The 141,637-nt window shown below is 49.7% G+C and overlaps 1 protein-coding gene across 1 annotated transcript; it reads left to right on the top strand.

The window, feature by feature from the left end:
• The first annotated feature begins 32,565 nt into the window (after positions 1-32,565).
• LOC134048159 (hydrocephalus-inducing protein homolog) lies at positions 32,566-108,723 on the top strand. The gene is made up of 68 exons (XM_062499759.1): positions 32,566-32,863; positions 33,729-33,751; positions 35,932-36,051; positions 36,818-36,919; positions 38,068-38,187; positions 39,935-40,069; positions 41,469-41,668; positions 44,827-44,957; positions 46,270-46,465; positions 49,945-50,137; positions 51,201-51,300; positions 52,488-52,606; positions 53,789-54,012; positions 56,443-56,510; positions 60,012-60,106; positions 60,947-61,047; positions 62,292-62,427; positions 62,875-63,039; positions 66,592-66,830; positions 67,937-68,195; positions 68,479-68,509; positions 68,867-68,967; positions 70,316-70,459; positions 70,950-71,266; positions 72,829-72,993; positions 74,226-74,523; positions 75,392-75,520; positions 78,395-78,572; positions 79,100-79,275; positions 79,987-80,120; positions 81,113-81,249; positions 81,886-82,007; positions 82,095-82,286; positions 82,687-82,839; positions 83,886-84,125; positions 84,378-84,570; positions 85,047-85,214; positions 85,443-85,685; positions 86,767-86,912; positions 87,987-88,085; positions 88,389-88,572; positions 89,035-89,173; positions 89,436-89,517; positions 91,657-91,902; positions 92,400-92,558; positions 92,994-93,181; positions 93,356-93,538; positions 93,778-93,897; positions 95,170-95,329; positions 95,435-95,607; positions 95,763-95,961; positions 96,619-96,718; positions 97,305-97,404; positions 97,898-98,066; positions 98,351-98,589; positions 98,914-98,974; positions 99,600-99,804; positions 100,180-100,412; positions 100,971-101,122; positions 102,055-102,247; positions 102,803-102,911; positions 103,498-103,752; positions 104,098-104,240; positions 104,590-104,811; positions 105,971-106,140; positions 106,650-106,750; positions 107,621-107,753; positions 108,561-108,723. The coding sequence occupies exons 1-68, from the start codon at positions 32,566-32,568 to the stop codon at positions 108,721-108,723; spliced, it is 10,971 nt and encodes a 3,656-aa protein (XP_062355743.1).
• Positions 108,724-141,637: the final 32,914 nt, after the last annotated feature.

Genomic DNA, 141,637 nt, shown 5'->3' with positions numbered 1-141,637 from the left:
CTCAATGTTGTACATCCCTTTGTTCTTTAGACTCAGGACTTTCTTCACATTATCCAGGACATTAATGGTTCCAAATTCCAAGCTTCCATCTGGACCTGCACAAAACCCGCAGAACAAGGTCAAACACGGTATTTGTGAGCTGCTGCAGAATACACCAGGTCACAAGCTACATGGAGGTCTTGGCACAAAACCCTTTTCAGCAAGTTTCTGTTCTTGAAAGTGTTTTCCAGCTACTTGTCTGCCCGTTCTCTTCTTACTCAAAATATCTGCAAGCTTAGTAGCTAAGCCTTAGGAGCTTGGCTTCCATTTCCTCACTTCCAAGCACAAATCCAATTACTTTATATGCTGTGCTGAGCCTGTGGCAGTTGCCAACTGCCTGTTCACATCTCTGTGGTTTCAAAGCCCCCAAATCCAATCTGCACGTGAAGCTGTACACTTCAAAGGTCAGAGGGGAGAGACTTAAGGCTGTAAGTGCCCTGATGAGGTTTTATTACACACAGCTTGCAGGGTATGTGCTTTATGTATCCATCCCATCCCTGCATCCCATCCCATTCCTGCATCCTATCCCATCCCTGCATCCCATCCCATCCCATCCCATCCCATCCCATCCCATCCCATCCCATCCCATCCCATCCCAAATGCTTTGGTCTCCCACCTCCCAAGGCAGTGCAGTGCACCTGGACTGCTTTCTTTGGGAGGCATCCACTGACCTTCAGGCATGTCGATACTCAGAGAAACATCACAGACCTCTGCAGAGATCTCAATGTCTTCAGCCTGAACAATCCCCAGGATGTTTCCTGTATCTGAAACCTGAAGCAGCAAGAAACAAACATTGTTCAGATGATTCTTTTAGTAGACAGCCTGTAAGTCCTTGTCTCTGCTGGCGGCTTCCTCTGTGGCCTCCTTGGCTTCACAAATGTTGGTGGACTCCCATGCTTTGTTCACCTGCTGCAGTGGGATTCTGCTGCAGAAAAAAGCCCTATCACTCTGTGCTCCTATAGCAGGGAACACTGCTGCCAAAGCATCCTTGAGAGGCACAGGGATGTAAGAACAACCACAAGAACTGTGAGGTGTCTCAGAGCAGATGGCATTGACATGCCTCTCCAATCACCCTGCACCCTCTCTGAAACGCAGCCCCTAAACCACGGGGAACAAAATCCCAGCGGGAGTGTTTGTTGCACTATGCAAGAGCTTCCGACAAAGTCCAAGAGGAATGTAGAGATAACACTGCAGTCTGTACAACCAAACAACAGCCTTCAACCACTCACAGGGACAAAGTGGTTGTGGTACAGGCTCAGGATGCAGTGTCTGGTTATTTGGGGGGATGTGGATGCACTGCACGTCCTGGCAAACGCAGTGTAGAGGCAGAGGTTGGGGTCACAGCACCCTTGAATCTGTCAGGTGCAGCTCTTCCTGAGTCCACCCCTAAGAGCACACAGCTGCAGGGCAGGGCCCAGTCCCTCTCACCTCTAGTCGCAGGGTCTTCTTAATGCTGCCAATCTGCTCGGCCTTGAAACTCAGGGTCACATCAAACTCTGAGTGGGGATCAATGATGCCGTTATCTTGTGACAAGGAGAAAGCCTCAACAAGGTCATCCAGCCCAGTGAGCTGCCAGGCCATGGGCAGTAGGGTGTTGTTTTTCAGGACCAAGGTCCTGCTGTCAGTCCTGCAGAGACAGGAAGGCACTTGGCATCAGCTGCTGGACGGTCACACCAGCCTCACCACTGAATGCAACTTGCAGCAGCTCCATCCATGCCCTGGAAACCAGGTCAAACATTTTCTCTTTGTCACAAGTCCTGGAGTGCTTGTGGGAGGACTGACCTGTGCAGAAGCAGCTTGTCAAAAGACAGCTCCAGGGGGCTGACCTCCAGCATCACGTGCACCCCATGGCAGCACAGGCTGAAAACCACTGGGTCTGGGTTCTTCTCAATGCAGCAGATGAGTTTGTCTTCCAGGAAGCCAGGGGAAGTGGGGTATGCCCAAATGGTCAGCTCCTAGACCCGGCCCCACAGAAAGAAATAGAAAGAGCACTGTGTGTGAGCAGGAGGAGCAGCTCCTGGGCACTTGTACAGTGCCAGCTCTACCTGCCCTCCTCCTACCTGCTTCTCCTTTGGTTTGAGTGTCATGCTGGGAGGGTCCAAAAGGAATGTCACTGCTTTCCCATCATTCTCAAAGGAGAACTGGACCTCTGCATCCACAGGGGAGTTGTTGAGGGTGGTTAAATTCTCTGAGTTGCCGGGACAGTTCCGGGCCTTGTACCTGTCCACAAAAGGGGAAAAGGCTGCAGAGGAGACTGTTGCCTTTGCCACACGTCGAGGAGAGCTCCATGTGCACCCAAAGAAGCGGTGCTGGAAGACCCAGTTCTAACAAACAAGTGAGGGAAATGGATCCCAGTCAGGGGCATGGACGTGTGCTCATCCTTGCCTTACTTTGATGCCTTCCCCTGGACTTGGTGCCTCCACCCCAGAAGCCTGATGATGCTCAGGCCACTTCAAGAGTTTATAATACAATGTAAATTCAAGGGTGCCTAGAAAAGCAACAGTACACCAGGCACATGGGTTCTTTCCCCTTCTTGGGGTGCCTTCCCTGCAGGGTATAAAGAAAGAAAACTCTTTCTTTAAACTCTTCTCTTTTGGAAAAAAGTTCAGCTAATCTCTTTCATAAAAGTCATAAAAATCCCTTGGATTTCATGCGTTAGCTCAACATCTGAGAAGGAAATTTAAAGCATCAATTCCCAAGAGGAATGCAAATAGATAACAAATGACCCTTCTCTCAGGTGTGGAAATGACTTTGGAGTGAAAGGGTTAAAGAGGCAAAGAGAAATCCCAGATTATCCATCAACCTGGCTAAAGATTGTCTGGTTGTTTAAACTATTTTGATTTCATTTCCTTACATTGGCAAAATAGACCTAGCCCTCCAGATCTCCCATGGAGACAAGAACTTAATGTTAAATAGTATTTAAAAAAAAAAAGTGACAGTAAAAGTAGAAATACACAACAGCTTCAGTGACAGCATGTTTAGGCAGACTTTACCTAGCAGTGAGGATGCAATGTCATCACAGGAAAATGTACATGATGCTGTACATTCCCCCTGACACCCATTGGCAGGTGAACCATAAATCTTATTATTAATTACAGATTAATGAAAGGTTCACAAAACCATCTACAGAAGAATTGCTCAATCAGGCTACCTGCAGAGCTCAAAGCACCTCTAAAACCACCATACAGTTCATTCCCTACAGGGTGAAGCTGAGATGTGGAGGGGGACAGAAGTTGCCCCCCAAGTCTCCTTTGGTCTGGAAGCAGCATGCGGCTCTGGCCACCAAGGTGGCCACCAAGACACCCACCGGGTAGGCAGAGCAGCTCCTCCAAGGCCCATTTGCCTCTTATCTGCTCAAGTTCACACATCTGTGGTCCTTCAATCCCATGTGTCTCCCAGGACTCTGCTGGGGACTGCCCTGGATTGTGCCAGCAGGACAGCATGTCTCTCCAAGCATGTCCAGGAAAGAACAAGGCCCAGCAGGGAGCACATACCACTCTCTTGATTTCCCACACAGCAGAGGTCCAAAGTGGAATTGCTTTGTGCTCTCAACATATTCCTTGAAGATGATTTCATCTGCCTCCATGGTCTCCCTCCACTGTGGAAACACCAGCCTGGGCAGAGAAAGTGGGGAAGAAGGAATTACGAGATGCTCCAAGTAGGAAATGTAGTCAGAAAGCCATAACCCTTCCTGGTGGCTGAGGCACCATCTGCCTTCCCAGCTCCCAGCACAGGAAGAGATGCTGGGCGACCTCAAGCAGCACCACCTGCCCAGGCCAGAAGCACCAAGGGGCAGCCCTGGCTGTGAGTTCAGGGGGCAGCAGTGTGGGAGGCTGCCAAGGGCCAGCCTTACCGCGGGTTCTGGCTGATGCTGGGGTACACGCCCGTGCCACTGCAGGGCAGCTCGTACTGGCGCTTTGTCTCCACGAGCTCAAACCTCAGCGTGTGCTCAAACTTCCCTGGCCTTTTGGTGGAGAAGTGGACCTTCAGTTCCACCTCACCGTGGCCAGGCACTATCCATCGGTACCGTTTCAGCCTGGCAATTAAAGAGGAGGCTTCAGACATTGCTAAGGAGCAAATGAAACAAGGAGGGTGCACTGGCCATCCCGTGGAGGCACTGGCACAGGGTCACTGTGGAGCTGGGGATGACGGACCTTGTTTGGCAAGAGGACCAAGAAGCAGAGGCATCACCTCTTCCCATGTGGCTCACCTGTGGAATTCTGTGGGGGTTGAGGCTCTTTTCAGCACACTTTTGGATCTGGTTGCAGAGGAATCCTGGGAACTTTCTGCTCTGAGTGTGGAGATCTGGTTCGCCTTTGGAGAGTTGTCTTTGCTGGCTGCTTTACGTGTCTTTGGTTGGCCCTCGGCAGAACTGCCCTTGGCATCTGGGGCCTTGGCCTAAGGGGAGAGAGAAAAGGGAGGGACAGGTGAGCCCTAAGACATCCCCATCCTGGAAAGCAAAGCGGGAGTTTCTCAACCAATGGAAGAGAGAATAAATAAACAAATAAGTCCACCTGCCCAGGGACTTGGTCTTCCTTAACTGGTGTTTGTTTTACCTAGGACACCCCTTCTCACTGAGGACCCTGGTCTCAAAGGTAGTTGACGGTTTTAAATGATTTTTTTCCCTCTTGTGTTACCGAACTGCTCTGTCTCCCGCAGAGCTGTCGCTTTTGTCCCATCCCTGACAGAAAGGAGACCTGCAGACATGGGGCCCCATCACATCTTCACTACCTCTCCACAGTGATCCTTCTCCATCCAACCTGTCCCCCATGCCCCCATCTAGCCTGGTCCCTGCCCTGGCACCTTCAGTGCCAGCACCACTGGAGCACCCACCCGATTGTCTTCCATAGCAGCACCTTCCGGTGCAACAATGGTGAAGGGCTTCACACACTCTGCAGAACCCAACCACTCCTCTGGGTAGTTGACTACGGAGAAGACAGCAGCAGGGGGCAGGGGAGGCCCTTCGGGATGCAGTCCCAGATGTCTCAGCATCTAAAACAGAAGAGAAAATCCTGCTTATACTTCTGTTGCCTTCATCCTCACAGCTCCTTCTTTCAAGGCACTGATCTTTTGGCAATGGGGTTTTTGATTTATCTGAAGTATACAAGTGCTTTGTTATGCCCAGTGGGGTGAGCAGGCTCCAGAGCAGAGGCAAGAGCTACAAGCAGGACTGGGACAGAAACCTCTCCCAAGTGACTCAGCTGAAGAAAACAATGACCATGAGCTGCCCTGTCCTGGGACCATTTCTAATGATTTCCAGGCTGGGAAACTCTGAACAGATGGGATACTTGTACACAGAGCACTCCCACTTTCTGCCCACTGAGGGATGGATGGTGATAACCTCCCCATCCACACAGATGCTACGGAGTCATTGTGGAACATCATCAGGGGCCTGGACAAGGCTCTGTGCCATTGTCACCTGGGGGGACACAATATTCCAGGATCCAAGACCACAGCATGCTCAAAATCTGAGCCTTGCAAGGTTTTATCTCATCTTTTGTTGGCAGCCTCCCATCCCTCAGGATCTCCCTAATCATGGCCTTCGGATTTGTGACCTGGATGTCCAAGCACCGCACCCTGACATGCTCATCTCTGACTGTCCCTTCTGCAACTTCACTTTGTGTCTCCAGCTGAGATGACTGAAGACTCCTTTGGCCTCCACATTTTTGTTCAGGCTTCTTCTCAACCTTCTCCTGAGACTTATAGGTCTTCTGACCTTTGTTTTCAGCTGAAGGCAGGGATGTATTTCTGTTTTGGATCACGGGTAACTGCACAGAAGAACCCTGAACCTTGTCACCGTAGGAGAAAAGCTGTGTGAGGTCCTGCTGCGATGACTCATAGATTTGAAACCTCTGGATCAAGTTCTTATCCATCTCAGCTGGGTACTCTGGGATTTCGGCTTCCCCCTTGTCATGGGCTTTGGTTTCCCCCATCCCAGGGGCTTTGGTATCCTGCTTGTCAGGGGCTTTGGGCTCCCCCTTCTCTACGTCCTTGAGTTCCCCCTTCTCTGGGGATTTGGGTTGTTCCTTCCCTTGGGCTTTGGGTTCTTCCTTCTCTGGGGCTTTGGGTTCACCCTTCTCAGAGGCTTTGGGTTCATCCTTCTCAGGGGATTTGGATTCTCTCTTCTCTGGGGCTTTGGGTTCATTCTTCTTTGCGGCTTTGGTATCCCCCTTCTTTGAGTATTTGGGTTCCCACTTCTTTGGAGGTTTGGGTTCCCACTTCTTTGGGGCTTTGGTTTCCCCCTTCTCAGGGGCCTTGGGTTCCCCCTTCTCAGGGGCTTTGGTATCCCCCTTCTTTGGGGATTTGGGTTCCCTCTTCTTTGGGGCTTTGGGTTCCCCCTTCCCAGGGGCTTTGGTATCCCCCTTCTTTGGGGCTTTGGGTTCCCCCTTCTTTGGGGCTTTGGGCTCCCCCTTCTCAGGGGCTTTGGTAGCCGCCTTCTTTGGGGATTTGGGTTCCCCCGTCTCTGAGGCTTTGGGTTCACCCTTCCCAGGGGCTTTGGTATCCCACTTCTTTGGGCCTTTGGGTTCCCCCTTCTTTGGGGCTTTGGTATCCCACTTCTTTGGGGCTCTGGGTTCCCCCTTTGGGGCTTTGGGTTCCCCCTTCTCTGGGGCTTTGGGTTCCTTCTTTTCTGGGGATTCTGTTTCCTCCTTTTCTGTGGATTCCGTTTCCTCCTTTTCTGGGGATTCGGTTTCCTCCTTTTCTGTGATTTCCCAGATCCTTTGGCCTTTGTATATACACTCCTCTAGGATTTCAGTTTCCTCCTCTAGGATTTTGGTTATCATATCCTCTAGGATTTTGGTTATCTTTTCCTCTAGGTTTTTGGTCTCCTTCTTCTCTGGGGCTTTGGGTTCCCCCTTCTCTGGGCTTTTGGTCTCCTTCCTCCCTGGAGATTTGATTTCCTTCTTCTCTGGGATTTTGGTTTCCTTCTTCTCCAGGGCTTTGGTTTCCTTCTTCTCTGGTTTCGCAGACTGCTTCCCCAAGGAGACACCCTTCTTTTCCTTCTTCCGCTTCTCTTCCTCCTTCTGCCTCTCTTCCTCCTTCCACTTCTCTTTTTCCTCTAAGGCTTTTGCCTCCTCCTCAAGCTTTTGAGCCAGCTGCTTCATCTCCCTTCAGCAAACAAAATAGAAAACATCTCTGAGAGTCACCACCACAAACCTGGGCTCACTAGTCCTGGCTGGCCCTGCAGTTTATTCCTTGACCCTGAGGCCAGGCATAACCATGAGACCATTTCCCTGAATTTTCCTCAACCCCCAGAGGTTGGGAACACCCCAAGTGAACTGTGGAAGGGGACCTCCAGGACCAGCCAAACCTAAGCATTGCCATTGTAAGGTCTCGACTGTGCAACCTCCCTCTTAAGGCACACCCAGACACCTCCAGCCCACTGCCAAAGGCTGATCCACCAGCTCTCTGCACTGATGACTGAAAACGCCCTTCGTCTCTTGATTTCCCAGTTTAAACCACTTCACAAATTGCTAACATCTGCTTGTCCCTCCCTACAATTCTTACTCGATTCATGCAGCCCCCTTCTCCCTGGACATAGCCTGCTCCTTAATGAGAATAATCCTATCAGTCAGAAAGCAAAGGCTGCAGGAACTCTTCTCCTGCAAGACAGGCTCTTGTCAGCCAGATTTCCTGCTGGAACCCAGCTGTAACCAAGGCAAACTTGTGCTATCTGCCATGGAAACAATTTGAAGCAGCCTCGTCTGTCTCCTCCCCATGAAACCAACTTCAGCCTGAGCTGAAAGAAGTCCTGATACACAGGCTTGCTTTAAGCAGCCTCACCTCCCAGCTCCACACTTTTCCTGTTTGTCCTGAGCTGGGCTGCCTTGCTGGAGCAGAGCTTGCCTACTTCTGCAGTTTCAGGGGAGCCTAAAGGACATGGGCTTTTATGGGTGGTGTCCCACCATAAGGAGAACCTTGGCAGGTCAGCATTGCAAGGATTTCATCTGTAGCAGGACCAGGACCCAAACCAAGGGTTTGTCTGTGCCCCACACCTGCCCATACCACAATCCCACTGTTTTGGTGAAAAAGGGAGATGATGAATAAAGTGCAAATCAACACCATAGACTTAAATACACTTCTACAGGCAAGCCCTGAGCCCAGCTCCCTGCAGGCAGCATCTAAACTGGGAGAGCTCACCACTAAAATAGAGAAGATATTCTATCTCAGTAGAAGAAGGTCTTTCCTCTCTTGGGAGCCAGGGAGCTAAGAGTGGCCATCCCTGTGCTGCTTCTTGCCTTTGCTATCAAACTGAGCTCAGAGGCCTTGGAGCAGGGAAACCTTCCAGGGACACTACTCTAAGCAGTAACCCATGGAGGGCTTACTCACCTCTCCCTCCGTAGATGCTTTCTTCCCTGTATTATTTTATCCACTAGAGCTTGCTTCTCCTCAGGGAGGGCATAATACTCATCCTCATCCATTTTCAAGATACGTTGCATGTTCCTCTGAAAAGCTTTTGTACGCTGCAATTCTTTAGCACAAACCAGAAGAGAAACCATGAGTGACCAGAAGCAGAGCTGGGTGCTCTGGGTCAGCCGCAAGGATTCACAGCTTTTCCCAACCCAGCCTATCATACCAGGAGATGTTGGGGAGCTCATAACCCTGCTCCAAAATTCAAACAATCACCCAAACTATGGCCGGGCAGTGAGTTCCTGTGCTTTGTCTGGCTTAAGCGCACCAAGGCTGAGGACAGTCATTTGTCACTGAGCTACAGCAGTTTGCACTTGTGCCCAAACTTTAATGTTAGAGATTAGGGTGAATCGTAAAACCTCAGATCTGCAACTCTGAGTTCTGGTTATGCTGAGGCAGAAGGTGGAAAGATTAATAAAAATGTTTCTTACAAGCTCTGCTGCAAACCCAGATACGCAGAGATAAGGTTGAGGGCTTGAGAAAGATTTGAGAGGGAGGGAGATATCTTACCTTCCTTCTCTCTTTTAGCGTCCCTCCTTTTTCTTTCATCTTCCTCCTTGGTTATCCAAGAAGCACAATCCTGATGCAGGTTCACTATGTAGATATGATGATGATTGTTAACAGCTTTGAGTACACAGAGCAGAGAAGATTCCAGGCTGCTTGTGAAGAGGCTCTCCAAGCCATCAAAGACCACTCCCTTGGAGCAGTCTTCATGCTGCAAATAAAGGGAAGAACAAGTCAGCCATTGCACGCAGGGGGCTCACAGCTGGACAGTTAAGAGATGTCACAGGGCACCAGCTATCCTTGTTCCAAGGGCATTAGCTAAGAACAGCTTGGATCTGTCCTTAGGCTCTGCCAACTAGGGGCATCTGCAGCTTCCCCCAAGGTTCCCTGCACACAGTCCAGGATCCTCCAGCAGCATGTACAGACCTCCTCCTCTCCAAGTCATACATCTCTGCCTGTCTCTCCAGAGCAGGAATGTCTCCTTTTCCCCCACCCCACACACCTTCAGCCTCTCACATAGGATGTCCACCAGCAGGTCCTCGGGCAGCACACAGCTCAAGCAGTTCAGCTTTTCCCCATGACTGCTGATGATGTTCAGCTGTTGTGGTGCAGGAGCAGTGGAAACTGTGAACTGTAATGTGGAGCATTGTTAGGAAAATAAACCATGGTGGAAAGCCCTGAACAATTCCCACTGCTGGGCTTGCAGCTGGGGTTCCTCACTAGTGGAGAGTAGAACAACCCTGCAGTGCAGTATGTGAGGCTCCAGGGGATGGTCCTGGAGGGTCCATGCCTTGGCCAGCAGAGACCCAAGCTTGCAAGCCCCCAGTGCAGCCTTCCAGCACTTTACTCACTGCCTGCAGCCATACTAGCCAGGACTGCACTTCACCAGCAAACCACTTAGAACCAGTATAGCTGTCTGCCAGAGCACATTCCCAGCTCAAGTCATACCCAGCCTGCCAGCTGGGCTTGGCACTATGGACCCACATAACAGGCCCTGGCTGGCACACAGCCTCCACGGTAAGCAGCCCCTGCCCATCTCAAAAACAATGCAAAGGTCCCAGACATCAACCAGAGCAGACTGTGTTTACCTTTTTGTTGGATTTGCTGGCTGGCTCCTTTTTCTTTTGTGCTGGAATGTTCTTGCCTTTGGCATTTTTCTTGATGATTTTTTCTCCAGAGGCTTGTTTATTCTTGGTCCGAGCAGTAAGCTTTTTACCTGCATAGGGGACAGATGGTTCAGGGGGGCTTTGAAAAACAATTAGGTACCTTTCCCCACAATGGGCGTAACCTTGGGCCCTTGAAGAAATGTGGCACTTTTTCCCCAGTCTGCCGGGCACTGGCAGCACTGTTTCCCAGAAGCAGCTCCTTCCCTCCTTCTCCTACCAGCATGGTAAAACATGCCATCCCGTATTTGATTTTAAAGCCAGCACTATGTCCCTCCTAACAACTGTGCATGCAGGTGACACTCTTGCACAGCAGCTCCCCTGCAGATCAAGCCAAAGATTTGTCCTTCAGGACCATTTTTCCATACACTGCACCCATCCTGCATTCTCATGTGGGGACCTGAAGCCCTACCCCACTTGCATCACCTGTCTCCACTGAAATGAAATCTTCCTTGTGGGAAAATCCCAGCTGGAACCCAGACTCTTCTTCCTTCCACCAGCTCCCAACCCAGCCAGGTTCAAAACTGAGCAATGCAAAACTTCCCCCTTGCACTGAGCCAGGTCTGCCTCACCCTGCAGAGCTCAGGGTACCAACTTCCCAGTAAGTTTCATTAAAGTCTTCAGTCTTACACGTAGAACAGCCCAGCATGCATGAGCTGTGTGCCCTGACAATGGGCATAGGTAAATCTCTGGAGAAAAGAGCTCATCTGTAGCATGTCTCTCATTGGAAATTCCTCTGGGAGGTTGTCCTTCCCTTCTTCTCCTTTGCAAGGTTAAACCCATAGTCAGTCCTCTTGTGCTTAATGAGCCACTTCAGAAGGCTTTTTCCTTGTTAAAGTGGGCAGCAGTTCTGCCTGCTGCCCATGAGGAGCAAGCTTGACTCAGCTTAGAGGAAATATAAAATATTTGGGAAAGGGACAGAAGTGCTTCACCACCCGCAGAAAAATAAACATGTACCAATTATGTGCCAAGAACGGCAGCAAAGGGGCTATAAAAGAACCCCTGACTGAGCTCTTAAAATTTATTTCTTTTTTTTTAGACAAGCCAGAGATGCACTTCACCCATGTTCCCTAGGAGACCCAAGGACTGAAAAGGTGCTGCTCTGAGTAAGCAGAAGTGGACAGTTATGGTAGGTTTCTCAAGCACTGGCTCTGGGTCCAGCATTTCTCCTTACCAGCATCATCTTGGTCTTCGCCTCTCAGCTCCATGGCAGCCTTGGTGCAAAGCTCCCGGGCGCGGCGCCCTGCTTGGCTCTGATCATTGGCGATGGCCTCTTTCACCATGGTGTCAATGGACAAGTGAGCAGTGTCATAATAGTGACACAGGGCCGCCACTATCTCTGTCTTTCCTGAGAGAGAGGAGGACTGCTTGGTGACACTTGCATACGAGGAATTACAGGGACAGGCCTTGGAAGAACCTCAAACAAGATGTCGAAGTAAAAAGGACAGTGGGAAAGCAAGTGTCCCTCTGGGGAGGCCATGAGGGAGGCAGCTGGAGTGTGGGTACAAGCTCTGAATTCTAGAGCCAAGAGGATCATCTCCACCTCCTGTTCAGCTGAGGACTTTGGCTTAAGCACCATGGTCCACCAGGATGTGTTCCTCCTGCCTGCCCCTCTCCCTGCAGCCCAGGGCTGCAGCTCACATACCTGCCCGGGGTGGCCCATGGACAATAACAACAATCCCTCTGTCCTGCTGTGCTTCACAACTCTCTGAAGATGGGTCGATGCCCAGGTGGCGCATGACAGCCTGAGAGATAGGGCTCCCAGTCACTTCCACCATGGGCTCAGGAGAGGGTGTGACAGCCCCATGATATGCTGCAGTGCAAAACCAGGGGGAAAAGTCAGCCTCCCGCCCTCCTTTGATCCTCATCATCCTCCCCATCTCCTCAGATCCCACGAAAGGAGACTTGGTGAAAGCAACATGAGCTTGTTCTTTTGTTGCTCGGAAGGTGCAAATATAAAAGAGCCAGGGATATTAGACCTGGTCCTACTGGCTGAAGAACTCATCCAATCCTAGTCTTTGTGGCTAAGGGACACAAGGGAATATCCTGATTTTATCCCCAGTCTATAGCAGCAGAGAGGAGCTTCCTTTGGTGACATTCAGGGTAGAGAGAGGATGCCCCAGCCCTTCACCCAAGAGTTCCTCCACCAAGCTGGGGAACAGGCAGCTGCTAAAAGCATGGGCTTTCCCTGGAGAACAAGGTGACAGACAGTTCAGGGTGTATGGGCTGGACTCCCTGCTGTGGCCACAATCAAGACAGACATGGCCAAACCCTCACTGTTTTCCTGACCTGGTGCTGCCTTGTCTATGGCCTCAGCCATGTCCTTGGCCTCTGCCATGGCCTTGAGCTCTGCCTGTTGAGCCTTCGGCCTCTTCTGTGCTTCACAGTCCTCCAGCACCTCTGGGGGCAGCATCCCACCCACGGTGCGTGGAGGCATTAGAAAGTTCTTTTGGTACTCAGACCCCGCTGCCATCCACAGAATCTGTGCAGGTAGGGAAGAGAAACCATACGCAACATTCATTTTCTTGCCTCTCTTCACACACACTCAACAAACCCATTTTCTGTCTCCTCCCATCCTCCCAACAACACAAACTAGTTAAGTCCTCCCACAGCACATCAGCAGACTTGGCTTTACTCTGGGGATTGCCTCCATCTCCCTGGCACAAGCCTGGGAATGCTGGAGTGCTGTGAAGCTTCGGCAGCATGTACATGGGGACCAGACCTGCCTTCTCACCTTCTCCTCCTCAAGGTACTGCTCATCAAAATCCAGTGAGTAAAACTCAACAGGGAAGTTGCATGGGTTCTTCACCACCACTGTGGCATCCACCCCATCACTGTCCACCAGCACCCATCCCATCTTGAGTGCTGGGGGGCTAAACTCCAACCGTGGCTCTAGACCTTGTCCTGAGAGGTGCAGCTTTAAGTGATTGCTGCTTCCACAAATGTTAAGCTTCAGCTCATTCTTGTAAGACCTCTGAAAAGAGAAAAGTGCAGAAAACTCATCCACAGAGTCCCGGGTGACAGGACCCCAAATACAACGCTTGCCCCAAGGTCAAGGTGTTACCAGTCCCTCCAAGGTGAATGGAAACCAGGTATTTACTTATGCTAGATACTACAGCCTCTGTGTCCTGGGTCTGAGTAACTGGGATGAATCCTGGTGTGCATTCTAACTGCGTGTTTGGGTATCAGATGGAAGTACAATGGACTGTCAGGCGTTTCCACCTAGTCATGCAGGAGTGCAGTGCTCATGAGAAGGGCCCTCGGGGTTACAGTGTCCAGACACAGTCCTGGCACTGCCAAGTCAGGCAAACACCAGCTCCAGGAGAGAAGCAAATGAGCTCTCACTGGCTAGAAATAAGGGTCATCTTCTCTGCTTAGTGTCTGGCTCTGGTCATAGCCAGACATAAGATGGTTACATCTCTCGAGCAATTAAAGACCCCTGCGACTGTTAGCGGGCACAGAAGCGCTTGTGTCCATACTGGTACACACTGTCAGTTTCCAAGAGCCAGCAGCCACAGGCAAACTGCTCTTGGGAATACTCCATCCTTTAAGTTGAATCCCCAGCTGCATAGGAATGAGCAGGCAGGCCAGAGCCCTGGCTACTGCTGGCAGCACACCAGTACAGGTGATTGTCCTGCCATGCCCAGGAAGGTGTCTGGTGACTGTTTTGTCTGTCAGTTCTGCAGCAGGACGAGCCTAGACTGGCCATTCCAGGACTGTCCTCTGCAAGTGTGCAGCGGCAAATACAGCCAGGCAAGAGGGAGGCACAAGGGGAGTTGGGCACACCCCCCTCCTTGTGCCAGGAGGCAGCCACAGAGCCCTGATGCTCTCTCTCTGTGCAAGCTCCCTGTGGGCATTTCGAAGCACATCTCGCAGGAGTACTCTTGGGGTGAACTGAGCCATGCTGAGAACGGAGCTTGCAGAAAGCTCCCTGTGAAGGCAGAGCTCATACCTCTGCACCAGGCCCTCATTTCCAGATAGCCCTGACAGGCCTCCTGGGCTGACACCTGCCAATCTCACCTCCTGCTTGGGTGTAAACTGGATTTGTAAGTTCTGCCACCTTCCTGGATTGAGGGTTCCTTTGGAGGGCGTCACTTCAAAGGGACAGGGCTCATCCTCCAGCACCTGCTGCTTCTGACACATGGCTGGTGTAATGCGTTTGCGTTGATTGTCCTGGGCACAGAAACCAATTGTGTGAGGTCTCCTCAGTGTGTGAGGACAGAGCCTCAGTTCTTGTAGTGCTCTGAGACACTGATGATACTGTGCTCAGAGTACCCACAGCCAAACCAAGTGTGGCCCCCATAGCCTGGAGCTGCAGCAAAAACCTGTGAACTGGGCAGGCAGATAGGGAACAACTGTCCTGAGAGAAGGAATGGGTGAAGATGGCAGAGAAGCAAAGCATCAGATAATGGAACAGGTCCAGGCAAAACAGTCTTGATTTAGACCCTCAGAAGCTTCCTCAGACACACTGTAGATCCAAGTGCTCAGGCAGCCACAGGAGCAGAAAGGGCAAGAGACACAAAGAAAACCCAACCAAGAAGTTACATGTTCGACGTCGCCTGTGCTTTACCTTCCTGACAGGCTTGATGGCAGTAATGAACCACTTGCAGGGTATTTGGAACCAGTTGTAGAGCTGGACTGTCTCAATCTGGCACTGCCCAACGAGGGTATCAGAGAACTGCAGCATGTTCTTGGAGAGGTTGAGCGACAGTCCCAACACAGTGGCATGGAGGTGGATGTTATACGTGGGGCCTTTTGCCACCTGGAGAAGGACAGAGAAGTCAGCGGAGGGTGCAGGTGACATCTGCTGCTGCACCCAGCCTGCTGCATGCCCCAAGAGCTCTGGTACCTCTATGGGCAGCAGCACATCCACATCACCCCATGGCCGGCGGGTGCTTTCAAAGCACACCTCAAACATTATGGTGTGTCTGTGAGGCAGACCCTGCATCTGGTCCAGATTCACTCTGAAACCTTGAACAGATGAAAACAAAGCAGCTGAGATACTCAAGAACCACAAAATGTGTCTTAAGCACGTTAAGGTCTTACAGGTGCCCTGGCTGAGAAGTCTGGGAAAAACCCCATGCCATGGTGTGACCTGGACAAAAAAGAGTGCACCTGAACACCCCTCAGACACAGTGAGCCCTTGTGTGATGGAAACACAGCCCTGCCTCAAGGCCTCTTTTGGAAGACTCTTTTGATCCACCAGAGGATGTCACAGGCTGTTTCCTCAATAAAGGCTGAATACAAGTGCTGTGACAGTGTGGACTCCAACCAAAGCACTTCCAAAACACAGCAGAGTCTGCTGGTTTGCAAAACAAGCCCACTGAGTGCCCAGAGAGACTTGATGCTTGTGAGAGCCAAGGGCAGAAGATGCTGAGAGGTGATCAGGGTGATGAGCCCTTCTGGCCTCTGCACTGAAGCATTAGGGCAGTCACAGACAGCCCAGGTCCCCTGGGCATGGCTGGCCAGGAGAATTCTGCCTCTAAAGCTCCCAGCAGGGGCACTGAGAAGAAAAAGCTCAAAAACCTCACCAAGTTCAGTGGCTTAAGCTAATCTGTCTGAGACACCTCCTTCAAGCCCACAGGAAGTGTCTCCAGCACTGCTTACCTGTGTCCTGCAGGGCAGATACATCGACCTGGAAGGACACTGGGATCTGCCCAGGGTTGGTGATCACCAGGGTGCGTCTCTTAGTGTAACCCTTACGTACAGTGCCCATGTCCAGCACATATTCAGGCAGCTCAACTCTGCAAGGAGGAATAAGGACAGTCCTTAAACCACAGCCTGGCTGCATGTCCAAGTGGATGGGGGATACAAATAAAGTGGCTAGTTCTTTATTCTCTGCTGTAAAAACTCAGCTCAAGCCCATGAAATCCATGGCCTGATCACCTGACAATGACTTTGGGAAGTCAGGAGTACAGGTCCTAGGTTTTATCAGCTACTAATGGTACGTGAAAATGAAATTAGTTTTAAATGGACACCTGCCACAGCTGCTCTGCCATGAAAAGCCAGTATAGGTGAGTACACTGGGCCTTCACTGATCTCAGTGAAACTGCTTAGCCTGTGTATAGCCTGAGCCTGAAATTGCTTTGGGGCCTAGCAATAAGTTTGGCCTGCACAGATCTTCATTGTTCTGCAACCAGATTACATGATCTGCTCTGCAGAGAATCTTCTTCCTGAATTGAAGCATCCTGTACTTGTGCTGCATCATGGTGGTGTAAAGGGACAGACCAAGTTACCTAGATAAGCCCTGCCTGCCCACCAGGATTCAAGCCATCTGATTTTGGGTTTTAAAGGGTTTGCTGACATGTGCAGTTCCCTTCCCTTCTCTTTTTTTTGTTTTGTTTTGTTATTGTTGTTGTTTTTGTTTTTGTTTAGTGTGCTCTGTTACTTGGAACCAAGACATCAGCTGGGAGTTGTCTCTTTCAGAGCTAGTCAGCAGGGACAGAATTTGTGCTGTCTGGAAGGCCTTGAAGGTCTGCACTGGGTCCCCTCAGCTCAAGGGACAGAACCCCACACCTGTGGGGAGCTGAGCAGTCCAAAGCTCAGCGCGGTGCTGGGGAAAAGAGGACACTCCGCTGCTCACATGGAGAGTGTCACAGCCACCAGGACCACATCCTGTCTCAAGTCCAGGCTATTCCCAGCTCTGCAGACACAAGGAGCTCTCAGGACAAGGGGACATTGCTGGGTGTTCCCCACGAGGCACCTGGTGATGGGGATGGGAGTCCCTACTCACTTGACAAGACTCTGGCGCATCTTTTTGTCAGGGAACCTGCTGTATGGGGGATGGGATGGGAGCTTTTCCTGCAGCTCCAGGGCAGCCTCCTCTATCAGCATCATCACCGTCTCTATCTGCAGCTCAGTGCTTGGCTGAGGAAAGGGAAGACAGTGCCTGGTTAGCAAAGGTCTTTCCCAACGTTGGCATCTGAGAAAGGATCCCACCCTGCTCTTATGGACAGGGGGTGTGGGGTCCTCCTGTCTGGCTGCTCAGTGTCGGTGACACCTCCTGCTCTCTTAGCCAGGACCTCATCTCCACAGCAGTTAACTCCAGCATCTTCACCTGCCCAGCCACTGTTAGCAAAGTTTGCCTCATCTGGCCAGGCAGACAAGCCAGGAACCTTCCAGAGCTCCAGAGACTTGCCTGCCCCCAGCCAGTACCAAGGCAGCTTGGACAAAACCTGTCTTGAAAGGGAACTGGGACCAAGCTCATCTTGGAGGTGAGCACCACCAGCACAGTCCCAGGGCACAGTCAAGCAGCTGCTGTTCAGGTCTGTAAATCTAGCAGGGCTTGGGTTGGGACCAACAGACTCCCCAGCAATGACCTGCATCTCCTTCAAAGCACCATCAACTCCATCCCTTGAGCATGGCCTTCAGGATCTCTCCCTGGGGTAGCCAGGAATCTGGTGCAACCCCAGAAGAGAGCATGAGCAGAGTGGAAGCCCTAGGGGCAATGCTGTGGTGACACATGCTTGTAAGTGGGCAGGGAGGTCCCAGGTGCCATCAGGGCTCTGGTGGGCTGTAAGGGGCTCGGGTGCCATGGAGAGGGTGGCATGTGCCAAACGGGGCTGCAGCTGCTCTTACTACAGTGCCAAAGCCAGGTGCGTGGGGCTTCAGGTTCTGAGTCTTCAGGGTCTGAGTCTTTGGAGTCTGAAACTTCAAGGCCTTAGTCTTCGGACTCTGAGTCTTCTGAACAACTGATTGATTCCTCTGACTGAATTGTTGCAGGGGTTTTATGAGCTTCTCATATTTTTCATTTCCTGAAGGAAGAAAACGTCCACAAAGTGAAGTGTGAGCAATGTGTCAATCCCATTTAAGCTGGGAAGTCCCCACCTCTCAACACTGGTTTCTTCCAGAAAGAAATCCCTCCAGCCATCTATGGAAGGTGGATGCTGCTGTTCCTCTCTGAATCCTCATTTTATTTGCTCCCACCCATCAAGTTTGTCCATCCCCACAGAGGAGCATCTCATTGCCTGCAATGTCACGCAAATCCAACCCTGTCAGAAGCCCTGCCATCCTCTCTTACAGTTTTCCCAAGCCTTTCAGTCTAGCCATCATCCTTCAGGACCCTGCCAGATGTGCAGGCAAGCTCTGCAGGATGGCTTCTGAGACAAAGCCCACGTGGGATCCTCTGCTCAAGACTCATGAAGCAGTCAGAGGGCTTGAGTTGGTCCGGGAGTCCTGTAACCCTCAGGCTTGGTGGAGCTGAGCATGAGATACCCTATGTGCATATGGTAGGGAACAAAACCAGAGGGACCCTTCCTAGGGGCAGACAGGCAGTGCCCACCTTCGATGTTCCAGGGCAGGTTCACACTGATCACAGGAAAGAATGCTTCTCCTTTCAAGCAGATATTTTCTGGGTCCAGGTCACCCACTTTAAGCTGGAAAGTCCTGCTGAAGGCTCCTGGTACTCCTGGCATGTAAGAGAATTTCAGCACTTGCTTCTCACCAGGTGCAACGGAGCCCTGCAGGGATGGGAGAGGAGGGAGGGAATGCATCAGAGTGTTTGATGGGGGGATGGCTCAGGGGACAGACAGGCTGAGAGGACAGGTCCTCATCTAGAAGAAACCATCAGACCACATCACCTTCATGATAGACGTATTACAGTCTTGGCTTTGGCGATTGTTAAAGTGAATATTACGTGTTTCATAATGTTTACTTTTGTAAAAGATGTTTTGCTAAAGTTTAGAGTTCTTTCAATGTGAATGTTATCTTGCATTGCAATACCAATGTTGGTGAAGAGTTGATGCAACATTAACATTTAACCAGTGGAGGAATGGAAACCTGTTGAATGTGCTGAAGAGTGACAAATGACCAGGACTAGGACAACTGCACGTGCTCCAAAAAGGTGGGACGGAGGAGGAACTATGTTAAAATATTTCAATACATATAACCATTTGTAAATATGTATGAGGCTGATGCAATACCCCGGGTATATAAGGGGTCTTGATGTGTGGTGTGGTGTGCCTCTGGCTGCAGCTAAGCACCCAAGTCAAGCACCCAGTGCTGTTACTTTTGCTTTATTGATTTTGTCCCCCTTTAGATTTTAACTGAGGAGTGGGCTTCGCTTCTCACACCTTCTACGTCTCTTGTGCCCATAAGGTCGAGCCTCCAGCCCCAGGGTGCAGTGTGTTTTCCCAAGGGCTCATAAGGCTGCAGCCTCAGCACAGCCTGATATAAACACAGCTCTGCTGCCAATGGGGTTTGCCCTCTGCCAGCAAGAGCCCGCCTCAACAAAAAAATTAAAAAAAAAAAAAACCAAAAAAAAAAGGCTCTTTTGCTGCTGCTGTGGAAGAGAAATCCCTGCGCTCAGCAGGGCCAGCAGCTCCTCTCATCCCTTGTAGGAGACAGGCATGAAGAAATGGGAACGCCATCGGCTTCCTCCTCCCGCTGCAAGGAGGGACAAAGGCAGGAGTGCTACTTCGGCTGGGAGACATCCAGGCAGGACTGAGAAGCTTGGACAGTGGTGGGATGCTGCCAATTTTTCTCCTTGCTCTTCCAGCCCTGCTGCTCCCTAGCTCCCTCACTGCCCCACAAAGCCGCTGCACAGCAGCAGAGCTGCAGGAGGCAGGGAGCAGCAAGCCTAGGAAGGGATATGGAAGTGCTGCTTAGCGCTGGCAGCAGGGAGGCAGGGCCAAGGGCTATGTCCTGTGTGATCTCACAGCCTGGCTAAGGTGACCCTCAGCAACGCTCCAGTGCCAGCACAGCCTGAGATCTCAGCTGTCAGAGTCCCAGAGTGACTGTGAGGAACCAGTTAAATTTTAATTTATGCCTCAATATATGTTAAGAAGACACTTTCTGATACGGGGTGAAAAATTACTATGGGGGCTGTACCCTAACCCTTAACACCCTCCACGAGGAAAGGAAGTTTCGAGGAGAAAATGCATGCAGGCTCCACCTCTGGGGGGCTGCGAGCAGACTCCAAAGCCCAGGAGAATTTTGCCTGTCTGAACAATAGTCTTCCTAAAAGGGCTGAATTACAGGAGGAATCTTTCCATATGAAAGCAGTCAACGCTGCCAGTTTTTCCCTGCCGTTTTTGGCTTTTTGTTGGGCTGGGAACAGCTGGAGGGTCCGGCTCCCGGCAGAGCCACTCCCCGCTCACCGCGGCACCCTGGTGCTCGGCTGTTTGCCCGCGGGCCAGCCGCGCCTGCTGCCGGCTGCGGGTGGTGGCCAGCACTGCGGCAGGCGTGCCCGCTCGGGGCGGCTGGCCGCACACAGCTCCATCTGCCGAGCGGCACACGGACAGAGCGCCCCAGGGTTACAGCAGCACCGCTCTGTGCCTGCCAACTGTTACTTTGCGTTTCTCACTTTCTCTCTCCGCTGTTTTATCCCCTTCTGGTTGGGACCGCACACTTTCTTCATGAAAAAACAGTTTTCAGATATAATACTTGTTTTGTTTACACTTTGTTTTCATCTGAGAAATCTAGCAAGTAGAATTGTTCTCTGTTCCCCTTACAGCAGCACAAGACAATAACTGTGAAGGGCAACCAGCCTGCTACTGGCACTGTACCACTTCAGCTCTGGAGAGGCAGAAGCAGGCAAGGAGAAACGCCCCTCCAGGCTGGGGTGAGAAGTGCCTCCCTCCCAGAGGCCTTTGCAGGCACATGTTAATATCTTGAGTTCTATTGGTTTGTACAGTTGTTCCACCCCTGTTCACCTTGGATGTACCCTTTCTGGAAAGTTCTTCCTTTCCTTGATGCCCCTTGGCTATAGTTTGCCCTATTGCTCCAGCCCTGTTACCCTATTGGTTCCCCTGGTTGGCTGCCCCTCCTCTGCACCGCTTTTCCCTGTCCCTATAGGACCTTGATCCTCAGGACTCGCCTCTTTCGTCCCATATTTAACCCTGTGCCCTAAACCCAGTTTTGTCTTTGTCCCTGGATTCCCTTCCAGACCCAATAAAGCTTCACTCAGATTTCCATACAAAGACCTGCCCTTCGCCTGTTTTGTCAGCCACTTCTTGTTTTTAGCAAGTGTGCTTGGGGCTCCAAAAGCACAGCTCGTTCTCAGAGGAACCCAGTGGCGCGCATCACTTGAGGTGACCAACAGACTTGTGCCTCCTCCCACTGGTGTGTGCCCTGTGACAGCAGAGCCACCCACCAGCCAAGGCCATGAGGGAGTCTGTCAGGAGAGCACTTGCTTCTCTGCACCCAGCAGAAACAGCAGAAATTACTTACAGCCCTCTCTCTCTAACAGCTGGGTTTGGGATTTTCCCCTCTGTTTTTTTTTTTCGCCCTTCCCCCCCTTCTTTTTTCCTTTTAACACTCTCCTGGGCCACTTGACACAGGACTGGGGTCGGTCACTTGTGGTACTTACAGTGGGGGGGATGACCAGAAACACGCCAGGCAGATGTTGCTCTGCAGTGCTAGGATTTAGCACCCAGTTGAATTCAGTGTTGCCAGTGTTCGCCAGGGTGACTGTGCTGTGACGAATTTCATTAAATATCTGGAGAGAAGGCATAGGAGTGGGAAGTTACAGACCCAGGCCTGCTGCTGGGAATCTCCTTCCTCTCTCCTGGGGCTGAAACCAGACACATAATGGGAGCAGGGACCACGGAGGAGATACAGGCACGGGGGGACCTAAGGAACTCCCAGGCACAGGGCACCTGCACAGGAGCAGGGAGCTCTGGCAGCACACAGAGGTGTGGTAAACAACCATGTGAGGGCCAGTAATAAAGGAACCAGGGGACCCAGGCCCTCTGCACTGTGAGGGTTCACCAACAGCCAGGAGAAACAGAAACAGCACTGAGGCATCCCAGAAGAAAAGGCACCTGCATGCAAGTATTGGCAAGCAACATACATGCAACAAGGGAGTGACACAGGGCAAAACAGACAGGGCCAGCAGCTGGAAATATCTCTGTGCTTTCAACTGAAAAAGAGTGAAGTGGGAGTTATTCTGGGACAGACTCTCCAACTAGAGCAACTGGAAGCCCAACTTGTTCCCTTGATTATTGTGTGGATTAAGCAAGACCTTTAGACAAGAGCATGTCCTTGGGAGATCAGGCTTTAGGAGTGGATCAGCAAAGGGATGTCTCAAGACATGCCCCTCCGAGCATCCCCCCTGGGGCCCTGCCTGCCCCAGGAAGCAGTGTTAGGTACCCTGAAAAAGAGGCATTCCCAGCCTTTTGGAGAGGGTTAGAGATGGCCATTTCAAACCAGCTTGGATGCCAGATGTGTCCCTCAAAGGTTGCAATTCCAAGCCCCAGAGCCAACAAAGGGGCTGGGAAGGGGGAGGAGCCCTGGACTGAGGTGGGCAGGAACCCATCGGCCGTGGTTCAAAGGCAAGGAGCTGTGCCAGGGCACACGTGTGGTACCTGAAAGCCGCAGTTGATCTCCTGGAGGCTCAGGGCGTAGCTGATGCATGAGGCCTCCCCAGTCAGCTCCACCTCGTAGGTGGGGCCTCCCTCTACATGGCACAGCGCCGTGACACTGGCGATGGTGTTGAGGTGGCCAAAGAAGCTGAAGGAAACCTTCTGTCTCTCTCCTGGCTGCAGCACACCTGACTGCGGCAGGACACTGAAAACCTGGAGGACAGGAACGATTGAGATGTTCAGTGTGGAAATGGATGCAGAAGAGCACCTTGGAGCAAACTGCAGCTGTAGCTGGAGGTGCCTATTCCTCAAGCACAGCCAGAATCATCCTGATCTCATCCTGTGTCCATGCCACTGACCAGTGGAGAGACCACAGGGAAGATCTTTTCCCATACTCACAGATCAATGCATTAATTGTACATTCAAGTGAACTGGGATATCTCCTGGCAGTAGAAATTCCCTCTGATGCACAACTTGCCTTTAAAAAGCGTTTCCTACTGCTTTTAGAAAAGGAGGAGACTCAGAGTGAGAGCTCTTGGAGCTCAGGGATCTCAGTGAAGGACTCCAGCCCAGCTGCTCTGACTCCTGAGGCTTTTCCCCTTGCTCTCTGATTTATATGCTGCATTCACAAGGTGCTACAGCAAAAGGCCCTGCAAAAATGCCCTATGGACCACCTGATGAGCTCCAGGGGGAACAATGCCCTCCATAGGTGCTGCACAGTGTCCTTGGGCAGCCCTATGACATGTCCTGCATGGCCTCTCCAACAACCAGTTGCTTCAGCAGCGCTTTGTGATGGGTCTAGAGGGATGTGAGGCCCCTCTGTGGGCAATGTTGAGGGCTGCCAACGGGACTGGGAGCTACAGCTCTGCTTGCCATACCGAAAATGTGGAAGTGAGACAGATTCCCTCTTACATTCTCCACTTTGAGGGGAGTGTGCAGTACGTCCGTGGATAACCTGAATCCCCCCCCAAGCCTAGTGGGATGTAATACTTTTCACAAATATATGGAAGCACCTGAAAAACAAGCCATTTTCTATGCTAGGAGGAAGAGACAGCCACTTTGCAAAGTCTCAGTTTATAAGACAGCTTCAGGGCCACCACTGCAATACCAGCTCTTGGGTAAAAGCAGAGACCTGAAAACAGTTGGTTTTGGCTGGGTTGGGAAGAGGGTACATGGAGATCAGCACTCATCACAGCTTGCTCTGGGAAGGAAGCTGGAGGTCTTATCATCATGATGCAGATAAAAGCCTCATCTTATCTTTGTGAAGAAAACATGGCCACAAAGTCCCACACTCCGCACAGGTCTGTAGGATCTCAGCAGGCTTCTCCAAAGAAAACTCTCTCCCTCCCACACACCCCATGTCCAGCCACTGGCCCTGCTGCCCAGCGCACTCTCGGGGCACAGGACAGTAGGGCAGCAAAAAGGGAGGACAGCAGGAGCATGACTTGGTGGTGGTAAGCTGGGGAGGCAACACAAGCAGTAGGTGTACAAGAAAATCTACCTCTGCTCCTAAAGACTGGACAGGCACCCACGATTCTCTGAGGGCTGTGTCTGGGTCCTCCCCATTTCTAATCTTGAAGCGTCTCCTTTGAGATGCCGAGTAATCCAAGCAGGTTCTCTTCTCCTTTGGTGGTTGGGGTTTGAACTTAGGTGGGTAACGCTCATGCCTGGAAAATAATGTAACTATGAACAGGGACCTGCCATGGGAGGAAGGGACACCTGCACGAATAGCTCCTGGTCAGGATGCAGCTGCTGGGTGGGTGCTGGTGCGTTGAACTGAGAAAGGCTTTGATCCAGCCCTTCTCAATCCAGGCTGGAGCAGCTCTGTTCTAAAGACAGCCCAGGGATGATACTGGTAGCAGTGGTGCAGGCAGCTGCAACTGCTTGCATTGAGGAACTCCAGAGGATGGGGATTAACACCTTGTGGGGATGCAAAAAGCACAGTGGGAGAGGAAAAGACAGAGAAGGCAAGCCAAGAAGGTGAGATCTGAGGCACCAAGGGGCACACCTGGCCAGTGATGAGCCAGCACAGCCCCCCCAGTGCCCAATGCCAGAAATTCTGCAGCTCTACCAGGTATTTATCAGGGATGTTTCCCTGACACTCTTGGGGGGTTGGATGATATTTTCCAACACTCCCAAGTGACTCAGGTCACATTCCCCATTTTAAATTGAAGCAGGTGCTCAGGGTAACTCTGCTTGTGCTTCTAATGCCACGTCAGAGACACAGTTGAGCCATGCCTGCCTGTCACCCTGCCGAGCTGCAAGTGCTCCCCACACAGTCAAACACAACCTGGATGTTCCATTCCCAGACCGGCATTCAGTGCCTATAATGACCTGCTCCCCAAAGAAGCCCTGTCTTTAGCTTTGTAGCTTGTTATCTAAAGCTGGGTTTTATTTCTGGATGAGGGGCTCTCTCATCATAACCCCCAAGAGCCCCCTAATCATCTGTTCTACTGTCTTTAGTTTTAATGAATGGTTTGAGGCAACTTCTCAGGACCATGGTGCCCAGACAATGACATTTTTCACTCTAAAGTAGAAAATCTCTCGGAGGCAGGGATAGGAGATGATGTGATGAACAAGTCCTGCTGTCAAGCAGTACAGTCCCCATAAGGGACATGTTGCAGTGGGGAAAAGTTAAAAATAGTAATAAGTGTCACCAAAAAAGAATCCAAGGTGTCCACTGAAAGCGGAGCCCTGTGAAAGAAATCATCCTGACACTAAAAGAGTTGCCTCAGAAAAGAAGGAAAGGGAAGGTAACAAGATGTTCAGCATCAGCCCAGGCTCTAAGTAGCTCTTTCTCTGGTGTTGGGACTTTCTGGGCATCCTCCAGCACAATGCAAGGGAGGAAGATAAGGAGCAGACAGGAGCTCCTGCAAAGAGAACCCATCCCAAAGCAGAGGGGTCAAAAGGGCCTACCAGAAGCACTGTGGGAGCTGGGACTACGGGCCCTTCATCAAGGTGGACATTGCCTCAGGCCACAGAGGTCTGAGAAAGCAGCTTTCAGCCCAGCTTTAGCTTTCTTTCCCAAGGAAACCACTACGGGTTTGCCCCAGGAAGTATAAAATTGGTGGAAAACCAATTCCCTGAGCATCCAGCTTGACCACGGCTGGTCACTGCTACTTACAAAAGGAAAAGTCAGAAGCAGTCTGTCAGATCCTAGGCAAACAGCTTTGTTCTTTGCAAAGCAGAAACAGGACACCAGGAAGAAGAGCTTCAAGGAGAGAGCAAAGGTGCACATACCTCAGCCTGTTCACCTGGCCGTCTGAATGGAATGACCAGTGATACTGGACAGGCAGTGGGCTGCAGTTGGTTATCTCCAGAGAATGCCCTTCTGCAGTGCCAGCCAGGATGCAGCCAAACTCCAGGGTGCTGCGCTGGATTTGGAGATTGGGGAAGTGGACTTCTCCTTGAAGGGTGATACACTCCACATAAGGATGGCCGTTGACCATGTTTATCTTCAGAACCTTCTCTTCCTTCCAGCTATGAAAATCCAGTTTATAAGATGGGTCAAATGCAATGTAGAGATGACAGGTCTGTCCTACATCCACTGTCACAGGCTGCAAGGAGATGAACAGTAAGTAATCACCCGTGTGATGACGTCCCAAGGTCTCACAGCTGAAACAGTAAATGCTTGAAGTGTGATTCCCAGCATGGGCTTCTTGGTTCATCGTGCATTTCTTTACAGCAAGGGTGTGACTGCAGCCACAGCAGTCTAGTCCAGGATTCCCTCAAGCCCATGTTTCTGTGCTCAGCAGCAAGACAAGGGGGTGGCTGCTGGAGAGCTGGGATGCTTTCCAGGAGACACCTTTACTGCATGGCTGGCCCAGACCTAGTTGCCTGCTCCTTCTCCTTGTGCCTTAAAGCCAGGATGGACCTTCTCAATTCAGATAAGATTTTGATTCCTTCAGCAGCTCTGCTGATGCAGCTCAGGCCAATCCACTGCTGACACTACAGAATAAACTTCTTGACTCAAGGCTCTCCCAACAGAAAGGCACCACCACATCCCTCCTCTTCAGACCCCACTGGAGGAGTCCAGGGCTGCTCACCTGGCCATCCGGGAGGGGCTGCTGGTCCGCATCGCAGAGCAGAAACGGCTGCTCCAAGTCCAGCATAAGGTCGAGTGGCAGCAAGCAGGTGTTCTTTAAAGCCAAAGGCTTGTACTGCAGAGTCAGGACATCATCACTGGGTTTCTATGGAAACGGGAGACAAGGAAAAAGAAGCCTCAGCTAGCCACAGACCTCCTTCTGCTTCTGCTGCATCTCACAATTTTCAGCCCCAGAAGTGCATACATCCCTATTTACCCTTTCTATTTGTTTCTACCCTTCCAGGACATTTGTCTTTAAAGCAGATGCTTTTCATGTTTAGAACCACAGCATTCCCTGGGGGACAGGGAAACACTCCCACACATGGATGAGGGAATAGCCCCCTGAGAGGAGGCAATTGCTTAAACAAGATCTAAATCACAAAAGTCAATCCAGACCATTTGTGTCCAGTTTTGTCTCTCTGTTGGGCAGAACAGCAGTAGATGGTCATCACTCACATACAGACATTTCTTACAACCTTAATGGCTCTAGCAGCCTCATCAAAGCAGTTCATCTGCAACATGTGTCCTGCAGCCCCTGCTACAGGGACACAGTGTCTGGTCTCAAAGCTATGAGCAGCCTAGGCTCCTCCTTCCTCTCTATCCATAGTGATGGGCTTCCTGCACGGTTTGCAGAAACCAGAGGGTTTGGGAAACTAGTTCTGCATGTACTGATATCAGGCAGGTGCTGTGCCATGGCATGCAATGAATCAGTTTGTGTGTGTGGCATCAAGCAGAAGCCAGGCAGAATCAGGGAGAGCTGAAAAGCTTCTAGTTACACCTGAACTGCCTGTTCCAGGGATTCTGTACTTCAGTGGAAGCCTAGGAATTGGAAGAGAGGCCTGAAACTACAGACACCAAATAAGGAAACATCCTCTCTTTTTCAGACAACTGGCAGGAGAGGAGAAGATGATGCTGGAGTTGGGATCCAGAGACTAAAGGACACCTGCTCTGCCTCAGTGTTATCATCGCTGCAGCTGCAGGATGTCTGGGGGTCCTTTGAAGCAGGTGAGGCTCAGGGAAATGCACAGAGCTATACCATATAGCTATATCATAAAGCATCCATGCCAACAGCAGAGAAGGCAAAGAGACACAGGAGATGGTGGGTTTTTCCTTGTCAGCCTGAGGAATTCACAGGAATCTCCATTTTTCCCAGCCTCCCTACAGCATCGGGGTACAGACATCCCTGTGCCTTAGAGGATCCAGAAAAACCTCCCTTTACACTGAGCAGAGAGACTGGCATTTCTCTGGAAGTGGCCACAATCCCCCTTGGCAGTGAAGCTGTAACTGCAATTTTACACTGGGGAAGTTAAATACCACTCTCATCCCTAAAAGCATCTTCACTCACTTCACAAAGTGCCTCAGGAAGGGTAAAGAGTGGCTTTAACACATGCACACAGCCCCCCTCAGCCATGCTGTTAAATGTCAGGATGCAATCCAGAAACTTACCTTCTCCACCCAGAAAGAGAATTGTCTGGCTGATATTTCGATGGAGGGATCAATAAACTTGCAGGTAATGGTTGTTTCCATTATCTTCTCTGTCCTGCTGGCTGTCCCAGTGACAGCTTCACACATCACATAATCCTGCACCTCCTGCATGCAAGGGTCTCTTGTCACTGCTGGGTGGTGGCAGAGCATCCAGACAATGCCCTGCCCTGGCTCAGCACCCACCACCCACCACAGGCCCTATTGTTGCCTTAGAGTTATGGCCACTGTGCCTTTTTCTTCCTGTGAGGCAGCTTCTTTATTCTCCACTCAATTGTCCCTAACAGTGCACCCAAAAACCACAAAAGGCACCTGGGAGAAACTCCATCCCTTCACACAGCTTATGTTTTATTCCGTTCTTACCCCAGATAAACCGCTTGGCACTTTTTTAATTCACTTCCTTTCTGGGCTTCTAGTCTAAATTATCTCTCTGCTCTTCTTTGCTGACTAAGCATGAAACACGGTTTGCCTCAAAAGAGCAACATTTCCATCCACCCCTACTTTGGGATCAGCACTGGGTTTTGGTAGCTGTGCCTGCAAAGGCCTATGGGAGGGAGGCACCTGTCACCATAACCTTAGAGGGGTGCTTCTCCTTGCCTGCTTCTGCTTCTGCAGGACTGCAGCATATGGCCCTAGTGGCAGGCCCCTGGGCCTCCACACCCCTTCCCTTCCCTTCCCTTCCCTTCCCTTCCCTTCCCTTCCCTTCCCTTCCCTTCCCTTCCCTTCCCTTCCCTTCCCTTCCCTTCCCTTCCCTTCCCTTCCCTTCCCTTCCCTTCCCTTCCCTTCCCTTCCCTTCCCTTCCCTTCCCTTCCCTTCCCTTCCCACACCTTCCCACACCTTCCCACACCTTCCCACACCTTCCCTTCCCTTCCCACACCTTCCCACACCTTCCCTTCACCTTCCCTTCCCACACCTTCCCACACCTTCCCTTCCCACACCTTCCCTTCCCTTCCCTATTCCAGCATGTGTTAGTAGTAGAGGAAAGTAATGACTGAAGGAGGGGTGAAATGCCACAGATATTTTTCTCCCTTCGTTTCAAATTAATACATCTTACATATAACAATAATTAATTGTGTTACTGGGCTGCCAGGTTAGTGTCCTCTAATTTAATCCACTGACAATCTGGTTTTCTTTTCAAATGTGAAGGATAACTTAATTTTTTTAACCTTTCAGGACATTATTGAGACTGGTAGAATGTGGACACCCTGAGAGGCGTTCCCTAGTTAGGGAGACCCAAGAGGCTTCTCTAGATGCTGCTCTGTTATGCCAATGTAGCCCTGTTTTGTTCCCTCAGTCAGCCCTGTGCCCCCTCCCTGTCCCTCCGTCTTTCAGTCACTCCCACACTGTTTCCCCATTGGCTCCCATACCCAAACTCCACCTTTGTGCCACCCCTATGTCCCCTGATAATTGATCTCTGATGCTCTCCCTGCCCCGACCACCCATATGCTTGAACCTAGACCCTCACCATGAGGCTTTTGCCTTGCCTTTGACCCTGGAGTATCCACGTGTGTGGCTGAAATAAACATCTCTGTGGAACCCATTCAAAGGCCCTTGCCACCTCTTTACCTTCCACCATATTAACAGCTAGCCAGGCTACAACAGTGGAACAATGAAAGCATTGCTTTCAAAAATAAAACACAAGGAACCAAGGATGGTAGAAGTTGTAAGGTGCAAGGATATAGCCACTCACTAACATATTCAAATCATCTGGGTGAATACTCAGTGTATGCTGACAGGTGCTTGTTTAACTTCAAGTTTGGGGGGGAGGAAGCAAATGCAGGATGTGATCCTTATGCAGCTGCTTAAAAATTAAGTTGCTTAAACTGGGAAATTCACCCATGCACCACCATCTCCACTGCTCAAATTAATAAAAAAAGGTTTTATGGCTCTTCTGTGTAGTCCATGATGTCTGATGGATTCCCTGTTTCTTACTTCATGTTTCAAGGAAATTCATCCCTTTCCATAGATTTTCTAATGACAAGACCCCGGATATTTTTTAATATCCTTAACTGTAGAAGTTTCCAGAATTTAAGTGTCTGTCAGCACTTGGAAGTTGACGTCAAGTAGCATTCTAGATCTACTTTTAGTAGATCACTAAAACTAAATTTTGTGGAATATCCCTGAGTCTGTCAAGTAACTACAATGCTTTAGAAAAAAACATTGCTTTATGCAGCAGTTATTCAGACAGTACTTCTAGTGACTGTCCAGGAGGTTCTCAGTTTCTTCTGAAGTGCACAGGCAAACCAAGAATAGAAATTATTTTGCAGAAGAAATTGTCTTTTTCTCCCTCCCTTCCTCCCTACCCACTGAAATCATTACCAGTCATTTGGACATGCTTCCCCCTCTGTGCTATTCTAGTGTCCTGGGGCATTGCTACATGGAAGGGAAGTGATCTGAGACACAGGACTGGAGGGAACTGGAGGGAACAACGTAGAGCCACTTGGATATAGAGAATGGACTTAGAGCCTTTGCTTCTCCCTCCACTCCAAGGCTGAACACTACTTCCTTCTCTGCAATAATCTCCCTGTTTTGACTTAAAAGCATGATTCTAGAAGCCTATGGGGAGGCGTGGCAGAAGGGAAGTCTACAGCTTAGAGCAAGAGGTATTTTAATAACCAACCTTCTCTGCTCTGCCTTACAGCCAGCTTGTTTAAAGGATATGTCAGGGTCCAGGTTACACACAAGACTGTAAGTATTGTGTTTTCCTAGTATCTTTTTTCTGTATTTTCCCAAACACAGTCTTACAATTTCATTTCAGGCAGCACATCTGACAACTGGCACATAAGTTTAATGAAGGCCAAGAGAAATGGGGAGAAAGGACATAAAAACCTGTGAACTAATGACCAGCTATTCCATCCTGAGACACCTCATGACCACCTTCTTTTTTTCCTCTGCTTGGCCTGAGCGCAGCTGTAGCTATTTGATATACAAATTTAACTATTTAGATAGCAGAAACAGAATCAAACCTTATCTCTTTTGCTTTGCTTTGACACTCGAGGGCATATGTTTTGATTCTGCATTATTAAACCTGCCTTATTCCCAAACTGAAAAGTCCTACTCAATCACAGTTCATCTACCGTCACTCAAGTAAAATCTCGCTCCTTGTCTCCTCTCCTAGTTCTAACTCATAACTAGGTTTTAAACAACTACTTTGTTAATAAAAATCATTCATTTAGCACCTTAATTATCTCACTGAGTAAAGGGAATAGTTCAAATTCTAACCTCTGCCATCAGTTCACAGCTCAGATTCTTAAGGAAGCATCCTGAAAGAGATGATGCCTATTACTCTTAGCTCGAGTATGTGTTGAATAGAAACTGTGCACTTAAAAGCTACTTACACCACTGAAGTATAAAAAGAACTGTATTTTCTTACAGATACAGGCTTTGAAATTCCAGATAAATTTGTGGTTGGGTATGCTCTTGACTATAATGAATACTTCAGAGATCTAGATGGAAGTACATGCACATTCCTCCACTGCCAGGTGCCAGGTACCTACCTACCACAGGTACCCAGGGAGAATATTTGCTTCTACTCAGAGCTTTTCAACAATTAAAAACCCTTCAATCCCAGCTAGAAACTTCCACTGAAAGAGCAAAACCACTTTTAAAGTGACGAGTTGGTAATGCAATGTAGGTGCATAAGAAATGTTTGTGCTTCACCTTTTTCTAATTCTACTGCACAAGTCTCATGGCTCAGCTATGCTGCAGGACATTCGGAGCGCCCAGGCTGTTGAGCAGCATACAGTCTGCAGCCCCATCTGAAAAGAAAATAACTTGTAATGTGACTTTAACTGGATGTTTGTCTGTCTTAGTTCAATCCCATGTTGCTCTTCTGTCACCAGTCTTTAAAGCAGCCACGCAGGAGCTCCGTGTGAAGGTTTTCTGTACACTGAGGGATAACACGGCTGTAAGATCCTTCTTCCCTTGTTCCATTACAGCTTCCTTAGGCTGCACAGAGTAGCAGACCCGGAAACATCCTAAATTAATAGGCTTGATGGGTTTTCTTCCCCCTCCTTTGTTTTCAAAAGTACTTCTAAAATTCTGGGGAACTTGGAAAGTGTTTCACTTCAAGGTCTTTTTACTAAGACAAACCACTTCTGAAGACACAAACGATCTGTGCTATTGCTCAACAGCATGAAGGAGTATGCAGTTATTTAACAAACCTAAGTTCTTTAAAATATATAAACCTATGTATTACAGATAAACTTGGAAAGAATATTAAAACCCCAAGTTTACTGCAAGTAGGAAACTTGGAACCATTATGGTTCCAGCGCGTTTTAACTGCAATGCTGGTAATACAAACTGAAAATCAGTCTTGCATTTCATTCGAAGATAGAGGTTGATAAATATTGTACTTTTTGGTTTTTCTTTTAGCACATCTTTATTCTGAAAGACAATGACAAAGAGAAATAAATACAGGATGTGGTAATGCCAGTCTTCTGGAGCACCAATTCCTGGCTGCTGATTAGGTGCTGAACCATGACACCAGGAAATTACTTCTGCTGCTTGTGTGTCCCTAAGAAGAACGGGAAGCTGCACGCTAGTGCCCAGGACCTGCAGCTCGCTGACTGGCACTTGCACGATGCGCCGAACACAAACTGTTGAGACCCTGGGTTTTCCCGTTCTGACGGGCGGCGCGGAGCTGGGTGCGAGGCTCTGGCGGTACCGAGCGCTGCCGCCGTGCCCGTCACGTTCCGGGCCCCGGAGCGGATCGCTCCCGCTCGGCCCGGGGACCGAGGGGCACCAAGGCTGGAACAGGCGGGGACCGAGCGGGGATCGAGGGGGGGAACGAGACGGGACCGAAGGAGGGAGCGAGGCCCGGCCGGCTCCGCCGCCCCCGGGCCGGCCCCGCCCCGCCTGTCGGGTGCCGCGGTTGCCCGGTAACCGCGAACGCGGCCCCTGCGTCTGCGGCGGCTTTGTGGCCTCAGCACCCGCTGAACGCGCTCCTGGCCCGCTGGTCGCAGCCTGAGCGTGTGCGGGCGGCCACACTGCGCCAGTGGCCAAGTGAATTGTTCTCAGAGCTTTGGTCTCTGAGGGCGAGAACTGAACTCGCAGAGCTTTGCTCGGGCCCTGCGAGCCGATGCTGAATTAGGTTTGAAGGTAAAGGTTGACTAAAGTTGCACTTTTTGGTTTTGTCACATCTGTGCTCTGAAAGAGAATGCCGAAGGGAAATACAGGATGTGGTAATGCCAGTCTTCGGGTGCAGCAGTTCAGTGGCATGTACTGAACAGGGGCTGAGTGGATGAACAACATATGGTCTACTGATTGGGCTTTTTTTCACTGAAGACATGCAACTTTTCCGAAGTATACTAGTCCATACATTGGTTTCCCTATAGTGACTACTTACACTGCCTAAAGGTGAACGAGTTCTGTTCAAGTTTCAGTGAGTTGTTACCATCTGGTTACTAAAATTATTAGGGAGACACTCCTGAATTAAGGAGTAAATGAGACCATATGCCAAAGTAAAGAATCTGCATTTCATGGAAATGGGAGGAAGAGAGAGAGAAAAACAAGTAGAAAAAGGGAGGGAGGGTGAAAGGCGTTTGGGAAGGGGGGGGACAAAGAGTGTCAGAGACGATTAAGTAGAAAATATCACCATACCTCCCTGGGGTGGGGCAAGTTTGACTCTTGTCTCTTGGTACTTTTGAATAATATAGAATCTTTAGCACCAGTACATCCTTCGAGTCTGCCATGAACTGGGCTCTGGATTTTCAGATCTGTTGTGTTACTTTGCATCTCATGCAGTCATCTGGTGCAAGGCCTCAGGCGTGGGTCTGGGGGCACTTTGGTGGGCTATGACACCCCCTCAGCTGCCCCCGTGGGAACGTCCTCTGGATGTGGTCTCGTGGGAGTGGGGAGTTTTAGAGCTAAGCCAGTTTGTGTGATGGAGGATGGGTGTCCACTGCCTATTGCCAGAGGTTACACCACACCCAAAATTTCCTCCTCCTCCTCCCTCTCTTGACGGGAGGTTTGTGTGCAAACCTGGCCTCAGCAGAGGAGCCTGTGGCTATGACTTCCCCACCCTGAACCCAGACAGAGCTGATTTTCTGGACAGCTGCTGCGTTTGGCTTTGTTGTGGATACATTTTTCTCCCTCAGCCTTGTTTACTTCTCCCCAGACATGAGATAATAGGACAATAGTGTTGCCTGTACCTTGTCTCAAGTTCCTTTAGGCAGCTTAGCTCACAGTCCAAAGTTCCAGCCAGGAGGCATTTTCAGCGAGGGGTGAGCTTCAGTGGTCACAGCTTCTTCATACAGTTTTGTCACAATGGGCAAAAAGTCCTTTAAAACAATATTTAAGCCATTCGGCATAGCATTCCAGTCTCTCACAAGTCCTGTGAGGAGCAGCTGAGAGAGCAGGGGTTGTTTAGCCTAAAGAAGAGGAGGTCCACTCTACCTATTTTAAAGTAGTATTTTAGCTACAGCTTTGTCTCTTTTAACTATTATTAATTTTCAGATTTTTAGCTCTGCTTTTCAGTATGATCCATCTTTGCATTGCAGAACATAGCCATATATTTAAAGTCCAACTAGAGGCCTAACAATACTAGCTACTTACTTCAGACAAGCACTTAGCTACTTTCAAATAATATAAAATTTTTAGCACCAGTATCCTTTGAGTCTGCCATGAATTGGGTTCTGGGTTTTCAGAGTTCCATTGTTGCTCCTTCCAGTTTTGTTGAGGCATTATCGTTCATCTGCGACATCCTGCCTCCACAATGGCTTCTGCATCCCCAAAAAAGACATCGACACCTCGTCTTTTGTCCAGGGAAAGACTGAAGTCTATTACTGTAAGTACCCACTGGGGCTGTGTTGAGGCTGGAAACCCCCCTCGTGTCCCTCCTCTCCCTGCCCTGCCTGTTGTGCAGCAGCACTGTGAAGCTGCAGAACCCCTCCCCACCTCTCTGTGCCGTGTTCCTGTGGCTGGGGGCTGTCCTGGTGCAGTAGGGAACATCGTGTGTTTCTTCAGGAACAGTCCAGTGTCTTGCCTGGCTGTGCCACCACAGCCAAGTTAAGCCAGGTTCAGCCAATGTAAAGCTGAAGCCCTGAGCATGTGCTTCTTTCCCTTTCCATTTCCCACGGTGATTCCTTCTGTCAGGCTGGACACTCACCTGTGCTGCTCTGACCAACCTGCTCCTGGGCATGTGAGGAGGGGGGGGGGGGGAAGCTCAAACTCTGCCCAAAGCCTTGAGAGACACGGCTGGTCCCAGCTGGGGGAGCTTCCACACCAGCTGCTCTGTCTCATCTCCTGTGTGGGGCACAGATCCAGCCCTGCAGACAGCAGAGGAGGAGTCAGGGCCACAGAAGTCCCATGGCTGGCTGGAGCTCACTTGACTGAAGATGCCCCAGTGCTGAGGTTCTGTCAAGGAGATCCCTTTGGTTTCTTCTGTGGAGGCATCTGTGAGCCCAGACAGAGAACACAAATGCTAATTAACAGAGAGGATTAAACTTGGACACACTCCTGTGCACCTCACTCTTGGTACAACTTGGCTTTCTTGTGTCTCTTGGACTCACCCAGCGGTGTTCTCTCCACGCTGTGAGTTTTGACTGTTGTGCAGGGATGGAGTTAGGGGAGTTCTGAGAGTTCCTCCCCACTCTCTGAAAAGGTCACTGCCTCAGTCCAATGACAGAAAAGAGGAAACAGATGCCCAAAGAGCAGAAATCCCCAAACATGTCACATCTAATCACAGAGAAGCTAATGGCACAGAGCCATGTGTTTGGAGCATGTGCATTATGAATTTACTGATGCTAAGTATTTCAGCAGGAAACTTCCAGGGCTTCCAGAACTATCCTAGATGATGGGGTCACAAATTATTCACCGGTGCCACTTGTTCAAGGAAAGCCTTTCTGAACAAGTGCATCTCTGAGGTTCTAGCTAACTTTTTTCTTTTTCTTTTCTTTTTTTCTTTTTTATTTTTTTTTTTTTTTTTTTTTTTTTTTTTGCCTTTCAGCTGCTTCCTTCTAAGTTCCTGAAGGAGAAGTTTCTCAATGTGAAGGAGGTGGCCAGCACTGGGGCGAGTTTTCTGCCCAAAATTGGCCCATTTCGACACATGAGTGAGACTTGTCAAAAGGTAGCCTTTTCCTGCTCTTTTCTATTCTGTTTGATGCAAAGTTGGAAGAGGGCATGTGCTTGTGACAGGCTTGTCTCCAGCAAAATACTTCAGTGTCCAGGTCCTGTTGTCATTGCCAACTGCTGGTAGTGGTGGACTTGGAGTCCTGATCTGCACCAAGCCAACACAAATAACCTCTGCTGAAGCTGCTGGTGTTTACTGGAATGTAGCTGCCATTGCTAAAACAAGGGGGGAAAGGCTGGGGACACAAAGACACAAAATTGCCATTTGCCATTCTCCTGCTGAAATAGCCACCTCTTGCTTAGGTGTGGTCACCATCAAATGCTTGGGGTCATAGGATTCCCTCCAGAGTGGCAGTGTTGGCCTTTGAAGGCCGAGGACCTGCAGTAATTCCTTCAGATTTAACAAAACTTAATGTGTTAATGTTTTGGGTTGGAACAATGTGTTGGGACCCGGATGGGGTGTTTGATTTTGCAGGCTGCCAGATGTACAGGGGACTCCCCCTGGGCAGAGACAATGGATGTGCTTTATCTGGATCAGTGCCTACATAGAGAGGTGTGTTTAAAGCTGCCTTTCTTGCAGGACTGGCTCAGTATAAAGCACTGTCCAAACAGGTAGGTGACCGAGGTGGGCTGTTGAGCAGGAAATTGGCAGCAAGAGACATGTAATACATGGGTTAAGGATTGCCCTGGAGAAGGGCCTTAGGAACACCTCAGAGAGGGGCACAACTAAGGGACAAGTGTGCTGCAGCCATTCCCTTCAGCAGATTGTGTCTCCTGTGAAGGCACACAGGAGACCTGCTTGTGTCTCTGCACTGACAGCAGTGCAGCTGGAGAAGGCAGACAAAGCAGGGGAGAGTTTTCTCAAAGTAATGTCTGCTCCAGAAGCATTTGCTGCTGTTGTGTCATTCCAGACATGCCTCTGCAATGATATCAAATAAGACAGCAATAATAGATTACAAGAAAGCACCCATTTAAAGCTCATGGAAAAAGGAGATACCAACTCTACTCTTACCCAAGTTGCTGAGGAAAGAACTGAACCTTATCATCATTCAGCATTCACTTCATTTGTCTTTTTCCCAACTTCTCTATTACTTTACTTTTGCCTTTACCTATGTTAGGAACGCACTGACGCTTAAATACAAGGGGACAAAATCATTGAAGCAAAAGAAAACTGTTTATTAGTAATGTTTCAGCTGAGGCAGGCGTGTCTCCCTCACCGCTGAGACAAACACACCGTCAAGTAAAATGGCAATCTTTCTATACCCTTTATACCTGTCCAGGGCACTCCCTGTCCTCTTTGCCAGTGGATGGGTACTGGGGAACTCACGTACTCTCCAGACCGCCAACTTTCCTGTGCCCTCCCCTCTCATCCTACTTCCTTTTGGTCAGGTCTTCAAGCCCATCCCTCTCCCAGCTCACAGCAATAACCAACCAACCAACCAGAACAATCCAAACCACAAACAACACATAGAACCAACAACTTTCATTCTTTCACTTAATAACCTTTTGGCTTCAGCAAAATATCACCTCATCTCTCACACCTCCTCTGGTACTGTTCTCTTCTTACTGATGTCTAAGTTCTAGATCAAAAAAGATATTTGCAACTGCGTTGGCCTCGGTTTCTCAGAGTAAAGGACATCCCAAAATTGTTTCCCAAGGGTCTGATGTAAATTTGCGGGTTTTACTGACTCCATGAGTGCTCAGTCAGTGCCCCAGACCTGTGTGATCACATGGGCACAGAGCTGTGCGTAAGGTAAGTGCTGCCTGGCATTCTGGAGAGGAAACCTGGAGAAATACATGCCAAAAGAGCAGCTTGGCTTGAACCTGCTCTGTGTGGCCCAGCAGCTCTTGATCAGCTCAGAGCGGAGGTGGGTGAGCTACTGTTTCCCCAATGTGTCCGGGGCACATGTGCTCACCCAGAGTGTGTACTTCAGTGGGGATCAGTGTAAAATTCTCCTTCATGAACCTTCCTCCCAGCAGCTGAACCTCTCCCTGCTCTCTCTTGCCTCTCCAGTTGTTGCCAGTTCCTCCGATAGAGAGCTTGCTCCAAGTTTCCCCACCAGAGATGGTATTTCAGAAATTCGTCGCTCATGAGGTCTCGGAAATGGTACTGTCTCTCACAAACAAGGACAAGGTAAGTGCTGGCACGTGGAGCTTCAAGACTGTGCTGAATGAGGAGAGTGGTGTAATTCCCACAGTGTACAGCAAAGCGAGTTATCTGCTGCAGCACATGCAGAAGAAAATGTCGCAGGTGGAAATCTTTGTGTGCTGGGAATTCTCCACTGACTTTGGCCATGCATTGATGGTATCCACTTCAAAGGAGTTTCCTTCTCTTGAAAGCTCTGGATTGATAGGAATGCTGGGGGCTGTACAGCTCTTACCTGCTCTCATGCTTTGTCTTGAGTGTATGCCACATCCTGTGTCTCCTTGGCTAATCTGGGTTCCTGGGAGGACTCTCTGCCTCTCTCAGCCTGTTTGGCTCCCTTTGTGCAGCTCACAGTCAAAGCCCAGAGGCTGAGTCTTCTCCAGTTTATGCTGGAATCACTTCTCTATGGCATTGGCACTGCAGGAAATGTGTTCTGAGACATCCCTGCAATCAGACTGATGTAGCAGAAGCAGGAGGAGGCCTTTAGGTGCCACTTCAGGCTCCTGCTAAGCTTCATCCAGCTCCACTCAGGTTTTCCAAAAGCAACATGGCGCTCTGCTTTCCTTTTGGAGAAACCACAGCACATCCAAAGCCACATGGTCCTAGAGGTTTTCATCTTCGCTTGAAGAAGTTGAGATTGTTTTGCAGTTTCCCAAGAGAGCTGAATGGGAAAAAGGTGAAAATGTCAGCAGTTGTGTTCCACTGTAAAGAGGAAAACTGAGACCATTTGAATTTCAGTCAGGGAAACATTTTCTCAAATGAAGCTTGTGCCAAGGGTGGGCTGGTGGGAAGAGACAGGAGGGTCTCAAAATCAGCTGGTTTTGACTTTTTGAGAGCATGTTACAGGTGCTCAGGGTTGATTATCTAAGTGCTGCAAAATGCACGTTTGCTGTGTCTGTGGTTCCCAGAGGGCAGGACCTGTCAGGAATGCCCAGGAGCCCAGCTTGCCTGCACAGGCAGCAGGAACCCCTGGAGAGCCAAGACTGGCTTTTAATACTGGAACCAGAGTGTGAGTCAGTGCGGGTCATGTTTCTCCAGGAAGAAAATGCCTTTGTAGCCCATAGTCGATGGGCACAGCCTGGCTGTGTTTCTGTCACCTTTAACAAGCTGATTGCTCTCATCATTTTGTGATTCTTCCTTGCTACTTTACTGCCAATTTAAATGCTCTTTGCCAGCTCCTTGTTTTAGGGATTGTCTTGCTGTGTTCCTTCTTTTGCTTTTCAGTTTGCTTCCATTCCCAATAAGGCCACAATATTTGGTCTCCTCTCTTGCTGGTCTGCCTGCATGGCCGTATCCCCAGAACTGCCTTACCCAAACCTGATCTGCTAGAAGGGAATTTCTTCCTTCCCTCAGGACAATGTGCTGTTTTGCTTTCCAGTAGCACATCCCCCCTCTGGAACACGACAGCATGGCTGTGTGCAGGCAGAAGCCAGCAGGTGTTTTGGCCTTGTTGAAGATGCAGATGACTTGGTTCAGGGGCTCTGTCCCCATCCTTCTGGTGCTGACCTGCTCAGCCCTTCCTTCCCACCAGACATTGCCCTACTGCCCCTGGCCAAAATGCTGCACCCAGACAGAAGGGGTTCAAGTTCACCCTTGTGAATTATGCGCCTGTACCTCCACAGCTGCAAGTGCTTTGGAAAAGGGGTCAGGGAAGTATGTCACCAGGACATGGACAGGTCTCCTCTTGATCTGTTTCCACAAGCGGCAAAATCATTGTTTCATGTCTTTCCTGCAGTTTACTCGGCTGGTGAAGGTCTACATGGAGAGATCACCTTATTTTGAGCTGTTGTGCCCCAATGATGCATACCACATCATCCCACCAGGCACATCTTCCCATGTGCGCATCCGCTTCACCCCCGACGAGACCAAGGTGAGACTGGAGGAGCCAAAACACAGAATTATCTCCAATGCCATTGTTTTCCCTGCACTCTGGGTACGGCCCACTCCATGCTGTGAGCTTGGCTCCAGGCTGGGGACAGGCAGCCTGCAGCCAGTCACACCTTGGCATGTGCTGTCAGGCACTGCAGCCAGGCCTGACGGGCTCTGCCTGCCCTCCTTGCACATTGCTGAGCATTCCCGAGGGAAGATGCACAGGGAGCAGTCTGAAAATAACAGAGGGGTGTTGATGGATATTCAGCCATCTCTAGGTACATTGGAAAGGGTTTAATTAGATGGAAAACAGTAGCGGAACAAAGAGCTTTCCTCCTTCCTGGCTGGCAACAGCTTCCCTGCCTCACCCTGGGCTGGAGCAAAGATGGTGCTTTTTCACACCCTCTGTTCTCCAGCCTTGCAGCTGTGCTGTCCCAGAGCACAAGTGACCATGACACAGCTGCAAGGCCAGGCCAGAGCATGTGCTATGCCTGTGAGCCCAGCCTGGCACAGGCACACTGAACTCTAGGGGCCCTTAGTCAGCAGCAGGTTGCTGAGCTGCAGGGGACTTGGACACCTGCCTGAAAGAGCTCGTGTAGCACAGGTACAACCTGCAGGCAGACCTGTGACCCCAGAGCCTGTGGCAGTGACACTGCTGCAGCTCTGTCTTCATGCCTGTCACTGTGGTTGCTCTGTTAACTGGAACCCATTCCATGCCAAGCATGCTTTTGTGTGGAGGTTTGAATACCAGTGCTGAGGCCCTGGCAAGTCTGATCTCAGCGCTGTGATCTGGAGGCTTGTTCATGCAGAAGGGTTTAGGACATGGCATGGAAGGGAGGAGGGAAACAAAGACAGGCTCTTTCCAGTAGCATCCTGCTGCCTCTTAACACTGTTATTCTCCTGACTTGGTTGGAGAGGCAAAGTTAGAGTGCAGTTCTGAGCCAAGTGATGTTTCTACACCAGGCCAGAGGTGCAGGAGCTCTTTGGGTACAACTGTTTTCTCATCTTCCTTTTGCTGCTTAGAGTCACTTTAACACTTTGTCCTATTCTCAAATAGCGGGGATAGAAACCTAAAGAGGAATGTCCTGTGTTCCCTAACCCCATGTTCCTTAGAAGGAACTTAGGAATTACTTAACATCATGAAAATTTAGAGTAAAAATTGTGGTGGCCTAGAGCAGTTCTCTGTATGATCCAAGTGACACAAGATTTTAGTGCCACTGAGACAGGTTTTGCAAAGTGCACTGCTGCCTTTAAAATGTGACAGTTTAGTACAACTTAAGCATTCATTTTGGGGTGGAAGAGGTAAATTGATGCCCTCGAAGGGTTATAGGAAATGGCTTTTCTTCTGCCATGGGGATGGCACTAAATGCCCTGTGCTGAGACAGTTTCTTTTCCTGCAGGATTATTCCCACGAACTCATCTGTCTCACTGCAAGGGACAGGATAGTTGTGCCTATTCAGGCCATTGCTGCCCAAGCTATCCTGGACTTCCCTGACCAGCTGGACTTCTCACGGTGCCCAGTCAAGTACAGCAGCCAGAAGACTCTGCTGGTTCGCAATGTTGGTAACGTGGAAGCTCATTACCAGCTGAGCACCCAGAGGTGAGGCAGCTCACGTGTCCTTGTGCAAAACACCTGTGGGTGATAACAGAGCTGGAAAAGAGCAACAAGAGAACCAGAGCATGGGAGCTGCTGCCCTGCAGCCCTGGCTGGAAATGGGCAGGATGTGTGGGGTTTGCTGGTGCTTCTCATGTTTTAAGCAGGATGCAGCCTTTGAGTTTTCTGTGTCCCAGATTTTCTGGAGGCTGCTGGAACCCTCCTGGGCACAAGCAGCTTCTGAAATGGTTACTCAGCACTGTCAGCCAAACAGACCCGTTCTCTGGGAGGCCAGAGGCATGTGGCTTTCCTGTGGTCCCTGCATCAAATGCCCAACATGAGCTGTGTTACAGGGAGCTGGTGCCGTTCCTGTCACTTAAAGCTGATCTGATTTCCCTTGTCAGCTGAGGGCATCAGTCACCTCTTCTGTTCTATGACAAGCCTTTGCAAGCCAGTTAAAATTTTCAAACAGATGATTTAAATCTCTGAATAAGATCTTGCCCCCATTCTTTGAGATTTCTTTTTAAATACTCTGAAGTTCCTGTATTTCTGCTGGGTTTTCATTTTAGTTTGTGTACAATGTTTGCCAAAAGATCATGAATTCTTCCTTGGGAACCTTCATAAAGGGTGAGCTCCTCTAATGCCTGTCAACATACCACATGCCCTTAGGAACATGCACAGGTGTGTAGGAAATACAAGATATTTAGTGAATATGTGAAAAGCAATTGGGCTGATTTAGAAGATAGAAGTATAGAAGTACAGAATAACTTCTGCTGGATGGGACCTCTGGAAATCATCTGAGCAGACCCACTGCTCAAAGCAACACCGGTGTCTGGGGATTGCAAGGTTCCATTGGGAGATCTGGACCCGCCTTCAGATGCCATACAAGAAAACAAACATACAAATGGACCTAGTTAAAAAGCAGAAGAAAACAACCCATTAAAAACTCCCTCCCTACCTTCTCTTTTCTGCCTTTTGGGTGCAGTAGTGATTCATTGAAAGGGTAGATCTAGATCTAGATCAGGATGAGAACTATCTTAAGGAACAGCTCACAATTAACAGACAAAAGGCCAAAATTTAGCCTGCCAGCCCCATCTCTTGGTAGTGGTTTCTTTTGGTTCTAGCAGTGTCAGCGATGTCTTCTTCACAGCTCTTCTATCTGTGGGCTCAGGGAACAGCTTCGTGATGTTGGCTGAAATTCAGAGGAATTAACTGCAGAGCTTGTGTCCTTGGGTCTTGGGGAGCCAGGTCTATGTGAGAGATGACTGCTACAGCCCTAACAGGGGAGTCTGCTGGGTACAGCCTGGGGTGGGATGTAGGAGATGCAGGGGCTGATTTGCGCTCAGTTTTTAGTCCTGACAATTGAGTCCTGAACTTGGCTGTATCCTCTTCTCTTGATCATTTGAAAATAAGAAGATCCCCTCTTTCTCAGGTGACTTCTGAAGTCACCCCCAGGACTGTTATTCCCATCCTGTCATCTGAGGGCAGGAGTATGTAACATGGGGCAAGAGTGGAAATGGGATAGATTGAGATGGGATGGCATGGCATGGCATGGCATGGCATGGCATGGCATGGCATGGCATGGCATGGCATAGAAAGTAGTGCTGAAGTGTGGCCAGAAATTCCCTTAACTGGTAGAATCTCTGTTCTGGTGAAATTTTTGGCGAAAGAATAAGGAAAAATTCCTGTGCCTTGCCCACATCAAGCCCCAGCAGAGACCTGCAGCAGTCCTGGCATCACTCCTGGGGCAGATGCAGGAGCACGTACAGTAATCCAGCTCTGGGGCTGGTGGGGTCTTGTCTTCCCTCCCCTCTTTCCAAAGTCTCTCGTCCAGCATATGAACAGTGCTGGCCCAAGGCTTCTCCCTCAGCCAGTAGTGATGTTCTCACTGGTGGTAATGGGAACAGCTCAGGCCCATAACTGCAGCAAGAGGTCCTTAATGAGCACAACCTCAAGCAAGTTCATCAGCTGTCACTGCTCACATGAATAAACTTCAGCTTGCCAGATGTTCTCCTTATTTTTGCATGCGATGCATGCATCACCTAACTCCACAGAACACACTCTTAAGTGACAGATTGACCACCAACAAATCACCGAGGCCAGGAACTTTTGTTTCCTCGGTGGTGCTGCAGAAGAGCACAAAGCCCAGTAGCTGCTGGGCAGAAGCACATTTCACCTGAGCTGTCCCTGAGCATCAAAGTACGGAGCCTTGTGTTTGTCAGGCAAGAGCTGTTGACCTGGTGACCAATCCTAATTGCTCCTGTTAAATCCAAAGTGCACCAACACATCTGCATAATTATTTCCAACACATTGCACAGAGTTTGTCTGGTGGGCCAAACAAACAGTTACCAGCCTGGATGACAACCTAGAGTCCCAGACTGCATTGCTGGTAAATACTCAGAAACCTCCTGTTCTGCTTCCTTGATGTGCTCCTGATAAGGATGCTACATTTAGCTGTGATTGGATCCTTCACACTGTACATGGCATCCTCCTTTTGGGTCTTGTTTCCAAAGTCACTGTATTCTCTGCATTTGCCCTCTGTTTCAGAGTGTGGACTGCTCCTTTTCTTAGAGCAGCTTCCATTGAAATGCTGATAAAATTTGCCCTTTCTAGGCTAAATCGGGATGTTATCAAGGTAAAATAAACCAAAGAACCACACTATAAATTCACAGTAATTATTCCTTGCTCTTCAAGGAAAAGTTAATTCTCCCTGTCTGATTCCTAGGCTGTAATCTCACAGGACAGGTAATGCCCTAACATTTGCATCTCTTGAAATGAGGTTTATAGGCAGCAGGAAAAGGGAAATTCCTGAGGCAGTCGGTGTCAAGTTGTGCATGCAAATAGCTCTTAAACTTCTCTGGGCTTTTCACAAACCATTCTCTGATGGGATTGCTGGCAGTCAGACCCTTGAGTCTCCTTGCAGGGGGCTGAATTCAGAGTACGGGGGACATAAGGTCATTTTATCCCACAGGATCTTTTGAGGGCTGGATCTCCTCAGAAGTGGGTCAGTAGCTGTTCCTGATCCTGTCTGTTCTGTCTGTCTTCTGTTGACTGTGATCTGTTTGCTCCCTGCTTGCCCAAGTGAGCTGAAGTGACCTGCACTGCAGAAGGAGTATCATCCCCAGATGTGGCCCTGAGTCCTGATCTCTGTCTTTGTGTTGCAGTCCTTTCTGCGTGATTCCAGACAGGGGAACTCTGGCCGCTGGTGACACCATGCAGGTGACAGTGGGATTTCACCCGCTGACGGTCGGTGACCATTCCGGGTCCCTGGTAGTGTGCTGCAACACAGGTGAGTGCTGGGCACTGCATGGGGCACAGGACAGTTCTCCACCATCACTCCCTGTTGTCCCATCCCCCTCGATTCCCTCTAGGTGTACCACCACCCCTGTTACAGCTTTACCCCAAAGAAAACTGAGAACTCATTGGTGTTTAGGGGGTTGATAAAGTGGATCCCCTCTAACAGGGCTGGGATTTTTGGAATCCTGTTTTGCTGGGAGTTGCTGAGTAGAGGAAGGAGGAATCCTGATTCTCCCCTATTGTGTGGCTATGCCTGGGTGCAGTTAAATTATTTTATTGTTGGGCAGTGCTGTATGTGAGGCGTGAGGTCTCCAGCACAGTCTCTCCAATGCAATGTATTCCTTGCACACCTCTGTCCCCATCTGCTGCTTCTCCATTGGCACGGACCCTTTTTCTGTTTTGGCCTCTACACACATATCTAGTTTCTGTCCAATAACATTTTCAGGCCCTCGAGTTCCTGTTTGGTGACAAATCAAGACAAATTTTTCCACGTCCCCATTTCCTAGGCCGCTCATGGATGTTGCAAATTTCTCACATCTATCTCCCATTTGATTTGTAGACTGAGAAATCCCATTCATTCTTCATATAGACGCTGCTCTGTACTTATTAATATTTCTTTTGTCCCTTTTAAATTTAATTTTAAATGGGTCTTGAGATCAGAACAATACAAAATATTTCAAGACTGATGTGGCTGTGGGTTTGGACAGGGAGATAATGATGATGATGATTTTCATGGTGTTCATTTTGTAGAGGTTTGTCATCTTGCAGAGCCGGGCTGGTTGTGTTTCCTCACCTGTGTCCCCTCCTGCTGTGGGCTGTCACTTCACTGGTTCCTCTGGGCCTCCTTTTTCTGCCCACATGCCCCCAGGCATATTTGCTTGTCAGCAACAAGGGGTCCAAGGGATCAGGAGAGACAGGAGTCTCGTGGGATGCCCAGGGGAGACCCTGGGCAAGGCCAGACTGAACAGGGCTCCTCAGCGTCACCTGGAGGGCTTTGATGCAGAAATCCTGGTGATCTGAGTGGGTCACCTGAGCACATCTGCCCAATCTCACTGTTCATACTGTCACCTTGGTGCCAAACCTCTACCAACACAGTGAGAAATAAGGTGTTTGAGGAGGTGCCCAGGACATCCTCACGCTGTACACACAGAGCTGTCAGGATGTGATAAATGTACTGATCCATAGAATGGTCATTCAGCTAAGAACTGTGACACTTCCTTGTGCAAACTGTGGTTTGCTCAGCTCCTTGTGCTTCCATCAGCAACTGAGCTGAGCAAAGACTCCTCTTTGCTTTGTTCCAGGTGAAAAAGGTATCTGCACAAACCTTCACGGAGAAGCTGTAGATGTCAACGTTGGGTTGAGCGCCAATTCCGTGAAGGTTGAGAACACTTTCATCACCACATCAAACTACACAACCGTGTTCATCGAAAACAGGAGTGACATCACAGCCCACTTCCAGTGGAAGACTTTTCCTACTGAGGAAGATGAGAATAAACTGAAGAGAAGGTTGGTTTGAAAGATGCATTTCAGAGAGATACATGGCCCAAGACTAAATCTAACGTATGGCCTCAGGGGGGTGTTGGTGCTTTTGAATGGTTTAGGCCAAGTAAACCATCCCTGGCATTAGGATGTGTGTCTTGGGCTTCAGGAGCTCAGCACTCAGCATTCCATTTCCATTTATACTCCAGCTAAGGATAGCATTTTGGGAAGGGAAGGTTGATTGCAGTGACTGGATTTCCTGAAGTTCTGATTGGGCTTTTGACTCTAATCTTCTTCCCACATGATTTGGCAACATCCTTAAACATTTCCTGAGTTGCCAGCCCCTCTTTCCAAAGGTGATACACCTACTTCCACCCCCCCCCCCCCCCCGCTTAGTTCCTTCAAAAGTTCCTTGCCCATCCAGGCTGGTTGTGTTCCCTGTCAGCTCATCTTTCAGCACACAGGGACAGTCTGTTCCTGTGCCTCCAAGACTTCTTTCTTGAAGTATGTCTATCCTTCCTGGACCCCTTTGCTTTTAAGGGCTGTTTCCCAAGGTACTCTCCAAACCCGTCTCTTGAACAGGCTGAAGTCTGCCCTCCAGAAGTCCAGAGTGGAAGTTTTGTTGATGCCTCTCCTTGTTTCACTGAATATTGAGAACTCTTTCACAGTCACTGTACACCAGACAGTGGTGAACAGATGAAGTTCATTAGTTCTTAGGGAATCTCCTGCTGATATCCAGTACCTGGGTCCCAGGGAGGCAGCAGACTTCCCTGTGGAATGGATCTGGTCAATACACAGGGCCCTCAGTTCCCCTTACAGGGGAGTCACCCACTACCACTACCCTTCTTTTCTTCTTCTTTTCTTCTTAGTACTTGAGGCTGTGATCTGGCTGACAGACAAAGTGCAACTGGGACATTCTCCAGACAGAATTTTTTCTTTAGTGTCATTTGCCTGACCCTCTGGATGCAGGGCCTCATACCTATTCTGTCAGGGCACTGGGTAGGTGATAGGGGTCAGGATATAATTTTATTGCCTCTCCAATAGAGAGCCATTTCCATTCCCCACTGTCTCCTAGGTCTCCTCCTTCTGCCTGATTGCAACAAGGGCAAGGCTCCTCTGACTCCTGCTGAGCTTCTCTCAGGGTTGGAAGGGTGTAACTCCACCAGTTAATTTCTGTTTTGCTCTCCCTAATGCTCCTCAGCCTTTGCACTTCCTCCTAAAGCTTTGCCTCCAGACAGAGCAGATCATTCACCTGCTGACACTGCACGCAGGTGTCTTTTGCACTATCCTCTGATATTAACACCAGGCTCAGACCCTCCTTGCAGCCAGGGGCTGGACAGCTGAGTCCTTCCTGGGGGGTTCTGTTTGAGTTAGTACACTCTTGCTGGCAGAAGCAGCAATGGCTTTTGATCATTTGTAAACCATTGCTGGGGGGGGAGGGGGGGGGAAGAAAAAGAAGAAAGAAAGAAAGAAAGAAAGAAAGAAAGAAAGAAAGAAAGAAAGAAAGAAAGAAAGAAAGAAAGAAAGAAAGAAAGAAAGAAAGAAAGAAAGAAAGAAAGAAAGAAAGAAAGAAAGAAAGAAAGAAAGAAAGAAAGAAAGAAAGAAAGAAAGAAAGAAAGAAAGAAAGAAAGAAAGAAAGAAAGAAAGAAAGAAAGAAAGAAAAGAAAGAAAGAAAGAAAGAAAGAAAGAAAGAAAGAAAGAAAGAAAGAAAGAAAGAAAGAAAGAAAGAAAGAAAGAAAGAAAGAAAGAAAGAAAAAGGCAATCACCTCTCAACCAGCCAAAAGACACAACCCACTACACAACGAGGGTGGATGGCTGCACCCTTTCTGCTCAGCTGCTTGCATGAACTGAAGTGCAAAATTGAAAAAACACCACACAAACTGCTGTGCCAAAACTGCCATGTAAAAACTGCTGTGCCAAAACTGCCATGCCAAAAAACTGCCATGCCCAAAACTGCCTTGGCAGAACTGTTGTGCCAGAACTGCCATGTCCAAATTGCCAAGCTCCAGTTTCCTTTGGGTCAGGTTGCTCACACTCCCCAGAGTAATTTAAAATTGCCTCCAAAGCACCAGGAGATGGACCCTCACCCACTTGAATGGCTGGCAAGCGGATCCTTTAGTGCCCTGGACTTCTTGGTTTTCCACTGTTCTCTATCTACTTAGACAGCATCTCACTTCCATACAAGCTCCCCGTGCTAAAAGAAAATCCTCTTACCTTCTCTGGCTACTTTCCTGGGCTGTTGATTTCCATTTTTTCTCATTTGGCTGCCTCAGCCTGAATGCCAGTTGATCCACTTTTCCCTCTGAAGCAACTAGGTTTCCCCAGGGTAAATTTCCAACTGGTTTTGGTTTTGTGGGTTTTTTTCCCAGTTACATCTGTCCACATGCTAGTTAAACTATCACCAGGACATTTTCTCCTTCCTTCCTTCCTTCCTTCCTTCCTTCCTTCCTTCCTTCCTTCCTTCCTTCCTTCCTTCCTTCCTTCCTTCCTTCCTTCCTTCCTTCCTTCCTTCCTTCCTTCCTTCCTTCCTTCCTTCCTTCCTTCCTTCCTTCCTTCCTTCCTTCCTTCCTTCCTTCCTTCCTTCCTTCCTTCCTTCCTTCCTTCCTTCCTTCCTTCCTTCCTTCCTTCCTCCCTCCCTCCCTCCCTCCCTTCTTTCCTTCTTTCCTTCCTTCCTTCCTTCCTTCCTTCCTTCCTTCCCTCCATCTTAGGGATGGTTTTATCTCCAAGACCACTGTCCTGCTGTCACAGAAGCTTCTGAGATCTCAGAGCAGAGAGGACTTGTTTATGAGAGGAGGTAGTGCAAGATCCTTTCCCTCTCAGGACATTCTACTACCATGTACTGGCATGGGACCCAAAAAGCTCTGGATCATGAAAAGGTCTCTCCAGGAGTTTGCTGTCTCCCTCCTGCACAACAAAGTCCCTCGCTCTCTCAGAGCCTCTCTTTTCATCCATATAAAACCTTGAATGTCACTGAAGGGGTTCGGTGTCTCAATTAATTGATTTCCTTTGGAAGTGCTCTGGGATGCTCTTGTGAAAGACAGAGTAGGGAACAGGCCAGGTCCAAAATGGAAGAAACAAAGAGTGATGCTGGTAACACGTAGCTGCAAACCAGCATTGTCTCCCCTTCCCAGGGAAGTCCTGCAGTGGGCACTCCGTGATCTTTATCTGCCTCCCCCGAGCAGCTCAGGGGTAGGAAAAGCCAGTTGAGGTGCCTGGTGGATTCTCCCTCAGTTTTGGCAGAGGCTTTGAGCCAGGGGGTTCTTCTGAGGGGTGCTGGCTTTCCAAAACTCTCCTGAGCTTGCAAGTGTACAGTAAAACTACCTGCTGTGCCAGTGAACAAGTTATCCTCTCATTGATTTGGGACCCCCGTGGTTTGGGGTCAGCACTTGCTGGGGAGCTGCTGCTGCTCCTCCCCAAGTGCTTTGCTCTCCTGCACTCAGACTTCTCTCTGCAAATGCGTGGTTTATTAAATGATCTGCTGGCTTTGTCTCTCCCTGTGGATGCAGGCAGTGCTATTTTCTGCAGCCACTGACAGAGGTATCGCTGGAAAACTTCATTGAGGAGAAGAATATAGAGCAGGAGAAGGGCTATTGTGAAGATAAAACTGCCCTTGTGAGCCACACAGTCCAGGAGGAGATGGCAAAGGTGCAAGAAGACCCCATGCTGTTCTCCGATGACATTTTTTCCATTGAACCAGTGGTAAGTGATAGCATTTTCCTCCTCTTCCTCCTCCCTCTCTTCCTCCTCCCACCCTCCCTCCCAATCCTCCTGGATGCTGATGCACTCACTCAGCAGATCCTCAGGTGGATCCATGTGCTGGGAGGAAAGACATCATGTCTCTGGTGGGGCTGCAGAGCTCGCTGCTAAAAGCAGTTCTGCCCTGCAGGCTCAAGGCAGGGAGCCTGACAAGGCTGAGCTCTGCTGCCAGGGCTCCAGCTCAAGGGCACTCGTTGCGTGTCCTTGCACTGTCCACAGGGTCCAGTTCTTGTAGGTACGTGGTGTGCAGGGTTTAGCAGAGGGTGTTGGAGCTCTGCCAGTTCCCATCTTGACCTGAAGCATGCAATGGTTTGCTGGGAAAAGGAGGCCAAATTCAGCCCAAGGTTAATCCTAGAAATGCCAATCCCTTCCTGCATCCATGACTTGCACTATTTCTGAGTCTCCCTTCCTGTGTCATCTGTGAGCCTGGACTCAAGGCTGGAAGGTCTAAATGGGCCTTTTGAGTTCTCTTGCACACAGGGACAGAAAGCCTTTCCTGTTTGTGCAAGCAAACCCCCATGTCCTCCCATCTGCCAGAGCCCTGATTCTGAGTATTGGTATTGTGAGAGATGATGAATGCCTGGTGCCTGCACAGTGCAAAATCCCTTCTCATCCTGGAGTAAACCCTAGAATAATGCCAACCTCCGCTTTCTTTCAGAACACGTGAAACTATTCTTTTTATTTCCAAGGAAGGGGATCATGTTCTCTTCTTGAGAAGAGCCACCAGTGCACAATGGCAGTTCCACACTGCTGTAGCTGACAGCAGCATGATGTGACCAAGAGCTTGTGTCAGAGCAGTAGGATTGTTGTGGAGAGTGGGAGCTGATCAGCTGAGCATTAACACACACTTCCAGCACTGTGTTGAGCTGGGTTTGGAGTGTTTCCTTGGGCTCCTTGTGTTGTTCATTCATCATTGATGCTCTAAATAAAGGCTTAGCGGACTGAGGTTGAAAACAAGAAATGTGAAGTTGGAAGATTAACGTTTTGCTGTCTCTTTGTGCCTTAGGAGGGAGAAATTGGGCCGAACTGTTGCACCAAAATCAAGGTGACCTTTAAACCTCTAGAAGCACTGGAGTATCGAAGTGTGGCTTACTGCAACATCTCAGGTACAGCTCCTTTCCCCTGCTTGTCTCACCCACAGTGAAGCCATGGTGCAAGCCTGAGCCCGCTGGGCTCCCCTGTAACTGCTGGGAAGAGTCCCTGCTCAGCAAGGCAGAGCTGGCACATTCCCACTGTCCCTGCAGCTTCCAGGGAGTCTCTCGTGCAAGGCCAGGGCTCAGAACACCTGTGTCTGGATTACTGATCCCAGAACAAGCCAGGCAGTGCAGGGAGACGTTTTCATGCCATGACTTTGCCAGCATTTCCACAAAGGCCAAAGAGCTACAGAGCAGAACAGCTTTAGTGAACCAGCACTAAGCCCCTCTAGACCACTGACCTCCAGGATGGGTCCATTTGACATGGATCCATCATCAGGCAGTAGGAGCTGAGTTAGAAATGTGCTCCCTGCCCCTGGATCACATCCCACTGCCCAGACACCAGCAGACCAGAGGTGGCTGAGCCCTGCTGAGCCCAGGGTGTTTGTAGAAGGACCACCCTCAGCCAGCAGCTTCTTCTCTCCCTGTGTGGGAATTGTCGCCTTGCAGCTCTGTCTGTGGAAATAGAACAGAGTGCCGAGTGTCAGAAGTTGAGGGCTTTGGCAACAAAGTTGTGTGCTACTGGGCTAGACAGTTTGGCAGTTGCCAAACCATGAGCTTTGTGCCTTCATTGAATGGATTTCAAAGCTCCTCTAAGTGCATGGGAAAGAAGCCATAGAATCATAGTATGTTAATGATATTAAGGATGGAATGGACCTTAGTGGCAAGACCAGGTAGCTCCAAGCCCCATCCAGCCTGGCTTTGAACACTTTGGGGCTGGAACCTCCACAACTCTCCTGGGAAACCTGCTCCAGTGTCTCCCCACCCTCACAGTACAAAATTTCTTCCTAATATCTAACCTAAACTTCCTTTCTTTCAATTTTCCCCATTACTTCTTGGCCTGTCACTACAAGACATCAGGGATGTTTTAAACTCGGCAGATGGGTGGCTAAAATTGGAAAGCAGCCCAAGGAATGGCTTAGAAATTGGAAGTCAGCCCCAAGGAATATCTCACAAGGGAAGAGAAGAGTCCAGATCTTCTCCTGTAGCAACAGGAGCTGGTTGCATCTAGCTCAGAGTCAGGGACTAGCATTGAGGCAGCCTGGAAAATGCAGTATAACAGAGAGAATTATTGTACTGAAATGGACATCTCTCCCCAGGCCGAGAGAGCAGGCTGCCCCTGCACCTCATAGGGGAAGGCCAAGGACCCTTCGTTGAACTCAGCTCTCATACACTGAACCTTGGGAACATTTTTGTCAACACCCCCTACGTCTATGAGGTGAGCAGCAGGCCTAGGGATGGATCCTGATGGCTCCTGAGGCAGCAGCAAGCCTGGTGGATCTGTGGAATTCCTGCCAACCTGGCTAGTTGTGAGCAGGGAATATTTGATGTACTGGTCAAATCTGGGAGGTCAGGAAGGTGTGTCTGTTGTTCATGAAACCCCAATCCCTGCTTTTGTGTGGCCTTCCTTGGGGATCAGCTGGGAGGCTTCCTGCAAAACAGCCCCCTGGCATATGAAACCAGCACTGGGTTCAAAAAGCTGCATGTTCAGAGGCTTTTGTGGCAGCTCCAGACACAAGGCACCTTTGTACTGAGCTGTTCAGAAGCAGCTGGAACAAACTGGCTACGTTTGAGCTTCGGTCCATTGCAAACGATTTTCAGTCAGGTGTCTCCTGCTTATTCCTGGAAGTCACAGGAAAGCCATCCAGCCCTCTGGCTCAGTGCTGGCCCTTTCAAAGGGCTTGGCAGTTCTTCCCTTGCTGACCAGTCCCGCACCACACTTCAGCCTTGGTGCATCTCTGACTCTAGAAAGAGAAGAGTGTTCCTAGGAATAAAGCAAAGGATTTTTCTACCTATTTGCCTTCCCCCTCCCCGCCACAGTAGTGTCAAGTTTGCAAAAGAAAACGGAGAACAACTAAAAGAGGTAAAAAATGAGGCACTACATCATGCTAGACACTTTCAAGAGCTTGGCTGTGGAAGAGAAAGACATGCTGAGTTTTCTTACCAAAAGATGGTGCTGTCTATACATTTTGATGCTGATGCCTCATTTTCAATGTATTGTTTTCATGATATGGGACAAGGTGAATGAGTAGATGGTACTGCTGGAGCTCTGTTAACTGGGGCAGCAGCAGCAGCTCTGTGGTGATTCACTGTGCAGCTGCAATCACCCCATGCTGCTCTCAGGGCCAGGTCTGAATGAGCTTGCTGATGCTGACCAGAGGTGGACTGCTCTGTGTCCATGGGATAGCCCCAGAGTGACTCTGGTTATGTGGAGTTAACACTGCTTTGCATGAAAACCCAAAGGCAGAACTTGTCCTGTTGTATTTTTTTGATTTCTGCCATTCAGCATCACAAAGCATCTTCTGCTGCTTTTTCTGGGTGTTAATTGTGTCATTAGACAACAATTCACACAAAGGGAAGACTGCACGTGCATTTCCGTTTTGCTTTCTTGCTGCTGCAGGTGAAACTGATTAACCAAGCACCTATTGATGCTCCCTTCACCTATATCTGTACAACTGCAAACGTGGGCTACTGCTTCAAGTTTGCACCTGAGGAGGGCATCATTGCACCAGGTGGGATCCAGACCATCCAGATCTCCTTCAATGCCACCGTACTGGGGAGGTTTGAGGAAGAATTCCAGTTCAGTGTGGCTGGATCTCCTACGCCTGCAATCCTGACAATCAAGTAAGGACTCTGGGAGCTTGCTGGGCACATCTGTAGCTGTCTCTGGGACATCCCCCACCGACCTCATTTTGGGGTCAGGAAGAGAAGAAAAGTGCTGCCTGAGGTCCTCATCTCTGCTCTGATTGTGGCATTGCCTTAGGGGGGAGGTGCCTGCTGCCCTGTGTGCTACCTGAGAGCTGGAATGACACCTCCCTGCAGGGATCTCCCTCTGCCTTGGGCCATAGCAGGCAGTGGGAGGGATCAGCTTTGGGCAGTAGCTGCTCTGGGATGTCCCACCTGAACACCCAGCAAGGCTCCCAGGGCTTTGGAGATGGGCCAGCCTGGGTGATTCTGCACCAGCAGCAGTGATTTTAAAAACTTCTGTGAATAATCCATCCCAAATGGGCAGCAGCAGCCTCACCTCACCTCTCATGGTCATGCTGTGGGGGACAATCTGTGCTCCCAACTCCTGTGCAGAGAGTGCTCTGGTACCTCCTTTCCACAGCCAGGAAAGGGCTGATCCCGTGGGCTGGTGCCATTGCAAGAGATAATCCTGGTCCAGTAGAAGGGAGAAGGGGTGATAACAGGGGAGGCCGAGCTCAGTCCTCAGGACCACAGCAGCATGAGGGCTTGTCCCTGCTAGCCCGAGCCATGTGCTGGAAGGATGATGTAGTGTAAGCAGGAAAGCTGATGCTGGCTGCACTGGAGCTTTGGAGCTGGGCTGTTGCTGTTGGGAGGCCCTGGATCAAGGCAGCAAAGAAACAAAAACAATCTGCAGTCCATTATACCAATGAGATAAGGGAGATGGATAAAAAAGGACAAGCAAGTGATCACTTAGCAAGAGAAAAGTGGTGAGTAGGTCTTCCCACAGTAGAGAAACAATTATGCTGGCTTTGTCTTTGGAGTACTGCTTTTTTATTTTGGAAATTAAGAGGGAACCATCCACCATCAAATGATTGATTCTCCTCTGTCCCTCCCCCAAAGTGGTCACAGGATGTTATTGCATAAGCAGCTTTCTCCTTGAGCAAGGGCAGGTGTGCCCTGTTGAGGTGTGTAGAGCAGAGCCAGTGGCAGTCCCGTGAACACAACAGAAGGCACAGTTCACTGGTCCTGGATTTTTAACCAAAGGCCGAGTGGGCATTGATTGGCATCAGCCATGAAATAAACTCGTGAGTGTTGTGCAGCTTCAAGTGCTGATTTCAGTGGATGTTGGGGCCTGTCTGCTGAGTTCAAGCACAGCTGAGGTGGTGTGGTAGATTCAGGACATCCACGTCCTGAACGGATGAAGTGCAGTAGCTGTTGGCTGTGCCAGCTGGTGCACTTGTGACAAGCTGATCCTTTCCTGAAGCGATGCACTTCACTGGGCTCCTCTGAGAACGAGCTGTGCTTTTTGGAGCCCCGAGCACACTTGCTAAAAACAAAAAGTTGCTGACAAAACAGGCGAAGGGCAGGTCTTTGTATGGAAATCCGAGGAAAGTTTTATTGGGTCTTGAAGGCAGTCCAGGGACAAAGACAAAACTGGGTTGAAGGCAAAGGGTTAACTATGGGACGAAAGAGGCGCGTCCTGAGGATCAAGGTCCTATAGGGACAGGGAAAAGCAGTGCAGAGGAGGGGCAGCCAACCAGGGGAACCAACAGGGTAACAGGGCTGGAGCAATATGGGCATATCAGGAGCAATAGCGATCAGGAGAAGGGAGAACATTCTAGGAGGAATAGCAATGAGGTGAACAGGGGCTGGACAGGGGTGGAACAACTCTACAAGCCAAGAGAACTTCAGACATCAGCATGTGCCTGCAAAGGCCAATGGGAGGGAGGTACTTCTCACCCCAGCCTGGAGGGGTGTTTCTCCCTGCCTGCTCCTGCCCCTCCAGAGCTGAAGCGGCACAGCCCCAGTGGCTGGCTCCTGAGCCTCCGTGCTTTCCTCTAGGATTCATCTGTTGACTGGGTAGAATTGTTGCTGCTGTTTCCAGAGAATTCTTGAGGCTCCCTTGACTCCATGTCTCAAAACTCTGTAATGATTGTGTAGGTTAAAATCTGCTGAGAAAGTTCCTCCATGGGAACACCAGTTACAGTTAAGAAGCAGCAAAGCAGGGAACCTGTGGCTGGAAAGGCTGGTTACAGAAGTTTGTGGGGACACCTTTATGTCTGTCATCTTACAGATGGGGAAACTGAGGCACAGAGCCATGTCTGGGTGTGTGTTCAGGGTCCTTCATGGGACCACCAGCAACTTGGGGGCTTTTCCTGCCTGCCCTGTGCCCGAACCCCATCCGTGGCTGTGGCTGCTAGCCACTTGGGCTTTAGCTGCCTCCTGTCCACATGACACTGTGCTGAGCACATGGTGGTGTGTTGATCTGAAACCCACAGTGCCCCCGACTAGGTTTTCTGCCCCCAAGCCACTACAGCCAGACACTTTGCAATTGCCTTTAACCAAGCCATTTCCTCCTCATCGCAGGGGACATGTCTGTGAACCGACTGTACACTTCAACGTCGATGAGCTCGACTTCGGTGACATTTCCTTTGGTGAGTGTTCCCTGGGCTTAGACACAGCATGAGGGATCTGTGCATTCCAAAGTGGACCACTTGAACGTGAAGGCATCCGTCACTCATGTTCTACCACTGCAGCAGCCTCTTCAGGGTGTGAACTCCAGGGCTGCTTGTGCCTCAGGTAGCATTTTGCCATTGTGAGATCAAATAGTACCAGGGAATAGAAAGGCATTATTTTCTGGTGTCTCCATCCTGGTGTAAAAGACAAGATGTCTGCCAAGAAAGGAGGGAATCTTGCTGAATGGGAAGATGACTCCCTCCCTCCAAATTATTGTACCTGTGGAATTCCAGGGCTTCCAGGCAAAACTATGGGAAAAGGAATGACAGTTCTTTACTAGAATATAGCAGAACAGCACAAACAACAAGGCAGTAACAGAAGTTTCTAACCTGCCAAGTACTGTTTTTCCACTTTGGTATAGTTATGATCACAGGCAGGAGGAGCTGTGGGATCTGGCAGGGCAGTGATCCCCTCCCAGCTGGCAGGGAAGGTGTGGGAAGGGAAGGTGTGGGAAGGTGTGGGAAGGTGTGGGAAGGCGTGGGAAGGCGTGGGAAGGCGTGGGAAGGCGTGGGAAGGGAAGGGAAGGGAAGGGAAGGGAAGGGAAGGGAAGGGAAGGGAAGGGAAGGGAAGGGAAGGGAAGGGAAGGGAAGGGAAGGGAAGGGAAGGGAAGGGAAGGGAAGGGAAGGGAAGGGAAGGGAAGGGAAGGGAAGGGAAGGGAAGGGAAGGGAAGGGAAGGTGTGGGAAGGGAAGGGAAGGGAAGGTGTGGGAAGGGAAGGGAAGGTGTGGGAAGGGAAGGGAAGGTGTGGGAAGGTGTGGGAAGGTGTGGGAAGGGAAGGGAAGGGAAGGGAAGGGAAGGGAAGGGAAGGGAAGGGAAGGGAAGGGAAGGGAAGGGAAGAAGGAAGGGAAGGGAAGAAGGAAGGGAAGGTGTGGGAAGGTGTGGGAAGGTGTGGGAAGGTGTGGGAAGGTGTGGGAAGGTGTGGGAAGGGAAGGGAAGGGAAGGGAAGGGAAGGGAAGGGAAGGGAAGGGAAGGGAAGGGAAGGGAAGGGAAGGGAAGGGAAGGGAAGGGAAGGGAAGGGAAGGGAAGGGAAGGGAAGGGAAGGGAAGGGAAGGGAAGGGAAGGGAAGGGAAGGGAAGGGAAGGGAAGGGAAGGGAAGGGAAGGGAAGGGAAGGGAAGGGAAGGGAAGGGAAGGTGTGGGAAGGGAAGGGAAGGGAAGGGAAGGGAAGGGAAGGGAAGGGAAGGGAAGAAGGAAGGGAAGAAGGAAGGAACTGTGCAAACTCACGGGCAGCAGGGGATCTCCGCAGTGCCAAACAGCAGCAGGCAGAAGCAGGGAAGGCAGGCGAGTTTGATGATGGTGCTGAGCTGCAGCCTAGTGAAGTGCTGGGGACAAGCACTCAACCTCCCACAGCACCACACGGCTGAGCTTCCCCATCCCCGAGTGGAAGGAAGGAAAGGTCCGCTCCCTGCAAAACCTCAGGTCCCACTTCAAAACTGCCCATGGCATCATGCCATAACTCCCAAAAAACCATGAACAGAAAAACCCACCCCCCCACAGCCAAAACCCCCCAAACCCCTATCCCCTTCCCAGACCGAGAGGGAAATTCACTACAAAGGCTAAACCCATAACAATGAAGTTCATGAACTTTTCAAGAAAACTAATTGCCTTTCTTGAGCTGCTTATTCCCGACTCTACATCACCCCTGAGGCACTTGTTAAGTTGCTTTTTGAATCAATGAAGCAAGAAAGGCAACAGGTTCTGTAATAGCAGATTCTTGCTGCTTAATCCGATTTCATTCCTGAGGTCTCTTCAGCTGAAGGCAGCTGTTGTAGTTTTGCTTCTTTTTAACTGTTGATTGCTGTCTGCATGTGGTGACCTCAGTCTCATTGGAGGTTTTGAAATCTGTGTTTGTCCTTCTTGTGGCCTCTCTTGCCTCCCTGCTGGAGTCACTGCTGGAGCTGGCACTGATCACTGTTGATGTGCACAAAGAAGCCCTGGGCTGTGCCCGCAGTTGTTTTTTCCCCCCATCTGTGTTCAAATGACTCTTGGTGAGCAGGCCTGGAGAGAAGTCTCCTCCCCACCGAGCTGGCCAGCCAAGCCAGACGTCCACTGCAGAGCAGGTTGTGGCTGGTGTCCGGGCTCTGCAGGACATCCTCACCGTAGCAGCGTGCACTAGAGGGTGAAGTGCCGCTACCTTCCTGAAAAGTGCCTTTAGTAGAAGGCGGTCAGGCAGGCACACAAACACACACTAAGTCCACACGGCCGCAAGGAGCAGAAAGGAGCCCACGAAGAAAAGACGAGAGGGATCCTCTGTATGGAGTTCTGATGGAGGTTTATTGTAGCCACACACCAAAGGGGTCCAGGAGCAGAAGAGCCAGAAAAAAGGAGGGTCGAGGCTTAAGTACAAGGCAAGAGGGGGCAGAGTAGAACACGAGGGTCCAAGGGGCTGAGAGCACAGGGGCGATACAAAGGTGGGGCAAAGGGCAACAACCAACAAAGAAATGGGGGTGGAACACTGTGGAAAATTTGGGCCAATGGGTAAAGAGGGAAAGGAGAACTTTGCAGAACTGGGGAGGACATTAGGGATGACATAACTGGGGTACATTAACATAGAGGAGCAAAGAATTGTGGGGAGAATCCCTTTTTGTCACCCTGGGTTAAATGCCCTTTAGACGTCTCCTTGTCTTTCCTTCCAGGGCATGGAGATTGGTATCTCCCTGGCAGGCCCCTGGGTCTCCACGCCACACCATGTGTGGCTGTATCTCTGGCTTTCCAGCAGGGAAAGCAAATCTCAGAGCTAAAGCGGGGTAAACACTTGCAGGCAGCAATCACAGGGAGCAGCACGGGTGTGATGTCCGGGTTTTTTGGGATGAGGTGGGACATGTTACTAATTGCTAATCTCAAAGCAAGGCTCGGGTTTGCCTCCAGCTGAGTGGGCTCTGAGATGTCACGTGCTCAGTGTGTTTGGCCCAAACCAAGAGATGCCTTAAGGATCCTGCAGAGAGAAACTGCATTAGGGTGCTTTGCATCATATTCTAGTTCCTGATTCCATCCTCACTTTCTTTGATGTAGCTTCTCTCAATGACGACTCACTGTTTATGTATCTTAAAAATTGTGAGAGTGTTGGCAGACTTAACAGGGAATTTTACAGCTTGGATTTTCAGAGTAAATGCTTGGTGTGGGTGCACACTCATCAGTGGGAAATAACTGGTGCCGGTTTGGGGCAGGTGAGGGAGCTCCTCCCCATCAGAGAGAAGCTTGCAATACTCAGCAGGGCTAAGAGTGGGCATTTTCAAGGCTGCAGTCTGGAATCAGCGTCAAAGAGAACTAAATGACAATTAATTTCTCATGCAGCTTCTCGGTGAGCTGTAGTTCAGACAATAAAGAGCTGAACTCCAATGACACTTTAATCCTACCAGGATATGCACACCAGGAGTCATGACATAACTGGTGCCTAAATGGAATTTTATGTCCTTTTCCTAGGCTTTCCCTACACCATGACCTGTCGCCTCACTAACCCCTCCCCAGCATCCCTGAGGTTCAAGCTCCGCATGTCTGACGATGGCACTCAGCCTGCTGTTAGTAGCTTTGATCAAATACAAAAGCAGAGTGACCCATCCTGGAGGCAGGGAATTCATTTTTATGTGGAGCCAAGGGAGTTTACAATGAATCCCAGCCAAGGGACCATCGCTCCCCAGGGACACCAGGATATCAAGGTATGGGAAGAATCCAGCTGAAGCTTCACTGCAGTGTGGGAGGGCTTTAGATCTGCTGCCAGCTTTGAGCATCGTGTGAGTGAGATCTGCACTGGCGTGAGGCCTCTGTTAGCTGGGTTAATCGGGACGCTCCTGAAGAAGCACTGTTTTGTTTCCAAAATCGTACGCCGAGATCACATACAAACAAAAAACTCTGTAGCTATGAACTGCCCAGCACCTGCTGGGCCACACTTTGCCCTCAACTTCCTGCTGTAAATCTGATTCTGTGCAAGTCAGCAGATTTCCTCTGCATTTATGTCATTGTAGTGAGATGAAAAATTTGCCCCTTAATTTGAATACAGTGGTGTGTAGAGCTTTCGTCTAATGTTTTAATTTAGTTGACCTATACCCTGATAGCAAGGTGTGTTTAACAAATCTGGTATCGCCAGGAGTCTTTTGTTACTCTCAGAGACTGTGCTCTACACATGGAGCAGCAGAAGAATTAAGGCAAAATCCTCCTTCTCCTTTAGCATGAAAAAAGAACTGGAGGATACCACACGTGGGTAACGAGCTTTTGTAAGGAGGAATTTACTCCTCTCCTCTCCTCTCCTCTCCTCTCCTCTCCTCTCCTCTCCTCTCCTCTCCTCTCCTCTCCTCTCCTCTCCTCTCCTCTCCTCTCTCCTCTCCTCTCCTCTCCTCTCCTCTCCTCTCCTAACCCACCAGGTGACCCTGTGTTCCAACACCATGATGGATTTCTGCCGGAGAATGCTGGTGGACCTGGAGGGTATTGGCAATGGAGTGGCATCAGTGACCATCATGGCCAGGTACCAGCACTTCCCTGGCCTCCCCCAGCACGCTGCCTTGACCTGGATTTTCTGGCTGGAGCTGCCAAGGAGACGTGTTGTTTAATGACCTCATGTTCTGCCCAGCCGGATGAGAGAACAGCAGTGCTTGGAAAGCAGCCTGTGCTGAAAAGCACCCCTGCTCACAGCCCAGCATGGTCCTGGGCCTTTTTCTAAAGGGACCAGGAATGATGTGATTTATTGGCCTGGTTTTTGGTGCTTGAAGTGGAAGAAATTTCCCGGGGGACTCCTCTCGTCCTTCCTGCAAGAGGTGGAGTTGTGCTGGGTTGTAACCAACCTGCACTGGTTTGGGACACACCAAGCAGCTTGCTGAGAGTCAGGGCCTGCTTCTGTTAATGAGGGCACGTGACCGTGGGGAAGTGGCTCACAGCAAGAGTGGTGAGGGCAGGATCTTACAAGGGGGAAACAGCCCTTGAAGTGACAGGCCAGCTCTTGTTTTTCTCCTTGCCTCTGCTTCCCATTTTGAGCGTTAATGTTCTCAGACTAAAACCAAAAGTTGTTCTTGCTGCAGCTGCATTCCATTCTGCTATGCTGCCACAGGCGTCAGTTTAATGACAAGAGAGATGCAGTTCCCTGGTGCTGTTCCCTCTCCCAGGCAGAGCCATCCAGTCAATGCCTGGGCTGCATTTTTTTTAAGCACGTGCAACTGGAAACAGGCATAGACCTGTGGACTGAAGGACTGAGGGAGATGTAGGAACTGGGAAGGGGTGATCACCCACTCTGCAGGACAGGTGGTGTCTCATGCCCTCCAAGGTTAGGGCAAATTGTTGAGTTCTCAGGCAGGGCAACAGTGCCAAGGGAGAGAAGGGAGTCATTTTTATTGAGACACTAGAGTCGTGTGTTCCTTGAGCCTTGGTGAGCACTGCTCCTTGTTGGGAAGGTTCCCCCAGAGCTCATGGATCACTGGAACTGTTACAGGAGTCCTTGTAAGCCTTCTTGAGTAAAGGAGGGGCTGAGGCAGCTGTGGGACAGCTGTGCTCTGCTTGGGGCACTTGGCAGTCTCTGGGTGCTGCCTCTCAGGATTTGCCCCTCCTTGACAGGACTGCTTGAGTGGGAAGACTTTGAAGGCAATTTATCAGTGTCGGGCTGTTAAACGTCTATTTGACAGTGACAAACGTGTTATGCTCCATTTCACAATCTTCGAGGGTAAACGTTCCCCATCCTCTCAGTATCTCTGATTCCCCTGGGGTCATCTCATTGCCCAGATGTCTCGTTCCTGAGCTGCGAGTGTACCCTCACGTCCTGCTGCACGATGAGTGCCGCCTCAAGGTGCCCTACGAGAGGAAGTTCCTCGTTGTGAATAACACCGACCTTCCTGGCTGCTACGGGCTTATTCCCCAGGTTTGGCATCACATGCGCCTCCTTCTTGCAAATATTACTGAGGAGATTATTGCAGGGGAAAAGGGTTTGGATAAGTCCTTGCTGGTTTCTATTCAGTCTTAAAGATCTGCTGAGAACAGGATCCTACCTGAATGTAAACTTTAGGATGCAGTGTAATCTCCTGAGGAAACAGTTTATGTTTTAGTCTTCAGGGTCTTTTCTTGTGGGACACCTTAGAGGGCTGTGAAAAGCTGCTGCACACACAGACACCCATGCCTGTGTTGGCAGCCTCCTTGCAGGTCCCCCTGAGGATGCTATGCCTACAATTCTTGCATCTTGTTTCTGCCTTTTATCTTTGCCCTGGGGATTTTTAAAAATGTGTGTAAGTTGCCGTTGTGGTGGATGTTAAGGAGTTTGAAATTTCTTGAGAGGTCCCTCCTAAATTGCATTTGATTCTGTCCCTTCTAGAAACGCAAGGAGGACACTCCTGTGTTCTACTCCAGCCCCAAACCCTGTGGGATTGTCCAGCCTCACAGCATCGCAGAGATTCCAGTTACAATCGAAGTCCAAACATTGGGCGAGCATCGCACCAGTGTTCTTATCAGCGTGTTTGGGGATGAGAGAAACCCACGGGTGAGTGCAAGGGGAGATGTGTGCCTTTGTGCAACTCGTCCTGGCAGGCTGCAAAGGGTATGGGGATTGTTCTGGGGAAACCAGGCACAGGCTGCTTTGGAGGACAGGAGGGATTGGTGGCATAAACAGCTCATGCCTTATAGGTGGTAATCTCAGTGTCTGACACAGAAAGTAGCTCATCTAAGCTGGAATCGAGGATAATTCTAGTTAATTAACCTTTCAAATGCTAGTAACTTTGGAAACATCTGTTATAAAATGTCTTGTCATCTCTCTGAGCACAAAAGAAGATGTCAGAAGACTTCTGGGAACCTTGAGCTTTCTCTGAAAGAAAGGAAATGTGACATTTGAAGAGTTGTTGCAAGGATTTCAACTTCCATTAAAACCTATGCAAATGAGGATGCCAAATTCCCTGGATGGCACCAATCATCTGAACCTGGGCCACTGTGGCACTGCACAGAAATCAGTCACCAGGAAGGACTGGCAGTGCAGGCTGTGCCAGTGAACCTGAAGTTGGACAAAACAGTTGTTTCAACTCTCAGGCTGCTTACCTTTTAAGCTGAGTCTCTCCCCACCACAATAACTAGTTGTTCAACTGTCTGCCTGGTCTTAACCTGACATTTCTTCCAAAGCTTTTCCCTTGGGGCCAATAATTTGTACTTCGAAGGTTTGTCTTTACCTTGACCCTTTTGAATTAGGAGGTGAATGTGTAACTTTGTTTTCTTTTCCAAAAGCCCAGCATTTCAGCAGGAGAGTGGTAGCTGTCCCTAAAGAAGTAACTTAGGCAGTGTTGAGCTGCTTAAGCTTTTCTAGGTTTCCCTGTTGAGGTTTGTTTTGGTTTTTCAAAAAATCTTTCTTGCTTGCTTCCTGGAACAGAGACAAGAATTACAGAGCACTGGACAGCTGGCAGACATCTACCCGAGTCCAAGGCTGATAGAGTTTGGCATGATCCCAGCACTACAGCCTAATTCACAAACTTTTACCCTCTTCAACAAACGTCTTGTCCCTACAGACTTCAGGGCAGAGATAGTAAGTATCTGTGGGGCTGTTTTCCAGGGAAATTGACTGGTCAGTAGCAACCATTACTTGGTTTTTAGATGCAAGCTAGATCGCCCTGTGTGAGAGGAGGCAAGATACTCCAATATTCCATCTGAGCGAGGCAAGAGAAACCTGGTTCTGGAGGTTTTAGCTGGGGCACCCCTCAGTGAAATCAGGGGCAGAGATGCTGGAGCACAAATTAGTCTGGGTTGTGTTGACAAGTTCTCCCTTAATTTTACGGAAGGCCTTTAGCTGGGTGTGTCACAGTTTTGGAGCTCTGAGATCAAGAGAAACCTGTGGTCCTTTGCTCCCCGGAGCGCATGGATCGCCGTAATGGTTTCCCTACATTTCCCTAGGGGTTCCATCTATCCATTTGCTTTGTGCCAAACTGCTGTTACTAGAGGAGGGCAGGCTACAAGGTCTGTCCTCAGACTGCTTGCGGGGAGGCAATTTTCACAGCTCCTGTGGGTCGAGCCAGTTGGGCTGTCCACACAAAGACATGTCTGGGGGTTGTGCACCCCCACATCCTATGGTCTCTGTGCCTGACACGGTGCCAGAGCTGCTCAGCCAGCTCCCGAGCCCATGCCCAGAGTGGCTGCTCCCCAACCAACGCTGGGCTGGGTAGCAGGAGGGCAGGGCTTGCTCTCTACAGCACACAGATACGTGGAAGCGTGGAGGACAGAGGCAAAGAGAAGACAGGGATCTTCCCTGTGGAACCCAAGGCAGCCTATTCCAAGGAAGGCCCAGGCACAATAGACACAGACACTGAGTGTGCAGGAACTTTTATACAGGGGAGGTTCTAGGGGAGGGTACAAATCCTCAAGCAATAGGGGGAAGATTGGGGAGGAGCACAAGGCAGGGTTTACAATGCTTTAACCAATGAGGAAACACAGGGGGAGGGAGCAATTCAAACAAACCCATGGAGCTTCAAAGCTTAGGGGATTGCCCAAGGGGATTTCCAAAGCAGGGGCTTGGCACAAGGAGGGATTGACAGCTTGGCAGGGGGAAGGGCAAAGAACATTCCACAGCAAGGGGCAGGTACAATGTGGGATTGACAATTCAGGAGGAGGAGGGACAGAGAACATTCTGTAACAAAGGGGAGGTCTTAGGGAAGATTGACAACTGGGTAGGAGGGTACAACTTGGACTAGACCAGCAATAGAGGGGGGAACAGGGGCAAACCATTAAAGAAAAAACACACCGCAACATGTGCCGCTGAAGAGCATCTTTGGGGACCAGCTGCAGAGAAAGGCAGCTCCTCAATATGTGGAGGTTGCATTGGGCAGAAGGAGCTGGGGCTACTCCCCAGGCAGGGGGAGCAGGGCTGGTGCAGCCAGTGGAGGGCTTGTAGGCTGGGGCTGGGACTGGGGGGATGACTGATGGAGGGGGTGATCTGTGAGCAGCTTGAGATTTGTTCTTCTTCACGTTGGGTGTGTTGAACTTGTGGAGCTGGTTAAAACCTGATACTACGGACTTGTTTGAGTCTGTGGATAAAGCATCAGGCCGTGTGGGAGAGTCCAGGCTCAGCCTCCTGGGCCAAGGAGGAGGGCCGTGAACTTTCCTCTTGCTGCTTTTCCAGCTGTTTGGGGATAAATGTAACCTTAAAGTGAGGGATTTTTCCAGGACAGCTTTCTCTAGCTCCACAATGAAATTCTGCTCTCAGCCTGTGCAGGGAGCAATGCACCTTGGCTGGGTGGGCCTGGCGTGTCAAGGATGGGTTTCACAAGCTCGTACCAGGGCCGGACCTGCAGAGCTGTGTCCGTGCAGCTGTGCTGCTGCAAGGCCTTTCCTCCCTGCCTGGGGCAGCTTCCCACTCTCTTGCCCAATCCATGAAGTCCATGAGAAAGCAGATGAAGAGAAGAGTGGTGGGAAGAGTGGGCCATGTCCACACGGCGCATGTTATCCAGTTTCCTTTTTGCTTCCTGCTTTTCTGCCCTGCTGTAACCATTCAGAGGTGACTTTTCCAAAGCAGAGGGCACTGGGGCGCCTCTCTACAGCTGATGATAAGTGGGAAGTGAGGGCTTCAGTCCTTCAGGGGATGTTGAGAAGCACTGATGGCCCTTTGGGAAAGAACAGTTTGGTGCTGGGGTTTTGCTGAACTGGTTTTGCGGAGTTAATTCTTCAGGCTCTCCGCAGTATCCTCCAGCTCTGTGGTTTCTGGAGTGGGATTTGAGCAGTCCTGGCTTCCTCTGGCCTCGAGCCTTCGTAAGAAGCCACGAGAGACAAAGCAGCTTTCCTTGGCACATAGTGCAGAGAAAGACTGGGGAAGGAACAGTCTCCTGTGGAGGAGTGTCCCGTCGGTCGGGCAAAACTGGGATAATTAGGAGAGTCTGTTAAAGGAGGGGGAAATACAGGTTGTATAAGCTCTGCTGTTTCCCGATACTATAGCTTAAATTTAGGGAAATTAAGCCCTTACGATTTTTTATCCTCCCCCCTTTAGTCTTTCCTTTTCTTATATCCCCCAGAACACCAGGGTGTGTCATTTCCATCCTAAATGCGTAATATGCTTTTCTTACAGGCCTGCAAACCCCACTGCTATGTCATTGAACCCAGAGAAGGAGTGATCCCCGCTACGGGTGATATTCCTGTGACCATCACAGCAACCTTGGATGACACTGGGATTTTTGCTGACACTATTCAGCTTTTCATTGGGAACAGCCTTTGGACCACCTTCATGTTGCTGGCTGTGGGCACCGGCACCACAATTGTCATGGACAAACCATTCGTCCCAGAGCTCAGCTTGGGACACCAGTTCAGGTAGGAGATCTCTCCACTGCCACCTCTCCTCCTGTCTCAACAAGGAGCAGTTTTGCTGTAGTTCTTCAGAAAAGATCTTCTTCAGTTTACAAGCCCTGACACCTTCCCCAAAGGCAGAGACTCCTTTAGAAACATGGGATGGCCAGTTGAATGTTGTTAGATACCCTCAAAAGCCACAGAAAGGGAAACCAGTTGCTAAATGACCAGTGAATTGTCTTTAGTTCTCATACATTGTCCTGACTTGACCAAGTAATGCTCTCACAGAACAAAAGGTTCTGAAATGGTGCCCGGATGAGGCAGTCCCTCCATGTGGCTGAGGGACCAAGGGAAGATGGCATCACAGCCTTCCCTTCCAAAATGGTGCCTCTCAGGCAAGCAGGGGCCCTGGGAACAAAGAGACAAGAAAGAGGGTGAGAACCCCCAGCAGGAGGGCAGGAGCTCTCAGAGCAGTTCCAGAGGCAGATGGAAACTTGCTGGTTTGTGTGGGGTCCACAGCACCGCTGCTGCCGCTTCCTTGTGTTGTTCGTGGGCTCTGCTGCTGCCCTGCTCTGCCCAGGACCTCGCTTGGTTTTTTGCTGCCAGCAGAGTTTGCAAAGTTCACTTTAAAACAGCTTCTAATTGCGAAATGGATACCAGTGCAAAAGTTTCTACAAATGGCTACCAGTGCAATCCAAAGGTGCTATGAACCTGGAGGAGAGTCCCTGCTGCCCTGGTTTCCGGTCCTGGAGCAGGCAGATCATTTTTACCAGCTTGCTGGGATCATCCAGAAAGTGCCTCTGAGCTGGCTTTTAAAAATGCCTGCAATCACACCCCCACACACAAAAGGTCCCCAAGTGCAGGATCTCAAAGATTCAGTAACGGTTTTGGACCTACAATACAATTATACAATATACAGTCACAGTATGAAGCACCCCAGAACAAGCATTTTGGAGGAAAAACCAGGGCCTGAAGGGCACCTTATCAGACACTGTTTCTGATCCATATTAAGAGTTGGAAATGCAGACAGTCTCCAAGCTATTAACACCTCAGACTGCTCACTGGGAGCACTCTGTTGACCAAGGAAATAGCTACTCCCATACTGTTTTCCATCCTGGCCTCTATTCTAGGCTCGTTCCCTGTATTTGTCGGTTCAAAGTAACAAACAGGGGCCACCATTTCCATCGGCTCTTCTGGAGTGTGGAATGTCACAGCCCCCCTAAGAAGAAGGGCCAGAGCATCCCAGCCCTCAGTAGCCCCCTGGCCGAAGATGATTGCCAGAGCCCCAAAGGCACCAGCCCCGTGTTTGGGCTGGAGCCACTGTCGATGGAGCTGCAGCCGGGCGAGTCTGTGGACATGGTGCTGCGAGGCTTCTCCCCCATCGAGCAGGTGAGGTCCCCACCAAGGGCTGAGCCTGGGGAGCCATCAGATGCCCTCCCCGGGGCTTGTTCCACATTCCTTGACACTTGCCTGGGGAAATGAGCAGGGGCCTTCAAGAAACTGGTTTAAGGCCACACGTTCCTGTGGCAGCACCAGTTGCTTTCCTTGCTGGCCACCATCAGACCAGCTAAGGCTTTCTTGTGATTCCACAGCTACAAAACCCAGGGCTGATCCCAAAGCAGGGGCGGAAGGAAATGTTGCCCTTTTGAGGCAAACAGTGTTTCATGCTTAGTCAGCAAAGAAGGGCAGAGAAATAACTTACAGTTAGACTAGGAGCCCAAAAAGAAAGTGAATTAAAAAAGTGCCAAGCGGTTTATCTGGGGTAAAAGCAGAATAAAAATTAAGCCGTGTAAAGGGAGGGAGTTTCTCACAGGTGCCTTTTGTGGTTTTTGAGTGCACTGTTAGGGACAACTGAGTGGAGAATAAAGAAGCTACTTCACAGCAAGAAAAAGGCACAGTGGCCATAACTCTAAGGCAACAATAGGGCCTGTGGTGGGTGGTGGGTGCTGAGCCAGGGCAGGGCATTGTCTGGATGCTCTGCCACCACCCAGCAATGACAAGAGACCCTTGCATGCAGGAGGTGCAGGTTTATGTGATGTGTGAAGCTGTCACTGGGACAGCCAGCAGGACAGAGAAGATAATAGAAACAACCATTACCTGCAAGTTTATTGATCCCTCCATAGAAATATCAGCCAGACAATTCTCTTTCTGGGTGGAGAAGGTAAGTTTCTGGATTGCATCCTGACATTTAACAGCATGGCTGAGGGAGGGGGGGGGTGTGTGTGCTTGTGTTAAAGCCCCTCTTTACCCTTCCTGAGGCACTTTGTGAAGTGAGTGAAGATACTTTTAGGGATGAGAGTGATATTTAACTTCCCCAACGTAAAATTGCAGTTACAGCTTCACTGCCATTGGGGATTGTGGCCACTTCCAGAGAAATGCCAGTCTCTCTGCTCAGTGTAAAGGGAGGTTTTTCAGGAACCTCCAAGGCACAGGGATGTCTGTACCCCGATGCTGTAGGGAGGCTGGGAAAAATGGAGATTCCTGTGAATTCCTCAGGCTGACAAGGAAAAACCCATCATCTCCTGTGTCTCTTTGCCTTCTCTGCTGTTGGCATGGATGCTTTATGACATAGCTATTTGGTATAGCTCTGTGCATTTCCCTGAGCCTCACCTGCTTCAAAGGACCCCCAGACATCCTGCAGCTGCAGCGATGATAACACTGAGGCAGAGCAGGTGTCCTTTAGTCTCTGGATCCCAACTCCAGCATCACCTTTTCCTCTCCTGCCAGTTGTCTGAAAAAGAGAGGATGTTTCATTATTTGGTGTCTGTGGTTTCAGGCCTCTCTTCCAATTCCTAGGCTTCCACTGAAGTACAGAATCCCTGGAACAGGCAGTTCAGGTGTAACTAGAAGCTTTTCAGCTCTCCCTGATTCTGCCTGGCTTCTGCTTGATGCCACACACACAAACTGATTCATTGCATGCCATGGCACAGCACCTGCCTGATATCAGTACATGCAGAACTAGTTTCCCAAACTCTCTGGTTTCTGTAAACCGTGCAGGAAGCCCATCACAATGGATAGAGAGGAAGGAGGAGCCTAGGCTGCTCATAGCTTTGAGACCAGACACTGTGTCCCTGTAGCAGGGGCTGCAGGACACATGTTGCAGATGAACTGCTTTGATGAGGCTGCTAGAGCCATTAAGGTTGCAAGAAATGTCTGTATGTGAGTGATGACCATCTACTGCTGTTCTGCCCAACAGAGAGACAAAACTGGAGACAAATGGTCTGGATTGACTTTTTTGATTTAGATCTTGTTTAAGCAGTTGCCTCCTCTCAGGGGGCTATTCCCTCATCCATGTGTGGGAGTGTTTCCCTGTCCCCCAGGGAATGCTGTGGTTCTAAACATGAAAAGCATCTGCTTTAAAGACAAATGTCCTGGAAGGGTAGAAACAAATAGAAAGGGTAAATAGGGATGTATGCACTTCTGGGGCTGAAAACTGTGAGATGCAGCAGAAGCAGAAGGAGGTCTGTGGCTAGCTGAGGCTTCTTTTTCCTTGTCTCCCGTTTCCATAGAAACCCAGTGATGATGTCCTGACTCTGCAGTACAAGCCTTTGGCTTTAAAGAACACCTGCTTGCTGCCACTCGACCTTATGCTGGACTTGGAGCAGCCGTTTCTGCTCTGCGATGCGGACCAGCAGCCCCTCCCGGATGGCCAGGTGAGCAGCCCTGGACTCCTCCAGTGGGGTCTGAAGAGGAGGGATGTGGTGGTGCCTTTCTGTTGGGAGAGCCTTGAGTCAAGAAGTTTATTCTGTAGTGTCAGCAGTGGATTGGCCTGAGCTGCATCAGCAGAGCTGCTGAAGGAATCAAAATCTTATCTGAATTGAGAAGGTCCATCCTGGCTTTAAGGCACAAGGAGAAGGAGCAGGCAACTAGGTCTGGGCCAGCCATGCAGTAAAGGTGTCTCCTGGAAAGCATCCCAGCTCTCCAGCAGCCACCCCCTTGTCTTGCTGCTGAGCACAGAAACATGGGCTTGAGGGAATCCTGGACTAGACTGCTGTGGCTGCAGTCACAGTGTTGCTGTAAAAGAAATGCACGATGAACCAAGAAGCCCATGCTGCGAATCACACTTCAAGCATTTACTGTTTCAGCTGTGAGACCTTGGGACGTCATCACACGGGTGATTAATTACTGTTCATCTCCTTGCAGCCTGTGACAGTGGATGTAGGACAGACCTGTCATCTCTACATTGCATTTGACCCATCTTATAAACTGGATTTTCATAGCTGGAAGGAAGAGAAGGTTCTGAAGATAAACATGGTCAACGGCCATCCTTATGTGGAGTGTATCACCCTTCAAGGAGAAGTCCACTTCCCCAATCTCCAAATCCAGCCCTGCACCCTGGAGTTTGGCTGCATCCTGGCTGGCACTGCAGAAGGGCGTTCTCTGGAGATAACCAACTGCAGCCCACTGCCTGTCCAGTACCACTGGTCATTCCATTCAGACGGCCAGGTGAACAGGCTGAGGTATGTGCACCTTTGCTCTCCCCTTGAAGCTCTTCTTCCTGGTGTCCTGTTTCTGCTTTGCAAAGAACAAAGCTGTTTGCCTAGGATCTGACGGACTGCTTCTGACTTTTCCTTTTGTAAGTAGCAGTGACCAGCCGTGGTCAAGCTGGATGCTCAGGGAATTGGTTTTCCACCAATTTTATACTTCCTGGGGCAAACCCGTAGTGGTTTCCCTTGGGAAGGAAAGCTAAAGCTGGGCTGAAAGCTGCTTTCTGAGACCTCTGTGGCCTGAGGCAATGTCCACCTTGATGAAGGGCCCCTAGTCCCAGCTCCCACAGTGCTTCTGGGGGGCCCTTTTGACCCCTCTGCTTTGGGATGGGTTCTCTTTGCAGGAGCTCCTGTCTGCTCCTTATCTTCCTCCCTTGCATTGTGCTGGAGGATGCCCAGAAAGTCCCAACACCAGAGAAAGAGCTACTTAGAGCCTGGGCTGATGCTGAACATCTTGTTACCTTCCCTTTCCTTCTTTTCTGAAGCAACTCCTTTAGTGTCAGGATGATTTCTTTCACAGGGCTCTGCTTTCAGTGGACACCTTGGATTCTCCACTCCCTTTTTTTGGTGACACTTATTACTATTTTTAACTTTTCCCCACTGCAACATGTCCCTTATGGGGACTGTACTGCTTGACAGCAGGACTTGTTCATCACATCATCTCCTATCCCTGCCTCCGAGAGAGTTTCTACTTTAGAGTGAAAAATGTCATTGTCTGGGCACCATGGTCCTGAGAAGTTGCCTCAAACCATTCATTAAAACTAAAGACAGTAGAACAGATGATTAGGGGGCTCTTGGGGGTTATGATGAGAGAGCCCCTCATCCAGAAATAAAACCCAGCTTTAGATAACAAGCTACAAAGCTAAAGACAGGGCTTCTTTGGGGAGCAGGTCATTATAGGCACTGAATGCCGGTCTGGGAATGGAACATCCAGGTTGTGTTTGACTGTGTGGGGAGCACTTGCAGCTCGGCAGGGTGACAGGCAGGCATGGCTCAACTGTGTCTCTGACGTGGCATTAGAAACACAAGCAGAGTTACCCTGAGCACCTGCTTCAATTTAAAATGGGGAATGTGACCTGAGTCACCTGGGAGTGTTGGAAAATATCATCCACCCCCCCCCCCCAAGAGTGTCAGGGAAACATCCCTGATAAATACCTGGTAGAGCTGCAGAGTTTCTGACGTTGGGCACTGGGGAGGGGGCTGTGCTGGCTCATCACTGGCCAGGTGTGCCCCTTGGTGCCTCAGATCTCACCTTCTTGGCTTGCCTTCTCTGTCTTTTCCTCTCCCACTGTGCTTTTTGCATCCCCACAAGGTGTTAATCCCCATCCTCTGGAGTTCCTCAATGCAAGCAGTTGCAGCTGCCTGCACCACTGCTACCAGTATCATCCCTGGGCTGTCTTTAGAACAGAGCTGCTCCAGCCTGGATTGAGAAGGGCTGGATCAAAGCCTTTCTCAGTTCAACGCACCAGCACCCACCCAGCAGCTGCATCCTGACCAGGAGCTATTCGTGCAGGTGTCCCTTCCTCCCATGGCAGGTCCCTGTTCATAGTTACATTATTTTCCAGGCATGAGCGTTGCCCACCTAAGTTCAAACCCCAACCACCAAAGGAGAAGAGAACCTGCTTGGATTACTCGGCACCTCAAAGGAGACGCTTCAAGATTAGAAATGGGGAGGACCCAGCCACAGCCCTCAGAGAATCGTGGGTGCCTGCCCAGTCTTTAGGAGCAGAGGTAGATTTTCTTGTACACCTACTGCTTGTGTTGCCTCCCCAGCTTACCACCACCAAGTCATGCTCCTGCTGTCCTCCCTTTTTGCTGCCCTACTGTCCTGTGCCCCGAGAGTGCGCTGGGCAGCAGGGCCAGTGGCTGGACATGGGGTGTGTGGGAGGGAGAGAGTTTTCTTTGGAGAAGCCTGCTGAGATCCTACAGACCTGTGCGGAGTGTGGGACTTTGTGGCCATGTTTTCTTCACAAAGATAAGATGAGGCTTTTATCTGCATCATGATGATAAGACCTCCAGCTTCCTTCCCAGAGCAAGCTGTGATGAGTGCTGATCTCCATGTACCCTCTTCCCAACCCAGCCAAAACCAAGTGTTTTCAGGTCTCTGCTTTTACCCAAGAGCTGGTATTGCAGTGGTGGCCCTGAAGCTGTCTTATAAACTGAGACTTTGCAAAGTGGCTGTCTCTTCCTCCTAGCATAGAAAATGGCTTGTTTTTCAGGTGCTGCCATATATTTGTGAAAAGTATTACATCCCACTAGGCTTGGGGGGGGGATTCAGGTTATCCACGGACGTACTGCACACTCCCCTCAAAGTGGAGAATGTAAGAGGGAATCTGTCTCACTTCCACATTTTCGGTATGGCAAGCAGAGCTGTAGCTCCCAGTCCCGTTGGCAGCCCTCAGCATTGCCCACAGAGGGGCCTCACATCCCTCTAGACCCATCACAAAGCGCTGCTGAAGCAACTGGTTGTTGGAGAGGCCGTGCAGGGCATGTCATAGGGCTGCCCAAGGACACTGTGCAGCACCTATGGAGGGCATTGTTCCCCCTGGAGCTCATCAGGTGGTCCATAGGGCATTTTTGCAGGGCCTTTTGCTGTAGCACCTTGAGAATGCAGCATATAAATCAGAGAGCAAGGGGAAAAGCCTCAGGAGTCAGAGCAGCTGGGCTGGAGTCCTTCACTGAGATCCCTGAGCTCCAAGAGCTCTCACTCTGAGTCTCCTCCTTTTCTAAAAGCAGTAGGAAACGCTTTTTAAAGGCAAGTTGTGCATCAGAGGGAATTTCTACTGCCAGGAGATATCCCAGTTCACTTGAATGTACAATTAATGCATTGATCTGTGAGTATGGGAAAAGATCTTCCCTGTGGTCTCTCCACTGGTCAGTGGCATGGACACAGGATGAGATCAGGATGATTCTGGCTGTGCTTGAGGAATAGGCACCTCCAGCTACAGCTGCAGTTTGCTCCAAGGTGCTCTTCTGCATCCATTTCCACACTGAACATCTCAATCGTTCCTGTCCTCCAGGTTTTCAGTATCCTGCCGCAGTCGGGTGTGCTGCAGCCAGGAGAGAGACAGAAGGTCTCCTTCAGCTTCTTTGGCCACCTCAACACCATCGCCAGTGTCACGGCGCTGTGCCATGTAGAGGGAGGCCCCACCTACGAGGTGGAGCTGACCGGGGAGGCCTCATGCATCAGCTACTCCCTGAGCCTCCAGGAGATCAACTGCGGCTTTCAGGTACCACACGTGTGCCCTGGCACAGCTCCTTGCCTTTGAACCACGGCCGATGGGTTCCTGCCCACCTCAGTCCAGGGCTCCTCCCCCTTCCCAGCCCCTTTGTTGGCTCTGGAGCTTGGAATTGCAACCTTTGAGGGACACATCTGGCATCCAAACTGGTTTTAAATGGCCATCTCTAACCCTCTCCAAAAGGCTGGGAATGCCTCTTTTTCAGGGTACCTAACACTGCTTCCTGGGGCAGGCAGGGCCCCAGGGGGGATGCTCGGAGGGACATGTCTTGAGACATCCCTTTGCTGATCCACTCCTAAAGCCTGATCTCCCAAGGACATGCTCTTGTCTAAAGGTCTTGCTTAATCCACACAATAATCAAGGGAACAAGTTGGGCTTCCAGTTGCTCTAGTTGGTGAGACTGTCCCAGAATAACTCCCACTTCACTCTTTTTCAGTTGAAAGCACACAGATATTTCCAGCTGCTGGCCCTGTCTGTTTTGCCCTGTGTGACTCCCTTGTTGCATGTATGTTGCTTGCCAATACTTGCATGCAGGTGCCTTTTCTTCTGGGATGCCTCAGTGCTGTTTCTGTTTCTCCTGGCTGTTGGTGAACCCTCACAGTGCAGAGGGCCTGGGTCCCCTGGTTCCTTTATTACTGGCCCTCACATGGTTGTTTACCACACCTCTGTGTGCTGCCAGAGCTCCCTGCTCCTGTGCAGGTGCCCTGTGCCTGGGAGTTCCTTAGGTCCCCCCGTGCCTGTATCTCCTCCGTGGTCCCTGCTCCCATTATGTGTCTGCTTTCAGCCCCAGGAGAGAGGAAGGAGATTCCCAGCAGCAGGCCTGGGTCTGTAACTTCCCACTCCTATGCCTTCTCTCCAGATATTTAATGAAATTCATCACAGCACAGTCACCCTGGCGAACACTGGCAACACTGAATTCAACTGGGTGCTAAATCCTAGCACTGCAGAGCAACATCTGCCTGGCGTGTTTCTGGTCATCCCCCCCACTGTAAGTACCACAAGTGACCGACCCCAGTCCTGTGTCAAGTGGCCCAGGAGAGTGTTAAAGGGAAAAAAGAAGAGGGGGAAGGGGGAAAAAAATCAGAGGGGAAAATCCCAAACCCAGCTGTTAGAGAGAGAGGGCTGTAAGTAATTTCTGCTGTTTCTGCTGGGTGCAGAGAAGCAAGTGCTCTCCTGACAGACTCCCTCATGGCCTTGGCTGGTGGGTGGCTCTGCTGTCACAGGGCACACACCAGTGGGAGGAGGCACAAGTCTGTTGGTCACCTCAAGTGATGCGCTTCACTGGGTTCCTCTGAGAACGAGCTGTGCTTTTGGAGCCCCGAGCACACTTGCTAAAAACAAGAAGTGGCTGACAAAACAGGTGAAGGGCAGGTCTTTGTATGGAAATCTGAGTGAAGCTTTATTGGGTCTGGAAGGGAATCCAGGGACAAAGACAAAACTGGGTTGAGGGCACAGGGTTAAATATGGGACGAAAGAGGCGAGTCCTGAGGATCAAGGTCCAACAGGGACAGGGAAAAGCAGTGCAGAGGAGGGGCAGCCAACCAGGGGAACCAATAGGGTAACAGGGCTGGAGCAATAGGGCAAACTATAGCCAAGGGGCATCAAGGAAAGGAAGAACGTTCCAGAAAGGGTACATCCAAGGTGAACAGGGGTGGAACAACTGTACAAACCAATAGAACTCAAGATATTAACATGTGCCTGCAAAGGCCTCTGGGAGGGAGGCACTTCTCACCCCAGCCTGGAGGGGCGTTTCTCCTTGCCTGCTTCTGCCTCTCCAGAGCTGAAGTGGTACAGTGCCAGTAGCAGGCTGGTTGCCCTTCACAGTTATTGTCTTGTGCTGCTGTAAGGGGAACAGAGAACAATTCTACTTGCTAGATTTCTCAGATGAAAACAAAGTGTAAACAAAACAAGTATTATATCTGAAAACTGTTTTTTGATGAAGAAAGTGTGCGGTCCCAACCAGAAGGGGATAAAACAGCGGAGAGAGAAAGTGAGAAACGCAAAGTAACAGTTGGCAGGCACAGAGCGGTGCTGCTGTAACCCTGGGGCGCTCTGTCCGTGTGCCGCTCGGCAGATGGAGCTGTGTGCGGCCAGCCGCCCCGAGCGGGCACGCCTGCCGCAGTGCTGGCCACCACCCGCAGCCGGCAGCAGGCGCGGCTGGCCCGCGGGCAAACAGCCGAGCACCAGGGTGCCGCGGTGAGCGGGGAGTGGCTCTGCCGGGAGCCGGACCCTCCAGCTGTTCCCAGCCCAACAAAAAGCCAAAAACGGCAGGGAAAAACTGGCAGCGTTGACTGCTTTCATATGGAAAGATTCCTCCTGTAATTCAGCCCTTTTAGGAAGACTATTGTTCAGACAGGCAAAATTCTCCTGGGCTTTGGAGTCTGCTCGCAGCCCCCCAGAGGTGGAGCCTGCATGCATTTTCTCCTCGAAACTTCCTTTCCTCGTGGAGGGTGTTAAGGGTTAGGGTACAGCCCCCATAGTAATTTTTCACCCCGTATCAGAAAGTGTCTTCTTAACATATATTGAGGCATAAATTAAAATTTAACTGGTTCCTCACAGTCACTCTGGGACTCTGACAGCTGAGATCTCAGGCTGTGCTGGCACTGGAGCGTTGCTGAGGGTCACCTTAGCCAGGCTGTGAGATCACACAGGACATAGCCCTTGGCCCTGCCTCCCTGCTGCCAGCGCTAAGCAGCACTTCCATATCCCTTCCTAGGCTTGCTGCTCCCTGCCTCCTGCAGCTCTGCTGCTGTGCAGCGGCTTTGTGGGGCAGTGAGGGAGCTAGGGAGCAGCAGGGCTGGAAGAGCAAGGAGAAAAATTAGCAGCATCCCACCACTGTCCAAGCTTCTCAGTCCTGCCTGGATGTCTCCCAGCCGAAGCAGCACTCCTGCCTTTGTCCCTCCTTGCAGCGGGAGGAGGAAGCCGATGGCGTTCCCATTTCTTCATGCCTGTCTCCTACAAGGGATGAGAGGAGCTGCTGGCCCTGCTGAGTGCAGGGATTTCTCTTCCACAGCAGCAGCAAAAGAGCCTTTTTTTTTTGGTTTGTTTTTTTTGGTTTTTTTTTTTTTTTTTTGTTGAGGTGGGCTCTTGCTGGCAGAGGGCAAACCCCATTGGCAGCAGAGCTGTGTTTATATCAGGCTGTGCTGAGGCTGCAGCCTTATGAGCCCTTGGGAAAACACACTGCACCCTGCGGCTGGAGGCTCGACCTTATGGGCACAAGGGATGTAGAAGGTGTGAGAAGCGAAGCCCATGCCTCAGTTAAAATTTAAAGAAAATTAAGTAAGAGACAACAGGGGACAAAGTCAATAAATCAAGTCACAGCACTGGGTGCTTGACTTGGGTGCTTAGCTGCAGCCAGAGGCACACCACACCACACATCAAGACCCCTTATATACCCTGGGTATTGCAACAGCCTCATACATATTTACAAATGGTTATATGTATTGAAATATTTTAACATAGTTCCTCCTCCGTCCCACCTTTTTGGAGCACGTGCAGTTGTCCTAGTCCTGGTCATTTGTCACTCTTCAGCACATTCAACAGGTTTCCATTCCTCCACTGGTTAAATGTTAATGTTGCATCAACTCTTCACCAACATTGGTATTGCAATGCAAGATAACATTCACATTGAAAGAACTCTAAACTTTAGCAAAACATCTTTTACAAAAGAAAACATTATGAAACACGTAATATTCACTTTAACAATCGCCAAAGCCAAGACTGTAATACGTCTATCATGAAGGTGATGTGGTCTGATGGTTTCTTCTAGATGAGGACCTGTCCTCTCAGCCTGTCTGTCCCCTGAGCCATCCCCCCATCAAACACTCTGATGCATTCCCTCCCTCCTCTCCCATCCCTGCAGGGCTCCGTTGCACCTGGTGAGAAGCAAGTGCTGAAATTCTCTTACATGCCAGGAGTACCAGGAGCCTTCAGCAGGACTTTCCAGCTTAAAGTGGGTGACCTGGACCCAGAAAATATCTGCCTGAAAGGAGAAGCATTCTTTCCTGTGATCAGTGTGAACCTGCCCTGGAACATCGAAGGTGGGCACTGCTTGTCTGCCCCTAGGAAGGGTCCCTCTGGTTTTGTTCCCTACCATATGCACATAGGGTATCTCATGCTCAGCTCCACCAAGCCTGAGGGTTACAGGACTCCTGGACCAACTCAAGCCCTCTGACTGCTTCATGAGTCTTGAGCAGAGGATCCCACGTGGGCTTTGTCTCAGAAGCCATCCTGCAGAGCTTGCCTGCACATCTGGCAGGGTCCTGAAGGATGATGGCTAGACTGAAAGGCTTGGGAAAACTGTAAGAGAGGATGGCAGGGCTTCTGACAGGGTTGGATTTGCGTGACATTGCAGGCAATGAGATGCTCCTCTGTGGGGATGGACAAACTTGATGGGTGGGAGCAAATAAAATGAGGATTCAGAGAGGAACAGCAGCATCCACCTTCCATAGATGGCTGGAGGGATTTCTTTCTGGAAGAAACCAGTGTTGAGAGGTGGGGACTTCCCAGCTTAAATGGGATTGGCACATTGCTCACACTTCACTTTGTGGACGTTTTCTTCCTTCAGGAAATGAAAAATATGAGAAGCTCATAAAACCCCTGCAACAATTCAGTCAGAGGAATCAATCAGTTGTTCAGAAGACTCAGAGTCCGAAGACTAAGGCCTTGAAGTTTCAGACTCCAAAGACTCAGACCCTGAAGACTCAGAACCTGAAGCCCCACGCACCTGGCTTTGGCACTGTAGTAAGAGCAGCTGCAGCCCCGTTTGGCACATGCCACCCTCTCCATGGCACCCGAGCCCCTTACAGCCCACCGGTGCCCTGATGGCACCTGGGACCTCCCTGCCCACTTACAAGCATGTGTCACCACAGCATTGCCCCTAGGGCTTCCACTCTGCTCATGCTCTCTTCTGGGGTTGCACCAGATTCCTGGCTACCCCAGGGAGAGATCCTGAAGGCCATGCTCAAGGGATGGAATTGATGGTGCTTTAAAGGAGATGCAGGTCATTGCTGGGGAGTCTGTTGGTCCCAACCCAAGCCCTGCTAGATTTACAGACCTGAACAGCAGCTGCTTGACTGTGCCCTGGGACTGTGCTGGTAGTGCTCACCTCCAAGATGAGCTTGGTCCCAGTTCCCTTTCAAGACAGGTTTTGTCCAAGCTGCCTTGGTACTGGCTGGGGGCAGGCAAGTCTCTGGAGCTCTGGAAGGTTCCTGGCTTGTCTGCCTGGCCAGATGAGGCAAACTTTGCTAACAGGGGCTGGGCAGGTGAAGATGCTGGAGTTAACTGCTGTGGAGATGAGGTCCTGGCTAAGAGAGCAGGAGGTGTCACTGACACTGAGCAGCCAGACAGGAGGACCCCACACCCCCTGTCCATAAGAGCAGGGTGGGATCCTTTCTCAGATGCCAACGTTGGGAAAGACCTTTGCTAACCAGGCACTGTCTTCCCTTTCCTCAGCCAAACACTGAGCTGCAGATAGAGACGGTGATGATGCTGATAGAGGAGGCTGCCCTGGAGCTGCAGGAAAAGCTCCCATCCCATCCCCCATACAGCAGGTTCCCTGACAAAAAGATGCGCCAGAGTCTTGTCAAGTGAGTAGGGACTCCCATCCCCATCTCCAGGTGCCTCGTGGGGAACACCCAGCAATGTCCCCTTGTCCTGAGAGCTCCTTGTGTCTGCAGAGCTGGGAATAGCCTGGACTTGAGACAGGATGTGGTCCTGGTGGCTGTGACACTCTCCATGTGAGCAGCGGAGTGTCCTCTTTTCCCCAGCACCGCGCTGAGCTTTGGACTGCTCAGCTCCCCACAGGTGTGGGGTTCTGTCCCTTGAGCTGAGGGGACCCAGTGCAGACCTTCAAGGCCTTCCAGACAGCACAAATTCTGTCCCTGCTGACTAGCTCTGAAAGAGACAACTCCCAGCTGATGTCTTGGTTCCAAGTAACAGAGCACACTAAACAAAAACAAAAACAACAACAATAACAAAACAAAACAAAAAAAAGAGAAGGGAAGGGAACTGCACATGTCAGCAAACCCTTTAAAACCCAAAATCAGATGGCTTGAATCCTGGTGGGCAGGCAGGGCTTATCTAGGTAACTTGGTCTGTCCCTTTACACCACCATGATGCAGCACAAGTACAGGATGCTTCAATTCAGGAAGAAGATTCTCTGCAGAGCAGATCATGTAATCTGGTTGCAGAACAATGAAGATCTCCTGTGCAGGCCAAACTTATTGCTAGGCCCCAAAGCAATTTCAGGCTCAGGCTATACACAGGCTAAGCAGTTTCACTGAGATCAGTGAAGGCCCAGTGTACTCACCTATACTGGCTTTTCATGGCAGAGCAGCTGTGGCAGGTGTCCATTTAAAACTAATTTCATTTTCATGTACCATTAGTAGCTGATAAAACCTAGGACCTGTACTCCTGACTTCCCAAAGTCATTGTCAGGTGATCAGGCCATGGATTTCATGGGCTTGAGCTGAGTTTTTACAGCAGAGAATAAAGAACTAGCCACTTTATTTGTATCCCCCATCCACTTGGACATGCAGCCAGGCTGTGGTTTAAGGACTGTCCTTATTCCTCCTTGCAGAGTTGAGCTGCCTGAATATGTGCTGGACATGGGCACTGTACGTAAGGGTTACACTGAGAGACGCACCCTGGTGATCACCAACCCTGGGCAGATCCCAGTGTCCTTCCAGGTCGATGTATCTGCCCTGCAGGACACAGGTAAGCAGTGCTGGAGACACTTCCTGTGGGCTTGAAGGAGGTGTCTCAGACAGATTAGCTTAAGCCACTGAACTTGGTGAGGTTTTTGAGCTTTTTCTTCTCAGTGCCCCTGCTGGGAGCTTTAGAGGCAGAATTCTCCTGGCCAGCCATGCCCAGGGGACCTGGGCTGTCTGTGACTGCCCTAATGCTTCAGTGCAGAGGCCAGAAGGGCTCATCACCCTGATCACCTCTCAGCATCTTCTGCCCTTGGCTCTCACAAGCATCAAGTCTCTCTGGGCACTCAGTGGGCTTGTTTTGCAAACCAGCAGACTCTGCTGTGTTTTGGAAGTGCTTTGGTTGGAGTCCACACTGTCACAGCACTTGTATTCAGCCTTTATTGAGGAAACAGCCTGTGACATCCTCTGGTGGATCAAAAGAGTCTTCCAAAAGAGGCCTTGAGGCAGGGCTGTGTTTCCATCACACAAGGGCTCACTGTGTCTGAGGGGTGTTCAGGTGCACTCTTTTTTGTCCAGGTCACACCATGGCATGGGGTTTTTCCCAGACTTCTCAGCCAGGGCACCTGTAAGACCTTAACGTGCTTAAGACACATTTTGTGGTTCTTGAGTATCTCAGCTGCTTTGTTTTCATCTGTTCAAGGTTTCAGAGTGAATCTGGACCAGATGCAGGGTCTGCCTCACAGACACACCATAATGTTTGAGGTGTGCTTTGAAAGCACCCGCCGGCCATGGGGTGATGTGGATGTGCTGCTGCCCATAGAGGTACCAGAGCTCTTGGGGCATGCAGCAGGCTGGGTGCAGCAGCAGATGTCACCTGCACCCTCCGCTGACTTCTCTGTCCTTCTCCAGGTGGCAAAAGGCCCCACGTATAACATCCACCTCCATGCCACTGTGTTGGGACTGTCGCTCAACCTCTCCAAGAACATGCTGCAGTTCTCTGATACCCTCGTTGGGCAGTGCCAGATTGAGACAGTCCAGCTCTACAACTGGTTCCAAATACCCTGCAAGTGGTTCATTACTGCCATCAAGCCTGTCAGGAAGGTAAAGCACAGGCGACGTCGAACATGTAACTTCTTGGTTGGGTTTTCTTTGTGTCTCTTGCCCTTTCTGCTCCTGTGGCTGCCTGAGCACTTGGATCTACAGTGTGTCTGAGGAAGCTTCTGAGGGTCTAAATCAAGACTGTTTTGCCTGGACCTGTTCCATTATCTGATGCTTTGCTTCTCTGCCATCTTCACCCCTTCCTCCTCCTCTCAGGACAGTAGTTCCCTATCTGCCTGCCCAGTTCACAGGTTTTTGCTGCAGCTCCAGGCTATGGGGGCCACACTTGGTTTGGCTGTGGGTACTCTGAGCACAGTATCATCAGTGTCTCAGAGCACTACAAGAACTGAGGCTCTGTCCTCACACACTGAGGAGACCTCACACAATTGGTTTCTGTGCCCAGGACAATCAACGCAAACGCATTACACCAGCCATGCGTCAGAAGCAGCAGGTGCTGGAGGATGAGCCCTGTCCCTTTGAAGTGACGCCCTCCAAAGGAACCCTCAATCCAGGAAGGTGGCAGAACTTACAAATCCAGTTTACACCCAAGCAGGAGGTGAGATTGGCAGGTGTCAGCCCAGGAGGCCTGTCAGGGCTATCTGGAAATGAGGGCCTGGTGCAGAGGTATGAGCTCTGCCTTCACAGGGAGCTTTCTGCAAGCCCCGTTCTCAGCATGGCTCAGTTCACCCCAAGAGTACTCCTGCGAGATGTGCTTCGAAATGCCCACAGGGAGCTTGCACAGAGAGAGAGCATCAGGGCTCTGTGGCTGCCTCCTGGCACAAGGAGGGGGATGTGCCCAACTCCCCTTGTGCCTCCCTCTTGCCTGGCTGTATTTGCAGCTGCACGCTTGCAGAGGACAGTCCTGGAATGGCCAGTCTAGGCTCGTCCTGCTGCAGAACTGACAGACAAAACAGTCACCAGACACCTTCCTGGGCATGGCAGGACAATCACCTGTACTGGTGTGCTGCCAGCAGTAGCCAGGGCTCTGGCCTGCCTGCTCATTCCTATGCAGCTGGGGATTCAACTTAAAGGATGGAGTATTCCCAAGAGCAGTTTGCCTGTGGCTGCTGGCTCTTGGAAACTGACAGTGTGTACCAGTATGGACACAAGTGCTTCTGTGCCCGCTAACAGTCGCAGGGGTCTTTATTTGCTCGAGAGATGTAACCATCTTGTGTCTGGCTATGACCAGAGCCAAACACTAAGCACAGAATATGACCCTTATTTCTAGCCAGTGAGAGCTCATTTGCTTCTCTCCTGGAGCTGGTGTTTGCCTGACTTGGCAGTGCCAGGACTGTGTCTGGACACTGTAACCCCGAGGGCCCTTCTCATGAGCACTGCACTCCTGCATGACTAGGTGAAAACGCCTGACAGTCCATTGTACTTCCATCTGATACCCAAACACGCAGTTAGAATGCACACCAGGATTCATCCCAGTTACTCAGACCCAGGACACAGAGGCTGTAGTATCTAGCATAAGTAAATACCTGGTTTCCATTCACCTTGGAGGGACTGGTAACACCCTGACCTTGGGGCAAGCGTTGTATTTGGGGTCCTGTCACCCGGGACTCTGTGGATGAGTTTTCTGCACTTTTCTCTTTTCAGAGGTCTTACAAGAATGAGCTGAAGCTTAACATTTGTGGAAGCAGCAATCACTTAAAGCTGCACCTCTCAGGACAAGGTCTAGAGCCACGGTTGGAGTTTAGCCCCCCAGCACTCAAGATGGGATGGGTGCTGGTGGACAGTGATGGGGTGGATGCCACAGTAGTGGTGAAGAACCCATGCAACTTCCCTGTTGAGTTTTACTCACTGGATTTTGATGAGCAGTACTTTGAGGAAGAGAAGGTGAGAAGGCAGGTGTGGTCCCCATGTATATGCTGCCCAAGCTTCACAGCACTCCAGCATTCCCAGGCTTGTGCCAGGGAGATGGAGGCAATCCCCAGAGTAAAGCCAAGTCTGCTGATGTGCTGTGGGAGGACTTAACTAGTTTGTGTTGTTGGGAGGATGGGAGGAGACAGAAAATGGGTTTGTTGAGTGTGTGTGAAGAGAGGCGAGAAAAGGAACGTTGTGTATGGTTTCTCTTCCCTACCTGCACAGATCCTGTGGATGGCAGCGGGGTCTGAGTACCAAAAGAACTTTCTAATGCCTCCACGCACCGTGGGTGGGATGCTGCCCCCAGAGGTGCTGGAGGACTGTGAAGCACAGAAGAGGCCGAAGGCTCAACAGGCAGAGCTCAAGGCCATGGCAGAGGCCAAGGACATGGCTGAGGCCATAGACAAGGCAGCACCAGGTCAGGAAAACAGTGAGGGTTTGGCCATGTCTGTCTTGATTGTGGCCACAGCAGGGAGTCCAGCCCATACACCCTGAACTGTCTGTCACCTTGTTCTCCAGGGAAAGCCCATGCTTTTAGCAGCTGCCTGTTCCCCAGCTTGGTGGAGGAACTCTTGGGTGAAGGGCTGGGGCATCCTCTCTCTACCCTGAATGTCACCAAAGGAAGCTCCTCTCTGCTGCTATAGACTGGGGATAAAATCAGGATATTCCCTTGTGTCCCTTAGCCACAAAGACTAGGATTGGATGAGTTCTTCAGCCAGTAGGACCAGGTCTAATATCCCTGGCTCTTTTATATTTGCACCTTCCGAGCAACAAAAGAACAAGCTCATGTTGCTTTCACCAAGTCTCCTTTCGTGGGATCTGAGGAGATGGGGAGGATGATGAGGATCAAAGGAGGGCGGGAGGCTGACTTTTCCCCCTGGTTTTGCACTGCAGCATATCATGGGGCTGTCACACCCTCTCCTGAGCCCATGGTGGAAGTGACTGGGAGCCCTATCTCTCAGGCTGTCATGCGCCACCTGGGCATCGACCCATCTTCAGAGAGTTGTGAAGCACAGCAGGACAGAGGGATTGTTGTTATTGTCCATGGGCCACCCCGGGCAGGTATGTGAGCTGCAGCCCTGGGCTGCAGGGAGAGGGGCAGGCAGGAGGAACACATCCTGGTGGACCATGGTGCTTAAGGCAAAGTCCTCAGCTGAACAGGAGGTGGAGATGATCCTCTTGGCTCTAGAATTCAGAGCTTGTACCCACACTCCAGCTGCCTCCCTCATGGCCTCCCTAGAGGGACACTTGCTTTCCCACTGTCCTTTTTACTTCGACATCTTGTTTGAGGTTCTTCCAAGGCCTGTCCCTGTAATGCCTCGTATGCAAGTGTCACCAAGCAGTCCTCCTCTCTCTCAGGAAAGACAGAGATAGTGGTGGCCCTGTGTCACTATTATGACACTGCTCACTTGTCCATTGACACCATGGTGAAAGAGGCCATCGCCAATGATCAGAGCCAAGCAGGGCGCCGCGCCCGGGAGCTTTGCACCAAGGCTGCCATGGAGCTGAAAGGCGAAGACCAAGATGATGCTGGTAAGGAGAAATGCTGGACCCAGAGCCAGTGCTTGAAAAACCCTCCATGACTGTCTGGGAATGTGAGTGAAATGCATCTGTAGCTTGTCTTTAAAAAAAAAAAAAAAAAAAAAGAAAGAAACCAATTACAAGGGCTCAGTCAGGGGTTCTTTCATAGCCTGCTTTGCTGCCGTTCTTGGCACATGTTCATTTTTCTGCGGGTGGTGAAGCACGTCTGTTTCTTTCCCAAATATTTTATATTCCCTCAAAGCTGAATCAAGCTTGCTCCTCATGGGCAGCAGGCAGAACTGCTGCCCACTTTAACAAGGAAAAAGCCTTCTGAGGTGGCTCATTAAGCACAAGAGGACTGACTATGGGTTTAACCTTGCAAAGGAGAGGAAGGGAAGGACAACCTCCCAGAGGAATTTCCAATGAGACATGCTACAGATGAGCTCTTTTTTCCAGAGATTTACCTATACCCACTGTCAGGGCACACAGCTCATGCATGCTGGGCTCTTCTCCATGTGAGACTGAAGACTTTAATGAAATTTACTGGGAAGTGTGTACCCTGAGCTCTGCAGGGTGAGGCAGACGTGGCTTGGTGCAGGGGGAAGTTTTGCATTGCTCAGTTTTGAACCTGGCTGGGTTGGAAGCTGGTGGAAGGAAGAAAAGTCTGGGTTCCAGCTGGGTTTTTCCCACAAGGAGGATTTAATTTCAGTGGAGACAGGTGATACAAGTAGGGTAGGGCTGCAGGTCTCCACATGAGAATGCAGGATGGGTGCCGTGTATGGAAAAACAGTCATGGAGGACCAGTCTTTGGCTTTCATCTGCAGGGCAACTGCTATGCAAGCAGTGTCACTTGCACGCACAGTTGTTAGGAGGGACATAGTGCTGGCTTTAAAATCAAATATGGGATGGCATATTTTATCATGCTGTTAGGAGAAGGAGGGAAGGAGCTGCTTCTGGGAAACAGTGCTGCCAGTGCCCAACAGACTGGGGAAAAAGTGCCACATTCCTTCAAGGGCCCAAGGTTATGCCCATTGTGGGGAAAGGTACCTAATTGTTTTTCAAAGTCCTCCTCAACCATCTGTCCCTTGTGCAGGTAAAAAGCCTCTGCTTACTGCTCAGACCAAGAACAAACAAGCCTCTGGAGAAAAAAACAACATGAAGAAGAAGAATCCCAAAGGCAAGAACCCTGCAGCACAAAAGAAGGAGCCAGCCAGCAAACCCAACAAAAAGGACACCAAGGTAAACATGACCTGCCCTGGGACCTTTGCATTGTCTTTGAGATGGGCGGGGGCTCTTATGTGGGTCCATAGTGCCAAGCCCAGCTGGCAGGCTGGGCATGACTTGGGCTGAGAATGTGCTCTGGCAGACAACTCTGACACGGCTACTGGAGTCCGGGCTAGCTCAAGAGAAACACTGGCACCACAAAAGGTGCGGGGAACTGCCTCAGTGTGGGTTTACTGCAGGCAGAACCTTATGTGCCACTTGCTCAAACGGTATAATAGCATCAGAGGTCAGGCAAAGGAGAAAAGGGAAGGCTCTCAGCTGCTGAGGTTCCAACAAAAGGCTTATTAGGCCTGAAGGGAGCAGGAGCAATAGAGCCCCAAGCACTGCTGTGCCCGGGATTTGTACCCACTGGGGGGGTGGGTACAAATGATCAACCAATAAGGAATTCTTAGGGGACGAGTGAATGGCAGGGTCTAACAAAGTACAAACCAATGAGGGAAGCCAGGGGGGAGGGAGAAAGGGTGACATGGGCCAATGGGGCCAATGGGGCCAATGGGGCATCGAGTATTAGGGGATTTCCAGGGGGGCAGAGCAACAAGGGATTGGCCCAGGGTATTCTCAGAATGACAGGGAAGGTTTGGGAACAAGGGGTGGGGAATGTCAAACAAGGTAGTTTCAGGGGCGGGTAGAACTTAGGGATAAACCAACTTGGGGAAAACACAGAAAACGACACGGAAAAGTAAGAACAAGCCATTATGACAACTTTAACAATGAACTGAATGAAACAAATACGCACCGCAACAAACTCCACTGGTTCTCAATGGTTTACTGGCAAGTATGGCTGCAGGCAGTAAGCAAAGTGCTGGGAGGCTGCACTGGGGGCTTGCAGACTCAGGTCCCTGCTGGCCAAGAGATGGGCCCTTCACCTGGAGCTCCAGCCTGCACTGCAGGGTTGTTCTACTCTCCACTAGTGTGAACCCCCAGCTCCAAGCCCAGCAGTGGGAATTGTTCAGGGCTTTCCACCGTGGTTTATTTTCCTAACAATGCTCCACATTACAGTTCACAGTTTCCACTGCTCCTGCACCACAGCAGCTGAACATCATCAGCAGTCATGGGGAAGAGCTGAACTGCTTGAGCTGTGTGCTGCCCGAGGACCTGCTGGTGGACATCCTCTGTGAGAGGCTGAAGGTGTGTGGGGTGGGGGAAAAGGAGACGATCCTGCTCTGGAGAGACAGGCAGAGGGGTATGACTTGGAGAGGAGGAGGAGGAGGAGGAGGTCCATACGTGCTGCTGGAGGATCCTGGACTGTGTGCAGGGAACCTTGGGGGAAGCTGCAGATGCCCCTAGTTGGCAGAGCCTAAGGACAGATCCAAGCTGTTCTTAGCTAATGCCCTTGGAACAAGGATAGCTGGTACCCTGTGACATCTCTTACCTGTCCAGCTGTGAGCCCCCTGTGTGCAATGGCTGACTTGTTCTTCCCCTTATTTGCAGCATGAAGACTGCTCCAAGGGAGTGGTCTTTGATGGCTTGGAGAGCCTCTTCACAAGCAGCCTGGAATCTTCTCTGCTCTGTGTATTCAAAGCTGTCAACAATCGTCATCATATCTACATGGTGAACCTGCATCACGATTATGCTTCTTGGAAAGCCAAGGAGGAAGCTGAAAGAGAGAAGGAAGGTGAGATATATCTGTCCCTCTCAAATCTTCTCTCTCAAGCCCTCAACCTTATCTCTGTGCATCTGGGTTTGCAGCCAGAGCTTGTAAGAAATGTTTTTATTCATCTTTCTGCCTTCTACCTCAGTGTAACCAGCACTCATCTCAGAGTTGCAGGAGATCTGAGGTTTTAAGACTCACCCAAATCTCTTAACATTAAAGCGTGGGCACGAGTGCAAGCTGCTGTAGCTCAGTGACAAAAGACTGTCCTCAGCCTTGGTGCGCTTAAGCCAGGCAAAGCACAGGAACTCACTGCCCGGCCATAGTTTGGGTGATTGTTTGAATTTTGGAGCAGGGTTATGAGCTCCCCAGCATCTCCTGGTATGATAGGCTGGGTTGGGAAAAGCTGTGAATCCTTGTGGCTGACCCAGAGCACTCAGCTCTGCTTCTGGTCACTCATGGTTACTCTTCTGGTTTGTGCTAAAGAATGGCAGAGGAAAAAACCTATTCAGAGGAGCACAGAATATGTCTTGCAAATGGATGAGGATGAGGATGATGCCCTTCCTGAGAAGAAAGCTCTAGTGGACAAAATAATACCAGAAAGGAAGTGTATACAGAGAGAGAGGTGAGTAAGCCTTCCATGGGTTACTGCTCAGGGTAGTGTCCCTGCAGGGTTTCCCTGCTCCAAAGACTCTGAGCTCAGAGGTGTTTGATAGCAAAGCCAGCAGCAACACAGGATGGCCACTCTTAGCTCCCTGGCTCCCAAGAGAGGAAGGATCTTCTTCTGCTGAGATAGAACATCTTCTCTATTTTAGTGGTGAGCTCTCCCAGTTTAGATGCTGCCTGCAGGGAGCTGGGCTCTGGGTTTGCCTTGGCACTACCTGTAGAAGTGTCTTTAAGTCTATGATGTTGATTTACACCTTCTTCATCATCCCTCTTCTTCACCCATACAGTGGGATTGTGGTATGGGTAGGTGTGGGGCCCAGACAAACCCTTGGTGCTGGTCTTGCCACAGATGAGGTCCTTGCAATGCTGATCTGCCAGGGTTCTCCTTATGGTGGGACACCATCCATAAAAGCTCATGTCCTTTAGACTCCCCTGCAGCTGCAGCAGTAGGCAAACCCAGGAGAAGCTCTGCTCCAGCAAGGTAGCCCAGGTCAGGTCACGTCACACAGGAAAAGTGTGGAGCTGGGAGGGGAGGCTGCTTAAAGCAAGCCTGTGTATCAGGTCTTCTTTCAGCTCAGGCTGAAGTTGGTTTCATGGGGAAGAGACGGACGAGGCCGCTTCAAATAGTTTCCATGGCAGATAGCACCAGTTTGCTGGGTTCTAGCAGGAAATCTGTCTGACAAGAGCATGTCTTGCAGGAGAGGAATTCCTGCAGCCTTTGCTTTCTGACTGATAGGATTATTCTCATTAAGGAGCAGGCTATGCCCAGAGAGAAGTGGGGTGAATGAATTGAGTTAGAATTGTAGGAGGGACAAGCAGATGTTAGCAATTTGTGAAGTGGTTTAAACTGGGAAATCAAGGGACGAAGGGCGCTTTCAGTCATCAGTGCAGAGAGCTGGTGGATCAGCCTTTGGCAGTGGGCTGGGGGTGTCTGGGTGTGCCTTAAGAGGGAGGTTGCACAGTCGAGACCTTACGATGGCAAGGCTTAGGTTTGGCTGGTGCTGGAGGGCCTCTTCCACCATTCCCCTCACTTGGGATGTTCCCAATCTGTGTGGGTGGAGGAAGATTGTGCTTCTGCCTGGCCTCAGGGTCAAGCAGTAAAGTGCAGGGCCAGCCAGGACTAGTGAGCCCAGGTTTGTGGTGGTGACTCTCAGAGATGAGCGCAGGTTTGTGGTGGTGACTCTCAGAGATGTTTTCTATTTTGTTTGCTGAAGGGAGCTGAAGCGGCTGGCTCAAATGCTTGAGGAGGAAGCAAAAGCCTTAGAGGAGGAAAAGAAGCGGAAGGAGGAAGAGAAGTGGAAGAAGGAAAAGAAGGATTTCTCCTTGGGGAAGCAGCCTGCAAAAACAGGGAAGAAATTAAGGAAATCCCCAGAGAAGAAGAAAAGCAAACCCCCAGATAGGAAGGAAAGCAAACTGCTAGAGAAGGATAGCAATCCCCCAGAGAGGAAGGATAGCAATCCCCCAGAGAGTAAGGAAAGCAATCCCCCAGAGAGTAAGGAAAGCAAACCCCGAGAGAAGAAGGAGACCAAAATACCAGAGAAGAAGGAAAGTAAACCCCCAGAGAGGAAGGAAGGTAAACCCCCAGAGAGGAAGGAAAGCAGATCCCCAGAGATCAAGGAAAGCAAGCCCCCAGAGAGCAAGGAAAGCAAACCCCCAGAGAGGAAGGAAAGCAAACCCCCAGAGAGGAAGGAAAGCAAACCCCGAGAGAAGAAGGAGACCAAAATACCAGAGAGGAAGGAAGGTAAACCCCCAGAGAGGAAGGAAGGTAAACCCCCAGAGAGGAAGGAAGGTAAACCCCCAGAGAGCAAGGAAAGCAAACCCCGAGAGAGGAAGGAAAGAAAATCACCAGAGAGGAAGGAAACCAAAATACCAGTGAAGAAGGAAAGTAAACCCCCAGAGAGGAAGGAAAGCAAACCCCAAGAATGGAAGGAAAGCAATCCCCCCGTGAGGGAGGAAAGCAAACCCCCAGAGAAGAAGGAAACCAAAATACGATTGAAGAAGGAAAGCAAATCACCGGAGAGGAAGGAAAGCAAATCACCGGAGAGGAAGGAAAGCAAACACCGAGAGATGAAAGAAAGCAAAACCCCAGAGAGGAAGGAAAGCAAATCCCCAGAGAAAAAGGAAACCAAATTACCAGACAGGAAGAAAATCAAAATCCTAGAGAGGGAGGGAACCATAATCCCAGAACAGTGGAAATACAAAGCCCCAAAGATGTGGAAAAGCATAATCACAGAGAAGGGGGAACCCAAAGCCCTTGGAAAGGGGGAACCCAAAGCCCCAGAGGAGGGGGAAACCAAAATCCTAGAGTACTCAGCTGAGATGGAGAAGAGGTTTCAGATCTATGAGTCATCGCAGCAGGACAACGCACAGGTTTTCTCCTCCTGTGACAAGGTTCAGGGATCTGTACAGTTACCTGTGATCCAAAATGGAAACACATCCCAGCCTTCAGCTGAAAACAAGCTTCACAAGACCATAAAGCCTCAGGAGAAGGTGGAGAAGAAGCCTGAACAAAAAGGTGGAGGCCAAAGGAGTCTTCAGTCATCTCAGCTGGAGACACAAAGTGAAGTTGCAGAAGGGGCAGTCAGAGATGAGCATGTCGGGGTGTGGTGCTTGGACATCCAGGTCACAGATCCAAAGGCCATGATTAGGGAGATCCTGAGGGATGGGAGGCTGCCAACAAAAGATAAGGTAAAACCTTGGAAGGCTCAGATTTTGAGCTTGCTGTGGTCTTGGGTCCTGGAGTATTGTGTCCCCCCAGGTGATAATGGCACAGAGCCTTGTCCAGGCCCCTGATGATGTTCCACAATGACTCCGTAGCATCTGTGTGGATGGGGAGGTTATCACCATCCATCCAACAGTGGGGAGAAAGTGGGAGTGCTCTGTGCACAAGTATCCCATCTGTTCAGAGTTTCCCAGCCTGGAAATCATTAGAAATGGTCCCAGGACAGGGCAGCTCATGGTCATTGTTTTCTTCAGCTGAGTCACTTGGGAGAGGTTTCTGTCCCAGTCCTGCTTGTAGCTCTTGCCTCTGCTCTGGAGCCTGCTCACCCCACTGGGCATAACAAAGCACTTGTATACTTCAGATAAATCAAAAACCCCATTGCCAAAAGATCAGTGCCTTGAAAGAAGGAGCTGTGAGGATGAAGGCAACAGAAGTATAAGCAGGATTTTCTCTTCTGTTTTAGATGCTGAGACATCTGGGACTGCATCCCGAAGGGCCTCCCCTGCCCCCTGCTGCTGTCTTCTCCGTAGTCAACTACCCAGAGGAGTGGTTGGGTTCTGCAGAGTGTGTGAAGCCCTTCACCATTGTTGCACCGGAAGGTGCTGCTATGGAAGACAATCGGGTGGGTGCTCCAGTGGTGCTGGCACTGAAGGTGCCAGGGCAGGGACCAGGCTAGATGGGGGCATGGGGGACAGGTTGGATGGAGAAGGATCACTGTGGCGAGGTAGTGAAGATGTGATGGGGCCCCATGTCTGCAGGTCTCCTTTCTGTCAGGGATGGGACAAAAGCGACAGCTCTGCGGGAGACAGAGCAGTTCTGTAAGACAAGAGGGAAAAAAATCACCTAAAACTGTCAACTTCCTTTGAGAACAGGGTCCTGAAGTGAGAAGGGGTGTCCTAGGTAAAACAAACACCAGTAAGGAAGACCAAGACCCTGGGCAGGTGGACTTATTTGTTTATTTATTCTCTCTTCCATTGGTTGAGAAATACCTGCTTTGCTTTCCAGGATGGGGATGTCTTAGGGCTCACCTGTCCCTCCCTTTTCTCTCTCCCCTTAGGCCAAGGCCCCAGATGCCAAGGGCAGTTCTGCTGAGGGCCAACCAAAGACACATAAAGCAGCCAGCAGAGACAACTGTCCAAAGGAGAACCATATCTCCACACACAGAACAGAAAGTCCCCAGGATTCCTCTGCAACCAGATCCAACAGTGTGCTGAAAAGAGCCTCAACCCCCACAGAATTCCACAGGTGAGCCACATGGGAAGAGGTGATGCCTCTGCTTCTTGGTCCTCTTGCCAAACAAGGTCCGTCATCCCCAGCTCCACAGTGACCCTGTGCCAGTGCCTCCACGGGATGGCCAGTGCACCCTCCTTGTTTCATTTGCTCCTTAGCAATGTCTGAAGCCTCCTCTTTAATTGCCAGGCTGAAACGGTACCGATGGATAGTGCCTGGCCACGGTGAGGTGGAACTGAAGGTCCACTTCTCCACCAAAAGGCCAGGGAAGTTTGAGCACACGCTGAGGTTTGAGCTCGTGGAGACAAAGCGCCAGTACGAGCTGCCCTGCAGTGGCACGGGCGTGTACCCCAGCATCAGCCAGAACCCGCGGTAAGGCTGGCCCTTGGCAGCCTCCCACACTGCTGCCCCCTGAACTCACAGCCAGGGCTGCCCCTTGGTGCTTCTGGCCTGGGCAGGTGGTGCTGCTTGAGGTCACCCAGCATCTCTTCCTGTGCTGGGAGCTGGGAAGGCAGATGGTGCCTCAGCCACCAGGAAGGGTTATGGCTTTCTGACTACATTTCCTACTTGGAGCATCTCATAGTTCCTTCTTCCCCACTTTCTCTGCCCAGGCTGGTGTTTCCACAGTGGAGGGAGACCATGGAGGCAGATGAAATCATCTTCAAGGAATATGTTGAGAGCACAAAGCAATTCCACTTTGGACCTCTGCTGTGTGGGAAATCAAGAGAGTGGTATGTGCTCCCTGCTGGGCCTTGTTCTTTCCTGGACATGCTTGGAGAGACATGCTGTCCTGCTGGCACAATCCAGGGCAGTCCCCAGCAGAGTCCTGGGAGACACATGGGATTGAAGGACCACAGATGTGTGAACTTGAGCAGATAAGAGGCAAATGGGCCTTGGAGGAGCTGCTCTGCCTACCCGGTGGGTGTCTTGGTGGCCACCTTGGTGGCCAGAGCCGCATGCTGCTTCCAGACCAAAGGAGACTTGGGGGGCAACTTCTGTCCCCCTCCACATCTCAGCTTCACCCTGTAGGGAATGAACTGTATGGTGGTTTTAGAGGTGCTTTGAGCTCTGCAGGTAGCCTGATTGAGCAATTCTTCTGTAGATGGTTTTGTGAACCTTTCATTAATCTGTAATTAATAATAAGATTTATGGTTCACCTGCCAATGGGTGTCAGGGGGAATGTACAGCATCATGTACATTTTCCTGTGATGACATTGCATCCTCACTGCTAGGTAAAGTCTGCCTAAACACGCTGTCATTGAAGCTATTGTGTATTTCTACTTTTACTGTCACTTTTTTTTTTAAATACTATTTAACATTAAATTCTTGTCTCCATGGGAGATCTGGAGGGCTAGGTCTATTTTGCCAATGTAAGGAAATGAAATCAAAATAGTTTAAACAACCAGACAATCTTTAGCCAGGCTGATGGATAATCTGGGATTTCTCTTTGCCTCTTTAACCCTTTCACTCCAAAGTCATTTCCACACCTGAGAGAAGGGTCCTTGTTATCTATTTGCATTCCTCTTGGGAATTGATGCTTTAAATTTCCTTCTCAGATGTTGAGCTAACGCATGAAATCCAAAGGATTTTTATGACTTTTATGAAAGAGATTAACTAAACTTTTTTCCAAAAGAGAAGAGTTTAAAGAAAGAGTTTTCTTTCTTTGTACTCAGCAGGGAAGGCACCCCAAGAAGGGGAAAGAACCCATGTGCCTGGTGTACTGTTGCTTTTCTAGGCACCCTTGAATTTACATTGTATTAAAAACTCTTGAAGTGGCCTGAGCATCATCAGGCTTCTGGGGTGGAGGCACCAAGTCCAGGGGAAGGCATCAAAGTAAGGCAAGGATGAGCACACGTCCATGCCCCTGACTGGGATCCATTTCCCTCACTTGTTTGTTAGAACTGGGTCTTCCAGCACCGCTTCTTTGGGTGCACATGGAGCTCTCCTCGACGTGTGGCAAAGGCAACAGTCTCCTCTGCAGCCTTTTCCCCTTTTGTGGACAGGTACAAGGCCCGGAACTGTCCCGGCAACTCAGAGAATATAACCATCCTCAACAACTCCCCTGTGGATGCAGAGGTCCAGTTCTCCTTTGAGAATGATGGGAAAGCAGTGACATTCCTTTTGGACCCTCCCAGCATGACACTCAAACCAAAGGAGAAGCAGGTAGGAGGAGGGCAGGTAGAGCTGGCACTGTACAAGTGCCCAGGAGCTGCTCCTCCTGCTCACACACAGTGCTCTTTCTATTTCTTTCTGTGGGGCCGGGTCTAGGAGCTGACCATTTGGGCATACCCCACTTCCCCTGGCTTCCTGGAAGACAAACTCATCTGCTGCATTGAGAAGAACCCAGACCCAGTGGTTTTCAGCCTGTGCTGCCATGGGGTGCACGTGATGCTGGAGGTCAGCCCCCTGGAGCTGTCTTTTGACAAGCTGCTTCTGCACAGGTCAGTCCTCCCACAAGCACTCCAGGACTTGTGACAAAGAGAAAATGTTTGACCTGGTTTCCAGGGCATGGATGGAGCTGCTGCAAGTTGCATTCAGTGGTGAGGCTGGTGTGACCGTCCAGCAGCTGATGCCAAGTGCCTTCCTGTCTCTGCAGGACTGACAGCAGGACCTTGGTCCTGAAAAACAACACCCTACTGCCCATGGCCTGGCAGCTCACTGGGCTGGATGACCTTGTTGAGGCCTTCTCCTTGTCACAAGATAACGGCATCATTGATCCCCACTCAGAGTTTGATGTGACCCTGAATTTCAAGGCCGAGCAGATTGGCAGCATTGAGAAGACCCTGCGACTAGAGGTGAGAGGGACTGGGCCCTGCCCTGCAGCTGTGTGCTCTTAGGGGTGGACTCAGGAAGAGCTGCACCTGACAGATTCAAGGGTGCTGTGACCCCAACCTCTGCCTCTACACTGCGTTTGCCAGGACGTGCAGTGCATCCACATCCCCCCAGATAACCAGACACTGCATCCTGAGCCTGTACCACAACCACTTTGTCCCTGTGAGTGGTTGAAGGCTGTTGTTTGGTTGTACAGACTGCAGTGTTATCTCTACATTCCTCTTGGACTTTGTCGGAAGCTCTTGCATAGTGCAACAAACACTCCCGCTGGGATTTTGTTCCCTGTGGTTTAGGGGCTGCGTTTCAGAGAGGGTGCTAGGTGATTGGAGAGGCATGTCAATGCCATCTGCTCTGAGACACCTCACAGTTCTTGTGGTTGTTCTTACATCCCTGTGCCTCTCAAGGATGCTTTGGCAGCAGCATTCCCTGCTGTAGGAGCACAGAGTGATAGGGCTTTTTTCTGCAGCAGAATCCCACTGCAGCAGGTGAACAAAGCATGGGAGTCCACCAACATTTGTGAAGCCAAGGAGGCCACAGAGGAAGCTGCCAGCAGAGACAAGGACTTACAGGCTGTCTACTAAAAGAATCATCTGAACAATGTTTGTTTCTTGCTGCTTCAGGTTTCAGATACAGGAAACATCCTGGGGATTGTTCAGGCTGAAGACATTGAGATCTCTGCAGAGGTCTGTGATGTTTCTCTGAGTATCGACATGCCTGAAGGTCAGTGGATGCCTCCCAAAGAAAGCAGTCCAGGTGCACTGCACTGCCTTGGGAGGTGGGAGACCAAAGCACTTGGGATGGGATGGGATGGGATGGGATGGGATGGGATGGGATGGGATGGGATGGGATGGGATGGGATGGGATGGGATGGGATGGATACATAAAGCACATACCCTGCAAGCTGTGTGTAATAAAACCTCATCAGGGCACTGACAGCCTTAAGTCTCTCCCCTCTGACCTTTGAAGTGTACAGCTTCACGTGCAGATTGGATTTGGGGGCTTTGAAACCACAGAGATGTGAACAGGCAGTTGGCAACTGCCACAGGCTCAGCACAGCATATAAAGTAATTGGATTTGTGCTTGGAAGTGAGGAAATGGAAGCCAAGCTCCTAAGGCTTAGCTACTAAGCTTGCAGATATTTTGAGTAAGAAGAGAACGGGCAGACAAGTAGCTGGAAAACACTTTCAAGAACAGAAACTTGCTGAAAAGGGTTTTGTGCCAAGACCTCCATGTAGCTTGTGACCTGGTGTATTCTGCAGCAGCTCACAAATACCGTGTTTGACCTTGTTCTGCGGGTTTTCTGCAGGTCCAGATGGAAGCTTGGAATTTGGAACCATTCATGTCCTGGAAAATGTGAAGAAAGTCCTGAGTCTAAAGAACAAAGGGATACACAACATTGAGTACCGGTGAGTCCAGCTACCTGGTAGTGAACATTTCCTGGGGTTGCCAGGCCTGCCTTCTGCCTCTGTCAATGGCTAGAACGTGTTTCAATGCTGGCTACCTCTTGATAAATACAAAACCTGGGCTCTCTAATCTCAACTATTTTACCAAAGAACCCAGCCATAAACCAGCAGTTTTCCACAGCCCAAGAGGAACCCAAAAGAGAGTTCCCGAAATGTCAGCCACTGAAATGCTGAGATTCATTGCCTTTCTTTGATGGTCACCTCCTTTCTCTTTCTGAAACTCTGTAAAGAAGTGAATGAAAAATTTTGGTGTCAAGGGTTCTTGCAGTAACCTCGTGATTGCCTGCACTCTCTGACAAGATCCAGGATTCCCTGAGCAGAGTTGGACTCTCCCTTTTCTTTTTTTTCCCTAATCCTATACAAAGTCCTGGCTGTGCTGGTGGGATGTATACTTTTAACTGCAGAGATCTCCATTCCTTCCCTTTCTCCCCTTCAGTTTTGTGCTGAAGAATGCAGGTCCCAGGATGCAAGATTTGGCATCCCACTTCACTATTGAGCCTCAGTCGGGCATGCTGATTGCCTCCCAGCCTGGTGTGAATGTTGAGATGCTCTTCCACCCCACAAGGGAAATGGTCGTCAAGAACAAACCCATCCTGTACTGCCAGGTGAGCCCCCTGGGCCAGGCTCTGTTATCACACGGTGTTTTGGGAGCATCAACAGGATAGGTATCTAAAGGAAGGAAGGCTTTAACTGGAGAATCCTCTTTCCTACATACACAAAGTCTTTCAAAACCATTGGGAGGCTTCCTAAGTGGAGGTGAGAATCTGACTCTGGAGGAGGTGCTTAAACAGGGAGGGTAAATTGATGGAGGCCTGGGGTGGAGGCTGGCGACTGGGGTAGAGCAAGCTGGCCTCTTGGCTTTGTTTACCACCCCTTCCTGTGCACACAGGTGATAGATGCCAGCTCAGGGGAAGGAAGCCAGACTGTTGCCACCATCCCAGTGAGGGTGTCGGCAAAAGCTGTGTACAGCAAGTACAGTATTGAGCCTGCCTCACCCATCAACTTTGGGGCCATGCTCAAGGGCACCAAGAAGACCCAGACTGTCGTGCTGGAGAACAGAGGCATGCTCAACTTCAAATTCCACATCCTCCAAGCACCCGAGGATGCATCTGCATTGGAAAGCAAAAGGTATGAGAAGCCCTGCACCACCCTTCCTGTCTGAGGAGGCACCACCCCATGGCTGGTATGTGGCAGGCAGCCAGGAGACCTGGGCTATCATCCATCTGCATCCCTAGCTTGGGGAGAGGGAGCAAAACATCACCTTGGTATCCCCATGTGTACTATGAAGCTGGTGGTAGAGCTGCTCTCTGCAGCACTGGGTGCTGCAGGCTGCTCTCTGGGAGCCATCAGCAGCAGGAAGGCTTTCCTCTGTGGGGAGGAAAGCCAGCTTTGACCTCAGAGAAAGGCAGGGGAGCTCAGCATGACAGACACCTCTCCTTTCTCCTTCCTCAGCTCAAAGCAAGAGGAATCCGCTCCACCAGCGACAAAGCTGAAATCAAGCTCCTTGACACAGGTGGGTGACTCCTGCTCCCCAGCAGTGCTGCTGCAGGGGATGTGAGAACATGCTGCTGTGCCCAGGCTGGGGGCTGATCACCACAGGGTGGGATGTAGTCTTCAGGATGGAGTCCAGGATGTGCTCAGTCCCACTGACAGTCCTGTACTCTGGCTCAGACCTGGAGCTGTGGGGTCAGCAGAGGGGAGCAGGTCCTGTGTTTGACAGCTGCTAGCCAGCATAGGTGTGTGAACACCACAGAAGCAAAAACATCCCCCACTAAAATCCCAGTCCACAGAGCTCAGAACACATTGCTTTTTCTTCTTCCCAGTCCCTTACCTCTCTCCCATCATTTCTCACAGCCATTTCTACTGTCCTGTGTTACCTCTGGAGGTTGAAGGATCACAGCTACCACCTTCATTCTTTACACACAAACTCCTTTCTCTCTGTCACTTGTGACAGGCTTGCAGCTCCTCTTGGCTGGTTGGTCTCAGCCTGGAGCTGCCTTTGGGCCATGGATTCATCCTTCCCTGCCCTGGGACTGGGTACTTGGCCCCAGCTGGAGGCCAAGGCAGGACATACTCTTTGTTGGGGTGCTCAGGGCACAGCTATTAGCCATCAGCCTCTCTTGGAACTTTTTCTGCAGGGTTACCTCAGTCTTGGCATGTTCACGGTGTCCCCCTGCTCCGGCTCTGTCGCTCCGTGGGGCCAGCAGAAGATCACAGTGGAATGCCTCGCAGGGCAGGAGGGGACATGTGAGGAGCAGCTCTACATTGACATCATGGGCAGAGACCCCAAGGACAATCCCGTGGGCATTCCCTTTACCCTGATTGCCGAATCCTGCCTCCCAGGTACATCCTGTCCATAGGTTCCCTTGGTCACACCTGCTGCTGATCAGCACCTCAACTTGCTGCTAGGATAGAGAGGCACACTAGCCCTGGTGTCCCACCTTAAAATCCTTGAAGAGGTTCCAGCCCTCTTCAAGTCCACCAGTGGACTCATCCCTCCCAGGCTGAGAGGGATGCACGGAAGGATAAAAGGAAAGCAATGCTCTCTAAGACTGAGGATGACTGAGCTCCATCCTCACAGCCAGCTCCCCCACCCAAGCTTGGGTTTAGCAGTCACATCGGCAGAAGGGGCTCATCAAGCCTTCTGAGAGGCCAGCAGGGTGCAGATAAATTCATCAGGGAGGCTTTTCCACGCTCATTCCTCTTGTCTGTCCACAGCACTTGTTGAGGATGTCACGTTAACCTTCGAGGAGTACCCGATCTGCAGCAGCACCAACCTCAGCTGCAAGCTGCGGTCAGTCAAAGGCACGGGTCTGTTTGTCAGAGAAGAGAACAAATTTGTCTTCACCAAGGTTCTGGTTGGGCAAGAGGCTGAAGCTCATTTCAGTGTCTACAATACAAGTGGTCTGCCATGTGACGTGGTCCTCTCCAACAAACCCCTGCCTGGAAAGGTAAGATCAAGAGGCCAAGGTGATGGCTGCCCTCTAAAGCCCTTGTGAGAGTTTGTTTTGTTCTCCAGATGGATTGCTTCCTGTGGCCCAGACTAGTCTAGCTTAGTGCAGGTTAAACTGCAAGGGAGAGCAGCAGAGCCAGGGAACAGCTGTGTTGAATTTTGCATGTCCCAAGCAAGGTTTTGGCTCACACCTCTGGGTCTTCAGTGGGAAGCACACTCAGAGAGGGGCTGTTATGAACTGACATGCCAGGGCTCAAAGCAGAGCATTTCCTCGGGCTCCCTGGCCTTTCCTTCTATTTGAAGGCCAGTTCTAGGTTATTTGCAGGGTTTTTCCATGCAGCGCCCACCTTCCGTATATGCTGGGGCAGCTGCCAGCACTCAAAACACACAATGCTTTAGCACGAGGTCAGCATTCCCTGGGAGAGAGGGAGCCTGCCTCGGGAAGCAGGAAGGATGACACACTGTCTGGGGCTGTTCTCAGTAATGCATTTATGAATAAAACTGTGTCATGTTGAAAGGTGCTTTCTCCTAACTTTTCTCTCTGGGTTTCCCCAAGGAAAAAAGCCCTATCAATAACATTTTCAAGTTGTATCCTGACATGATGTCCATTCCTGGCTCATCCAATGCCGTTGCTACGGTGACCTTCACCCCACCAGAGAAGCAGAACTACAGCTGTACTTTCAAGGCTTCCCTTGTCATCCCAAAAAGGTAAATTGCCAGTGGAATACTGGGGGTGGCCTCACTGAAAACTGCCTCTCCACTGGGAAGGCACAGATCTCTTGTTAGCTCTAATGCTTTCAGTAGCCTTAGGCAGAGTACTTGGCATGAGTTGATCTGGGAGGCAGTAGCTGTTAGAAAGAGCAGAAAAATGAGGCTGATGGTTTAGCCTGGAGGAGGAACTATGAAGACACAGAAATATTAGGTAGCCAACTGGAAGTTACTGAGATGTGCTGCAGCTGAGCTGTGGGTTTCCAAGGACAAAGGCTGAGATGAACAGTTTGGTGCCAGCAAGTCAGCAGTCAAAATTTCCTCTTAGATTCTGTAAAATTAAGTGATCCTCTGTGGTTCCCTGGCATTCATTAAGCGGTTTTATGTTAGTGATTGGAGCTGGTTTGAAAGAGGAGCCCAGTTCCTCTGCCCTGGGACCTCTCTAGTGGGGCTTTGACCTGTTCTTCCTCAAGCCTTTAGTGGCTGAATTGGAACAAGAGAAGTCTCATTCCTAATACAAAATTGCTATTTTACTGTTCTTGGAAATTATCTTTATTGATGGTGATGATTTACTTTTGCCTCCTTGCTTTTATATTGCTTTCCTGCTGTGCTTTTGCTTGTTGCAGATGTCTCATCTCCCTGCAGCCAGGGGATTTGCCATATCTCATCTAGTGCCTCATTATTTACCTGCTGTACTGCATGATTCAATTAAGTGAAATTATTAACTGTTATTGTGGAAGGCTCTGGTTCTTTGGAGCAGATTCCTCTTGTGAATGGCCCTGCGTGGATTGGGAAGAGGCTGGTGGGGGGCTGTGTTGTGGGGTACAGGGGCACCAGGCAGGGAAAACATTGTGGGTGGCGCTTGCTGCTTCACTTGCCCAGAGAGAAATGGGTTAGTGCCAGCTGAAATTGTTTCTGTGCCTCTCCTGCAGCTCTGTGCAAATTAAGCCCCAAACCCTGACCTTCACCATCAGTGGGAAGGGGCATGAGCCACAGGTGACAGTCGTGTGCCCAAGTGCTCGCAGCAAGAGGGGAAATGCTGTGCTGCGCTTCAAGAGACTCCGGGTGGGGGATTCAGAGATGCTTCCCCTGGTCATCCATAACAATGGCATCGTACCTGTCAAGGTGAGAACCTGCACAAGGAATGGCTTGGTTTGGGAACACATGCCTGTGGCACAGGGGGAGGGTCCCAGAAAACATGGCACACCTAAGAAGAGGTGTGAGAAATTAATTTTAAGCAAGTGACTGACATCCAAGAAGGGAGTTCTTGGGAATTTTCCATCCAGTCTTTCTTCTTTAAGTTAAACACAGGTGGAGTGGTGATGGAGTATTTTCCCCCCTGTCTCTCGTCACCTTTTGTTCTCACGGTGATGTGTGATTTCCCAGTTCCATTAGATTGCATTTGATTCTAGTTTACTACATTTCAAGCAAACTTAGTTGTGGTTTAAATACAATCTGCTCATTACTTTCTGTCCCGTTTGGTTCTGTGTTAGTGGTATCCAGATGTCTCTGAAGACCCTTTTTTTCCTGGCTGGTTTGACTTAACCTATTGTGCTAAGGGCTGTTTGCAGTGGGAGAGGTGCTGGGTTCCCCTGCGGGACCAGCAGCACTGCGGTGTCAGTCCCTGTGCCATCCTGTACTCACACCAGTATCACTGTGCTCTCTGTTCCCTTTTCTCAGTTTATGTTACACCTGGAGGATGAGCACGGAGCGTTCTTCTTGAAAGGCAGGGGCTCCACACTCGAGAGATTCTACACTGAAGATGTGGAAGAGGACTGCGTTGGAAATGGTAAATTTATTAACCATGAAGCGTGATCATGCACAGAGGGAAAACGTGTGCCCTGCTCTTGGCTTCTCTGAGCAGCAGCCAGATGTTAGACACAGTTTCTTTCCTTGGGCTCTCTGTCCCCCCAGCTTTTCTTGGGGACCTTTTGCAGGGTTTCCTCCTAGAAAGTTGTGAGAAGTTGTTCAGTTCTTCTAGACACGGTGGGTTGAGCTGTGGGGGACTGTCACTACCTCAGTGGACCCTCTGAGGTATTTGCTGCATTGGGAAGGTACCAGCTGGAACAGATGCAGCCCCTGAGCACACAAACAGCCAGCAGAAGCCAAAAGCACTCTCTGGCTCAGCTTTCCATATGGCTGGAACTGGCTGGAAGCAGATGGAATGACAGCTGGGCATCAACGTGAGGTTCAGCTGCTCTAAGTGCTGATGTGTCTGGAGGTGGCAGTCTCGTGAACATAGGAAGAGGGTTTGGAACCACTGGGGTAGAAGCTGTGCTTAGAGGGCAGCTGGTTTCAACCTCTTCTTCTTCATATATCCTATGGAAGTATTTCCTCTGTAGAGCTGTATCACTTTGATTTCCATTGCTGTGCAGAGAGCAAGCCCCCAGAGAAGCCTTTCTTCTTTCTGCATCATGGGCAATCGACAAATATTGATGTCATTTTCAAACCCACCTTGACTCAACATCTGGAAGGGAAGATTTGTGTGTTACTGGAAGACATCTACTCTAAGAAGACCCTAATAGAGCTGGTGGGTGAAGGCCACAAGGATGAATTCACCCTTGATGGACTAGAGGAAGACACAGATGAGAGGAGAGCTAAGCGCAGTCTGAAGAAAGACATTATTGATGGTAAGAGAGGAGAGGCTGCCTAGGTGGAGCAAGGAAGAAGAAAATATCTGATCAAGTGTGTCCTTTCTCTAGCCAGGCCTGGGCTGTCAGCCACGGGACTTGGTGGCCTGTGGCTGTGGTAGCCATGCATGCAGAGCAGCGTGTGCCATGCTGCATGTCGCTGGCTTAGGGATGTGTCAGAGTGTTTCTCTGAAAGTGGTGGGATGGGGAGAGGCCTGGGGAACTCCCTCCCACGGGGAGGAAGGCTTGGAGCAAGGAAGCATTGAACATACAGCTGTCTGTGCACGTGAAAGGGGCGGGTGGAGCTCCCTGCATACTGAGATCTCTTGCTCTCCTCCTTAACAGCTGTCAGATTGAATCACATCCAGTTTGGGGACTGTCCTGTCGGGAGGCCCTACCGCAGGACCTTCACCATCACCAACCATACCAGTACGAAGGTCATGCGCTTTGAGTGGGAGGCAGACGCCGCATTCCAGTTCTCCCCCAAGGTGAGCGTGGACTGCTCTCCCTTTCCCCATTGCTCAAGCCCTGCCCTGCTGTTCCTGGGCGCTGGCAGGGAGTCCTGACATAGCAGTGATAGCCACTTCCAGTGCCATCCATGTAGGAGATGCAGTCCCTGGCTTGGCTGGGCCAAGGCTGCCAGCCTTGCAGAAAAGGCTTCACGTTATGGGAGGTGGCACCTTCTGTTCACACTTTTGTCTATCAGAGTTCACATAAATCCACACCGAGGTGCAGATTCCTGGCACAGCACCTCCCCACATCAGTCCCTTTTGCTGTCAGTCCTGCCCTTGGCAGTGCTTCCTTCCAGTTTGGTCTTGACTGCCTGATTCTCCCTAGATGGGACACCTCCATCCTGGCTATGCCAAGGACATCACAGTCACCTTGAAATCAGATGTTCCAGCCACCTTCAGGAGGCACCCTGTGAAATGTAAGGTGATCAAGACCAACTCTGAGCTACCACAAAGGATGGTTCAGGATTGGGAGGACCGAATGTGCATTGTCACAATGGAGGATACCACCAGGAAGGACATGTCAGCCAGCTGGCCTGAGAAAGAGAAGGTAAGGAGCAAAACAGCAAAAAGCCAACCTAGCTTTTACAAAAAGACCACCCTAACACTATCACTGCTGGCTGAGCAGCTCCTGCTTCCTCTGGACATTGGGCAGCCGTGGGGTTCAGCAGCAGTGCATTCTAGGGGAGATGCACAGTGACCAGATACAATCACACAAGAGCCTTTTGACAAGAGACCTTTAGCCACACACAAACTATCAGTCTGTGCCACAAGCACAAGTGTTGCAGCCCATGTTGAATGGGAGACAACGTTATATGATTTTATCCCATTTAATGGTGTTAGAAATCTCTTCATCTCATTAGGTGCCTTTTCACCAACGAGCAGTTAAGTCTCTTGCACCATGTCTCTTCTTTTGAAGTGGAGAGAAATACACTTCTGCTGCACATACTGGTGAACTCCGAGTTTTGTCTGCATGGATACCAGAGTATGGTTGTGGTCTCTGTATTGTGTGGGATATCTCATCATGGAGTAGCCCAGGCACTGTATGACAGAATGGAGGAGTCTGGAGAAGGATCATCTCCAGAGACTCCTGCTTTTATTGTCATTATTACCAAACATACTCATCTTGGGTGAAAGTCCTGTCTGAGTTTCTGGACCATTTTAAGGCCTCTAAACCATCCTCTTTTCTATCAGCACATCTGCAGTTGGAGACTTTGCTACTGAGATCTTTCACTTCCCAAAGTGCCCACTCCCAGCTCCCAGCAGTGTGGCTGTTGCTCCACACATGACATCTGGAGAGCACTTGCTCTTAAGACAAGAAGAAAAAGGCGCTTTCTAGAGGTCTTCAGTCCTGGGGTTCTCCATCCACAGAGCTCCAGCAGGCAAACTTAATCCTAATTGTGAGACCTGCTGGATTTGTAGGGGACCAGGAAAAAAGCCAGTCCCTCTTACAAGGTTGAAGTACAGGGACTGGAATGCAGCTATAGTCTCCATGGATATATTAACAGCTGTGGTAGTGACTGCTTTGATCAACAGGTAGGAACAACTACTGTAGCGGATCAGTCCCAGTCTTGTCATCTTTCCAGGAAAGTAGAAGTGAATGGTCCTTTCTAGTCCCTCTGTGAGGCTGATCTTGGGGGCCAACAGATTCCCTTGTCAGCCTGACTTTCTGGGCTCTGCTCAGTGATTCTTCCCTCCTCTGTTTGCAGATGGTCCAGACAGCCCCAGAACCAGAACCGGCACCGGCTTACACTGTGGATGAGAGCATCCAGGAGGCCAAGGTGTACCTCAGTGCTGTTGTTGGCTACACCGAGTTCAAACGGAACCTGATAGTGGTTCAGCTCAAGGATACCTTGCCCAACCAGACAAGGAAAGACATGTGAGTGCTGGAGGCCAGCAGGGCCCTGTGAGCAGGAGCTGCCTTTGCCAGGGCTGAGCCAGTGCCCGCTTCCCCGAACTCTACCCCAGCCAAAACCAGCACAAGCCCATTTATGTGCATACAAAGCCAAGCAGGAGACGGTGGTCAGCAGAGGTTCAGTGCTGCCATATCTTTCTGCTGAGACCAGCCATGGGTTTGTTTTTACTGCATGTCACTTGTCCTCATCTGCTCAAGAATAAGTTTGCAGTCAAGCCAAGACCTAAAGTGCAGAGTAAGCCTCTTAGCTTCAATGTCCTGGGCACCGCGTTGGCCCTTTCCTCTTAAACTTCCAGACTTCGAAATACTTTTTGGGCCACCCAGGACAGCAGTCTGAGCATAGTAGAGGTGCCTGGAGAAGAAGATGGTCCTCAGCAGAAAGTGGTACCAGGTGTCCATCAGACAATGTTATTGCACTATTTGCTTTACATTTATTGGACTTGGTTTTTTTATTCCTCCTTCTTGCTTTTCAGTTTCAGGATACACAACACAGGAAATATAGCCCTGGAATACAGCTGGATGGAAGCTGCAGATAGTAAAGCAGTGAAGAAACCATACTCAACCACTCTGATGCGTAAGGGCATTTCACTTGGTGGCTGAGGGCCTGGGGAGCAGACCCTGCCACTTGACCCTGAATTGCTTTTGCATCCTTGTCCACACATTCACTTTCATCAGCATCTTCCCAAGTGCAGCTGGAGATTTTTCTCCTTGTCCCCCTCTGCCTTTCAGCCCCTTCTGTTCTTGCTCTGCCCCTTCTGCTCTGCAAAGGAGCTGAGCCAGGCTCTGGGAAGAGCCACACGCTGGGTCAGGACTGGGAAAGGGGACATCAGGTCATCTCTTTGAGAAGTCTGAGACTGGGAAAAACAATGGTGTAATGAGTGAGCTGCCCTGCAGCCACTGTCTGTGTGCAGTTCCCCACTCCAGGGCAAATGTAAAGTCACTGTCTAAAACCAACTCTTCTCATTTGGCACAGGAATGTGTGCTGCAGGCAGAGACCTTGCTCCCAGATGCTCTATTTCCTGCTGAAAGTACTCGGCTAGAGATGTTCCAAGTGCATTCCAGATCTCTTCCACTTACCTGCAGCAGAAGGCAGATTTGCTGGGAACATAGGATTGGTCTTTGAAAGGTGTTCTCTTCTTCTCTGCAGGTCAGTTCCTCTCCTCCAATCCTCTGAGCCATCACAGAAAGCTGCTGCATCCTTTCTGGTGGCAGCAGGACCATCCTTTTGAGATGCATCCTTCTGGACTGCGGCAGCTTGCCAAGCAACAGCAGGATTCTGAGCAGCAGCAGCATCAGCAGCAGCAGGATTCTGAGCAGCAGCAGCATCAGCAGCATTATTCTCAGCAGCAGCCCAAGCAGAAGGACCACTCCAAGAAGCTACAGCGCTTCAAACAAAAACACCTCTATTTGCAGTGTGTTAGTTCCTCCCTGGAAATCTGCCCAGATGACATCAAAGACCTGCCACTGTTCTACATCAACCCCTGCCACGGCATCATCCCTCCTGGCCAAAAGCAGATCTTTCACATGCTGTTCTCCCCAAAGCACGCGGGGAAGTTTAGGACCACCATACTCTTCAGGTGGGCAACGTCTACACACTTGCCCAGAACTCCCGCTTCGGATGGGTATCACTGAGTCACAGGGTGGCATGGGATGGAAAGGACCACAGTAGGTCATCTGGTCCCACTTCCCTGCTCAAGCAGGGCCATCCCAGAGCACATGACACGGGGTTGGGTCCAGAGGGCTCTGGAATAATTCCAGTGAGGGACACTCCCTCACTGTTGCCTCTCTGGGCAACCTGTCACCTGCACAGGAGAGGAGTTCTTCCTCAGGTTCAAGTGGAATTTCCTGTTCAGATTCTGCCCATTGCCTCCTGTCCTATTGCTGGCCATCACCAAGCACAGCCTGGTTCATCCCTTAAGACCCTCCCTTCAGTCCCTCTGACTGGGATGGGGAGGTGGGCTTGGAGACAGGCAGCCCCAGAGAGGCAGCAAAACACCCAGAGGAGCACAGAAAGATCATCATCTGGCCTTGCTAGGGAGACACTGCAAAAAGACACTCTATGAAACATTAAGCTCCTGGAGGGTTGCAAAATCTGTAACGAGAGATACGGGGACCAGCCAGTCCCTAGCTCTGCTTCCTTTTGGAACAAGCAAGGCCTGCTTCTCCACATGGAACCCCATGTGCTGTGGCTGGTCCCCAGGCACTTAGCTGGTCATGTTGCTGCCCTTGCACCTCTGCAGCCTCCCTGCAGCGAGTGCAGTTGTTTAATTTGCTGCTCACTGCTTGCACAGACAGAGGATGCAACACGGTGTGCAGTGCAAGGAGACAGAAAAGTGGCTGGCTGGAAATGTTCATCTGACTAATACCAGTCCCTTTCTTCCTAGGACTCATAAGCTGAAGCCGGCTCTGAAGAAGGTAGAGGTGATTGTGAAAGGCAGAGCCCAGGAGCAGGAGAGTCTTGATAAACCAAAACGCTCTGCGTTACGGCAGACAGACAAAGGCCAAGGACCCAAGAAGCAGGTGCACTGGAAACTAACACCTGAGTGACAGCGTTTGTGTTAGCTGCAGCATCCAGCAGGAGCCAGCAACATCGTGTCTTCTGCTGGCTTCTTCCACCCTTCACCAGAGACCTCTGCAGCTACCCTTGCAAGCTCCAGTGAACACCTTTATCCTATCTTTAATTACCTAAGTTAATTAACTAATTTTTAATTAAACAATTGGCAATAAATTGTTAATTGTCAGCTTGTCTTGCTTGGAAAGACAGGTGTCTGCGGGACCTCTCTGGAATGGAGAATGTGACCCCCTTCCCTCCACATTATTCTAACTTTGAAATTAAAAGGCTTTCCAGCAAAGATACGGGAAAAGGAGTAACAATTCTTTTCTAGGATGTCTAACCAGACAAACAAGCAGCAGCACTGGCAGCAACAACAAACAGAACCAGATACCCACCCACAGCCTTCGCTTGGCTGCAGGCACTTTCCCTGTGGTGTAGTTCCAGTCCCAGCCAGGCAGGGAAGGGAGGCAAATAATGAATAAAGCAATTTCTAGAGAAGTTTTAATTAAGCTACACCAAGGAATACGCTGAAGAAGTCGAGCGCTGTGTCATCAATTCTTAAACACTTATTGCTGTGAGGGAGTCTATAGAGTAGCTAAATAGTGACTGAACAGTGCTTGATTTGTTCAAAGAGAAAGAAGAAAGTGATGAGAATACACCCTAGTGAGGGAAGAGCCCTTAGACCCTTTCAAAATAGGCAAATAGATTACACTGAGTTTCCCAAACTCCAGAGATGGAAGTATCTTCTTGTAATAGCTGATCACCTCGCCCACTGGGTAGAAGGGTTTCCTACTTCAGCTGCAACTACCTCCAAAGTGGCTAAGATGCTATTAGAAGAAATAATTCCCAGACATGGGATCATTGAAAGAATGGACTAAGATAAGGGAACACATTTTACTTGTGCTGCATTAGATGTAAATTGGAAATTTCATACCCCATGGCACCCTCAATGCTCTGGATGTGTGGAGAGAATGAATGCTCTCCTTAAGAACCATATTATCAAATTAATGACTGAAACCAGATTAGCATTATTACAGCTCAGAACTGCTCCAAGAAAGGACAAAGGAGATTCTCCCTAAGAAATGTTACTTGGGTTACCTTATCTGGGAAGGGAGGAGGGGCTGAAACTAATGACTTGTATCTCAGAAACTATTTGCAGGCAATCACACTTTCTCTCACGGAATTCCAAAGGAAAGGGTTGTTACCCCAGGCATCACCTCCAGACTTTCACGTACACCAGGTAGAACCTGGAGATTTGGTTCTAATAAAATCTTGGAAAGATGATACCTCAACACCTGCATGGGAAGATCCCTTTAAGGCACTTTTAACATCTCAAAGCAATTATCAGGACTGCAGAAAAGGAGTGGTCTCACACCTCTCAAGTCAAAGGACCAGTGGAACCTCCTCCCCAAACCTGGACAGTGGTACAAGGAAGTGACCCTTGAAAGTTAATCTTCAAAAGATAATTTAATAGTAAACAGTCAAGGGTAAGATTGGACTGACCTCTGTATTTGCCACCAGCGAGACTTTTGCTCCACTGTGGGCTGAATCGCTCGGGTGTTGAGCAGTGGGAATAGAAATCATACCAGACCTTGACAAAAGAGGAATAGGAAATGATGTTCCAAGACTCTGGAAATTGCTGGGTGGAGTGTCACGGCTTCTGTGCTTCACCTCTATATCCCTACAGCGTGCTGTTCTAGTGCACAGAACTTGGGAAGCAGGTATGGATGAGGAAGGTCATTTCTGTTGCCACAGTTACAATCTGAGCTTTGCTTCATCCGAGCAGGCGCGGATGGAACTGCTGATGGGAGGCACTGCATACAAGTATATCTACAGCTCACTTTACTTGAGTTGGAGGAGAACTACGGACAGCAACGTGAACTGACAAATCAGGAACTTTTAAATAGACTGAATGTAACACCTACCTAATAAAAGACCGATCGATCTTATTTGTAATTGCATCGCAAAAGCAGTCCGTTTATGCTGGTGTCCTGGTTTGAAAGACAGGTGTTTGCCAAGGAAAGCAGAAGCCTCCCTTTGAACTGAAAAATATGATCCTTCCTTCCTTCCTGCAGATTATGATGATTTTGAAATTAAGGGAGCTCTCAGACAAAGATATGGGGGTAGGAATAACAGTTCTTTACTAGTATATCTAACAAGACAAACAAGAACAACAACAGCTATGAAATTGCCCACAAACAGGACAGTAACTCAGTCCCAGTCCCTTTCTGGCTGCAGGCACCTTTTCCCTGAGCTGCAGTTCCCGGCTCTGGGGACGGGCAGGTCCCGCAGAGCTGCAGGAGGGCTGGGGGTGATGGCAGCGCTGTCCCAGGTGGGAGAGAGAGGTGGAGAGAGAGCCCTCCGCTCACGGCGTCGGTCCCGATGCTCAGCAGAGTGCTGGATGGTGGCAGGTTACAGCGAGAAGGCAGCAGTGCAGGGTCCGACAGCAGTGAGGATGGCTCCCGCCGCTGGGAAGGCAGGAATGGGTCAGAGGCGGCGATCGTCCTTCTCGTCCAAACTCTGCTGGGGAAATGGGGCGAGCCAGAGCCTTCCGCTTCCTCTTCTGGCTGTTTGAATCTCGCAGGGTTTCCCTCTTCTCTCCCCTCCCCCTTGCCATCAGGGCCCAGCCAACAGGTATCTTAGCATGACAATGGGGAAAATTCCACAGAGGGAAAAGGGAAAGAACCAATCCCCAACAGCTGGCCAGACGGGATAATTAAATCAAGGGCTTCAGCAGAAAAGGAGAATAAAAGGAAAGGGTGGATTGTGAGGGATGAGGCGCTATTTTGCTGAAGCCAAAAGGTTATTAGGTTAAAGAATGAAAGTAGTTGATTCTATGTGTTGTTGTTTGGATTGTTTGGACTTGTTCTGTTTGGTTTGATCAGTGTTGCTGTGAACTGGGAGAGGAGTGGGGTTGAAGAAGGGACTAAAAAAGAAGTGGGATGAGAGGGGAGTGGACTGTAATTTGGCAGATGACACCAATCTGGGAGCATCTGTTGGAGGGTAGGAGGGCTCTGTGGAGGACCTGGACAGGCTGGATAGAGGGGCTGAATCCAAGAACATGAAGTTTAACAAGTCCAAGTGCTGAGTCCTGCATCACAGTAGCCTATGCCATTTACTCAAAAAATGACTTAGCTCCAGGTAGAAACTTCCTATCAGTGGCAAATCCAGCTTAATAATGGATTTGTTTACCTTCTCAAAGTGGAGCAAAGGCTCAAAGCAGTATCATGGTCATCTTAATGAAAATAGCCAGCCCTGCTTTCTGTTTAGAGTTACTGATAGCCCCTGTTCCTTTCCTGCTTCCATTAGAGAGGGAGAATTCAGAGAGTTCATCTCCCTTTAGCCTTTCAGAAGTGATAACAGACTTGCATTTCATTTTCCTGCAAATCCAACCCTGCCACAACAGGTAAAAGCTTGCGAGCCTTCCTCACCTCTTTGTCCTACTGCTACCACCCCTCCAGCCTAAAATACAACAAAAATCACCCAAACAAAAGGAAGGCTGTAAAAAAGACTTCACTCTGGAGCTAATTGCATTTCAGAAGAGTTTAATTTAATACACGTTTATGCAATTATACAATATAGGAAGCACAAGGGGTTTAAAACTGTAGGTATACAAGGGTACATCTTGACCTTTCCTGGATCTTTTACTTTTCCAACCTACAGAAGGTACACAAAAGAGTATTTATAAGGCAGCCTCCATTCATTAGATGCAAATAGCACACCTCTGTTGTCCCATCACAAGGCAAGGTGGGAAGACAAGCAACTAGATTTGCTTCAACAAACACCTGGCAAATGTTGCATATACAACAGATTACCTCTTCTCCATCAGTTACAGAAAATAACCCAGTAACATCCCTTCAAACCTCCAAAGCCATTCCCGCAGAAGTGCAGATCTGTCAATGTGTGTGTTCAGCAGCACTAGAGCACATGGCTGGCACGGTCACTAGACCAGGCAGCCTCGGTGGGACTCATCCTTTGGAATCCAGGGACCAAAGCCCAGAGGGGAGAAGTGTGGATTGTTGGCTCCCTATGGAAACCAAAGCCCACAGCAGCAGCTGAGGCCGTGAGGACGCTGCGCTGTGAGCAGGACTTGGGGGTGTCCTGGCCTATTTCAGCTCCCTCCCATCGTCCTCCCTCAGAGGAGCCGTGTGTGATTTACAGCTCATTATCAGAGCTCCACTTTGAAGTCTTAGCAAGCACTCCAGCCCGAATATAAAAAAGGAAAAGAACATATCAAAATTTTAAGATTAAATGGGGGGGGGGGGGTGGGGTGGAACAGGAAGGCACCAGTCTATAAAGATGAAACGGCAGCTGCATTCTTCTGTGGGAGGGCTGGGGACTCCCGAGGGAGAAAATGGGGCACGGCTCAGGTACCTTTGATCTGGCGGCGCGGGGGGCTCCAGGCAGACCCCGAGGAGAGGCGGGTCTGCGCTGCCGAGTGCTGCCCGCCGGGATAAGGGACAGGATCACCAGGATGAGGGACAGGATCCCCTGGCTGAGGGACAGGATCCCCGGACTGAGGGGCAGCGGCAGCCCCGCGGAGGGGATCTGAGGGCGGCGCCCGGCCCGGCCCCTCAGGATCCGCCGCAGCCGCTGCGCCGCCCGAGCGCCTCAGGGCGCGGCCACCCTCGGACTCGGGACCGCACTGAGCCTTCCCCTCAGCCCGGCGGGAAGCACTTGGAATGGGAGAAGCGTCAGGGGTGGAAGAGATCTTGAAGAGCGTCAGTTCAAGGTCAGCCCAGCACTGCCACTGCAAACCCGAAACCAATGAACCATTTCCCAGTGTCACATCCAGAGGCCTCTTGAACACCTCCAGGGACAGCAACTCCACCACCTGCCTGGCCAACCTGTTCCTAGGCCTGAACACCTGAACACTGAATTTATGTTTTCCCTAAAATCTAACCTGAATTTCCTCTCTCAGCGTGAGGCCAGTTCCTCTGGATCTCACTGCAGGCCCAGCAGAAGAGACTGGCCCCGCCTCACTGCACGCTCCTGTCAGGGAGTTGGAGAGAGCCCTGGAGCCCCTCCTGAGCCTCTGCTCCAGACTGAACAAACCCAACTCCCTCAGCTGTTCCTCGCAGCACATTTTCTCAACCCTTCATGAGCCTTGCTGCCCTTCTCTGGACACACTCCAGCCCCTCCATGTCCTTTTCCAAGTGAGGGGCCCAGAGCTGGACACAGTACTTGACGTGTGGCCTCACCAGTGCCCAGCACAGAGGGGCAGGCGCTGCCCTGCTCCTGCTGCCCACACCGGTGCTGATACAGACCAGGGGCCATTGGCCTCTTGCCCCCTTGCGCACGCTTTGGCTCACGCTGAGGCGACTGCTGACCTGCAGGATGTGGCACTTGGCCTCGTGGAACCTCACGCCTCTGTGCTTGGCCCATGGATAGAGTCTGTCCCAGTCTCGCTGCAGAGCCTTCCTGGCCTCCAGCAGATCCACACTGCTACCCAACCGGGAGCCTGCAGATCTACTGAGGCTGCTCTCAATCCCCACATCCAGATCGTCGATTAAAGTGTTAACCAGGACCAGCCCCAACACTGAGCCCTGGGGAACACATTTCAATGCAGCTCAGTTTGCATACTCTGCAGCTGGAGGCTGCAGTGCCCCCACAGCAGAAAGAGCTGCCATCCCGTGGCACTGGCCACACACACGGGTGCAGGAAAAAACCCTTTGACTAGGTGAATGCGGCTGACAGAACAGAGCTTTCAGGCACATATTCCTTTCCCCTAAAGACCCCTGAACTCAATAAATGGTATTTCACCTTCCAGCTCTTGGCTCCATTGGATCCTCAGACCATCAGAGATCCATCAGCCCCTCTCACCCTTTTGCACCTTCTCCCCTCTCAAGCTGATGAGCAGCTTTTATAAGAAAAAATGCAGTCCTGCTGCCAACAAGGTGAACCAATTTGTAAATGCAACTTTGGCTGACGTAGTATAATGTAAAAATACTGTTCAAGATCTTCTACTGTTTATGCATTCCAACCCTTCCGTTGCGTTTTCTAAACGCTCTGAGTATTTTTTACTTTGAAAACAATTCATAATATTTTGGAAGTAACATTTAAGTTCTCTGTTTCCTTTCGGCACTCAACTGCAGAAATGAGAAAACAAAAAGGTCAGAAAAAATTGCAGAGGTGGATAGTAGTTGACAAGGAGCAAACTTATAGGAGATGAGTACATTACTACCGCTACTGCTTAAGAGCATCTCTCACAGAAAACAGACAGGTGACACTGTCCCAACTCCTTCATTTCAACTCTCCATGACTTGTTTCCTGCTTTGTAAAGCTGAGTTGAGCCATTTTTACCTAAGACGAATAACAACTAGTAATACACACTTACAGTTCTCTTGTAATACTGCACCAGCACCAGGTACCCTTAGAATTTTTTAGGGTATTGCAATGCCATCCCTGAATTTAAACAGGTTCAAGTTATTATTTGCAGCTTATTCTTTCAGGCAATTTGTAGCAAAAGTAAAAAAGTTATTGCACATGTTGAATCTCCCTTTGTAAGTAGTATTGTCAGTAACTGGACTATTATGTGTATGGGGATGCACACGATGATTTATCTACTGCTTCATTCTGTGTGACTGCAGGCTTTGAGAAAGAGTAATCCCACTTGGCATTTTGGCTCAATTTGGTCTCAGTGATTATAGATCCAGAGTAAGTTGTTAGAAGTTTGTGAAAAAAAAGTCTCTGAAATTTACAGCAGAGCTGAAGTGTACAGAAGGATGAGACTTCAATGAATACTAAGAATAAGTTTGAAAAGTATATCCAGCTGTCCTACTGGCTATGTCCAGTTGTTATCCACTGTTACAGTACAGTGCACAAACAGCTTTGTTCTTTGCAAAGTACAAACGGGACGCCAGGAAGAAGAGCTTCAAGGAGAGGGCAAAGGTGCACATACCTCAGCCTGTTCACCTGGCTGTCTGAATGGAATGACCAGTGGTACTGGACAGGCCGTGGGCTGCAGTTGGTTATCTCCGGAGAATGCACTTCTTCAGTGCCAGCTGGGATGCAGCCAAACTCCAGGGTGCTGGGCTGGATTTGGAGATTGGGGAAGTGGACTTCTCCTTGAAGGGTGATACACTCCACATAAGGATGGCCGTTGACCATGTTTATCTTCAGAACCTTCTCTTCCTTCCAGCTATGAAAATCCAGTTTATAAGATGGGTCAAATGCAATGTAGAGATGACAGGTCTGTCCTACATCCACTGTCACAGGCTGCAAGGAGATGAACAGTAATTAATCACCCGTGTGATGACGTCCCAAGGTCTCACAGCTGAAACAGTAAATGCTTGAAGTGTGATTCGCAGCATGGGCTTCTTGGTTCATCGTGCATTTCTTTTACAGCAACACTGTGACTGCAGCCACAGCAGTCTAGTCCAGGATTCCCTCAAGCCCATGTTTCTGTGCTCAGCAGCAAGACAAGGGGGTGGCTGCTGGAGAGCTGGGATGCTTTCCAGGAGACACCTTTACTGCATGGTTGGCCCAGACCTACTTATCTGCTCCTTCTCCTTGTGCCTTAAAGACAGGTTGGACCTTCTCAATTCAGATAAGATTTTGATTCCTTCAGCAGCTCTGCTGATGCAGCTCAGGCCAATCCACTGCTGACACTACAGAATAAACTTCTTGACTCAAGGCTCTCCCAACAGAAAGGCACCACCACATCCCTCCTCTTCAGACCCCACTGGAGGAGTCCAGGGCTGCTCACCTGGCCATCCGGGAGGGGCTGCTGGTCCGCATCGCAGAGCAGAAACGGCTGCTCCAAGTCCAGCATAAGGTCGAGTGGCAGCAAGCAGGTGTTCTTTAAAGCCAAAGGCTTGTACTGCAGAGTCAGGACATCATCACTGGGTTTCTATGGAAACGGGAGACAAGGAAAAAGAAGCCTCAGCTAGCCACAGACCTCCTTCTGCTTCTGCTGCATCTCACAGTTTTCAGCCCCAGAAGTGCGTACATCCCTATTTACCCTTTCTATTTGTTTTTACACTTCCAGGAGATTTTTCTTTAAAGCAGATGCTTTTCATGTTTAGAACCACAGCATTCCCTGGGCGACAGGGAAACACTCCCACATATGGATGAGGGAATAGCCCCCTGAGAGGAGGCAACTGCTTAAACAAGATCTAAATCAAAAAAGTCAATCCAGACCATTTGTCTCCAGTTTTGTCTCTCTGTTGGGCAGAACAGCAGTAGATGGTCATCACTCACATACAGACATTTCTTACAACCTTAATGGCTCTAGCAGCCTCATCAAAGCAGTTCATCTGCAACATGTGTCCTGCAGCCCCTGCTACAGGGACACAGTGTCTGGTCTCAAAGCTATGAGCAGCCTAGGCTCCTCCTTCCTCTCTATCCATTGTGATGGGCTTCCTGCACGGTTTACAGAAACCAGAGAGTTTGGGAAACTAGTTCTGCATGTACTGATATCAGGCAGGTAATGTGCCATGGCATGCAATGAATCAGTTTGTGTGTGTGGCATCAAGCAGAAGCCAGGCAGAATCAGGGAGAGCTGAAAAGCTTCTAGTTACACCTGAACTGCCTGTTCCAGGGATTCTGTACTTCAGTGGAAGCCTAGGAATTGGAAGAGAGGCCTGAAACCACAGACACCAAATAATGAAACATCCTCTCTTTTTCAGACAACTGTCAGGAGAGGAAAAGATGATGCTGGAGTTGGGATCCAGAGACTAAAGGACACCTGCTCTGCCTCAGTGTTATCATCGCTGCAGCTGCAGGATGTCTGGGGGTCCTTTGAAGCAGGTGAGGCTCAGGGAAATGCACAGAGCTATACCATATAGCTATATCATAAAGCATCCATGCCAACAGCAGAGAAGGCAAAGAGACACAGGAGATGATGGGTTTTTCCTGGTCAGCCTGAGGAATTCACAGGAATCTCCATTTTTCCCAGCCTCCCTACAGCATCGGGGTACAGACATCCCTGTGCCTTGGAGGTTCCTGAAAAACCTCCCTTTACACTGAGCAGAGAGACTGGCATTTCTCTGGAAGTGGCCACAATCCCCCATGGCAGTGAAGCTGTAACTGCAATTTTACATTGGGGAAGTTAAATACCACTCTCATCCCTAAAAGCATCTTCACTCACTTCACAAAGTGCCTCAGGAAAGGTAAAGAGGGGCTTTAACACAAGCACACACCCCCCCTCAGCCATGCTGTTAAATGTCAGGATGCAATCCAGAAACTTACCTTCTCCACCCGGAAAGAGAATTGTCTGGCTGATATTTCTATGGAGGGATCAATAAACTTGCAGGTAATGGTTGTTTCCATTATCTTCTCTGTCCTGCTGGCTGTCCCAGTGACAGCTTCACACATCACATAATCCTGCACCTCCTGCATGCAAGGGTCTCTTGTCACTGCTGGGTGGTGGCAGAGCATCCAGACAATGCCCTGCCCTGGCTCAGCACCCACCACCCACCACAGGCCCTATTGTTGCCTTAGAGTTATGGTCACTGTGCCTTTTTCTTCCTGTAAGGCAGCTTCTTTATTCTCCACTCAGTTGTCCCTAACAGTGCACCCAAAAACCACAAAAGGCACCTGTGAGAAACTCCCTCCCTTCACACAGTTTATGTTTTATTCTGTTCTTACCCCAGATAAAGTGCTTGGCACTTTTTAAATTCACTTTCTTTCTGGGCTTCTAGTCTAAATTATCTCTCTGCCCTTCTTTGCTGACTAAGCATGAAACACGGTTTGCCTCAAAAGAGCAACATTTCCATCCACCCCTACTTTGGGATCAGCACTGGGTTTTGGTAGCTGTGCCTGCAAAGGCCTATGGGAGGGAGGCACCTGTCACCATAACCTTAGAGGGGTGCTTCTCCTTGCCTGCTTCTGCTTCTGCAGGACTGCAGCATTATGGCCCTAGTGGCAGGCCCCTGGACCTCCACACCCCTTCCCTTCCCTTCCCTTCCCTTCCCTTCCCTTCCCTTCCCTTCCCTTCCCTTCCCTTCCCTTCCCTTCCCTTCCCTTCCCTTCCCTTCCCTTCCCTTCCCTTCCCTTCCCTTCCCTTCCCTTCCCTTCCCTTCCCTTCCCTTCCCTTCCCACACCTTCCCTTCCCTTCCCTTCCCTTCCCTTCCCTTCCCTTCCCTTCCCTTCCCTTCCCTTCCCTTCCCTTCCCTTCCCTTCCCTTCCCTTCCCTTCCCTTCCCTTCCCTTCCCTTCCCTTCCCTTCCCTTCCCTTCCCTTCCCTTCCCACACCTTCCCACACCTTCCCACACCTTCCCACACCTTCCCACACCTTCCCACACCTTCCCACACCTTCCCTTCCCACACCTTCCCACACCTTCCCTTCCCTTCCCTTCCCTTCCCTTCCCTTCCCTTCCCTTCCCTTCCCTTCCCTTCCCTTCCCTTCCCTTCCCTTCCCTTCCCTTCCCTTCCCTTCCCTTCCCTTCCCTTCCCTTCCCACACCTTCCCACACCTTCCCTTCCCTTCCCTTCCCTTCCCTTCCCTTCCCTTCCCTTCCCTTCCCTTCCCTTCCCTTCCCTTCCCTTCCCTTCCCTTCCCTTCCCTTCCCTTCCCTTCCCTTCCCTTCCCTTCCCTTCCCTTCCCTTCCCTTCCCTTCCCTTCCCTTCCCTTCCCTTCCCTTCCCTTCCCTTCCCTTCCCTATTCCTGCATGTGTTAGTAGTAGAGGAAAGTAATGACTGAAGGAGGGGTGAAATGCCACAGATATTTTTCTCCCTTCATTTCAAATTAATACATCTTACATATAACAATAGTTAATTGTGTTACTGGGCTGCCAGGTTAGTGTCCTCTAATTTAATCCACTGACAATCTGGTTTTCTTTTCAAATGTGAAGGATAACTTATTTTTTTTAACCTTTCAGGACATTATTGAGACTGGTAGAATGTGGACACCCTGAGAGGCGTTCCCTAGTTAGGGAGACCCAAGAGGCTTCTCTAGATGCTGCTCTGTTATGCCAGTGTAGCCCTGTTTTGTTCCCTCAGTCAGCCCTGTGCCCCCTCCCTGTCCCTCCGTCTTTCAGTCACTCCCACACTGTTTCCCCATCGGCTCCCATACCCAAACTCCACCTTTGTGCCACCCCTATGTCCCCTGATAATTGATCTCTGATGCTCTCCCTGCCCCGACCACCCATATGCTTGAACCTAGACCCTCACCATGAGGCTTTTGCCTTGCCTTTGACCCTGGAGTGTCCACGTGTGTGGCTGAAATAAACATCTCTGTGGAACCCATTCAAAGGCCCTTGCCACCTCTTTACCTTCCACCATATTAACAGCTAGCCAGGCTACAACAGTGGAACAATGAAAGCATTGCTTTCAAAAATAAAACACAAGGAACCAAGGATGGTAGAAGTTGTAAGGTGCAAGGATATAGCCACTCACTAACATATTCAAATCATCTGGGTGAATACTCAGTGTATGCTGACAGGTGCTTGTTTAACTTCAAGTTTGGGGGGGAGGAAGCAAATGCAGAATGTGACCCTTATCCAGCTGCTTAAAAATTAAGTTGCTTAAACTGGGAAATTCACCCATGCACCACCATCTCCACTGCTCAAATTAATAAAAAAAGGTTTTATGGCTCTTCTGTGTAGTCCATGATGTCTGATGGATTCCCTGTTTCTTACTTCATGTTTCAAGGAAATTCATCCCTTTCCATAGATTTTCTAATGACAAGACCCCGGATATTTCTTAATATCCTTAACCGTAGAAGTTTCCAGAATTAAAGTGTCTGTCAGCACTTGGAAGTTGACGACAAGTAGCATTCTAGATCTACTTTTAGTAGATCTCTATCAGGAAATTTTGTGGAATATCCCTGAGTCTGTCAAGTAACTACAATGCTTTAGAAAAAAACATTGCTTTATGCAGCAGTTATTCAGACAGTACTTCTAGTGACTGTCCAGGAGGTTCTCAGTTTCTTCTGAAGTGCACAGGCAAACCAAGAATAGAAATTATTTTGCAGAAGAAATTGTCCTTTTCTCCCTCCCTTCCTCCCTACCCACTGAAATCATTACCAGTCATTTGGACATGCTTCCCCCTCTGTGCTATTCTAGTGTCCTGGGGCATTGCTACATGGAAGGGAAGTGATCTGAGACACAGGACTGGAGGGAACTGGAGGGAACAACGTAGAGCCACTTGGATATAGAGAATGGACTTAGATCAGAGCCTTTGCTTCTCCCTCCACTCCAAGGCTGAGCACTACTTCCTTCTCTGCAATAATCTCCCTGTTTTGACTTAAAAGCATGATTCTAGAAGCCTATGGGGAGGCGTGGCAGAAGGGAAGTCTACAGCTTAGAGCAAGAGGTATTTTAATAACCAACCTGCTCTGCTCTGCCTTACAGCCAGCTTGTTTAAAGGATATGTCAGGGTCCAGGTTACACACAAGACTGTAAGTATTGTGTTTTCCTAGTATCTTTTTTCTGTATTTTCCCAAACATAGTCTTACAATTTCATTTCAGGCAGCACATCTGACAACTGGCACATAAGTTTAATGAAGGCCAAGAGAAATGAGGAGAAAGGACATAAAAACCTGTGAACTAATGACCAGCTATGCCATCCTGAGACACCTCATGACCACCTTCTTTTTTTCCTCTGCTTGGCCTGAGCGCAGCTGTAGCTATTTGATATACAAATTTAACTATTTAGATAGCAGAAACAGAATCAAATCTTATCTCTTTTGCTTTGACCCTTGAGGGCATATGTTTTGATTCTGCATTATTAAACCTGCCTTATTCCCAAACTGAAAAGTCCTACTCAATCACAGTTCATCTACCGTCACTCAAGTAAAATCTCGCTCCCTGTGTCCTCTCCTAGTTCTAACTCATAACTAGGTTTTAAACAACTACTTTGTTAATAAAAATCATTCATTTAGCACCTTAATTATCTCACTGAGTAAAGGGAATAGTTCAAATTCTAACCTCTGCCATCAGTTCACAGCTCAGATTCTTAAGGAAGCATCCTGAAAGAGATGATGCCTATTACTCTGCTCGAGTATGTGTTGAATAGAAACTGTGCACTTAAAAGCTACTTACACCACTGAAGTATAAAAAGAACTGTATTTTCTTACAGATACAGGCTTTGAAATTCCAGATAAATTTGTGGTTGGGTATGCTCTTGACTATAATGAATACTTCAGAGATCTAAATGGAAGTACATGCACATTCCTCCTCTGCCAGGTGCCAGGTACCTACCTACCACAGGTACCCAGGGAGAATATTTGCTTCTACTCAGAGCTTTTCAACAATTAAAAACCCTTCAATCCCAGCTAGAAACTTCCACTGAAAGAGCAAAACCACTTTTAAAGTGACGAGTTGGTAATGCAATGTAGGTGCATAAGAAATGTTTGTGCTTCACCTTTTTCTAATTCTACTGCACAAGTCTCATGGCTCAGCTATTCTGCAGGACATTCGGAGCACCCAGGGTGTTGAGCAGCATACAGTCTGCAGCCCCATCTGAAAATAAAATAACTTGTAATGTGACTTTAACTGGATGTTTGTCTGTCTTAGTTCAATCCCATGTTGCTCTTCTGTCACCAGTCTTTAAAGCAGCCACGCAGGAGCTCCGTGTGAAGGTTTTCTGTACACTGAGGGATAACACGGCTGTAAGATCCTTCTTCCCTTGTTCCATTACAGCTTCCTTAGGCTGCACAGAGTAGCAGACCTGGAAACATCCTAAATTAATAGGCTTGATGGGTTTTCTTCCCCCTCCTTTGTTTTCAAAAGTACTTCTAAAATTCTGGGGAACTTGGAAAGTGTTTCACTTCAAGGTCTTTTTACTAAGACAAACCACTTCTGCTGAAGACACAAATGATCTGTGCTATTGCTCAGCAGCATGATGGAGTGTGCAGTAATTTAACAAACCTAAGTTCTTTAAAATATATAAACCTATGTATTACAGATAAACTTGGTAAGAATATTAAAACCCCAAGTTTACTGCAAGTAGGAAACTTGGAACCATTATGGTTCCAGCGCGTTTTAACTGCAATGCTGGTAATACAACTGAAAATCAGTCTTGCATTTCATTCGAAGATAGAGGTTGATAAATATTGTACTTTTTGGTTTTTCTTTTAGCACATCTTTATTCTGAAAGACAATGACAAAGAGAAATACAGGATGTGGTAATGCCAGTCTTCGGGTGCAGCAGTTCAGTGGCATGTACTGAACAGGGCCTGAGTGGATGAACAACATATGGTCTACTGATTGGGCTTTTTTTCACTGAAGACATGCAACTTTTCCGAAGTATACTAGTCCATACATTGGTTTCCCTATAGTGACTACTTACACTGCCTAAAGGTGAACGAGTTCTGTTCAAGTTTCAGTGAGTTGTTACCATCTGGTTACTAAAATTATTAGGGAGACGCCCCTGAATTAAGGAGTAAATGAGACCATATGCCAAAGTAAAGAATCTGCATTTCATGGAAATGGGAGGAAGAGAGAGAGAAAAACAAGTAGAAAAAGGGAGGGAGGGTGAAAGGGGTTTGGGAAGGGGGGGGACAAAGAGTGTCAGAGACGATTAAGTAGAAAATATCACCATACCTCCCTGGGGTGGGGCAAGTTTGACTCTTTGTCTCTTGGTACTTTCGAAGAATATAAAATCTTTAGCACCAGTGCATCCTTCGAGTCTGCCATGAACTGGGCTCTGGATTTTCAGATCTGTTGTGTTACTTTGCATCCCATGCAGTCATCTGGTGCAAGGCCTCAGGCGTGGGTCTGGGGGCACTTTGGTGGGCTATGACACCCCCTCAGCTGCCCCCGTGGGAACGTCCTCTGGATGTGGTCTCGTGGGAGTGGGGAGTTTTAGAGCCAAGCCAGTTTGTGTGAGGGAGGATGGGTGTCCACTGCCTATTGCCAGAGGTTACACCACACCCAAAATTTCCTCCTTCTCCCTCTCTTGATGGGAGGTTTGTGTGCAAACCTGGCCTCAGCAGAGGAGCCTGTGGCTATGACTTCCCCACCCTGAACCCAGACAGAGCTGATTTTCTGGACAGCTGCTGCGTTTGGCTTTGTTGTAGATACATTTTTCTCCCTCAGCCTTGTTTACATCTCCCCAGACATGAGATAATAGGACAATAGTGTTGCCTGTACCTTGTCTCAAGTTCCTTTAGGCAGCTTAGCTCACAGTCCAAAGTTCCAGCCAGGAGGCATTTTCAGCGAGGGGTGAGCTTCAGTGGTCACAGCTTCTTCATACAGTTTTGTCACAATGGGCAAAAAGTCCTTTAAAACAATATTTAAGCCATTTGGCATAACATTCCAGTCTCTCACAAGTCCTGTGAGGAGCAGCTGAGAGAGCAGGGGTTGTTTAGCCTAAAGAAGAGGAGGTCCACTCTACCTATTTTAAAGTAGTATTTTAGCTACAGCTTTGTCTCTTTTAACTATTATTAATTTTCAGATTTTTAGCTCTGCTTTTCAGTATGATCCATCTTTGCATTGCAGAACATAGCCATATATTTAAAGTCCAACTAGAGGCCTAACAATACTAGCTACTTACCTCAGACAAGCACTTAGCTACTTTCAAATAATATAAAATTTTTAGCACCAGTATCCTTTGAGTCTGCCATGAATTGGGTTCTGGGTTTTCAGAGTTCCATTGTTGCTCCTTCCAGTTTTGTTGAGGCATTGTCGTTCATCTGTGACATCCTGCCTCCACAATGGCTTCTGCATCCCCGAAAAAGACGTCGACACCTCGTCTTTTGTCCAGGGAAAGACTGAAGTCTATTACTGTAAGTACCCACTGGGGCTGTGTTGAGGCTGGAAACCCCCCTCGTGTCCCTCCTCTCCCTGCCCTGCCTGTTGTGCAGCAGCACTGTGAAGCTGCAGAACCCCTCCCCACCTCTCTGTGCCGTGTTCCTGTGGCTGGGGGCTGTCCTGGTGCAGTAGGGAACATCGTGTGTTTCTTCAGGGACAGCCCAGTGTCTTGCCTGGCTGTGCCACCGCAGCCAAGTTAAGCCAGGTTCAGCCAATGTAAAGCTGAAGCCCTGAGCATGTGCTTCTTTCCCTTTCCATTTCCCACGGTGATTCCTTCTGTCAGGCTGGACACTCACCTGTGCTGCTCTGACCAACCTGCTCCTGGGCATGTGAGGATGGGGGGGGGAAGCTCAAACTCTGCCCAAAGCCTTGAGAGACACGGCTGGTCCCAGCTGGGGGAGCTTCCACACCAGCTGCTCTGTCTCATCTCCTGTGTGGGGCACAGATCCAGCCCTGCAGACAGCAGAGGAGGAGTCAGGGCCACAGAGGTCCCATGGCTGCTGGAGCTCACTTGACTGAAGATGCCCCAGTGCTGAGGTTCTGTCAAGGAGATCCATTTGGTTTCTTCTGTGGAGGGATCTGCGAGCCCAGACAGAGAACACAAATGCTAATTAACAGAGAGGATTAAACTTGGACACACTCCTGTGCACCTCACTCTTGGTACAACTTGGCTTTCTGTGTCTCTTGGACGCACCCGGCGGTGTTCTCTCCACACTGTGAGTTTTGACTGTTGTGCAGGGATGGAGTTAGGGGAGTTCTGAGAGCTCCTCCCCACTCTCTGAAAAGGTCACTGCCTCAGGCCAATGACACAAAAGAGGAAACAGATGCCCAAAGAGCAGAAATCCCCAAACATGTCACATCTAATCACGGAGAAGCTAATGGCACAGAGCCATGTGTTTGGAGCATGTGCATTATGAATTTACTGGTGCTAAGTATTTCAGCAGGTAACTTCCAGGGCTTCCAGAACTGTCCTAGATGATGGGGTCACAAATTATTCACCGGTGCCACTTGTTCAAGGAAAGCCTTTCTGAACAAGTGCATCTCTGAGGTTCTAGCTAACTTTTTTCTTTTTTTTTCTTTTTTTCTTCTTTTTTTTTTTTTTTTTTTTTTTTTTTTGCCTTTCAGCTGCTTCCTTCTAAGTTCCTGAAGGAGAAGTTTCTCAATGTGAAGGAGGTGGCCAGCACTGGGGCAAGTTTTCTGCCCAGAATTGGCCCATTTCGATACGTGAGTGAGACTTGTCAAAAGGTAGCCTTTTCCTGCTCTTTTCTATTCTGTTTGATGCAAAGTTGGAAGAGGGCATGTGCTTGTGACAGGCTTGTCTCCAGCAAAATACTTCAGTGTCCAGGTCCTGTTGTCATTGCCAACTGCTGGTAGTGGTGGACTTGGAGTCCTGATCTGCACCAAGCCAACACAAATAACCTCTGCTGAAGCTGCTGGTGTTTACTGAATGTAGCTGCCATTGCTAAAACAAGGGGGGAAAGGCTGGGGACACAAAGACACAAAATTGCCATTTGCCATTCTCCTGCTGAAATAGCCACCTCTTGCTTAGGTGTGGTCACCATCAAATGCTTGGGGTCATAGGATTCCCTCCAGAGTGGCAGTGTTGGCCTTTGAAGGCCAAGGACCTGCAGTAATTCCTTCAGATTTAACAAAACTTAATGTGTTAATGTTTTGGGTTGGAACAATGTGTTGGGGCCCTGATGGGGTGTTTGATTTTGCAGGCTGCCAGATGTACAGGGGACTCCCCCTGGGCAGAGGCAATGGATGTGCTTTATCTGGATCAGTGCCTACATAGAGAGGTGTGTTTAAAGCTGCCTTTCTTGCAGGACTGGCTCAGTATAAAGCACTGTCCAAACAGGTAGGTGGCCGAGGTGGGCTGTTGAGCAGGAAATTGGCAGCAAGAGACATGTAATACATGGGTTAAGGATTGCCCTGGAGAGGGGCCTTAGGGACACCTCAGAGAGGGGCACAACTAAGGGACAAGTGTGCTGCAGCCATTCCCTTCAGCAGATTGTGTCTGCTGTGAAGGCACACAGGAGACCTGCTTGTGTCTCTGCACTGACAGCAGTGCAGCTGGAGAAGGCAGACATAGCAGGGGAGAGTTTTCTCAAAGCTATGTCTGCTCCAGAAGCATTTGCTGCTGTTGTGTCATTCCAGACGTGCCTCTGCAATGATATCAAATAAGACAGCAATAATAGATTTACAAGAAAGCACCCATTTAAAGCTCATGGAAAAAGGGGATACCAACTCTACTCTTACCCAAGTTGCTGAGGAAAGGACTGAACCTTATCATCATTCAGCATTCACTTCATTTGTCTTTTTCCCAACTTCTCTATTACTTTACTTTTGCCTTTACCTATGTTAGGAACGCACTGACGCTTAAATACAAGGGGACAAAATCATTGAAGCAAAAGAAAACTGTTTATTAGTAATGTTTCAGCTGAGGCAGGCGTGTCTCCCTCACCGCTGAGACAAACACACCCTCAAGTAAAATGGCAATCTTTCTATACCCTTTATACCTGTCCAGGGCACTCCCTGTCCTCTTTGCCAGTGGATGGGTACTGGGGAACTCACGTACTCTCCAGACCGCCAACTTTTCTGTGCCCTCCCCTCTCATCCTACTTCCTTTTGGTCAGGTCTTCAAGCCCATCCCTCTCCCAGCTCACAGCAATAACCAACCAACCAACCAGAACAATCCAAACCACAAACAACACACAGAACCAACAACTTTCATTCTTTCACTTAATAACCTTTTGGCTTCAGCAAAATATCACCTCATCTCTCACACCTCCTCTGGTACTGTTCTCTTCTTACTGATGTCTAAGTTCTAGATCAAAAAAGATATTTGCAGCTGTGTTGGCCTCGGTTTCTCAGAGTAAAGGACATCCCAAAATTGTTTCCCAAGGGTCTGATGTAAATTTGCGGGTTTTACTGACTCCATGAGTGCTCAGTCAGTGCCCCAGACCTGTGTGATCACATGGGCACAGAGCTGTGCGTAAGGTAAGTGCTGCCTGGCATTCTGGAGAGAAAACCTGGAGAAATACATGCCAAAAGAGCAGCTTGGCTTGAACCTGCTCTGTGTGGCCCAGCAGCTCTTGATCAGCTCAGAGCGGAGGTGGGTGAGCTACTGTTTCCCCAATGTGTCCTGGGCACATGTGCTCACCCAGAGTGTGTACTTCAGTGGGGATCAGTGTAAAATTCTCCTTCATGAACCTTCCTCCCAGCAGCTGAACCTCTCCCTGCTCTCTCTTGCCTCTCCAGTTGTTGCCAGTTCCCCCGATAGAGAGCTTGCTCCAAGTTTCCCCACCAGAGATGGTATTTCAGAAATTCGTCGCTCATGAGGTCTCGGAAATGGTACTGTCTCTCACAAACAAGGACAAGGTAAGTGCTGGCACGTGGAGCTTCAAGACTGTGCTGAATGAGGAGAGTGGTGTAATTCCCACAGTGTACAGCAAAGCGAGTTATCTGCTGCAGCACATGCAGAAGAAAATGTCGCAGGTGGAAATCTTTGTGTGCTGGGAATTCTCCACTGACTTTGGCCATGCATTGATGGTATCCACTTCAAAGGAGTTTCCTTCTCTTGAAAGCTCTGGATTAATAGGAATGCTGGGGGCTGTACAGCTCTTACCTGCTCTCATGCTTTGTCTTGAGTGTATGCCACATCCTGTGTCTCCTTGGCTAATCTGGGTTCCTGGGAGGACTCTCTGCCTCTCTCAGCCTGTTTGGCTCCCTTTGTGCAGCTCACAGTCAAAGCCCAGAGGCTGAGTCTTCTCCAATTTATGCTGGAATCACTTCTCTATGGCATTGGCACTGCAGGAAATGTGTTCTGAGACATCCCTGCAATCAGACTGATGTAGCAGAAGCAGGAGGAGGCCTTTAGGTGCCACTTCAGGCTCCTGCTAAGCTTCATCCAGCTCCACTCAGGTTTTCCAAAAGCAACATGGCGCTCTGCTTTCCCTTTGGAGAAACCACAGGACATCCAAAGCCACATGGTCCTAGAGGTTTTCATCTTCGCTTGAAGAAGTTGAGATTGTTTTGCAGTTTCCCAAGAGAGCTGAATGGGAAAAAGGTGAAAATGTCAGCAGTTGTGTTCCACTGTAAAGAGGAAAACTGAGACCATTTGAATTTCAGTCAGGGAAACATTTTCTCAAATGAAGCTTGTGCCAAGGGTGGGCTGGTGGGAAGAGACAGGAGGGTCTCAAAATCAGCTGGTTTTGACTTTTTGAGAGCATGTTACAGGTGCTCAGGGTTGATTATCTAAGTGCTGCAAAATGCACGTTTGCTGTGTCTGTGGTTCCCAGAGGGCAGGACCTGTCAGGAATGCCCAGGAGCCCATCTTGCCTGCACAGGCAGCAGGAACCCCTGGAGAGCCAAGACTGGCTTTTAATACTGAAACCAGAGTGTGAGTCAGTGCTGGTCATGTTTCTCCAGGAAGAAAATGCCTTTGTAGCCCATAGTCGATGGGCACAGCCTGGCTGTGTTTCTGTCACCTTTAACAAGCTGACTGCTCTCATCATTTTGTGATTCTTCCTTGCTACTTTACTGCCCATTTAAATGCTCTTTGCCATCTCCTTGTTTTAGGGATTGTCTTGCTGTGTTCCTTCTTTTGCTTTTCCGTTTGCTTCCATTCCCAATAAGGCCACAGTGTTTGGTCTCCTCTCTTGCTGCTCTGCCTGCATGACCGTATCCCCAGAACTGCCTTACCCAAACCTGATCTGCTAGAAGGGAATTTCTTCCTTCCCTCAGGACAATGTGCTGTTTTGCTTTCCAGTAGCACATCCCCCCTCTGGAACACAACAGCATGGCTGTGTGCAGGCAGAAGCCAGCAGGTGTTTTGGCCTTGTTGAAGATGCAGATGACTTGGTTCAGGGGCTCTGTCCCCATCCTTCTGGTGCTGACCTGCTCAGCCCTTCCTTCCCACCAGACATTGCCCTACTGCCCCTGGCCAAAATGCTGCACCCAGACAGAAGGGGTTCAAGTTCACCCTTGTGAATTATGTGCCTGTACCTCCACAGCTGCAAGTGCTTTGGAAAAGGGGTCAGGGAAGGATGTCACCAGGGCATGGACAGGTCTCCTCTTGTCCTGCTTCCACAAGTTGCAAAATCATTGTTTCATGTCTTTCCTGCAGTTTACTCGGCTGGTGAAGGTCTACATGGAGAGATCACCTTATTTTGAGCTGTTGTGCCCCAATGATGCATACCACATCATCCCACCAGGCACATCTTCCCATGTGCGCATCCGCTTCACCCCCGACGAGACCAAGGTGAGACTGGAGGAGCCAAAACACAGAATTATCTCCAATGCCATTGTTTTCCTTGCACTCTGGGTACGGCCCACTCCATGCTGTGAGCTTGGCTCCAGGCTGGGGACAGGCAGCCTGCAGCCAGTCACACCTTGGCATGTGCTGTCAGGCACTGCAGCCAGGCCTGACGGGCTCTGCCTGCCCTCCTTGCACATTGCTGAGCATTCCCGAGGGAAGATGCACAGGGAGCAGTCTGAAAATAACAGAGGGGTGTTGATGGATATTCAGCCATCTCTAGGTACACTGGAAAGGGTTTAATTAGATGGAAAACAGTAGCGGAACAAAGAGCTTTCCTCCTTCCTGGCTGGCAACAGCTTCCCTGCCTCACCCTGGGCTGCAGCAAAGATGGTGCTTTTTCACACCCTCTGTTCTCCAGCCTTGCAGCTGTGCTGTCCCAGAGCACAAATGACCATGACACAGCTGCAAGGCCAGGGCAGAGCATGTGCTATGCCTGTGAGCCCAGCCTGGCACAGGCACACTGAGCTCTAGGGGCCCTTAGTCAGCAGCAGGTTGCTGAGCTGCAGGGGACTTGGACACCTGCCTGAAAGAGCTCGTGTAGCACAGGTACAACCTGCAGGCAGACCTGTGACCCCAGAGCCTGTGGCGGTGACACTGCTGTGGCTGTGTCTTCATGCCTGTCACTGTGGTTGCTCTGTTAACTGGAACCCATTCCATGCCAAGCATGCTTTTGTGTGGAGATTTGAATACCAGTGCTGAGGCCCTGGCAAGTCTGATCTCAGCGCTGTGATCTGGAGGCTTGTTCATGCAGAAGGGTTTAGGACATGGCATGGAAGGGAGGAAGCCTTGCAAGAAAACAAAGACAGGCTCTTTCCAACAGCATCCTGCTACCTCTTAGCACTGTTCTTCCCCTGTCTTGGTTGGAGAGGCAAAGTTAGAGTGGAGTTCTGAGCCAAGTGATGTTTCTACACCAGGCCAGAGGTGCAGGAGCTCTTTGGGTACAACTATTTTCTCATCTTCCTTTTGCTGCTTAGAGTCACTTTAACACTTTGTCCTATTCTCAAGTAGCGGGGATAGAAACCTAAAGAGGAATGTCCTGTGTTCCCTAGCCCCATGTTCCTTAGAAGGAACTTAGGAATTACTTAACATCATGAAAATTTAGAGTAAAAATTGTGGTGGCCTAGAGCAGTTCTCTGTATGATCCAAGTGACACAAGATTTTAGTGCCACTGAGACAGGTTTTGCAAAGTGCACTGCTGCCTTTAAAATGTGACAGTTTAGTACAACTTAAGCATTCATTTTGGGGTGGAAGAGGTAAATTGATGCCCTCGAAGGGTTATAGGAAATGGCTTTTCTTCTGCCATGGGGATGGCACTAAATGCCCTGTGCTGAGAGTTTCTTTTCCTGCAGGATTATTCCCACGAACTCATCTGCCTCACTGCAAGGGACAGGATAGTTGTGCCTATTCAGGCCATTGCTGCCCAAGCTATCCTGGACTTCCCTGACCAGCTGGACTTCTCACGGTGCCCAGTCAAGTACAGCAGCCAGAAGACTCTGCTGGTTCGCAATGTTGGTAACGTGGAAGCTCATTACCAGCTGAGCACCCAGAGGTGAGGCAGCTCATCTGTCCTTGTGCAAAACACCTGTGGGTGATAACAGAGCTGGTAAAGAGCAACAAAAGAACCAGAGCATGGGAGCTGCTGCCCTGCAGGCCTGGCTGGAAATGGGCAGGATGTGTGGGGTTTGCTGGTGCTTCTCATGTTTTAAGCAGGATGCAGCCTTTGAGTTTTCTGTGTCCCAGATTTTCTGGAGGCTGCTGGAACCCTCCTGGGCACAAGCAGCTTCTGAAATGGTTACTCAGCACTGTCAGCCAAACAGACCCGTTCTCTGGGAGGCCAGAGGCATGTGGCTTTCCTGTGGTCCCTGCATCAAATGCCCAACATGAGCTGTGTTACAGGGAGCTGGTGCCATTCCTGTCACTTAAAGCTGATCTGATTTCCCTTGTCAGCTGAGGGCATCAGTCACCTCTTCTGTTCTATGACAAGCCTTTGCAAGCCAGTTTAAATTTTCAAACAGATGATTTAAATCTCTGAATAAGGTCTTGCCCCGATTCTTTGAGATTTCTTTTTAAATATTCTGAAGTTCCTGTATTTCTGCTGGGTTTTCATTTTAGTTTGTGTACAATGTTTGCCAAAAGATCATGAATTCTTCCTTGGGAACCTTCATAAAGGGTGAGCTCCTCTAATGCCTGTCAACATACCACATGCCCTTAGGAACATGCACAGGTGTGTAGGAAATACAAGATATTAAGTGAATATGTGAAAAGCAATTGGGCTGATTTAGAAGATAGAAGTATAGAAGTACAGAATAACTTCTGCTGGATGGGACCTCTGGAAATCATCTGAGCAGACCCACTGCTCAAAGCAACACCGGTGTCTGGGGATTGCAAGGTTCCATTGGGAGATCTGGACCTGTCTTCAGATGCCATACAAGAAAACAAACATACAAATGGACCTAGTTAAAAAGCAGAAGAAAACAACCCATTAAAAACTCCCTCCCTACCTTCTCTTTTCTGCCTGTTGGGTGCAGTAGTGATTCATTGAAAGGGTAGATCTAGATCTAGATCAGGATGAGACCTATCTTAAGGAACAGCTCACAATTAACAGACAAAAGGCCAAAATTTAGCCTGCCAGCCCCATCTCTTGGTAGTGGTTTCTTTTGGTTCTAGCAGTGTCAGTGATGTCTCCTTCACAGCTCTTCTATCTGTGGGCTCAGGGAACAGCTTCGTGATGTTGGCTGAAATTCAGAGGAATTAACTGCAGAGCTTGTGTCCTTGGGTCTTGGGGAGCCAGGTCTATGTGAGAGATGACTGCTACAGCCCTAACAGGGGAGTCTGCTGGGTACAGCCTGGGGTGGGATGTAGGAGATGCAGGGGCTGATTTGCGCTCAGTTTTTAGTCCTGACAATTGAGTCCTGAACTTGGCTGTATCCTCTTCTCTTGATCATTTGAAAATAAGAAGATCCCCTCTTTCTCAGGTGACTTCTGAAGTCACCCCCAGGACTGTTATTCCCATCCTGTCATCTGAGGGCAGGAGTATGTAACATGGGGCAAGAGTGGGAATGGGATGGATTGAGATGGGATGAGAGGGCATGGCATGGCATGGCATGGCATGGCATGGCATGGCATGGCATGGCATGGCATGGCATGGAATAGAAAGTATTGCTGAAGTGTGGCCAGAAATTCCCTTAACTGGTAGAATCTCTGTTCTGGTGAAATTTTTGGCGAAAGAATACGGAAAAAGTCCTGTGCCTTGCCCACACCACGCCCCAGCAGAGACCTGCAGCAGTCCTGGCATCACTCCTGGGGCAGATGCAGGAGCACGTACAGTAATCCAGCTCTGGGGCTGGTGGGGTCTTGTCTTCCCTCCCCTCTTTCCAAAGTCTCTCATCCAGCACATGAACAGTGCTGGCCCAAGGCTTCTCCCTCAGCCAGTAGTGATGTTCTCACTGGTGGTAATGGGAACAGCTCAGGCCCATAACTGCAGCAAGAGGTCCTTAATGAGCACAACCTCAAGCAAGTTCATCAGCTGTCACTGCTCACATGAATAAAGTTCAGCTTGTCAGGTGTTCTCCTTATTTTTGCATGCGATGCATGCATCACCAAACTCCCCAGAACACACTCTTAAGTGACAGATTGACCACCAACAAATCACCGAGGCCAGGAACTTTTCTTTCCTCAGTGGTGCTGCAGAAGAGCACAAAGCCCAGCAGCTGCTGGGCAGAAGCACATTTCACCTGAGCTGTCCCTGAGCATCAAAGTACGGAGCCTTGTGTTTGTCAGGCAAGAGCTGTTGACCTGGTGACCAATCCTAATTGCTCCTGTTAAATCCAAAGTGCACCAACACATCTGCATAATTATTTCCAACACATTGCACAGAGTTTGTCTCGTGGGCCAGGCAAACAGTTACCAGCCTGGATGACAACCCAGAGTCCCAAACTGCATTGCTGGTAAATACACAGAAACCTCCTGTTCTGCTTCCTTGATGTGCTCCTGATAAGGATGCTACATTTAGCTGTGATTGGATCCTTCACACTGTACATGGCATCCTCCTTTTGGGTCTTGTTTCCAAAGTCACTGTATTCTCTGCATTTGCCCTCTGTTTCAGAGTGTGGACTGCTCCTTTTCTTAGAGCAGCTTCCATTGAAATGCTGATAAAATTTGCCCTTTCTAGGCTAAATCGGGATGTTATCAAGGTAAAATAAACCAAAGAACCACACTATAAATTCACAGTAATTATTCCTTGCTCTCCAAGGAAAAGTTTCTTCTCCCTGTCTGATTCCTAGGCTGTAATCTCACAGGACAGGTAATGCCCTAACATTTGCATCTCTTGAAATGAGGTTTATAGGCAGCAGGAAAAGGGAAATTCCTGAGGCAGTCGGTGTCAAGTTGTGCATGCAGATAGCTCTTAGCCTTCTCTGTGCTTTTCACAAACCATTCTCTGATGGGATTGCTGGCAGTCAGACCCTTGAGTCTCCTTGCAGGGGGCTGGATGCAGAGTATGGGGGAGATGAGGTAATTTTATCCCACAGGATCTTCTGAGGGCTGGATCTTCTCAGAAGTGGGTCAGTAGCTGTTCCTGATCCTGTCTGTTCTGTCTGTCTTCTGTTGACTGTGATCTGTTTGCTCCCTGCTTGCCCAAGTGAGCTGAAGTGACCTGCACTGCAGAAGGAGTATCATCCCCAGATGTGGCCCTGAGTCCTGATCCCTGTCTTTGTGTTGCAGTCCTTTCTGCGTGGTTCCAGACAGGGGAACTCTGGCCGCTGGTGACACCATGCAGGTGACAGTGGGATTTCACCCGCTGACGGTCGGTGACCATTCCGGGTCCCTGGTAGTGTGCTGCAACACAGGTGAGTGCTGGGCACTGCATGGGGCACAGGACAGTTCTCCACCATCACTCCCTGTTGTCCCATCCCCCTCGATTCCCTCTAGGTGTACCACCACCCCTGTTACAGCTTTACCCCAAAGAAATCTTGAGAACTCACTGGTGTTTAGGGGGTTGATAAAGTGGATCCCCTCTAACAGGGCTGGGATTTTTGGAATCCTGTTTTGCTGGGAGTTGCTGAGTAGAGGAAGGAGGAATCCTGAATCTCCACTATTGTGTGGCTATGCCTGGGTGCAGTTAAATTATTTTATTGTTGGGCAGTGCTGTATGTGAGGCGTGAGGTCTCCAGCACAGTCTCTCCAATGCAATGTATTCCTTGCACACCTCTGTCCCCATCTGCTGCTTCTCCATTGGCACGGACCCTTTTTCTGTGTTGGCTTCTACACACATATCTAGTCTCTGTCCAATAACATTTTCAGGCCCTCGAGTTCCTGTTTGGTGACAAATCAAGACAAATTTTTCCACGTCCCCATTTCCTAGGCCGCTCATGGATGTTGCAAATTTCTCACATCTATCTCCCATTTGATTTGTAGACTGAGGAATCCCATTCATTCTTCATATAGACGCTGCTCTGTACTTATTAATATTTCTTTTGTCCCTTTTAAATTTAATTTTAAATGGGTCTTGAGATCAGAACAATACAAAATATTTCAAGACTGATGTGGCTGTGGGTTTGGACAGGGAGATAATGATGATGATGATTTTCATGGTGTTCATTTTGTAGAGTTTTGTCATCTTGCAGAGCCGGGCTGGTTGTGTTTCCTCACCTGTGTCCCCTCCTGCTGTGGGCTGTCACTTCACTGGTTCCTCTGGGCCTCCTTTTTCTGCCCACATGCCCCCAGGCATATTTGCTTGTCAGCAACAAGGGGTCCAAGGGATCAGGAGAGACAGGAGTCTCGTGGGATGCCCAGGGGAGACCCTGGGCAAGGCCAGACTGAACAGGGCTCCTCAGCGTCACCTGGAGGGCTTTGATGCAGAAATCCTGGTGATCTGAGTGGGTCACCTGAGCACATCTGCCCAATCTCACTGTACATACTGTCACCTTGGGGCCAAACCTCTACCAACACAGTGAGAAATAAGGTGTTTGAGGAGGTGCCCAGGACATCCTCACGCTGTACACACAGAGCTGTCAGGATGTGATAAATGTACTGATCCATAGAATGGTCATTCAGCTAAAAACTGTGACACTTCCTTGTGCAACCTGTGGTTTGTTCTGCTCCTTGTGCTTCCATCAGCAACTGAGCTGAGCAAAGACTCCTCTTTGCTTTGTTCCAGGTGAAAAAGGTATCTGCACAAACCTTCACGGAGAAGCTGTAGATGTCAACGTTGGGTTGAGCGCCAATTCCGTGAAGGTTGAGAACACTTTCATCACCACATCAAACTACACAACCGTGTTCATCAAAAACAGGAGTAACATCACAGCCCGCTTCCAGTGGAAGACTTTTCCTACTGAGGAAGATGAGAATAAACTGAAGAGAAGGTTGGTTTGAAAGATGCGTTTCAGAGAGATACATGGGCCAAGACTAAATCTAACGTATGGCCTCAGGGGGGTGTGGGTGCTTTTGAATGGTTTAGGCCAAGTAAAGCATCTTTGGTATTAGGATGTGTGTCTTGGGCTTCAGGAGCTCAGCACTCAGCATTCCATTTCCATTTATACTCCAGCTAAGGATAGCATTTTGGGAAGGAAAGGTTGATTGCAGTGACTGGATTTCCTGAAGTTCTGATTGGGATTTTGACTCTAATCTTCTTCCCACATGATTTGGCAACATCCTTAAACATTTCCTGAGTTGCCAGCCCCTCTTTCCAAAGGGGGGCAAAATTTCAAATTTTTTTTTTTTTTTCCCCCTTAGTTCCTTCAAAAGTTCCTTGCCCATCCAGGCTGGTTGTGTTCCCTGTCAGCTCATCTTTCAGCACGCAGGGACAGTCTGTTCCTGTGCCTCCAAGACTTCTTTCTTGAAGTATGTCTATCCTTCCTGGACCCCTTTGCTTTTAAGGGCTGTTTCCCAAGGTACTCTCCAAACCCGTCTCTTGAACAGGCTGAAGTCTGCCCTCCAGAAGTCCAGAGTGGAAGTTTTGTTGATGCCTCTCCTTGTTTCACTGAATATTGAGAACTCTTTCACAGTCACTGTACACCAGACAGTGGTGAACAGATGAAGTTCATTAGTTCTTAGGGAATCTCCTGCTGATATCTAGTACTTGGGTCCCAGGGAGGCAGCAGACTTCCCTGTGGAATGGATCTGGTCAATACACAGGGCCCTCAGTTCCCCTTACAGGGGAGTCACCCACTACCCTTCTTTTCTTCTTAGTACTTGAGGCTGTGATCTGGCTGACAGACAAAGTGCAACTGGGACATTCTCCAGACAGAATTTTTTTTCTTTAGTGTCATCTGCCTGACCCTCTGGATGCAGGGCCTCATACCTATTCTGTCAGGGCACTGGGTAGGTGATAGGGGTCGGATAGAATTTTGTTACCTCTCCAATATAGAGCCCTTTCCATTCCCCACTGTCTCCTAGGTCTCCTCCTTCTGCCTGATTGCAACAAGGGCAAGGCTCCTCTGACTCCTGCTGAGCTTCTCTCAGGGTTGGAAGGGTGTAACTCCACCAGTTAATTTCTGTTTCACTCTCCCTGATGCTCCTCAGCCTTTGCACTTCCTCCTAAAGCTTTGCCACCAGACAGAGCAGGTCATTCACCTGCTGACACTGCACGCAGGTGTCTTTTGCACTATCCTCTGATATTAACACCAGGCTCAGACCCTCTTTGCAGCCAGGGGCTGGACAGCTGAGTCCTTCCTGGGGGGTTCTGTTTGAGTTAGTACACTCTTGCTGGCAGAAGCAGCAATGGCTTTTGATCATTTGTAAACCATTGCTGGGGGGGGAAGAAAGAAAGAAAGAAAGAAAGAAAGAAAGAAAGAAAGAAAGAAAGAAAGAAAGAAAGAAAGAAAGAAAGAAAGAAAGAAAGAAAGAAAGAAAGAAAGAAAGAAAGAAAGAAAGAAAGAAAGAAAGAAAGAAAGAAAGAAAGAAAGAAAGAAAGAAAGAAAGAAAGAAAGAAAGAAAGAAAGAAAGAAAGAAAGAGGCAATCACCTCTCAACCAGCCAAAAGACACAACCCACTACACAACGAGGGTGGATGGCTGCACCCTTTCTGCTCAGCTGCTTGCATGAACTGAAGTGCAAAATTGAAAAAACACCACACAAACTGCTGTGCCAAAACTGCCATGTAAAAACTGCTGTGCCAAAACTGCCATGCCAAAAAACTGCCATGCCCAAAACTGCCTTGGCAGAACTGTTGTGCCAGAACTGCCATGTCCAAATTGCCAAGCTCCAGTTTCCTTTGGGTCAGGTCGCTCACACTCCCCAGAGTAATTTAAAATTGCCTCCAAAGCACCAGGAAATGGACCCTCACCCACTTGAATGGCTGGCAAGAGGATCCTTTAGTGCCCTGGACTTCTTGGTTTTCCACTGTTCTCTATCTACTTAGACAGCATCTCACTTCCATACAAGCTCCCTGTGCTAAAAGAAAATCCTCTTACCTTCTCTGGCTACTTTCCTGGGCTGTTGATTTCCATTTTTTCTCATTTGGCTGCCTCAGCCTGAATGCCAGTTGATCCACTTTTCCCTCTGAAGCAACTAGGTTTCCCCAGGGTAAATTTCCAACTGGTTTTGGTTTTGTGGGTTTTTTTCCCAGTTACATCCGTCCACATGCTAGTTAAACTGTCACCAGGACATTTTCTCCTTCCTTCCTTCCTTCCTTCCTTCCTTCCTTCCTTCCTTCCTTCCTTCCTTCCTTCCTTCCTTCCTTCCTTCCTTCCTTCCTTCCTTCCTTCCTTCCTTCCTTCCTTCCTTCCTTCCTTCCTTCCTTCCTTCCTTCCTTCCTTCCTTCCTTCCTTCCTTCCTTCCTTCTTTCCTCCCTCCCTCCCTTCTTTCCTTCCTTCCTTCCCTCCATCTTAGGGATGGTTTTATCTCCAAGACCACTGTCCTGCTGTCACAGAAGCTTCTGAGATCTCAGAGCAGAGAGGACTTGTTTATGAGAGGAGGTAGTGCAAGATCCTTTCCCTCTCAGGACATTCTACTACCATGTACTGGCATGGGACCCAAAAAGCTCTGGATCATGAAAAGGTCTCTCCAGGAGTTTGCTGTCTCCCTCCTGCACAACAAAGTCCCTCGCTCTCTCAGAGCCTCTCTTTTCATCCATATAAAACCTTGAATGTCACTGAAGGGGTGCGGTGTCTCAATTAATTGATTTCCTTTGGAAGTGCTCTGGGATGCTCTTGTGAAAGACAGAGTAGGGAACAGGCCAGGTCCAAAATGGAAGAAACAAAGAGTGATGCTGGTAACACGTAGCTGCAACCCAGAATTGTCTCCCCTTCCCAGGGAAGTCCTGCAGTGGACACTCCGTGATCTTTATCTGCCTCCCCCGAGCAGCTCAGGGGTAGGAAAAGCCAGTTGAGGTGCCTGGTGGATTCTCCCTCAGTTTTGGCAGAGGCTTTGAGCCAGGGGGTTCTTCTGAGGGGTGCTGGCTTTCCAAAACTCTCCTGAGCTTGCAAGTGTGAAGTAAAACTACCTGCTGTGCCAGTGAACAAGTTATCCTCTCATTGATTTGGGACCCCCGTGGCTTGGGGTCAGCGCTTGCTGGGGAGCTGCTGCTGCTCCTCCCCAAGTGCTTTGCTCTCCTGCACTCAGACTTCTCTCTGCAAATGCGTGGTTTATTAAATGATCTGCTGGCTTTGTCTCTCCCTGTGGCTGCAGGCAGTGCTATTTTCTGCAGCCACTGACAGAGGTATCGCTGGAAAACTTCATTGAGGAGAAGAATATAGAGCAGGAGAAGGGCTATTGTGAAGATAACACTGCCCTTGTGAGCCACACAGTCCAGGAGGAGATGGCAAAGGTGAAAGAAGACCCCATGCTGTTCTCCGATGACATTTTTTCCATTGAACCAGTGGTAAGTGATAGCATTTTCCTCCTCTTCCTCCTCCCTCTCTTCCTCCTCCCACCCTCCCTCCCAATCCTCCTGGATGCCGATGTACTCACTCAGCAGATCCTCAGGTGGATCCAAGTGGTGGGAGGAAAGACATCATGTCTCTGGTGGGGCTGCAGAGCTCGCTGCTAAAAGCAGTTCTGCCCTGCAGGCTCAAGGCAGGGAGCCTGACAAGGCTGAGCTCTGCTGCCAGGGCTCCAGCTCAAGGGCACTCGTTGCGTGTCCTTGCACTGTCCACAGGGACCAGTTCTTGTAGGTACGTGGTGTGCAGGGTTTAGCAGAGGGTGTTGGAGCTCTGCCAGTTCCCATCTTGACCTGAAGCATGCAATGGTTTGCTGGGAAAAGGAGGCCAAATTCAGCCCAAAGTTAATCCTAGAAATGACAATCCCTTCCTGCATCCATGACTTGCACTATTTCTGAGTCTCCCTTCCTGTGTCATCTGTGAGCCTGGATTCAAGGCTGGAAGGTCTAAATGGGCCTTTTGAGTTCTCTTGCACACAGGGACAGAAAGCCTTTCCTGTTTGTGCAAGCAAACCCCCATGTCCTCCCATCTGCCAGAGCCCTGATTCTGAGTATTGGTATGGTGAGAGATGATGAATGCCTGGTGCCTGCACAGTGCAAAATCCCTTCTCATCCTGGAGTAAACCCTAGAATAATGCCAACATCCACTTTCTTTCAGAACACGTGAAACTATTCTAGTTATTTCCAAGGAAGGGGATCATGTTCTCTTCTTGAGAAGAGCCACCAGTGCACAATGGCAGTTCCACACTGCTGTAGCTGACAGCAGCATGATGTGACCAAGAGCTTGTGTCAGAGCAGTAGGATTGTTGTGGAGAGTGGGAGCTGATCAGCTGAGCATTAACACACACTTCCAGCACTGTGTTGAGCTGGGTTTGGAGTGTTTCCTTGGGCTCCTTGTGTTGTTCATTCATCATTGATGCTCTAAATAAAGGCTTAGCGGACTGAGGTTGAAAACAAGAAATGTGACGTTTGAAGATTAACGTTTTCCTGTATCTTTGTGCCTTAGGAGGGAGAAATTGGGCCGAACTGTTGCGCCAAAATCAAGGTGACCTTTAAACCTCTAGAAGCACTGGAGTATCGAAGTGTGGCTTACTGCAACATCTCAGGTACAGCTCCTTTCCCCTGCTTGTCTCACCCACAGTGAAGCCATGGTGCAAGCCTGAGCCCGCTGGGCTCCCCTGTAACTGCTGGGAAGAGTCCCTGCTCAGCAAGGCAGAGCTGGCACATTCCCACTGTCCCTGCAGCTTCCAGGGAGTCTCTCGTGCAAGGCCAGGGCTCAGAACACCTGTGTCTGGATTACTGATCCCAGAACAAGCCAGGCAGTGCAGGGAGACGTTTTCATGCCATGACTTTGCCAGCATTTCCACAAAGGCCAAAGAGCTACAGAGCAGAACAGCTTTAGTGAACCAGCACTAAGCCCCTCTAGACCACTGACCTCCAGGATGGGTCCATTTGACATGGATCCATCATCAGGCAGTAGGAGCTGAGTTAGAAATGTGCTCCCTGCCCCTGGATCACATCCCACTGCCCAGACACCAGCAGACCAGAGGTGGCTGAGCCCTGCTCAGCCCAGGGTGTTTGTAGAAGGACCACCCTCAGCCAGCAGCTTCTTCTCTCCCTGTGTGGGAATTGTCGCCTTGCAGCTCTGTCTGTGGAAATAGAACAGAGTGCCGAGTGTCAGAAGTTGAGGGCTTTGGCAACAAAGTTGTGTGCTACTGGGCTAGACAGTTTGGCAGTTGCCAAACCATGAGCTTTGTGCCTTCATTGAATGGATTTCAAAGCTCCTCTAAGTGCATGGGAAAGAAGCCATAGAATCATAGTATGTTAATGATATTAAGGATGGAATGGACCTTAGTGGCAAGACCAGGTAGCTCCAAGCCCCATCCAGCCTGGCTTTGAACACTTTGGGGCTGGAACCTCCACAACTCTCCTGGGAAACCTGCTCCAGTGTCTCCCCACCCTCACAGTACAAAATTTCTTCCTAATATCTAACCTAAACTTCCTTTCTTTCAATT

This window comes from Cinclus cinclus, chromosome 11 (assembly GCF_963662255.1).
Source record: "Cinclus cinclus chromosome 11, bCinCin1.1, whole genome shotgun sequence".
NCBI lineage: Eukaryota > Metazoa > Chordata > Aves > Passeriformes > Cinclidae > Cinclus > Cinclus cinclus.
The sequence above is the reverse complement of the archived record's forward strand: the minus strand, read 5'-3'. Positions and strand labels throughout refer to the sequence as shown.

Bases quoted from the DNA above. Each gene is read 5' to 3' on its own strand.
- LOC134048159 (XM_062499759.1), top strand. From the start codon at position 32,566: ATGCGCCGAACACAAACTGTTGAGACCCTGGGTTTTCCCGTTCTGACG. The intron at 95,330-95,434 runs GTAGGAGGAGGG...GGCCGGGTCTAG, and splicing joins TCAAACCAAAGGAGAAGCAG to GAGCTGACCATTTGGGCATA. The intron at 96,719-97,304 runs GTCAGTGGATGC...GGTTTTCTGCAG, and splicing joins GAGTATCGACATGCCTGAAG to GTCCAGATGGAAGCTTGGAA.